Source organism: Manis javanica, chromosome 3 (genome assembly GCF_040802235.1).
Source record: "Manis javanica isolate MJ-LG chromosome 3, MJ_LKY, whole genome shotgun sequence".
Taxonomy (NCBI): Eukaryota; Metazoa; Chordata; class Mammalia; order Pholidota; family Manidae; genus Manis; species Manis javanica.
Genome location: NC_133158.1, coordinates 173,434,076 through 173,577,344, shown reverse-complemented (window position 1 = coordinate 173,577,344; position 143,269 = coordinate 173,434,076). Strand labels below are relative to the sequence as shown.

Below are 143,269 nucleotides of genomic sequence, written 5' to 3'. Positions count from 1 at the left end.
GGAGAGACATGACAGTCGGACAAGCATGTTAGATGGATCCTTTTGGTAATGAGTCAAAGGATGAACTGGAGGGGAAATGGTAAGACCAGGGAACCAGACAAAAGGACTGTCCACACATCTAGGCAAGAGAGGACGGGATGGAACGAGATAAGGCAGTGGGGAGGGCAACTGGGGAAACTGATATGAGGGAGATTCATGGGATAGGATCCGTAGGCTTGATTATAGATTGAATAAGTTTGGGGGGGGGGGTGCGGAAGCAGGGAATGAGGATGAATCCTAAGTGTTTGGACTGGAAACTGGTGCCATTATGATGATAGAGAATATCAGTGCTAGCCTTCCTCACCATCTTCCTCCCCTCCCTGCTACTACTGATTGGAGCACAGACAGTATGTCAGGCGCTCTGATGCATGCTTGACATCATGAGGTATAATGAGACCATTTCATCCTATAGGGAATGTAGTATCATTCAGCCTCCCAGATGAGAATGCAGTTAACTTCCCCCAGGGTTTCACAGACAGCAAAAACCACTATGTGCAAATTTAGGTTCTGGAATAATGATTCCAGTTTGGGACATGCTGTTTGAGGTTCCTGTGGAACATACTGGCAGAAATGTCCTACCAGAAGATGGAAGTGCAGGTCTGAGCTCAGCAGAAAAACCGAGCTAGAGATGCAGCCATTCACTCACAGGTGGCAGAAGAGATCAGGTACAGGATGAATAGGGAAGCTTATACAGAACAAGGAGAAAAGAGGGCTGAGATGGAACACTGAGTACTTTGACATTAGGGACAGGAGAGGAAGAGAAACTGCAGAAAAGCAGTGGCCAGAGAGCGAGGGGAGCTAGGACAGGAGCAGGGCAGTGCCAGGGAGGTGTGTCAGGAGGGGGTGGCCCAGCATGCCCAGTATTGCTGAGGACGCCAAGACTGAGGCTCCCTCAGTGCACTGGTCCCCCGAGCAGGCTCCAGTGAGGGAGACTGGCAGACAGAAGGCTGACTGCGGAGATCACAGCAGGAAGAGGCAAGGAAGCGGAGATAACAAATACCAATGTTTTCAAGAAGCCTGGTGTGACAGTAAGGGAAGGTGGAGCAATATCTAAATGGGGATGTAGAGAGATTCTTTTAAAATGGAAAAATAGAAGCCATTTCTAAGTTGAAAGGAATGTGAGAAAACAGAGGGAGAGCTCAAAGATACAAAGAAAAAGAGGTAACTGATGGGACAGTGCTCTAAAGAGGCAGGAAAGACTGGTACTCAGAGACACAGTGTGGCCCGTGGTGGGAGGGCCCCCTCTGGGAGCTGAAACAGACCTTAAGGTGGCGCAGGCGCAGGGTCTGCCGACAAGGCCGGTGGGAGTGGGTGGGTTCAGGCACATGCCTTCAGGGGATTGGCAGGAAGGGGAAGGAAATCAAGAAAACCGACGTGTGGTAGCTTTTATTTAGTCTGAAATCTGAAGGAAAGTCATTTCTGGATTAAAACTCAGAGTAGGGTAGGACTGGGGATTACAGAAAAGGGTTGGATGTATGCAAGTGCTGGTAAGGTGGATGGAAATTTGTGGGACCCCTGGAGGGTTAGCTTGACCCCCACCTCCATTTTGTGTCCCCCATCTTGAATAATTACATGACCCCCTGCCTCCATTTTGTGTCTGCCATCTTGAATAGCTGTGTCCCCTACTTGACCCCTACCTCCATTTTGTGTCTGCCATCTTGAATAGCTGTGTCCCCTACATGACCCCTGCCTCCATTTTTGTGTCTTCCATTTTGAATAACTATGTCCCTCCATTTTGTTTTGTGTCTCCCATTTTGAGTTTCCCGCTCAAGCCACGCCCATTCCAACAGAAACCTTGCCCAGCAACCCTCCTCAGCCAATCAGCTAAGGTCACAATAACCCCCCCCCCCTTGAAAAGCCCCTACCTGTTTTTTGCTACAGTATAAAAAAGCAAAAAGGGAACTTTGTTCAGGGTCTCAGACCAAGCCCTGTGTTTTGAGGGACCACTGGGACCCTAGTTCTAACTAGGAATAAAGACCCGTTTTGCTCTTACATCTCGGGACTGAGGCTGGTGACTGCGGCTCCACACGGGGGGCTCAAGGAAATGGGGCACAACAAATTGTACTGACTTTAAGCTCTTCTGGGCATTGCTGAGGGTGCGGCTGAAGCTGATAAGGGAAGCCTTTGAAGTCACACCTGTCTATGTGTTGCTGGTCTGTTTGCAAGAAGGAAGAAGATGGCCTGTGGAATAATTCATATTTGGTTGCAGATCCAAAAGGGAGGGAAGAAAACAGCAAGGTTGTAGAGGATGTTAAAGTGATCCATCATAGCATCCAACTTGGATAGTTCCAAGAGAAACCAGAAAGGCCTAAAATAGAATGAGACACTACTGCCTGAATAACACGGGCTGAACCCAGCTTTAGTCTCTGCAATTTCCCCAAGACGTACTAAAATGACAGGAATGGTTTTTTGTTGTTGTTGGGGTGGGGGGGGGGTGCTGTTCATTGGTCATAAACCCAAATGACAGAGAGAAATGAGAGTAGAGACAACAGTAACTACAGTTTGGAAGCTGAAAGCAAATGAACAGCAGCAATTGACTCAGCTAAAACCAGTCAGGAACTGAGGCACCTGGTATCTCTGAAAGTGGGAAGGCTGAAGGGCTAGGAATAGGAGGGTCAATTGATTGTTTGAGAAGCATGTAGATCCTGAGGTCTTCTCCCAGGTCTAAGCACAGAACTAAAAATTTATGATCTGGAAAGGATAAAACAGAGGTCTTTGGACTATAGGACATCAGGCACTGATGAGAGTGATATGATACCATAAGATGAGATACTGATAAGATACCATATTACAAACGGGGATAAAGTGAAAGTCTACAACTGAAAAGAGAAGACCCCCATTCTCACCGGCAGACCTCTTCCAACACTTAGCTCCCAGGATACTGGCAGCCAGGTGGGAGATAAGAGATTTCTCCAGGGAATCTGAGCAGGCCAGAAGAAAAAGATGCTGATATTTGATGCTCCCTTTATCTTTATTACTCTAGATAAAGGTCACTGGTCTACAACCCGATTTTTAGCACTGCATTCCTAAATAGGAAAGGGTCACTACACATTTGAGGTAATTCTTTTGCATGAAAGGCAAAGACCAAGACAAACAGAAAGAAAAGAAATCTATAGAGAAACAATGCAGAGACCAGAAGCAAATATTTAAAGTGCTATGATTAATAATATTCCTAAAGAAATTAGAGATAACATAGAACCCATGAAATAGGAGCAGGTTGCTTTTTTTTTAAAAGGGGTCAAGAAAACAAAAAGCACCCTTAGAAAATAAACCATGACAATAAAAATTCAAAAGACAATATAAGAGCTAGAATTTAAAGTTCAAGAAATATCCCAGAAAGTAGAACAAAAACATAGAGGTAGAAAATAGGAAAGAAGAAGTAAGACAGTAAATAAGGAATGATAGATGTGCTGCAGGCCAAGGCAGCTGCACAGGGGCAGATAGAAGGATCTGGGAGCAAAGTCCCCAGGAGGAGGACATTGCTTTAGAGATAAGTACCTAGAAAACGAAGCACAGGAGGAAAGGGGCACTGATTAACTCCAGGGAAAACAAAAGTTTTTGGAGAAAGGAAAGGTAGTTAAAGAATTCTATAGGGCCGGCTTGTGATATATATATTTGTATTTGTCAAAACAAGGTAAAACCTAAATATTGGTGGAGGTAGAGGAAGTGGGTATGCACGCGGAGTCTTTAAAAGGAGCTGAATCTTCATCTCTCACACTTGGAAATCAGTATAGAATGCCTAAAACTCACGGCAGAGCAGTGTAATCCCATTCTTTAGCAGTATCTCTATATATCTGAAAACATCAAAAGGATCAGCAATGGGGGTGGAGGACAAGAGAGAAAGCCAGAATACTGCTGTTTTTCTAACATTTGGGAATTGCTTGACTTTTAAAACTCCATGTATGTATAACTTGGAAAAAAATTCAATTTGAATTAAAAGAGTGGAATGAGATATAGAAGGGCCTACTGGAGCACCATGAAGGCTGCTCGCCCTCTTGATGAACTGCGCAGCCTGGCAGACCTCTTTCCAATGACTTTAATTTAGTAAAACCCCAAGCAACTCATGAGACAGGATAAAACATGAAGTATAAATTTGTGTAAGAGTAATTAGCTGAGACATCAAAGAGCACATTCACTTCCCTCAACCATCATAAAAAGCTTGCTAACAACAGGCATGGAAGACACCTTGGTTATCATTTCAAAGAAGTTCTGTTCTGTGGATGAGAGACGAAAGAGTCTGGAAAGTGTGCACAAACTCGGAGAACGGGTTCCTACCACATGCACATGCGCGCGTGTGCAACCCTTCCTCCTATTCAAAAAGAGCTTTGCGCCCGGGGGGAGGACGGAGACAGAGGAGACAGAGCTATAAAGGAGTAAGAGGGATGTGTGGTGGGTCCCTCCTGCCCCTTAACACAAGCTCTTCTCTGATGAGAAAGGACAGAGGAAGAGAACGTTGCTCTGGAGTCAGCAGGGTCAAAGACAAAGGAAGACTAATGGGCTCAGTTTCCCAGCTGCAGTCGCTCCAATGGGCCGCGCACACTCCGATAATGGGAAACCAGAGGGCCAATGGCATGACATTTTTACATGAGTGGGCCCCCATTTTCCACAGACCCAAGTGTGGCTTGGAGAGCTTCTTAAGAGCTCATAGTGAGCCACAAGTTGGCTGGGAGTGCGAAGCAGACTGGCTTGGTGCGGGGAGAGACACCTACTGGCTGGGGGGGATGGGCTTGGCTTGGCCCAGGGGTAAGGGAGGAGCGGGCCTGACCCTTAGAAGTGAGATAAGGATGAGGCCGGGCTCTGTGGGATGGAACAGAACGTGTCGATGACCAGACTGCCACACTGCCATCTCTGAGAGAGCACCACAGCCACAGGCCATCAGCAGCTAACAATAGCGTGGGTCCCAGAAACACAGGAGACCAGGAAAGGGGCCCACGTGCCCCTGTTCCTGGTGACTGTGCTGGCGAGCAAAGTACTCAGGTTATGCTTGGACCAGGGAGGAGTGCAGAGTGCTGAGAGCTCCAATTTGATAATCATCCCAAATTTGGCCAAGAAGTCATGGGGTGGGACTGCATGCATCAGGATGAGATTGTCCTCCCGACACCAGGACACAGCCACAGGCTCAGAAATTAAGGCCAGTTCAAGAACTTATTAAGGTTCTATTTTGCACCTGTGAGTTTTGTGAATGACTTTAACTGGCTATTGTTTCTGTTACACTTACTAATATCCTTTGACTTGAGAGGCCATGAAGGCCCGAAAACCTAGTGGTCATAATAGTTTAAAACTATTGTTTATTGTGTGCCTACAAAGGGCCGAGTGCTTTATACCCAGAACCTCATTAAATCCTCACACACCCAGTAATGTAACCTTACTGTAATCCCCATTTTATAGGTGAAGGAGCTGGGACTGAAACAGCGACTTGACCAAAGTAGGTAGTAAATGGCAGGGGCAGGATTCAGACTCGGTGTGTGCTGATTTCAAAACCTGTGCCTACACTGAAGAATGACATGTCTGAACTGTGCTGGGCCACAGAGCCTAGTTTTCTAGACAGCTGATAGTGTGTGGACATCAGTGAATGAGCAAGTATGCACACTGACTTTCTGGGCATCTGTTAGCACTCCAGAAAGGTGGTGTTGGAGCAGCAAGGTTTAACTGATGGTGTGAAATGGCCTCAGGGTGAGAGCCCTGTGCAATTAGTTGGGTGCCCTCACCTGGTAACAGTAGCAGAGGCACGTGTTGAACAAGAACCCTGAAACTGCATGCTCAAGGCATGCCTTTTTCTAAAGTGATTTTGAAACAGTTGAGGAATTTCTTAAATTTGGAATGTGTTCAATAAATTTCTGTCAAGCGAGGTATTCAGTTCTTGTTCTTTAAAGTTGTGCCAAAGAACTGACTGTCAACTTAAGATTGCAAAAGATCATGACCTGAAAAGCTCTCAGTTCTGGCAAGATTGATCATGTCCTGTGCATTTCCCTATTACATACTTCCACATCTGCCCCTCTCTCTCCTTTCTCAGGTCTCCACCCTGGCTTATATCTTTATTCACATGTAGCTTAGGCCAGTGCAGTAGCTCCATCCATTCAGCAGGTATGAATTGAACACTACTCCGTCTGACAGCGAGCTCAGTATGGGGACCAAGATGAAGGAAATGTGGTTCCTGCCCTCAGGGACCTCCTGGACATAGGAGAAGATGTGGCTTACACTGCCACTGTCCACCCCAAATCCCTTTCTTCCCTAGAAAATAGAATGACTGTTCCATATGGCTGCCCAGCTGGACCACATTTCCCCAGTTTCCCTTGGGCTTAGGTGAAGCCATGTGACCAAGTTCTTGACAAAGGCATACAAAGGAAATAATATATGCCACTTCTAAGTCAAGGTCATCAGGCCCGCCTCCTCTACCTCTCTTCCCTCTTGCAGACTGGCTGGAGCATGAACCTGGTGGTGACCAAGTTTCTATCATGCAGTTAATGACATTGCCAAAGTGGACAGGAGAGCAATGACTTAGGAGGACATGGTCCTCACATGACCATGAGTAGCAGGTATCATCTCATAACCATTATGGGGGAGAGAAAAATAAACATGCATATAATCTGAGCCACTGTATTTTAAGTTCTCTGTGTTATAGACACTTAACTTTACCCTAACCATAACAGGTATGTTAAAAGAAAAAAATGCAGCCCATAGTATTTCTGGTGCTCTGACAAAAGCAGGAAAAATCAGTTTGGGTAGGGCAGAAGGTAGGAAAATGGAAGAAGGGAAGACTTCTTGGTACAGGGCACCCTTGGACTGAATCTACTCATATTTCTCATTTTTACCCTTCATTCTTTTGGTTTGCCATTTTTGTCCACATTACTCCTTTCAGATATATTCTCTCTCATTCCTGCCCTTCACGTATTAAAGCCTATCCAGGCTTCAGGACTCGATTAAATCTCATTTTCTCCAGGAAAGCCTTCCTTGACCAGTGATAGCACCCTCATCTGAAATCCGACGGCACTTAGTCTCTATTATTTATTGACCCACAATTAATATCTTCTCTACCAATACCTCGCACTTTTTGGTAGCACCCCCCCCTCCCCAGGATCTGGCATGATGCCCAGACTTGTTCTGAGTTTCCCAAGGCTGTAAATATACCTTATATGTCTATTGCTTTGTAAGAAATCTGCCTTAAAACTTAGAGGATTAAAACAACAAATGATTTTTATTGCTCACAGTTCTGGCGGTTGAGCTCAGCTGGGTTGTTCTCACTTGGGGACTTCCATGCTGTTGCATTCAGATAACAGCTAGGCTGGAGTCAGCTGCAGACCTGACTGGGCTCGATGTTCTAGAGGACTCACTCGTGTGACTAGCAGTTGTGACTGTCAGCTGGAAGCTCAGAGAGTCCTGTTAACAAGAGAGCCTCCATCTGCCCTCTCCATGTCACTTGGGCTTCTCAGATAATTATGGCCGGATTCCAAGAATGAATGCCCAAGAGCATCATACAAAAGCCTTGTGACCTAATCTTAAAAGACCCAAAATATCATTTTGACTACATTCTATTGGCCAATACAAGGCCAACTTACACAGGGGAATAAGACTCCACATCTTGATGTGAAGAACAGCAAGTGCACTCAGGGAGATAAGGAATTTATGACAACCATCTTTGGAGGCTGTCTCACCAAACCGTGTAAGCATGGGATCCAGAATGACAGGCCTTCCAAAATTAAAGCAGGTGACCATCTTGCATTTAATCACCTACAAATCAGAGTCCCAGGGAGCTGCTGCTTCTCCTCCTCCCTGAGTCAATGAGAAGGATGCAATGCTACTGTGGCACTAACCTGAGGTTGAAGGAGAAATTCAGATGCCAAGATGCCTGCCAAAATCTGGATGGCTCAGTGCTTGTAAGCCAAGAGTTTGCCAGGAGACGATGGAAGAAGCCACAGAAAGAAAATTTCTCTGAATTAGGGATGAAAGTGTCTATCTGGGTTTCTTCTAAATATCACTTACCACCCAACTTTCCTACCTATCATGGGACCAAAGAAGAGGATTAGGGCAGAGCTAAAATTGGGGAAAAGGATCACATGATGAGAACTTGGAGGAAGGCTTTAACTTAGCCACCTTAGTCACCCATCTGAGTCAAGTGTAGGGCCCACCATGGCCTCTGTCCTCTGTAGGCTTTGGCTACAGGAAGAGGGTACTGTTCCCTACAAGCTACCACTAGCCACACTGGCCTTTGAACTCTTTGGTTGACTGAATAAGGACCTTCTGAAAGTGAACATATCCTAATCTCCAGGAACTGTGACTATATTATGTTATGGCAAAGGGAAATTAAGTTCAGAAGGCATCAAGGTTGATAATCAACTGTCTTTAAGATCAGGAGAATATTCTGGATTATTTGGGCTGGTCCAATGTAAGCAAAAAGTCCTTAACTGTGGAACAGGAAGGCAGAAGAGGAGCTGAGTCAAATAAGGAGATGTGGCAGTGAAAGCAGAGGTCAGAGTAATCTAATTGCCAGCTTTGAAGATGGCAGGGATCCATGAAAACAAGGCACATGGCAGCTTCTAGAAGCTAGAAGTTTTTTCTTCTGTAGTTTATCTTTTTCTTTCATTTAGGACGTATTCCTCTCTTTCTTCATTTTGCTTCACTCTCTGTGTCGGTTTCTGTACAGTAGGTGAAACAACTACCTCCCCCAGTTGAAGGATAGATAATCCTCACATAGATGAACCTTTTGCTCAGGCCTGCCCTTGGTTGTCTATCACACCTCTGTGCGTGTCCAAGCAGCCTTTTATATTTTTAGTAGCTCCCAGTAGTTGAGGATGTGCCAAGGCCTATCAGTGTCCCCAAGGGGAGGTTCTCATCACCTAGATTCAGGCTGATTGGACATAAGACCCTTAAGCAGCAGCTTTTTTAAAGTTATATGAATATATATGTAGTCCCGAGGGACTGCAAGTGTAAGCCCCACTGGCCACCAGATCCAGGCAATCTGGAGGTGTCCCCTGGGCATCAATCACAAAAATTGGTGCTCTAGATGAGTGTATAAGATCTTTTCTGGAGATACCAGTCAACTGGAGCAAGGAAGAGGTGGAGTGCCAAGATAGCAGCCGCAGCCTATCTTCCTTGAGAGCAGCTTTGTAGGCTACCAAATATAAACCAAACCTGAAGCCTACCTCTCAATCCAAAGCTCCAAGACAAGCAAGGGGTCTCCTTCACAGAAAGACTGGAGGGGTGTGCCTCGGTCTGCTGTCTGTGTGGTGCCCTGGGGGTGGGAGCCCGCCAAGGACCATCCCTCCAATCCCCACTGTTCTATGGGGCGCAGGGATTCAGGCTCCATCAGTCAAGCAAGCGGCATTCCTTGGGCATCACCAGGCACCAGATATGCATAAAGCTCTTCTCTGGGAGACATAATAAAGCCTATACATGACAATCCCACAGATAACATCCTGCTCAACAATGAAAAGTTGGAAACCTTTCCTCTAAGGTCAGGAGAAGGACAAGAATGTCCACTCTCACCACTTTTATTCAACCTAGTATTGGAAGTCCTAGCCAGAGAAATTGGGCAAGAAAAATAAATAAACAGCATCCAAGTTGGAAAGGGAGAAGTAAACTGTCACTATTTGCAAATGAGATGATATTATATACATAAAACCCTAAAGGCTCCATCAAAAAACTGTTAGAACTAATTAACAAATTCAGTAAAGTCACAAGATACAAAATGAATATATAAAAATCTGATGCATTTCATGCAATTCTATCAAAATTTAATGGCATTTTTCACAAAAAAACCCAAATATACTAAAATTTGTATGGAACCACAAAAGACCCCAAATAGCTAAGGCAACCTTGAGAAAGAAGAACAAAGCTGGAGACATCAGGCTCTCTGATTGCAAACTATTTTATAAATCTATAGTAATTAAAGCAGTATAGTATTGCCATAAAAATAGACATATAGATCAATGAAACAGAAAAAAGAGCTCAGAAACAAACCTATGTGTATATTGTTAATTAATTTGTGACAAAGGAGACAAGAATATATAGCAGAACAGTCTCTTCAATAAATGATACTGGAAAAATTGGTCAGCCACATGCAAAAGGATGAAAGTGGACCACTGTCTTACACCATAAACAAAAATTAATTCAAAATGGGTTAAAGACTTGAATGTAAGTCCTGAAACTATAAAACTCTTAGAAGAAAACACAGGCGGTGAGCTCCTTGACACAGGTCTTAGAAGTGATTTTTTAAATCTAACACCAAAAGCAAAGACAACAAAAGCAAAACTAAATAACTGGGACTACATCAAACTTAACAGCTTCTGCACAGCAAAGGACACCATCAACAAAACAAAAAGGCAACCTATTGACTGGGAGAAAATAATGGGAAATCATCTATCTGGTAAGGGGCTAATATCCAAGATATATCAAAATTCATAGACTCAATAGCAAAAAACAACAGCGATAAACTGTCTGAAGATCTGAATAGATGTATTTTCCAGAAGACACACAGATGGCCAACAGATACACCAGAGGATGCTGAATATCAGTCATCATTAGGGACATGCAAATCAAAACTATAGTGAGATACCACCCCACACCTGTAAGAATGGCTATTATTAAAAAGATAAGAAAAACACATGTTGGCAAGAATGTGCTCTGTTGGTGGGAACATAAATTGATGCAGCTGCTGTGGAAAACAGGGTGGAGACTCCTCAAAAATTAAAAATAGAACTACTATATGATCCAGCAATTCCATTTCTGGCATTTATCTGAATAAAATGAAAACACTAATTTAAAAACATAAATGCACCGCCTACATTCATTGCAACATTTGCAATGGTGAAGATATGGGAACAACCTAAGAGTCCACTGATGGGTGAATGGATAAAGACATTGTGGTACATATACAATGGAATATTATTCAGCCGTAAGAAGATGAAATCTTGCCATTTTCAACAGTATGAATGGACCTCAGGGGCATTATGCTAAGTGAAATCAGTCAGACAGAGAAAGACAAATACCATGTGCTCCCTCTTACATGTGTAATCTAAAAGAAAAACTCAAAACAAAAAAAGCCAAGCTCAGAAATACAGACAACTAATAGATGGTTACAAAAGGCAAGGTAGGAAAATGGAGGGGTGGGAGAAATAGGTGACCTGTCTTTTTGTTTAGTTTAAATAAATTAAGAAAAAAAAAGAATACACAAAGATATTCATGTTCAAACAATTGCATCATCTCTACATGCTCAGAAAAAAAAAATACTTAAATATTTAAAAAGCAAACCATAGGAAGACCAGACCAGGGGCGGAGCCAGGATGGTGGCGTGAGTAGAGCAGTGGAAATCTCCTCCCCAAAACACATAGATCTATGAAAATATAACAAAGAAAACTCTTCCTAAAATAGAGACCAGAGGACACAGGACAACATCCAGACCACATCCACACCTGCAAGAACCCAGCGCCTTGCGAAGGGGGTAAGATACAAGCCCCGGCCCAGCGGGACTGGAGCGCCCCTCCCCCGGGCTCCTGGCAGGTGGAAAGAAACCGGAGTGGTTTTTTTTCTTTTTGGCGAGTGCTTTTTGGAAGCCTTAAAGGGACAGGGACCCCAGTGCTAGGGAGGCAGGGCAGCAGGACCGCTGAGCGGGTGCCTGGGACCGGCGCCTGAGAACAAAGAATATCGCGCATTTTTCCCTTTTTTTTTTTTTGGCAAGTGCTTTTTGGAAGCCTTAAAGGGACGGGGACCCGGATGCCAGGGAGGCAGGGCAGCGGGACTGGTTGGCAGGTGCCTGAGACCGGCACCTGAGGACGTAGAAAATCGCGTGTTTTCCCCCCCCTTTTTTTTTTCTTTTTGGCGAGTGCTTTTTGGAAGCCTTAAAGGGACAGGGACCCCAATACCAGCGAAATAGCGCAGCAAGACTGGTGAACGGGTGCCTGAGACCGGCGCCTGGGGACAAAGAAAATTGCACGTTTTTCCCAATACTAGGGAGGCAGGGCGGCCGGACCGGTGGGCGGGGCCTGGGGTGGGCGCCTGAGGACAAAGAAAATCACACGTTTTTCCCTTTTTTTTTTGGCGAGTGCTTTCTGGAAGCCTTAGAGGGACGGGGACCCCAATACCAGGGAGGCAGGGCAGCAAGACCAGTGGGCGGGTGCCTGGGACCGGTGCCTGAGGACAAAGAAAATCGCGTGTTTCTTCCTTTTTTTTTTCTTTTTGGCGAGTGCTTTTTGGAGGCCTTAGGGGGACAGGGAACCCAGTGCCAGGGAGGCAGCGCAGCAGGGCCGGTGAGCGGGTGCCTGGGACCGGCACCTGGGGATGGAGAGGGTCGTGCGTTTTTCCCTCTTTTTTTTGGCGAGTGCTTTTTGGAGGCCTTGGAGGGACGGGGACCCCAGGGCTAGGGAGGCAGGGTGGCAGGACTGCTGGGCGGGTGCCTGGGACCGGCACCTGAGGACAAACAATATCACGCGTTTTTCACTTTTTTTTTTTTTTTGGTGGGTGCTTTTTGGAAGCCTTGAAGGGACAGGGACCCCGGTGCTAGGGAGGCAGGGCAGCAGGACCGGTGAGCGGGTGCCTGGGACCGGCACCTGAGGACAAAGAAAATCGCGCGTTTTTTCTTTTTTTTTTTTCTTTTTCTCTTTCGTTGTTGCTGTTGTTCTTTTGGTTTGGAGAGTGCTTTTTGGAAGTCTTAAAGGGGCAGGACAGGAAACTTAGACCAGAGGCAGGGAATCTGGGAATCTCTGGGCACTCTAACCCCCTGGGCAACAGGGAGCACAGAGGCCCCTTACGGAGATAAAGAGCCTCCTGGCCGCTACCCCTCCAATGGGGCTCCACCATTTTGGAGGAGCCCCAGCCAGTCCACACCCACAGCAACAGTGGAGATAAACTCCATAGCAAACGGGCAGGTAGCAGAAGCCCTGTCTGCACACAGCTGACAAGCATAAGCCATTAGAGGTCGCTATTCTCCCAGGAGAGGAAGGCCACAAACCAACAAGAAGGGAAGCTCTTCCAGCGGTAACTCATACCAGCTCTGCAAACTATCTCTATCACCATGAAAAGGCAAAACTACAGGCAGACAAAGATCACAGAGACAACACCTGAGAAGGAGACAGGCCTAACCAGTCCTCCTGAAAAAGAATTCAAAATAAAAATCATGAACATGCTGACAGAGATGAAGAGAAAAATGCAAGAGCAATGGGATGAAGTCCGGAGGGAGATCACAGATGTCAGGAAGGAGATCATAGAAGTGAAACAATCCCTGGAAGGATTTATAAGCAGAATGGATAAGATGCAAGAGGCCATTGAAGGAATAGAAACCAGAGAACAAGAACATATAGGAACTGACATAAAGAGAGACAAAAGGATCTCCAGGAATGAAACAACAGTAAGAGAACTATGTGACCAAGCCAAAAGGAATAATATTCGTATTATAGGGGTACCAGAAGAAGAAGAAAGAGGAAAGGGATAGAAAGTCTCTTTGAAGAAATAATTGCTGAAAACTTCCCCAAACTGGAGGAGGAAATAATCGAACAGACCACGGAATTACACAGAACCCCCAGCAGAAAGGATCCAAGGAGGACAATGCCAAGACACATAATAATTAAAATGGCAAGGATCAAGGACAAGGAAAGAGTTTTAAAGGCAGCTAGAGAGAAAAAGGTCACCTATAAAGGAAAACCCATCAGGCTAACATCAGACTTCTCGACAGAAACCCTACAGGCCAGAAGAGAATGGCATGACATATTTAATGCAATGAAACAGAAGAGCCTTGAACCAAGGATACTGTATGCAGCACGACTATCATTTAAATACGATGGCGGAATTAAACAATTCCTAGATAAGCAAAAGCTGAGGGAATTTGTTTCCCACAAACCACCTCTACAGGGCATCCTACAGGGACTGCTCTAGATGGGAGCACTCCTAAAAAGAGCACAGAACAAAACACACAACATATGAAGAATGGAGGAGGAGGAATAAGAAGGGAGAGAAAAAAAGAATCTCTAGACAGTGTATATAACAGCTCAATAAGCGAACTAAGTTAGGCAGTAAGATACTAAAGAAGCTAACCTTGAACCTTTGGTAACCACGAATCTAAAGCCTGCAGTGGCAATAAGTACATATCTCTCAATAGTCACCCTAAATGTAAATGGACTTAATGCACCAATCAAAAGACACAGAGTAATAGAATGGATAAAAAAGCAAGACCCATCTATATGCTGCTTACAAGAAACTCACCTCAAACCCAAAGACATGCACAGACTAAAAGTCAAGGGATGGAAAAAAATATTTCAGGCAAATGACAGTGAGAAGAAAGCAGGGGTTGCAGTACTAATATCAGACAAAATAGACTTCAAAACAAAGAAAGTAACAAGAGATAAAGAAGGACACTACATAATGATAAAGGGCTCAGTCCAACAAGAGGACATAACCATTCTAAATATATATGCACCCAATACAGGAGCACCAGCATATGTGAAACAAATACTAACAGAACTAAAGAGGGGAATAGACTGCAATGCATTCATTTTAGGAGACTTCAACACACCACTCACCCCAAAGGATAGATCCACCGGGCAGAAAATAAGTAAGGACACACAGGCACTGAACAACACACTAGAACAGATGGACCTAATAGACATCTATAGAACTCTACATACAAAAGCAACAGGATATACATTCTTCTCAAGTGCACATGGAACATTCTCCAGAATAGACCACATACTAGCTCACAAAAAGAGCCTCAGTAAATTCCAAAATATTGAAATTCTACCAACCAATTTTTCAGACCACAAAGGTATAAAACTAGAAATAAATTCTACAAAGAAAACAAAAAGGCTCCCAAACACATGGAGGCTTAACAACATGCTACTAAATAATCAATGGATCAATGAACAAATCAAAATAGAGATCAAGGAATATATAGAAACAAATGACAACAACAACACAAAGCCCCAACTTCTGTGGGACGCAGCAAAAGCAGTCTTAAGAGAAAAGTATATAGCAATCCAGGCACACTTGAAGAAGGAAGAACAATCCCAAATGAATAGTCTAACATCACAATTATCAAAACTGGAAAAAGAAGAACAAATGAGGCCTAAAGTCAGCAGAAGGAGGGACATAATAAAGATCAGAAAAGAAATAAACAAAATTGAGAAGAATAAAACAATAGCAAAAATCAACAAAACCAAGAGCTGGTTCTTTGAGAAAATAAACAAAATAGATAAGCCTCTAGCCAAACTTATTAAGAGAAAAAGACAATCAACACAAATCAACATAATCAGAAATGAGAATGGAAAAATCACGACAGACTCCACAGAAATACAAAGAATTATTAAAGAATACTATGAAAACCTATATGCCAACAAGCTGGAAAACCTAGAAGAAATGGACAACTTCCTAGAAAAATACAACCTCCCAAAACTGACCAAGGAAGAAACACAAAAGTTAAACAAACCAATTATGAGCAAAGAAATTGAAATGGTAATCAAAAAACTACCCAAGAACAAAACCCCGGGGCCGGACAGATTTACCTCGGAATTTTATCAGACACACAGAGAAGACATAATACCCATTCTCCTTAAAGTGTTCCAAAAAATAGAAGAAGAGGGAATACTCCCAAACTCATTCTATGAAGCCAACATCACCCTAATACCAAAACCAGGCAAAGACCCCACCAAAAAAGAAAATTACAGACCAATATCCCTGATGAATGTAGATGCAAAAATAGTCAATAAAATATTAGCAAACAGAATTCAACAGTATATCAAAAGGATCATACATCATGACCAAGTGGGATTCATCCCAGGGATGCAAGGATGGTACAACATTCGAAAATCCATCAACATCATCCACCACATCAACAAAAAGAAAGACAAAAACCACATGATCATCTCCATAGATGCTGAAAAAGCATTTGACAAAATTCAACATCCATTCATGATAAAGACTCTCAGCAAAATGGGAATAGAGGGCAAGTACCTCAACATAATAAAGGCCATATATGATAAACCCACAGCCAGCATTATACTGAACAGCGAGAAGCTGAAAGCATTTCCTCTGAGATCGGGAACCAGACAGGGATGCCCACTCTCCCCACTGTTATTTAACATAGTACTGGAGGTCCTAGCCACGGCAATCAGACAAAACAAAGAAATACAAGGAATCCAGATTGGTAAAGAAGAAGTTAAACTGTCACTATTTGCAGATGATATGATACTGTACATAAAAAACCCTAAAGACTCCACTCCAAAACTACTAGAACTGATATCGGAATACAGCAAAGTTGCAGGATACAAAATTAACACACAGAAATCTGTAGCTTTCCTATACACTAACAATGAACCAATAGAAAGAGAAATCAGGGAAACAATTCCATTCACCATTGCATCAAAAAGAATAAAATACCTAGGAATAAACCTAACCAAAGAAGTGAAAGACTTATACTCTGAAAACTACAAGTCACTCTTAAGAGAAATTAAAGGGGACACTAATAAATGGAAACTCATCCCATGCTCATGGCTAGGAAGAATTAATATTGTCAAAATGGCCATCCTGCCCAAAGCAATACACAGATTTGATGCAATCCCTCTCAAATTACCAGCAACATTCTTCAATGAATTGGAACAAATAATTCAAGAATTCATATGGAAACACCAAAGACCCCGAATAGCCACAGCAATCCTGAAAAAGAAGAATAAAGTAGGGGGGATCTCACTCCCCAACTTCAAGCTCTACTACAAAGCCATAATAATCAAGACAATTTGGTACTGGCACAAGAACAGAGCCACAGACCAGTGGAACAGATTAGAGACTCCAGAAATTAACCCAAACATATATGGTCAATTAATATTTGATAAAGGAGCCATGGACATACAATGGCAAAATGACAGTCTCTTCAACAGATGGTGCTAGCAAAACTGGACAGCTACATGTAGGAGAATGAAACCGGACCATTGTCTCACCCCATATACAAAGGTAAACTCAAAATGGATCAAAGACCTGAATGTAAGTCATGAAACCATTAAACTCTTGGAAAAAAACATAGGCAAAAACCTCTTAGACATAAACATGAGTGACCTCTTCTTGAACATATCTCCCCGGGCAAGGAAAACAACAGCAAAAATGAGCAAGTGGGACTACATTAAGCTGAAAAGCTTCTGTACAGCGAAAGACACCATCAATAGTACAAAAAGGAACCCTAAAGTATGGGAGAATATATTTGAAAATGACAGATCCGATAAAGGCTTGACGTCCAGAATAATAAAGAGCTCACACGCCTCAACAAACAAAAAACAAATAACCCAATTAAAAAATGGGCAGAGGAACTGAACAGACAGTTCTCTAAAAAAGAAATACAGATGGCCAACAGACGCATGAAAAGATGCTCCACATCGCTAATTATCAGAGAAATGCAAATTAAAACTACAATGAGGTATCACCTCACACCAGTAAGGATAGCTGCCATCCAAAAGACAAACAACAACAAATGTTGGCGAGGCTGTGGAGAAAGGGGAACCCTCCTACACTGCTGGTGGGAATGTAAATTAGTTCAACCATTGTGGAAAGCAGTATGGAGGTTCATCAAAATGCTCAAAACAGACCTACTATTTGACCCAGGAATTCCACTCCTAGGAATTTGCCCTAAGAATGCAGCAATCAAGTTTGAGAAAGACCGATGCACCCCTATGTTTATCGCAGCACTATTTACAATAGCCAAGAATGGGAAGCAACCTAAATGTCCATCGGTAGATGAATGGATAAAGAAAATGTGGTACATATACACAATGGAATTCTACTCAGCCATAAGAAGTGGAAAAATCCAACCATTTGCAGCAACATGGATGGAGCTGGAGAGTATTATGCTCAGTGAAATAAGCCAAGAAGAGAAAGAGAAATACCAAATGATTTCACTCATCTGAGGAGTATAAGAACAAAGGAAAAACTGAAGGAACAAAACAGCAGCGGAATTACAGAACCCAAAAATGGACTAACAGGTACCAAAGGGAAAGGAACTGGGGAGGATGGGTGGGCAGGGAGGGATAAAGGGGGAAGAAGAAGGGGGGGTATTAAGATTAGCGTGCATGGGGGGGAGGGAGAAAGGGGAGGGTGGGCTGTACAACACAGAGAGGACAAGTAGTGATTCTACAACATTTTGCTAAGCTGATGGACAGTAACCATAATGTGGTTTTTAGGGGGGACCTGATAGAGGGGAGAGCATAGTAAACACAGTATTCTTCATGTAAGTGTAGATTAAAGATTAAAAAAAAAAGAAAGAAAGAAAGAAAAGGGGGATTACTCCTTGATAGGATAAAACTATTGGTAAATCAAAGATCAACGCATGCTTTAAACATCCTTAATGTTGATCACTTAAAGGGTGTCAGATGTTCAGCTATGGAGGTACTCTTTTCTGATTATATTCCTTTCTCTTAATAAAAAATAAATAAATAAAAGCAGTTCCTGTGTGCTGACCTCCAGTGAGTTCTACACAGTGGTATAGAGGGCATGTCAAAGTGTGGGCAAAGGGTCTGTTTGATTCTATGCAGAAGATCAAGGCCTAGCTTGACTACCCAGATAATGAACTAAGATATGATATGAGGAGGAGCTTCCGGCATCAGCACTCTCTGGAGGACTTGTGCCGGGGAACAATCATCAAAAAGCCTCCACAGGGATCCGGACGATGTTGCGGTTGTGGCTGCATCCACCCCACCGTTTCCTGGACTTGCCATTGGAATGAGGAGGGAGATGTCTAGGCTGGCATGTGCATACAGTGAGACAACGAATTTGACCGGATCTGTACTGTTGGAAGTCAACCAGGAGTTGGGAGGGGTGCAAGTTGTAGCACTCCAAAATCTTACGACTATAGACTATCTACGGTTAAAAGAACATATGGGATGTGAACAGATCCCAGAAATGGATTTCTTTAATTTGTCTGATTTCTCTCAGAGTGTTCAAGTACAGTTGGACAATATCCATCATATCATAGACAAATTTTCACAAATGCCTAGGGTGCCTAACTGGGTTTCTTGGCTTCACTGGAGATGGCTGGTAATTATAGATTTGCTTAGTTTATGTCACCATATTCCTATTATGTTAATATGTGTGCGCAAGTTAGTTAGTAGTTTAAAACCTATACATGCTTAAGGTACTCTATAAGAAGATATGTCAAAGAAATAATCAATCCTCCCTTGTTTTCTTTCATATGCTACCTCTATAGCTTTTCTTCTTCCTTCCTAATTACAACCCTTAAATAGAATTCGTGCCTCATATTGAATTTACCGAGTATCATAATTCCTCCAGGTGGTAAAGATACCTCGAGACAAGTGCTGGGCATAGAAGCCACAGGGCATAAATCTGCAAAGAAGTAAAAAGCTAACCTTTGCAAACAATATGGCTTCTCTCTCACTTACCAACTTTACATTTCCCTGTATGGCCCCAGAAGATGACTGGTTAGCCAGAGACGGGTAAGATTCCTCAAGGGAGGAACAACCTAAGACAGGCACAGTCGCAGGGGGGCCATCAGGTGAGAAATTGGGGATCAACAGAGGTGAGGCTCAGAACCTCACCCCCCCCTGTTTTGAGAGAAATCTTCTGCATCCGTGGATGTTTTGCTGCCCTTGTCTAGCTTGGATTAATACTTAGTCCATAGGCACACACCTGATCATCTATATTTGCCCTCTTACAGCACTAAACTATGTTTTCTACCTTTATCTTGCATCTACCAACCACTTCAGCATTTTATTAAAAATAAAAATAATAATAATAATAAAGGGAGAAATGTGGGATCCACATATAAATCAAGTATAAAAATCAAACAAATATTCATATTTGACCTGATTGTTTATAGTTCATAATGCGTGATCAAAACTGAAAGTTTCTGTGATGAATGCCCTTGTACTGTTCACCATGTAAGAATTTATTCACTATGTAAGAATTCGTTCACCATGTAAGAACTTGTTTGTTATGCTTCAGAAGATTGGAGACTGACGAGAATTAGGCTTGAGATGGATTAATGATTGTGCATTGAGCATTGACCCCCCTATACAGAATTTTATTGTTGTTAACAACCATTTGATCAATAAATATGAGAGATGCCCTCTCAAAAAAAAGAAACAAAAAAAGCAAACCGTAGAAGACAAACTAGAAGAAGATAGAATCAAATATTGATTAAATTTCTGTACAGGAAATAAATTTGTAAGCTTTGAAGTGAAAACAAAAAAAGGAAAGAAAGAAAAAAAGAAACCACAAAAGAAAAGACTGAAAATTTTGGATAAATAAAAATTTTAAACTTCTGCACTACAACAAAATCAGTGAAAGCAAAATAACCAAAATGAATAGGCAAAGAGACCAGAATGGAAGCAGTTGGGTAGAGGCTCTAAGATGCAATTACCACAGCCAGAAGACTAACATGTTTGTTATATAAAGAACTTACATAAATTGGTTTAAGAAATTAAGGCTTGAAAAAATAAGTAAACCAACATCTGTGCAGACAAATCACACAAGTGGAAACATTTCTATAGACAAATGTGGAAAAAGACTAAGGCCTACAGTAATCAAAGAAATACAAATTAAAATGGGAAAAGTATGATTTTTGTTCATCACAGTGACAAATTTAAAACAGCAATTCCTAATCCTGGTGACAGTGCAAGTAACTGATATCATCATAGTGCTTATCCACAAGCAAATCTTGGAAAACAATTTGTCAACTTGAATTAAAGAGCCATAAAAATATTTCAATACTTCAACCAGTTATCCTACATTTAGGAATTTATCCTAGGGAAATAATCTAAAAGAAGAGAGAAACTCTTCTTGGTGATGTCCATTGAGTGTTACTGACATCTCAGGGGGTCTGGATGACCTGGCCCTGGGTCTACAATGCTCCTGGGGGGTGGATTAGGGGACAGCCCTCTCCACAAATATGCTTTGCATTGGTTGAGGTACATGGCAGCTTTGGGATTTGGGTGGAAGAACTGGAAAGAGAGCCCTAGGGAGGAAAGGATGAAGACCCTGGAGTTAAGACAGTTTGGGTCTTCCCCACCATAGGACTGGTTGCCTCACTGTTTTTGAGGCTTTCCAGGAGGAGCAGAAGAATTACCAAACGGCTGTGTGAGACTCATGTCTAAGCAGTGCAGCTTCAGGGCCTAAATGGCCCAGCACCACGAGGAACAAGGAGAGGCATGCGCTCCTACCATGTCCGCTGCCCTGCTGCAGGCCAGCAGGCAGTCAAGGCGCGGAGCTGTCAGCAGGGACCCCCAGGGTTCCTGGCAGCAGAGGGGGTATGGGCAGAGGATATGGGCACGGATGGAATATGGGAGGGCGGGGACTGCCTCTGTCTTACTTTCTGCTGTTTCCCCAGATATATGTCAGACACAGTGCCTCACATACAGCGAGCACTTGAGGTATATTTCTGAATGAACAGAAGAATTTGAGTGGTCATTACCCACCTTCAGACTCTGGAAAATAGCTGGGGCCGATCTAGATGGGTGGGGATAGGGGCTGAGGCCATGCAGGATGGGTGGTGGCCCAGACCTGACAACGTGGTGGCATCAATGCCAGTGCGGTCACAACTGTAAAAATAGTGCAACCGAGACATTCTAACTCTACTTGTAACACTGAAAAACTAGAAAATATTAAACATCTAAATGTCTAACCATTAATTTTGGACTGTACAATTAATGCAAAGTCACGCAAACATGAAGTTGAGAAGAGGGCTCCCAAGTACTCTCGGGTCTTCTCTTCCCAGACACATGCAAGACCGCATTTCCTAGGCCTCCTCCCTCCCTGCCTTTGCCTAAGATACGCCCTTGTGACTATGAAGTGAGGAACGTTCCTCTGGGCCCAGGCACTGAAGAGCCCATGCGTGACTCACCATCACAATCAAGGAGAAGGAGTACCGTGCGGTGAAAGGGGGCTACGACCGCGTAAGGCACCACGTGGCAGGGAACTACACGAGAGAGTTACCCACGTCCACGGGGGACCTTGGGTAGAAAAGGAATAGCCTTTAATATTTTAAACCTCTGAGATGTGGGTGTTGTTTCATACTGAAGTATAACCTATCCTATACCTAAGGGCACTAGAGAAAATGCTCAAAACATGGTATTTAAAGAATGCAAACTTACTCATAAGTATAGACAAGATGTTTCCATCTGAAGCATCTGAAGCATTCGAAGCAAGATTTTTTTGATTACTGCACTAAGGTGGTGTTTCTCTGCACATTTTTCTTCTTTACTCCTAAACTTTTTTTTTTTTAATGTTGCTCTACTGTCTTTAAAAAGAAAATAGACTACTGTGCGGGAGAGGAAGAGAGAGAAAGGACAAGGAGTCAGGAAGCCCCTGCTCTCCAGTTTCTTTGCACCTTCTGAGCTCTGGGTGCCCACTGGCCTCTCAACCCATCCACCAACTCTAAACAAAATTCCCACAATGACAACTGTATGCTCAGCACCAGAGAAGCTCACTATAAATTATGTTCGCACAAAAGTCTACAGAGTGGATGCAGTCATGATCATTTCACAGTGTGGAAACTGTGATTCAGCAAGGTCACTTGCTCAAGGTTTTGTAGCAAGTTAGTGGCAGAGCCAGGATTCAAACCCAGGCCAGTTTTCCTTAAAACCAGCCTATTCAGCTCTACAACTTAGCTCACTGGCAGACCTGGACAGAGTGTGACTTTTGGAAGTTTCCCTTATCTTTCTGCTTTGAAACTCCATTACCTTTTGTTCCCTACACCCAGTATGGTAGAACAGGCTGTTTCTGGAGCAGAGTTAATGCACCTAAAGTTTGGTATCTTAACCTGTTTGTGAGCAACAGGGTGGCAGCAGTGATGGTTTCCCATGCGTGTGGTACTGGAGAGACCTGTGTGGGATCAGTTATGGTCTTCCCCTCCCCAGCGGACCTGTCCTCCAGATAAAGTGCAATGTGACAATGAGCTCTGAGCCCAGTAGAGGCGCGGAAATCCCAGGAACGTCCCTTATGAGCTCTGTGACCTCAGGCAGTTCCCTTAACCCTTCTGAGCCTCTGGTTTCTCCTCTGTAAAAAGCTAGTGATCTCTGCCTATATCTTGTGAAGTCCCCAAGGAAGGAAAAGCTCTTTGAAAAGTCAGTGCTAGAGAAATGAAAAGCAATGTTATTATTTTCCAGAGCAGATACCAGATCAGGAAATGGAGAGGGAGGCACAGTTGGTGCCTGCGTAGCCCAGGAAATCACCTTATTTCCTCACTGCCGTCTGGCCTGATTCAGGTGCTTAGAGTTGGCTCAGATTTTATCTCTTCCTCTTGTGTAGCAAGGGCTTGTTCAAGTTCCCTGGGCTGGGAGAGGTGAAGCAGACATCACCTGGCCGGAGGGAGAGTGGGAGAGGCCTATGGGGGCATGGTGACTTGGAACTGGACCCGTTATTCAGACTTTTTGTTCTGAGCCACTATGCTGAGGCTCTTCTTGGAGGACAGGGTCAACATCTTAGCACTGTAGGGATTGGAGGGAGGGAAGACAGCCCCTGCAACGTGTGCTCAGGGCCAGGGGCGTTATGATGAGCCAGATCCAGACATTGTCGCCCTCTTTGCACTGGTGAGCAACTGCCACAAAAGGGCCCAGCAGCCTCCTCAGGGTCACTTTGCAGGACTTACTGGGTTTCTGTCATCACCGCTTGTCTAGTTCAACAAAAATCACTTCGGTGCTAATGAACTGACAGCCTGAGAGAACCCTCAGCAGCGCTACAGTTTTTATTTCACTAAGAGCTTAAGACCCAGTGTTTGGTCAAAAGAGACTCACATAAACATGATCCTTACCAGCTGGCTTCCCTGCCTGCTTCCTGCCTCATTCCTTCAGTTGAGCAGAGTATAGTGAGCTTTTCTACATGCCAGGCCTTACCTTGGCCCCAAAATAGATTGGTGAACGGTGAAGTTGAAGTTCAAAGGAAAAGGACAGTTAACTAGGTCAAGGGTGAGGGACGGGGACTGTGTCCAATGAGGAAAGCTTGTGCAAATGCTCTGCGGCAGGAGGGAGTGTGGGTAATACCAGGGCATGAAAGAAGGCAGGAGGGGAGATGGGCAGATGCAAGGGCACTGAACGAGAGTGTGTGGCAGGTCATGTTTAAGGACTTTTCATCCTAAGAGCCAAGAGATGCCACGGAAGTACTTTAAGCAAGACTATAACATGATCAGATTCACATTTTGAAAAGGTAAAACTCAAATGTCTGTCACTAGAGGACTAGGTAGATCAATTAGGATACGTCCATATGGGGAATACCAGGCATCTGTTCAAAAGAATGAATGTAAACTAATAACGTGACCTCTAAAAATTGTTAAAAACAGAAGGCAGAGAACATGTGTATTGTATGTCATCTGTGCAGGAAGCACATATACGTAAGGCGCTGAACCACGTTGTTCATGGCAGCTATTTCTACGCAGCTGCCAGAGACACTGAGCTGGCAGATGCTGAACTGTCGTTCCGTGCGAGCCCAGGGCTACGTCCCTGCAAGCCTCCCATCACAGTGTTTTCATCAGCCGATCCATACATACACAACCTTCTCTTATGTGTGTTTGTGTTTAAAGACATCTTACTAAATATATATATATTGCTGATTCATTAACAATTGAACTCATGGCCAACAACACTTCGACCAAGCCTGAGCGAAGCTGGTGCCTGCGTGAGGTTCATCTAACACGTGTTTTCTCCTTCAGGCTCACCACAGCCTCCTGCGCTTAGGAATGCGGGATTTCACTCAGCGTTATGACTGGACCCATTTTAAACAGCGAAATCATTAGTGGAAAGCACAGAAATGTGAGAAACATGGCACTAAATAGACTGCAAAAAGGACACTTATTTACAACATGAGAGAGGAAACAGGAAAGCAGAGCGTGGCCTTGTTTGACCTCAGCTGGGAATCAGATTGTTCGCGGCTCCGCAAAATGACTGTGACACGTCTGTGGATGGCTGTGGCACTGCCTCCAGTGCTGATGTCACGGTCACAGACAAGGCTTACTGAGCCAAGCAATTTCCAAATATGGAACCCACGAATATGAACATCAGCTCTTTGGGGAAAATATTCTCAAATGTAGGCAAATATTGCAAAAACAAAAATAGTACAAGAATATTTGTCAACACTACCCATTTTACCCCATCTGCTTTATCATTTGTGCCCTGCCTCCCCTTCCCATGTATACACACACACACACATATGCACACATGCATTTTTCCTAAACCATATGTGGCTAAGTTACATATGTCATGGCCCTTTACCCCTAAACATGTCAGTATGTATTTCCTAAAAAAGAGATTCTCTTTTGTGACCACAGTACACTTAGCAACTTTGGTAAATTTAACATAAGTACAATGCTTTTATCTAGTCTACCATTCTCCTCAATTCTGGAAAACGTCCACAGCCTGTCTTTGTGTTTTGTGAAACTTATGCTTTGTAACAACCACTTTTTAAAAATATGCAATATTCTCCACTTGAGGTTTGTCCAGTTCTTTCTCATAGTTAGATTTGGGTTATACACTCTCCCCTGGAATGCTGCAGAGGCGATGATGTACGACATAGTTGCTCTAAAACACACAGACTATCTATGGAAGGAAGCTGAAGAAACTGCGGACAGGGAGAGTCTCTGAAGAAGTCGTCTGGGAGTCTGGAGGAGAGACCATGAAGGAGAGTAACTTCACCGCATGCCTTTAAGTACCTTTTGAACTGTGTACTTAATGTGCATAGTACCTATTCAAAAACTAAATTTTAAAAACCCTGTAAGGTTGGTGGGTTTGGAATTATTACCCCCATTTTCCACATGGGGAAATGGACTCTAAGAGCGTAAGTGTGCAGCAAGGAGGCCTCCACTCTGGCCAAGTGCCTTGCCTGCTGCCACTGCGACTGCTCCTCTGAAGCTAGATGTGTGCTGGCTGCAGTGACGTATGAGAGCCCAGGGAGGGTGCGGACACGTGGCCGGAAGGCTTCCCGGAAGGGGAGGTGCCCGAGCTGAGTATAGAAAGAAGAGAAGTTAGCCAGGTGACCGAGGGCTCCAGGACTAGGGGTTGGAGTGAGAGAAGAGCAAGCAGTAAAGAGGGCACTTCAGACAGAAGGTGCCTTGGACCCAGGGCAGCAGGCTTGCCAATGTGCACCCCCATTCAGATCAGCAGAGATTAGGGTCTTCCTTGGCAGCCCCATTCGATCATGTAGTGGGGAAGCTAGGCTTGCCTTTCAACAGTAGATCCACCTTTCCACATTGAACACTCTCCTTTCAGGCTGAATGTTCAGTCTGTTCAGAGTTGAACTCCCTCGTGTGGCTGGTTTCCACAGACTCTTGGAAAACTCACTGTCTCCCTGAGCTCTGTCCTTCTCCCTTCCTCTCGTCAAGATGCCATGTGGGTTTCTAGGTAAATGAGGGCTCTTGGTGAAGTTGCAGGGGTGGGGGGGCCTCAGTACACCAGGTCCTCTGGACCTCTGCTGCTGTCCCTGAGGAGGGGGCATTGACTCCCGGCTGGACACACGAGAGATGAGACCCGCCCCACATGCCATCCTGGGTAATGTGCTGCCAAAGCCAGCTACATAATTTGCAAGACCCAGCGCGAAATGAAAACACAGGGCCCCCTTATTCAAAAGCAGACAAAGGGTACTATCAAGTACTAAAGTATTAAAGTTTTTCCTTTCTTCTGTGGTTTCTCTCTTGATTTTTCATTGTTTTTTATTTTCTATTTAATATTTGAAGTAAAGAAAAATTAAAATCTTACACTATTAGAATGAATTTCACCATTTATCTTTATATTGTACAATGCCAATTTTAAATAAAAAATTGTAGGACCATTTAATTCATATTCAAAAGCAGGGAAATAGTACCATTTATATTTCATCGGTTGTGCATCATTTGTATTTTACTCATACCAAATAGTGGAAACACTGCATAAAACCAACATTTTAGATTTACTTCTTGATATGCTCATGCTGTACCCACATTCTCTACCTTCACCTTACTGAATATTAATGGACTGGATGTAAAAGGAACTATGGTTGCCCTGTTTTTTATCTGTCATCATTTTCAAAATGAGTGATGGACCAATACACGGAAATTAACAGAAGGAAGGGTATGATAGGATTCCTTGGTTGTTTGTGTTTCCTTGAATACCACTGCCTTCTTTCTGCACCAGAAGCAAGTTGTAGGGCTGTCAGCTTCTGCTTACTCAGTCACGGACATCATCTGCTTACCTTGCACTTGTTTTTAGCCTTACTAAAATCTCACACATTGTGGCCCACTGGGAGACTGTGTTCCTGTCACACTGCAAACACCATATGCATATGCAAATGGGGTGGCAAGGGAAAATACACATATTGCACATCCTCCATTGGCCTACTGGACCTCATTTACAAAACAAAAGTTCAAAGGTAAAATTAAAAATTCCAAACAGGACTAGCAGAGCATTACATTAAGGCTTGCATGAGGCCCTTCTGAGTGTAGATCTGAGTACAAGGTAAGCATGTTGCAGGTGCACAGCAAGCATTGCCTATGTTGTGTGAGAATGAAGGCTGCAAGGACTGATGATACACATGCATCTTTCATTCATCCCTTCTGCTCATGGTCATGCTCTGTTGTTCCATTAGACGTCATTTACAAAATACAAGTTCAAAGATTACATTAAGAATTTTAAGATGGTGACAATCCACCATTAAACCAAGTGTAGGTCCTTCTGAGTGTTGGGTCCCTGTGTAACTGCAGAGGTCCCATGTCCAAGAACCCAAGAGTGGAGAAGGCTACCTTCTACTTCCTGCCTGCTGGATGTGGTGGATATGACGGTGCGGATTCAGCAGCCATCTTGGACGATGTGGATGAGGGCCACCCCAGGAAGGTCTGAGAGGAAAGATCAGGTGGACCAGGGTCTCTCATACCTTACCAGCCCTGAGAGCCAACCTCAGGCTTTTGCAGGAGAGAATTAATCTGCATATGTGTTCTATGCAATCTGAATTGCGTGCTTGTATGCTGCTCTAAAGCCAAACCTGATCCTATCTGGTATAACACCTTTGTGTCCCTCCACCTGGGACACAGGAACTTCTGGATCCCCTATAAGCCATGTGGAGGCTGTGGGGAGCCAGAGATGGAACCTCTGGTTCAAACATCCAGCTAACTAACTCCAGTTGTGGCTGCTGAACCATTTTCTGTGTGGTATCTGAAGTGCCCTTCTGTGGGATTTGTCTTAAACCAGAAGTTAGCAAACTGTATGACCCATGGAGTGGGCACCTGTCTTGCAAATAAAAGTTTTATTGGAATACAGCCACTCTCATTCATTTAGGTATTGTGTATGGTTGCTTTTGAGCTGTAACAGCAGAGTTGAAAAGTTTCAAGATAGTTACTACTTGGCCCTTTAATAAAAAGTTTGCTGATCTAATTTTAGAAGATTTCACTCTCTGAGAATGCCACCAGTTCTCCCATAGGTCATTTAACCCTGTGGGCTACCCCACTGCGTCCTTTTACAACCCTTCAGGCCAGAAGGGTCAGAGTTCCCACCAGTATTGTGGTAAATATTTAACAACAGACTCTCTGGGAGGGAAAAAAAGTCTTCATGTATAATGTTTGCCCATATCTGTGGTGTAAATATCCCCAATATGGCTAATATCAAGCTAACAGCATGATAACAATAAGATCTGGGAGGAGATGAAGACAATCAGCTGTAAAGAGCAGAGACAGCTCCAGTCCGTCCCTGGAGTCACCACTTGCATATCTGCATTTCATAGAACCCTAAACTCTAGTCAACTAGGCCTGGCTTTTGACCCACTAATTGTAGCTAAAGGAATTTAGAGAATTTAGCTCCTTGGCTTTCAGCATTACTTTACTTGGTTAAGGTTTATAATATGTATATTCTGTTTATTCATTTCATTACAAGTTTTGTCTACAGATTGAGTCTAAGATATTAAATCCCATATAAACAACATTATTATAACATATACTTATGACATTATAATTCTGTAAATACTGTTTGCTGCAGAAACAAGTAGTATGACTGGAGCTCTTAAGAAGAAAACCTTAGGTTACTAAACCTCTGTAGGTCAAGGGAGAATGTTCCAGGCATCAAAGTCCAAAGTAGTATCAGTTCTTTATTTTCTATGTTTATATTTCTTCTGACACTCAGCTTCCATTTATAAAATCTCACTTACTCTTTTTTGAATTTCTTTGTTTTATGAGACATCTACTTGAGTATTTTCTTCATATGCAGTACTTGAATGGTAAATTTTCTGATGCCCTGGGTTCCAGAAAAATGTCTTTATTTTGTTTCCACTTTGGGTGGTAAGTTGGCTGGCTATAGAATTCCAGATTCAAATTAATTTTCCTTTGAAATCTGATGTCAGGGTGCATCTCATTTCTTCATATGTAAGCTGTTTTTGTTTTCTTTCTGGGAACTTATATGATTTTCTCTCCTATGCTTTAAGTTCTGAAATTTTATCCAAGTATATTTAAATATGACATTTCTTTACTCATTGTCATTGTCCCTCAGTGGGTGGCTTAAAACAACACCAAACCAACACTAAACACTTATGTGGTTTAATACCAAAATGTATTATGAAGACAAAAAAGATGGCAATAATACCACCTCCAAGATAACCTCAGTTACATTTTTTAAAGCACAAAATAATACCATGCAAAGAGTGAAACAGTTCTGTACCTGAAACGGTAAAAATGAAAGGTAGAGCTCTCCTCAATCCCCACCTACAGTCCTTCCCCACCTTCACTGGTTCATTGTGTATCCATGCACCCAGGAAAAATTGTTTCTACTGGCAGAGTGTTCACTTTTTTAAAGTGCCCACCACACATGCTTACCACAGTTACCGCTCATGAATGTGCCATCATGGAGCTAACCGGTACCTTGTTGAGGACATTAGATCATTTCAAGTTTTATGTCCCCACAAACAAAACTGCAGTGAACACCTTGGAGTGCTTATGGGCATTTTGACATACTGTAGGGAGTATATGCAAAGGAAAAATTCCTAGTTAGCAACATTGCTGGAATAATAATTGAGGACATTTAAAATTTTGATTGTTATTTCCCTTGCAAAATAGCTGTACCATTGCATTCTTAGAACATTATCAGAGTGTCTCCTCCCCCACTTACTTGTTAATACTAATACTACTAAGTTTTTTAAGTATTGCCAGTCTTGGGAGGTGAAACCATTGGTGTTCTAGTGTGCAGTTCTTAGGCTTAATGTACAGCTTAATATTGTTGCTTGTGTTTCTTGGCCACCTGAATTTCTTTTTCCTGGCTGTACATCCTTGTTCTTGGCCTCAGTGGATCCTTTCTAGGATGACCTGTGGCTTTTTTGGCCTTAGCAAAATGTCCCCTGATTACTTCCTCCCCTCTATCTTCCCTGCCTTTTCCCCTGCATCCACATATCTATATCTGTCCTTGTGCCATTTAATTTTTACACATTTTCCACCTATTGGTCTTTTCACTCTACCTTAAAGGAAATCTTTTTCAACAATCTCTCTCTGACATTCAGCTTGCTTTTTAAAAAAATTCTAGATAATTATTTTTTAAAAATCAAAGGTTATTTTATAAATAAAATATGGCTTACACCTTTAGATTTAGACTGCAATTTCTTATTGCTGATACTCTCCCTAAACTTTTAAGCTATTTTTTTTCCAGTATGTATGTCTGTATTTCTCAACTCTAGATGCTATCTTTGGACTCCTGCTGCTGAAGATGAAGATTTAGCACTGATACCACCTCTGTGCCCCACTGCCATTATCTGCATCCTGCCGCAAGACTGATGTCCCAACTTCGTGTTAAATTTTTGGTTAGTGTTTCTGGAGGAATACGTGCATGTAGCTCATGGCTGAGTCAAAGGATTCATTGCAGTCAAGCGTCCTTTGTTTTGTTTGCTTTTCCCCTGGAGTTAATAATCCCCTTAAACATTTTTTAGCTTAGTTTAGAAGGCTTTAAGTAAAGCCTTCTAAACAGTCCAAAAGGAATTGTAAAAGACTGTGGAGAGCCCTTTTTTTGTGAACTGGCTCTTTGTTTGTTTCTTTCCTTCTTGAGGGTTGAGGACAGAGTCAAGAAAGACACGATCAGTGTGTCAGGGAGAGAAGAGAGGCAGGAAAAGGCTAGGGTCCTGGAAAGGGGAAACAGACCCACAGCAATCCTGGGAACTGGAGCTCTAGGAGTCTGCTGTCTGACCTCAGAACATTTCTACAGAAACAACATTTTCGATTATCGTTCGTTCCCAGCCTGTCTCCCACCCCAGCCCACCCCCAAGCCGAACAGCTGTACTGGACCTTTGCGGGAGAGCAGAAATACTAGCAGTGCTACTTTTCAAGCTAGCAAGAATGCAGAAACATTGAAGCACCAACTTTGTAGTTCTCTTGAATGGTGGTGCTGGGGGACAGGGTGGGTAGGTGATGGTTCCTGACTGGTGAAGGCAGAAGTGGGCCAAAGGCAGACCCTGGATGCCTCTAGCCAGGCGAAGGGGATGAGATGGCTGGGAGAGAAATAAAGCCCAATCATGAGAAGCGGGAAGCTTCACCTTGGACAGAATTCCCTGTGCCTAGTTTTGTTAACCCTGCCAGCACATAGTAGGCATTTAAGAAGTACTTGCGTGTTAAGTACTGTAAGCTCAGGGCATCTCTCAAGGCCATGAAGATTGATATCCATAAATCAGAGCTTGTCATTTACGGTCGGGATGGGGAGCACTACAACAAAGGTCCACACCTTTCGATCTTTCAGTTCATCTGAGCAAATGTGCAAACTTTTCCAGATAGTGGAAGGACTGAGAGTCCGACAGGGGCCCCACAAGGGGCTCCCAGGTCCCATGTACCTCTCTGGGCCACCATTTTCTACCTCCTCCATCGCCAAGCATAGGTAAAGTTCACATCCTCTCCCAAAGGGGACAAAGAGAAGCTGGGAAGCACTCAGAGCTTCAGAGTCTTTTACAGTTGGATAGAGTCCCAGTGATGGGGCAGGGGTGATTGAGAGAGGGAATCTCACACGATTTCCTGGCTTATTCTAGTCTGTATGGGTTTTGTGTACTTCTAATTACTCTGTCCTGTGGCTGCAGGGAATGTGATTATTAGTCCCCAGACCACCAGTCTAGACTGGCCCCCTGCCATCCCCACTGGGTCGGAACCAGCTGTTGTTTAGCACTGATCCCTGTTGGAAAGTGTCTTGTGATGGGTGTTTATTTGATTTTGTTAACTCTGCCCAGCACACAGTAAGTGATCAAGAAATAATTGTGTGAATTAATAAACACTAATCCTTGCTCAGTGTTTAGTTCTGCTGTTTGATTAGAGAAATAAGTGACATTGGCTTCCCCTTTGCCACCACTGCTCCCGTCCAGGGTGTGCACCGAGCACCTTCCAGAGCTCTTGGCCTTTCTGCTGTGACTGTGCTTGTGCACTCACATACACACCTGCACATACATGCACAGGCTCACACCTACCACACCTGTCCAGGACACGTTCACTGCTCATCCGTGTCGATCAGCATAGAAACACAAGAGCTCCTGTTCAATACCTTCAACTTGCCATCCAGGGCTGTGCCTAGAGCTACTGGCTAGATGCTTTTGGACGTCTAGAGGGGCCGGCATCACTCATCATGACCGCCATCATAGCACGCGTCCTTCCTAAGTGCTAGACGCTGCTTAGCCATCTTCTCATTTGCCTCTAGCTCTAAGAAGCAAGTCGGCTTATCCCATTGTAATTCTGAGGACACTAAGACTCAGATAAGTTAATTCACCTGGGAGCATACAGATGAGGGCAGATAGAAACCCAGGTCTTTCATACCCAAGTCTCTAACTACCCCCATAATAGTTAATATAAAGAGGGGGATGCCAATACTCCAGAAGGAGGGATGAGCAGGTTCTGAGGCATGCTGTGTCTGGGCCACCAGGGGCCGCTGTTTCCCCATGCACAGTCTAGGAACCAGGCCGCTGTCCCTCCCAGACCTCAAGAATGCACTCCAGGCGTAGGCTGGGAGCCCCCAGTGTCTATGGGACCAGCCCCACCCTTCCACAGCCCTCAGCATGTCTTCAGCCTGCCTACACACCAAGCTGACAAAAGGGAGCATGGGGACGCTGGCAGTTGCAGGTACCAAAGGAGAAGGCAGAACTGGATCATGTGCCCCTTCATCCTGTCAGAATTTCTTACAGTTGTAGGGGCCACCTGTGTGGTTTTAGGGGCCTGGCTAACCGCTGGGTTCCCTCCCTGCGGGTGTAAAGTTGGCTTTCAGAGATGTGGACTCCTGGGGTGGGAGGATCTAATTAGGTAAGCGGTCTCCAACTTGGGGTATGAAAGATGATTTGTGGGAGGCACTGAAAGAAAATGCTTTTTTAGACCTTTTACTTATGTATGTATATTTTTAATCTAAAAATAAGATTGTAGCTCCACCAAGAATTGATATCCAGATTGGTGCTGGCTCCTTCATTGAGTTGTTGTGTCAAATAGCCCTGTGTCAGCAAAGTAAGCATGCTGTACTAAGAAAACAGTGGGGGACACCGCGACAAGACCCAGCACAGCTTATGTGTTCCTAGTGGACTGGACTTAGGGAGTATGTGGCATAATTTAATGAAAGTAATTCTTTTGGCACAGACAAGTAGCTTTTAAAGATTCCTATTAAGAAACCAAGGTTTGAAGGTAATATTAACATTACCTACACAAGGGAACCAGAGAAAGACAAATTACTGGGCTGTCACCTCCACTCCTTTTATGAGCTCTTAGCTGTGTTATGACATGAAAACAATGAGAGTTGAAATAGATCTGACAAGACATCAGTCTTTCCAATTTCAAACTGTCAGAACTATTTGACATGGTGTCTATTATCGTTTATGATGAGCCTTGGTATAATATCAAAAATAGTTGTGTCTTGATATCAGTAGTCACTAGTGCTTGGAGCACAACTATATGGTATGTCACGGTACAAGCAAAACCATGTTCAGAGGCTGAAGTGCAGATCAAAAGGGCGTGGGGAGTGCGGGTGTGTGCCGCTGCCCACAGCTCAGGTTCCTGCTACCACAGTTCTTCGAGTTGGCTAGGGGCCATGGGCCCAAGCGGTGAGTTTGTGAAGTTTGTTACTGACAGTGCTCAAGTGCCAGACATTGGAATATGACCCTCTAGGATTTGGTTCAGATTCTGGCAAATGCATATCCAGTCGGATGGCTTTTGTGTGTTTTTGGTCTGCTTCACGGGTGTCCAATTCCTGTAATAGGAGGAGGAGCAGGGGGAGGGGGAAGAGAAGGTCCCCTGCTCCTCCTACTGTTGTGTGGTCCTCTTCCATGCTCCCTGGAGTATGTCTGCTCTATGGGACTCCCAAGGGTCCACCTGGTTTACTACACATTTCCCCACCCTGCACAATGGAGGGGCCTCCCTCTCAGCCCCATTCCCTATGTGCTTCCTTTTAGGAGCAGAAGATTTTTAAAAATCTCATGGGATTTGTCCAAATCTTGATAGATGGAGAGTTCATTGCAAGTGGACTTACTGAGAAAAGATGTAAGGTCGACTATATCAGTTCTTGTCAAAATGCAGTCCGAAGACCAATAGCATCAGGAATTCCCTAGGACAATTTTTAAACATGTGGATTCCTGGGCCCCACTGTGACCTCCTTACAGAATCTGTGAGAGAGCAGAGGAAAATGAATTTTAAACAAACCTTTCCCCCTACTCGCCACTAGCTTGTGATTCTGAAGCACACTCAGATTTAAGAAACATCATATAAATGATAATTTTGAAAACTATTGTGTTTTCAAAGAGTCTTTCATCTCAACTCATTTTTCTTAATATGGGATAGACAAGCTTGTTAGTTTCTATTGATTTTAAGCACGAGGATGGAAAGGGGGTCAACCATTCACCTAAGTGTCCAGGAACATTAACAGCAGAGGGGAGCTGACTCTCCCTGCCCAGGTGTGAGCACTTGCTGGGCACACAGGGGTTGTGGGGGATAAGATGAAGGTTAGCAGCGAGAAGAAGGCCCTGGATTGAGGTAAATGCATGGTCAAGGGGGTGAATTTCTGGGGAAAATTCATCCCTAAAACCAGATGCCTGCCTGGGCCCAGTGGATATTATAATCCCCCTCATCCTCAGAAAGTGGGATCAGAATTTAAGGCTTAAAAGCTAGCCAACCTACCCATGTGACCAGCAAAATCCATGGAGATTCTCTAGTAAAAAATCAGCACAATGGCTTGTTGGCCTTAGAATACTGAAGAGGCCTCAAGAGTAAAGGCAAGAATTAGAGCTCCTTCTTCTGCAGAGCTTTCCTCCTGCCTCCTTCCCCTTTTAGGACCTTTTTAGTCCTGGAGACCAGCCCTGCCCAAAGACCCATGTGCTCAGCAGTGCCACGGGTGGGCCCGGCACCCCTCCCCCATCCTCCCACTGTATCCCTGGCTGGCCTCTACCTTCTCACTTATCACACTGCGTTATACTGGCCAGGACGGCTGTCTGCCTTTCCCAGTGGACAGTAAGCCTCAGGGATAGGGCCTGGGTTTAGTACATGTCTAAAAGGCATAAGCTTGTCACCAGGGCTTCTCTTGCATCTCTGAGTCATTATCACTTTGAGCACCCTCAGACCCCCCCGTGGGACAGAGCTCTGGCACTACAATCTGATGAACTGCCAGGGCGGTGTGAAACATCTGGAATGTCCATTTTGTGTCACGGGGAAGAGCCAGAGATGGAGCTGCAACCTCAAATCAGGGCTGCATGGCACTGCCACCTTGTCACTCTGGGCCTACCTCCAGACTTCTGGGCAACACCCCTGCCAGGTACAAAGGGAATGGCTGCATTTTCCTCCTCTTAGAAGTTGAGACACCAACCAAGCAAGGGAGCCAGCTCTCCTGACTTCCCACCCTTTCCTACAGCTGAGGGGTTAACCAATGAGAGTTTGGCTTCAGCTTTCCCACCTTTCCTGGCAACATTCACAACCCTCCCTGTTGGTGAGCAATGCAAGTTCCAGGCATGCCTTGCTTCATTACTGGCTTCCCAGTGTCACTTTAACCACAGGGTGAGTCCTTAACTGGTTGTGGGCTGATAAACATGCCAATTCCCATATGCAAACAGTGCTGGGTTGCAGTTTCTTTCTGAGACAGATCCATGTCAAAAAGCTCAGAAAATGAGTGAAAGCCCATGCCTTCCAAGCACTGTCCAATATTCATGGTAACCAGTTATCTGGAGAGACAAGTTACCAGTTCCCTATGCAGGGGAAAGTAAATAGTCCACACTCTTCACCTTCAAGCCCCTGGAGGGGGGAAGTGATTTAAACAGGTGCAGCCCAGTCCTGATTTGGGGTAAAGGTACTTTCTTGCATACCTTTTTCAGTGTTCTGATGTTGGGGCAGCTGCCAGGGTATGTGCATGTGATGTGAGGGTTTCTATGCCATTGTGGAAACAATCAGCCCAGGGGCTTTCAACTGTCTTGGGGCCTCTACTCCCATGGGTAGCATGCTATGCAGCCATGGCACCTTTACCAATGGGGGCCAATGTGCGGACCTACAGATCTACTTGGCCCATTTCCTCACAGTCCTCAAGCTAGGGCCACAGGGCCACAGGGCCATGGGACCCACTGCATTTCCTTCCTCCGAGCCAGCAGAGAACGGGAAAAGTCAGTGTGCTGGCACTGGGTATCTGGGCCGGGGTGAGGCCTGCAGGTCATTGATTTAGGTCTGCGGCCCTGAAGGTACCTCTGGGGAGATCACAGGCAAGGGTGGGCGATTCCTGCAGAGGGACGGTGAGTGAGTAGGCCTAGGGGAGCTGAAGCATTAGAGAAGGTCAAGGCTAGCCAATCTAACCACACGACGAGCAAAATCCGGGCGCAGGATGGGAAGCCGGAAGAGGAAGTCGCCTTGGAGTTGGGATTTTGTTGTCAGGGCTCTGGGGAGCCGCTGGTTTTTACCTGATTTGATTGGCAGCAAATAATAAAAAACAGAAACAGTGCAGTGGAACATCTGCTGAGTTGGAAGCAACAAACGGCGCGCTGAAGTCCTAATATAGCGCCCGGAAGCGGAAGGCTTCCCGGGGCAGAGGAAGGGCGGTGGACCGGGATGGGTGGGGGGGGGGCCCGCCTGCAGCCGCCCGCGCCGCCAGGGGGCGCCGCTCGGGCTCGGCACCCGCGTTCCGGCGGGCGGGGCCGGGGCCGGGGGCGGGGGCCCAGGCTGCGCTCCCGCCGCGTCGCGAGGAATGTGGCCTTTGGCTCGTCCCCTGTCCGCATTCCGGCCGGCGCAGGAATGTGAACAGCGTGTTCGCTGCGCCCCGGATCGCACAAGTTCGGTCCTCTCCCTTCGGAAAACGCTCGACAGGGCCTCTGCTCCGCCACCGCACGGAGCCTGCAGCACGTCCCGGTGGAGGACAAGGGCCCTCAGGGCTGCCAGGCTAGCGGGGACTCACCACCAGGCCCGGACAGGAGTGATTTGAGACCAGGTGCAGTTTAGAAGAGGAGAGAAACCAAAAGTAGTCTAACAGGCACCGAGAAGGCCTGGCCAATAGCTGGAAGGGGAGATAGGATGGAGGCTTTCAAGAGGCACAGAGTTCAGACTCAGAGATTTGCCCATCTTTAGAGCATATTGTGGATGGCGAGGTGAGGATAGAGGAAGGGAAAAGCAGATAATCCGTTTGGCATTAGGTGTTCTCCCACCAGCCAGGGAGTGACTGAATACCCAAGAGTAAGCTCTCAACAGATTGTAGTTCATTCAACACATATTTACTAAGCCTCTGCTCTGTGCCAGTTCCTGAGCTGAATTCTAGGGGCATAGAAGTGAATAAGGCATCCCCTGTCCTTGAGGAGCTAGCATTCTGACCCTAGAGGCAGTTGCTGTAACACCCAAAGGGAGCAAAGAACCCCCGAGTGTTGGAAAACACAGAGGAATAACCCAGATTGGGGTGGAGATCCAGCAGGGCTTCCCGGAGGAAGCTGCAAAGGGACCTGAAAGGCCAGTAGCCCAAAAGATGGGTGAAGAGTGTTCTAGACAGAGGGCACTTTGTGTGCAGACACTAGGGGAAGAGCATGTGGTCTGAGTAGCCCCCAAGCAGAGCCTGGGCTTGTTCTCCCTGACAGTGTCTGCCAGATGGCCACTAAGTCACAGCAGGGATCAGGGTGTCCACCTCACCTGACACCATGGTACTGGTTGGTTCACAGAAATCCCATTCTACAGGAGGCACAGTAGTGGGCTTGTGAGGAGTGTAAAGACGGTTGGACTTGGCATGCTGCTTTGGAGTACTGTGGAGGCTGAGACAAGGCCTATAAGGCATCTGCCTAGTAGGTCAGTAAACATTGGCTGGTCCTTCAATGCCTGTGCTGTCACTGACTCCTTTTCTTCCCTTCAAGGCAGCCATTTCTGCCTCTGAAAAGGGCAGCTGTCCAGCCCTTCATCCCTGGAGAGATGCTTGGCTGCAGAGTAGACACTGTGGGCCTGATTGTGGAACTTCCTGGATTTTTGTCCCTTGCTGGTTGAGGACGGGAGCATGTGGGAGATTAGAGTGGTGTGGTTGGTCATCATAAAGGCCCTGGACTATATCCGGGGCACCTGGTGCTGCAGGTGCAGGGTGCTGGGAGCAGAGAAGCACCTGGCCTGGAGGTGCAGTGTGGGGGATGGCCCATGGGCTGAGGATGGGATAAACAAAACAGGGAGGGTCAGGGCCAGGCAGGCTGGACTTGGGTACTAACTAGTCCAGGAGAGGTAAAAGCCTGAGAAGTGCTGAAGGTGGGAGGACAAAGCAGTACTGGGAGGTGGAGGCTGAGGAGGTAGATGAGACCAGTCTTTTCTGCTGCTTGGCTGCAGGGTAGGGCCAGGGTTCCCAGTCCACTGCTGTGGGTCAGAGTGGATCTGAGCTTGGGAGGCCACAGGGATCAGAGCCTGTGTGTCCCAACTGCCCCTGAGTGATGCAACAGGAATGCTTCCACCCAGAAATTCCTTGTCAGGCACCGCTTCCAGGAATGCACTGGGACCTAAATTCTTGGAGACAGAGGAAAAGTGCAGGCCTTGGAATGGCCTCTCAGCATTGTTCCCTGGCAAACACAGGAAGATGGGTTTCCTTTAGCTTTGTGGTACTGACATTGGAATCCGGACCCCTCCCCCAGGCTTTGGGGTGGGGGTAGGGAGGCAGAGGACCAGCAAGTTAATGGAAAATAAACACCCACCTCTGCTTCTCTGACTTATTTCATGTTCTTAGAATTTCCTCTTTTGGATTCTAGCTTTGTTATTTTGAAATTCCACACATTGGTTAGGGTTGGGAAAATCCCTTGTGACCCTTGCTGTAGGGAGGCAGCTCTGTGCTGGGGACAGAGTCCCAGTGCCCCAGGAGAAGGGGCCCGGCCAGTGGGCCTGCAGCCCAGTGTCCACGTGAGCCCCTGAGTCAGCCTGTACGAAGGGGGCTCTCAGGGCTGGGTGTGTGTGCCTCCGCATGAGCGCGTGCTCATCCCTTAGGAGGGACGTGGCAGTGTTTTGGTTCCAGCGGTCTGAGCCAGGTCCAGGCCAGAGCCATTGGGTAATGGTGGGGACCTCTAACGGGGGCTTCCAGTAGTCCTGTGCAGTGCATACACTGAGAGGCCACCCCGGCTCACCAGAGAGCTGTCCTACACCCACCTGGCTCGGGCTGCTTCCTCCCCTTGACTCTCTGTGGTGGATGCATGGGTGGTGGGCTTCCCTGTCCAGCATGGCTTCTGCCTCTTGCCCCCCTCTCCTAACATCCACACCCTGCAACAATGATCACTGTAGTGTTTCCTTCCTCACCAATTCATTCATTTGTTCACTGACTCATTCAGCAAATATGTATTAAGTGCCAACCAGATGTCAGGAACTGTGTTAGGTGCTGGAAATGTAGAGGCAAATAAATTGGAAAAATTGGAAATAATCCTAAAATCCCAACAATCCGTGATACCAAGTATGGACTATCCATGTGACCCAGGATGGAGACTAAGGTGCAGAAGGTTAGGGGTGCCCCAAACCCCATAATCATGATAAATAATATTTTAACAAATCAAAAATCCTAATATACGATAAAGGAGCCATGGATATACAATGGGGAAATGACAGCCTCTTCAACAACTGGTGTTGGCAAAACTGGACAGTTACATGCAAGAGAATGAAACTGGATTATTGTCTAACCCCATACACAAAAGTAAACTCAAAATGGGTCAAATACCTGAATGTAAGTCACAAAACCATAAAACTCTTAGAAGAAAACATAGGCAAAAATCTCTTGAATATGAACATGAGCACCTTTTTCCTGAACGCATCTCTTCGGGCAAGGGAAACAATAAAAAATGAACAAATGGGACTACATCATGCTAAAAAGCTTATGTATAACAAAGAACACCATCAGCAGAACAAAAAGGCATCCTACAGTATGGGAGAATATATTCATAAATGATATATCTGACAAGGGGTTAACATCCAAAATGTAAAAGAACTCACATGCCTCAACACCCAAAGAGCAAATAACCTGATTAAAAAATGGGCAGAGGGTATGAACAGACAATTCTCCAAAGAAGAAATTCGGATGGCCAACAGACACATGAAAAGATGCTCCACATCGCTAATTATCAGGGAAATGCAAATTAAACCACAATGAGATATCATCTCACACCAGTTAGGATGGCCAACATCAAAAAGACTAGAAACAACAAATGCTGGTGAGGATGTGGAGAAAGAGGAGCTCTTCTACACTGCTGGTGGGAATGTAAACTAGTTCAACCATTGTGGAAAGTAGTATGGAGGTTCCTCAAAAAGCTCAAAATGGAAATACCATTTGACCCAGGAATTCCACTCCTAGAAATTTACCCTAAGAATGTAGGAGCCCAGTTTCAAAAAGATATATGCACCCCTATTTTTATTGCAGCACTATTTACAACAGCCAAGAAATGGAAGCAACCTAAGTGTCCATCAGTAGATGAATGGTTAAAGAACATGTGGTACATATACACAATGGAATGTTATTCAGCCATAAGAAGAAACAAATCCTACCACTTGCAACAACATGGATGGAGTTAGAGGGTATTATGCTCAGTGAAATAAGCCAGGCAGAGAAAGACAAGTACCAAATGATTTCCCTCATCTGTGGAGCATAAGAACAAAGCAAAAACTGAAGGAACAAAACAGCAGCAGACTCACAGAACCCAAAATGGACTAACAGTTGCCAAAGGGAAAGGGACTGGGGAGGGTGGGTAGGAAGGGAGGGAAAAGGGGAACAAGGGGTATTATGATTAGCACACAATGTGGGGCAGGGACATGGGGAAGGCAGTATAACACAGAGAAGACAAGTAGTGACTCTACAGCATCTTACTACACTGATGAATAGTGACCATGATGGGGTATGTGGTGGGGACTTGATAATGGGGGGAATCTAGTAACCACAATATTGCTCATGTGATTGTATATTAATGATACCAAAATAAAAAAAAAGAAAAAGAAATCAACCCGTGGTGAACAAAATAGAGCATTTTAAATAAAGAGAGGATCCAATTCTGTGCTGGGCCTATTGGGACCTGAGGGAAAGGCAAAATCAGTAATACCAATCCTGTGCTCAGAAGGGAATTTGGTGTGACAGAGTATCACGCAAGCATTAAAATACGTTGTGCAAGTATGCGTATCGACCTGGAAAGAAACTCATGGCATATTCTTGAGGGAAAAACAGGAGATTACAGAATCACATATCACGTGTGGTCATTTAAAAATTACATCTAGAGATTGGAAAGTGCAAGTGCTTTTCTCTTTTCTCTTTTATCGCCTTTTTTTGTTTGTGTTTCCTGGTTACCTGAACAGCAAACATGTAATACTTACATAATTTTCTTAAAGGTATTTTTTAAGAACGAGAGAACTGTAACAGAGCATGCTAGTCCGTATAGGTGATCATGGGCTTTCCTACCTATGAGAGAGACTGGAGGGCTCCCCACATCAGCCCCGTTCTCAACTCCCACAAGGGGGCAGGGCCAGGTTGGCCACTCCCACTATTCAGATGAGAAACCAAGGCTCAGGGACCTGGAGGCTCCCAGAGAAGACTGTCTGGGACGTGGCAGGACCAGCGTTTGCAAGCAGGCCTGTCTTAGGATCCACATCCTCCCCGAGTGTGGCACGCTGGGTCTCTTCCTTCCCAGCTTCTGCCAGGTCTCTCTTCTTCACAGTCAGCTACTCTCCATTGACATACCTCTTCCATTGTTGTCTCTCAACGGAAAGCAGAACTGTAGGAAGAAAACCCATCAGAACTATCTGGGCAGTGTGGCTGGCCCCTCTTTTGGCCCTATGAATGACCAGTGGGCTTGCAAGTGACTTGAGTGAGGGAGTGAGAAAGTATTTCCAATGTCATGTTTTTCTCTCTGGCACAGACACACCCCACAGACTGGCACGAATCATTAAGTAATTCCCTAAAGCCTTATCTGCCTGGAAACGCCTAGTGGTATTTCCCAGATTTCAGAAGCCATCAACCCTGCGTGCCAGTAGGCTTAGCTACTCCCCACCCAGCCACAGACCTCCTGCCCATCCCCTGGGGCAGACACGGAGAGGAGAGGGGCCCAATGCAGAGGCGCCACCTCTGGAACCTGGGGCCACTCTGCAATCGTGCTCACACAAGTCGCTGAGCTGGGACCCTCCTGAGTACCGTCTCCTGGATTATCAGGCCTACTGTTTTACGCATGCTGCCTATGGAGGCTAAAATAGAAGCCCGTTCTGTCCAAAGAGGTGGGTTCTCAGGCACTAGCTCATCTTTGGAAGTGTGTGGTCTCTGCTTGTCTGTGGAATGATGTGAAGCAGAGTGCCCTTGGTTTTAAGCGTGGGTGTGGCAGATTGCATTTTCCAAAGATAGCCATGGAGATATTTTCCTTGCAGCTAGGTATGGCTGTGTAACTAAGCTATGGCCAATGGCATGTAAATGAAATTATCGTGTGGAAATCTGCGGAAAGTTTCTTTGAAAGGGAAGCGGAGTGTCCTTCTTGTCCCTTTCTCCATCATGCTGCCTGTAATACAGATCTGATGGCTAGGGCTCTAGCGCCCTTCTTGGGCCACAAAGACTTGGGGTGGAGGAAAGCTTCAGGGAATACCAGAAACCAGAGGTTATGAAAGAAAAGATGGACAAATTTGGCTAGACTAAAATTTTTAAGTTTCTCTGGCAAGAGACAACTTGAAGACAACAAATAAAGAGATTTGGAAACTGTATTTCTGAATCAGGACAAAGGATGCAAAGTACTTTTACAAATTGGCAAGAAAAGGACAAACCACCCAATAAAAATATTGGCAATGTAGGGAAGAACAGTTCCAAAGCCAAAAAATATGAAATATCATCAGTAATTAGCAAAATGGTTAGGTCAGCCTGAAAAAAGTGAGAAAGGTTGTTAGTACCTTAGGTAGTGGACCTGCAGAGGAGATTCACGTACATTGTTAACAGAAATGTGCACTTTTATCATCCTTAAAAAATCAATCTGCAACTATTAAAATTCTTATATAAAATCAATCATTTTATATTTATAACTTGTATACATCATGTGTATATATTTTGACCACTAATCCATTCTTTATCATCGGTCCTCAAACATCTGTACAAGATAATGATGATTATTGGGCATTGTCTACAGGCCCAAAAAGCAGAATCAAAGTGAATGCCCACTCATTGGCAAATGGCTGAATCGGTTATGGTGCATGCATATCTAGGAATGTTGTACAGCCCTTAACAAGAATAAAATAGAGATACATCCGTGTTAACTTTTCATTAGATATTGATGAATAAGAAAAGCGTGTACAGTATTTAGGTAAAACACTGATTTAAACACACACACACACACATATATATACTTTGCTAGTTTGGGTCCTCCAAGAATTAGTCACTGAATGGAATTTACTTGTAAGAGGTTTATTGGGAAATGCTCCTGTGAGTAAAAAATGGGGAGTTTGCTGGAGGAGGCTGAAGACCAAAGTGCTGTACTGAGGAAGTTTTGGCAACGTGGACAGGGAGTCCTCCAGTCACAGCCCCAGGTTTGGGAGGTCCCATGTCCTGGGAACAGGCCTGCCCTGGTGGGCCGGCCCTGCTCAGTCAGCGCAGACACTACAGCCAGAGGTCTGGAAGTTGCCTTCCCACACTGTCCCTCTTCTGCATGTGGATATGCTTGCATATGTGTGTGTACACATATGGATATGTGCGCATGACATGTATACATATGTTTGTGTGTGTATATATAGGTGCAGAAACAAGTATGAAAGGATATGAACTAGGTTGTTACATGGGTTATGGGAGGGGTGTCCTACCAAAAACAAACAAAGAATGAAAAGATTGCACTAAAATGCCTAGATTTCCAGATTCCTGTGTTCAACTGCCTATATAACATCTGAAAAAGCACCTCAATTCTAACACATTTTATAAGTCTTCAGTCTGAGTTCACCCTTGCTCCACTAATCAAACCCCAGTCTTTTCCCAGCCCTCCCCAGATCTGATCCCAGCTTGTCTGGTAGTGATCTATTTGATTCCTGCTGCCTTTAGAACTTTTCTCTGCACCAGGTATTCAGGAATTTCACCACCACTTGCCTTGCTGCACATCATTCTTCATTTATTGTACTCAGTGCTTGAGAGGCACTTAGCTCGTGTCCTTCAGTTTGGGGAAGTTTTCTTGTGATACTTTTGTATATCATTTCCTTCCCTCCATCTCTTCTGTGCTTTCCAGATTGGGCCTCTTGAACGGGCTTCCAAACTTTCTCATTTTTTCTCTCCTGTCCTTTTTCATTTTATTTTTCTGTCTGGATGATTTTTGTCATCCCCAGATCTTCTTATTAAACCTTATCTGTTTTTACTTTAGAATCACAGTTTTGATTTCTAAGAGATTTTTCTTTTCTTCTCTGTCTTTAAATATATTTTGATCATTTAATGGAAGCTATTTTCTCATCTCCCTGAAGATATTATTGTTTTTCTTGATGTTTCTACTCTGCACATTATCTGTCGTCTGCTTTTACTCTATTTCTTTGTTGTGGTTTCTGTCTTTTGTGTTGGGGGTTTTCTCAAATGACTGGTAATTCTTGCATATCTGTTCATATTTCAAGAGGGGTGCTAAAAACATCTAAGTGGAAACACTATGTGGAGGGTGATAGGAGAAAACGGGGAAGGGTTGTCTGGGAAGTCAGTTTCTCTGGGTCTCTTCTGAAGTCACTCATTTTCTTCTGTGAATGGTTTCATCTGCTCCAGACCAATAGGGCAGGAGTCAGTGTGTGGAGGGCTGGCAGTAAATGGGGTGGTAGGTGTGGGGAAAAGGATCTGGCAGGCTTATCCTTCGCATGTGGACTCTCAGTCCTGTTTTCTGTGCTGTGCCCCATTGTGCTCGGAGCTCTTGTAGGTGAGTCCCTCGGTGTGAGTTCTCTGTGGTCTCCTTGGGGGGAGAGTCATAAACTAGTGGGCTGCCAGCTGGGCAGGGAGCCAAGTCTGACTGCTGGCTTTGCAGACTGTAAGCCTGTGCCCTGCTCTCTACTCTGCACTGAGCTTGCCTTTCTGCCACTTGCTTTTCCTCTTGCATAAACGCACCAACATCTTCCATCTGCTAGTTTCTCCTCCCTTCTCCTGCCGTCTAAGGGGTCCTTATGGGATTATATATATATATTTTTGTCATCCTGTATGTATATATATTATTCTGCAGTTTGCTTTATTCACTCAACACTGGGTCCTGGGCATTATTCTGTTCCAGCACATTTGGGTCTATTCATTCCCTGGATTTAATATCAAGTTGACATATGACCTGTTCTGAATTTTCACTGCCGACAACAGGGCTGCTGGGAACTTCCTGCACATCCTCAATGCATCCCTGCTGGGAGATATGCAGAGGAGGAGTCTGAAGGATGGCTCTCCCCCTCTCTGGGAGGGGAAGGAGGGTGGCTGAGTGCTGCTGAAGGGGCCTGGCCTCCCCCCAGTGAGCCCATTGGAGTGCCCGCCACTGAGTCATTCTGATTATCTCCACTTTCCTAGGGAGTAGGCCTCACCACCGTGCCCAGAGCCACATGGTGAGTCAGAGATGAAGCTCCTGCCCCCACCCTTGAGCCCTGGTTCCCAGGTCTGAGTTTCCAGCCTGCCACCGAGATGCCATGAGAGGGCATTCAGGTTTGAAGATGATCTGGCATCCTGGGCTCTAGTGGTATTTATTTACTTTTAGTTTTATTTTGAATAAATAAGATACCCACAGAGCCTTTAAGTTCTTGGATTCAGATAAGTGAAACTGTCCCTCACATTCCTGCCATACACCCAGAAAGCTCCTTTCATTAGAAGCCACTGGTGCTAGTTTCTTGTGCATCCTTGAAGAGACAGTTTAATTAAAAAATAAAAAAAGTAAATAAAGGTCCCCATTTCCTTAAATGGAACCCTTGGGGGCAGGTGTTTTTGGGAATTCAGAAGTCAAGAAGTATATAGTTGTGTGTCTATATTATGTCACACCCCCAGCAGAATCTGTGATCAAACACACCAAGATTTCTGTACCAAGCAGGGCAAATAAAGCCCTATTCATCTCAGGTTTTGCTGTGAAATGTGTTTGTACCAAATTAATTTTTTTTAATCTGTCTTTTTTAGAGATGTTTGAATTTTATAATTGTGGATAAAGGAATGTGGACTTGTGTTTATACTTCTCCTTATTTACAAACTTATGATAATATTCTGCACACACTGGATCAGTACTAAAGGGGTTGTTACTTTTCTGCATCCACATAGTATTCCATTGTACACATGTACCATAATTAATTTAGCCTCTCTATGAACATCTGGTTTATTTCCAGTTTTCTCCCAAGTTGCACCAATGCTGCAATGAACAACATTGTACAGTCATTAACCACATATGCAAGCCTATCTGTAGGATAAATTCCTAGCAGTGGAATTGTTCATTCAAATAATACTAATGATAGTTAACATTTGCATGGCATTTACTAAGAGCTGTGCACTGTGATGAGTGCTTTACAATAATTAATGTATTTTAATCCCTGCAAGAATCTCCAGAGGTAGGAACCATTATCATCCCATTTTGCAGATGAGGAAAACTGAGGCAAGATAAATTAGATAACTTGAACAGCTGGGATTTAGACAGGGTGCTCAGGCTCCAGTCCATTCTCTTAACCATTATATTCTACTGTTTTTCAAAGGTTGCTGGAATTTGTAACTTAGAAGGATATTGCCAAACTGTCTCCCCTGCAGCTTTACCAATTCATATTCCCACGGGCAGTTTGTGAGTGTGTTTGTTTCCCCACCAACCCTGCTGAATCAAACTTTTTCATTTTCATCAATCTGATAAGTGAAAATGGTACCTCTGTGTCTTGGATTTATTTTACTAAGAGTCAGGTTGAGCATCTTTTCATCTAAGGGCCATTTGTATTTCCTTTTCCATAAACCATCCATTCATATCTTTTGCTCATTTTTCTGTTTGCTTTTATCTGAAACTTGTGTTGAGCTTTTTACATGTTAGGAAGATGAGTCCTTAGTGATTCAAGTCATACAGATCTTTTCCCGGGCCATCCTTCATCTTTTGATTTTGTTTGTGGTGAGTTTTGGGCAGAGTATTGTAAGGAGATAAATGAAGGAAAAAGTGGAGGGCAGGAGAAGACAGAACAGATCCTTGGTGAGAGGCGCCCTGTGCCAAGTGAGGCGGGAGGGAAGGAAGGTGGTGGGGGGAGTGGAGGGGACCCGAAGACAGCGGAGGCACGGGGTTCAAACACAGCAGGTAGGGCCCACTCAGACCACAGGCTGGGATGAAGGAGGAGGGGCTCTGGGGCAAACACGAAGATTTTCCTCCAAGAAACGGCTGCCTAGCTGCAAGGCTGTGGTCAGCTGGCAGCTGACAGCTATTGTCTCTGCAGGGTCCACTCAGCTCTCAGACCAAGTCTAGGCCCTTCTTGGGGTGGGCTTGGCCAATGACTGAGCAAAGTGGTGGTACAAGGGCCCATCCATTTCCACATTCCCACCCAGCCCTGGACTCCTCTGGCAGTCGCTGGTGGCCTGACAGACCATAAGGTCTGTGTAGTGGTCTGAAGGCCCCAGTCCTGTTTTCTCCCTCCCCTTTAGCAGTGGATACCTCTTCCCTCATAACTCACCTTTGCACTGCTAACTCCTCCTCAGCAACACTTCCTGGAAAACCCACACAGCCCAGACACCTAAAATCTTTTGGTAAAAAATGACATAAAAGCGTTAGAATTGAAAAGCCCTTCTTCTGTTTAAAAAACAAAATTAACCGAAATACATTTCATATTTCTGGAGTCTAAAGATTTGCTTATTTGTTTTCTATTTGGTGACCATAAACGTCCTTTGGTTTGGACAGAAAGTGAAAATGTTTGCCTATGGGTGGGCACCCTTCCAGAGATCCTGGCCTGCCGGGCCAGTCACCTCCAAACCCTGGCTATTCCATACTGCTTCTCCAGCCTCTGTGCTGAAATCAGCATCTCCCCAGGTGTTGGCAAGGCCCCCTTGGCCCTGTCACATCATTCCCACCGGCTGCTGCCCACCCGCATTTCCACCAGACATACTGCCGTGATCAACAGTAAAACCACTAATTTGTATGAGACATTCTTTCAACTCTCTCACCAAGTTCACCTGAAATGTTGAAATGCAATAGAATGTAAGTCAGTCGGAAAATGCTTGTTGAGCATATAATATGGGCAAAGAATGGTGGTCGGTGATAGGTCAGTGGGTTACAGGTAGCATGACATGTAACAGAGTACCTGTCCCCCTGGGAACAAACTGCCAGTTGGTAGACAGGGCAAATATCCATCCACTGATGGCCATGTCTGGTAAGTGACGCAGGTCCTAAATGACAGGGGACCTCAGAGGGAGAACTTCCCTCAGGAGGTGGGGATTGAGGTGGGTTTTGAAGAATGGTGAGAATTTGGAAAGAGTGAGAAGGGCCTCAGGGAGAAGGTGCCTCCAAGGATCATGCCCTACTTATTTTGTCTGATGAGCCTGGTAGGTATCAGCTATCTCTTTAAAGCATTGGTTTTCAACCCTGGCTGAATATTTTAATTTCATGGAAGCTTTAAAAAATATATAGATGCCAGTGTCCCACCTCCAAAGAGTTTGATGGAATTGTTCTGGGGAGCAGCCTGGGCCCTGGGAATCTGAAAAGCTCTCCAGGTGCTCTGTGATGCTCTGCCGGCACTGAGAGCTTCTGCTTTACAGGAAGTGCAGGCAGCGTGAGAGCTCTGGTCCGTCAGCCCGCAGGCACACACCCCTGTTGGGCTCTGACACTTCTAAGGCATGCCTCTCAATCCTCCCTCCTGGACAGTGGCCACCAGAGAGAGGGGTCCTGTCCTCTCTAAGTCCCTCTCACACACCTGGCATCAGGCTCCCAGGAGCATTTTTCTGCCAGTTTCACATCAAATGGTTACAGGGTGGCCAAGCAGGTCACAAGCTGCTTGGCATTCCACCTGCCCTGCCCTCAGTGCCTCTTCTAGTGCTTTCCTGAAGCTTTGGAGGAAGCAGTGGAAGCTGTGGCCATCCAGAGGGCCCACCTCCCAGAAGAGTGTCAGTTTCAGTGGGTCTCAGGCCCAGCTTCCCAATAACACATCTACACATGCCAGGTGGGCAGGGGCCTGTGCAAAGGCCACAGAGTGCTGCCAGAGGCAGCTTTTCTCCTCCTACATTTCCTGGCAACAAGCAGGGCCTAAAGGAAGTCCAGCTTGCCTTTTGAGGCTGTCTCCACTCAATGGTCTCAGGAATGCTGTTCCTCATTTCAGAGAATTCCATAGGAGTGGCTGCTGGCCACTGGCCAGTGTGCCCAGTGAGGAATGTGCACCAACCACAGATTTGAGCCAAGGAGGCCACTATTCCACCTCCTCTTAGCAACATGACAATGTGTCCAAATAGCTGCAGGAAAAGGCACCTAGGGGTGACATTAGGATTTTCTGACAAGAAAGATTGCAACATCCTGGGGTTCACAATCAAGGCAAAGATAAAATGCCCTGGTTCTGAGGCTTTTTTATTTAGTTAATTATTTAAAAATAACTATTGATTTTTGTTTTAAAATGATACATGTGCCTTGTTATAAGAAAAAAATTGTAAACAGCAACATGCCCAGAAGAAATTGATGTCCCTCATGGCTCCAGAAAGCCACTTGCACTGGCACTTTGTAGGCATCTCTGAAGGCCGACACCTGCCCTGGGAAAGGGTGCGCTGCCCTGGGCGGGGTCCTGGATAACCTGACCTCTGAAAGCGTACTTGGTGCTGGGCTTGCATAAGTAACTCGATGACTCTCTCTGCAAACAGCTCCTGTAGAGACTTCCCACCACCCTGCCTTCTTGGAAAGAGCGTCCAGCGCATTCCGCACTGGAACCCATCACAGAGGGAAGATGCCGAGGCCATAGCTCAACTTCCTCAGGTCAGGAGAGGCCCCGAGCAGTCATCTCTACCGCCTCTCAGCCCTCCAACTATGCAAAGAATGTGAACCATTTCCCATGGGACTGGCAACCTTGAAGCAGTTCTGAGCACATCCTCCCCAAATATCTGCTTCTCAAACAGATAAAACAGAGAAGCATCCCGAAAATGCTTGGGCTATCCACCTGAGGTGGTGGTACAATGTTTGCTTGCCTTTTTCTGCTTCTGGACTCCATCTGAGAACTGTTGGTGAGCCAGCTTGGGATGAGGCCATGTTCCCTGTGGGGACAGAGAACAGAGAACTCTCTGGACAGGGCCTCTCAAGGGAATGGGGCCCAAGCAGTGCCCAGTGCTCCGGCTCCTGTCCCAGTAATGGAATCAATGCTGAACCGTTCTGGGATCATTTGGGTGCCTTTTGGTGCCTGAGGAATCTGGGCATGGGACTGACTGTCTTCACCACTACCAAGGACCCACCTCAACCAGCCTTTGGCCTCCCCAGTCCACGCCACCTCTGATTTTGTGGCCTGAGTGGATGGGGGCAGTGGCTGGGGCAAGGCCATGCCAGGCTTGGCAGAGCACGTGGGTGGGGAGGCAGGACATGACTTTCTGAGTAGCTCTCACCTTTCAAGAGCCTCTGGCATGCCTTGTTGCTCTACTGCAGGCGTGATCAGGCCCAGTGACCTACATAACCTTACAGAGGTAGGCCAGGTGCAGACCTTGACTCATCTCAGAGGAGCCTGACTTGGGAAGGGTGGGGGTGGGGAGGATTTCTAATCCTGAGATGCTGAAACCATCTAAATGCTCAGGCTTAGTGAATCATGATATGTCCAAAGGGTGAAATATTATGTAAAAGTGATTATAGTAAAGACTACTTAGCAACATTACAAATGTTTATGATATAATGCTGGGTGAACAAAGGAAGATAATGTGTATATTTTGCACAATGGATGAGGGAAGACTGGGAGGGGATTTAAAAAATAACAATTGCTCTGCTACAATGGTGTCATTATGGGCCTTATTCTTTTAAAAGGAAGCAGTGACTTTAAAGTCAGACAGATCTGGACTAGTAGCTTAGTTCTGTTTCTTACCAGGAATGGCCTTGGCAGTAGTTTAATGTCTCTGAGATTGGTTCCTCATCTGTAAAATGGATCATCAATAATTCCCACCTCACAAGATTCTTGTGAAGATCAATCAGGTGCTGGGTGGGATTCCTCCCTTACCGCCTTCCTGTCTTCCTCCTCTCTCTCAGACAGCACAATGCACTTACCCACAAGGAACCCACAGTTACATCATCCTGGGATCTGCTTAAATCTCTTGCTCTCGGGGGAGCCCACTGGTCTGCTGCCCGTGGAGCAGAGCTGGAATCCATGGGCTTGGATGGGCAAGGGTGCTAATGACCACCGCCAGCCAGCAGGCACGGGAGGCTTGCCTGTCTTTGCTTTCAGAGCAGCAACTGCAGCTGCTGCTACGGCCTCCACTTACCCCTGTAGCAGGATGGATGGTTCCCAAAGCCTGAGGCAGGTGCTGCTGGTGGGCAAAGAGGTACTTCCAATGGCAAATGGACATACACTTTTCATTTTAAGAGTGTTTACATTATGTTTGGGGAAAAAATGAAGCAGTAGCTACCATAGTACAATGGAAGGGACATAAAATGGTAAAGAATGAGCTGACATTAAGGGGAATATTACACAAGTAATTGTTGAGCTGTGCCTGGATATGGCAAATACCAGGAAGGAGGCAGGGGATGACTGCAGCTTGGGGGCGGCTGCCCTGCCCTCTTGCATCCATCTCCTAGCTCTGACCCAGCCTCTGTCCCTTCTAGTGTCTTCCCTGTGACCCCCTTCAATGACAGCCAAAGAGAGCTGCCTGAAAGGAAAGCCTTTACTGTGAGGCAGTGCTCTTAGGGAGAAGCCCTCTAGGATGGGACATTGCTCATCTGGTGAGCTTCCCTGACACCTTCATCTTCCCACGTTAGATCCCTACACCTGAATTTCCAAATCCAGCTTGCTAGTTGGGCTTCTGAGTTTTGGGATGTGCTGTGTCTTCTACCTGTGGTGTCCTTTCCTCCTTTTCTAGCTTAAGAACTCTTATTCAACCTTCAAAACCATTTCAAAGGTCTCTTTCTTCTGTGAAACTGTCTTGATCTCTTTGCAAAGGGTTAATCCTGCCTTCCGCTCTGTCTTGCACACCGTTGTACCATGCATAGCCCAAAGGGTTTGTTTCCTTGACTCTGTCCTCAATAAGGTGGTCTCTGAGAGCTTGGGATATTTAATTCAGGTCCTGGAATCCTGTACAGTAGGAGGTATATGACAGGTACTCAATACTAATGAGAACACAATAATTACAATTATCATTTGTGAAGTGTTCTCTCTTCATTATTGTATTTAATCCTTCAACGGTCTCCCTAGGAGAAAGAAACTCCGGACACACTCACCTAAGGCAAGAGGAAAGAGGGTCAGAGACACAACTCATTTGCTGCACAGCTGATGGGTAGAAGAGCCAGGATTCAAACCAGCCTGCCTGATTTTCATGCCAGGCCCTTAACTAACCACTCCTTGGCCTCTGGAAGTTCAGAGTAGTCCCCTCAATGCACCAGGTGGGCCTCTGGCCTCACATGGGTCAGAGAGACCCCTTCCAGCCACCAGGTATAGCTGCAGAGTGCAGGCTCCTGGGACTGCACGTTCAGCGTTACAAGGGTGGGGGTGGGAAAGCAATAGGAAGGATAAAAGAGAGTTGAGTCAGGTGCCTTTTGTGGAATTTATGGACTTTTTTTAATTTTGGGAAGAGGAAAAAAATGGCCATATGTATTCCAAGTATGTCAAGAAAATAAGGGGCTCTTTACTGTTTACATGCAAAAATCTCTGGCAGCTGGCACCTGCAAGCAAGAGGCCAGGAATCTGTGAGACCCAGACGCCCTGAGCCCGGGCCCCAACTTTGGAGGGGGGCAGCTGCTGAGATGGGGGAAGCGAGAAGGGAAGGGGTGGAGAGAGCTGGCCTCACAGCCCCAGAATTTCCTGCAGGAAGAATTTGGTCCCGGTCCCTGGAATGTGGGCGGACCCCTCCTTCATGGAAAGGGAAGTGAAATGCTGTCCCCACCCCAAGCCTCTGCTAACCCCACTCCTCTGCTCCCCGGGCTGGGCACCCTTTTTCTCTGGGGGCATTGGGCTGTCTAGTAAAGCCCCATTCCTCGGCAGCCCTGTCATCGGAGGAGAGGCCCCGCTGGCTCACAGCTCTGAAGAAACACACTGGGTTATGAAAGGCAGTCTGCTTTCGGAATCCCTGCATCCCTCCAAAGAAAGGGCCGACTGTGCTCCCGCTTGGTTAGGGCAGAGCAGGTGGATGCCAAGCAGAAGAGATTCAGACGAGGTGGGGGACAGCAGACAGTTAACAGCCCTTGGCTTTGCATTTTCTGGAGAGCTGTTTATTTATACAATTCCGAACACTTGAATTGAAAATGGAAAAGGGCAATTAATTAGCTATCTTCATGCATTTATACATCCATGAATTCAGTCAACAAACGTAGCTTCAGCTTCATTTATTTAATGTGTGCCCTGGGGCTGGATATGATGCCACATGCTGAGAATTTGGAGGGAGCTGGAAATGTCTAGGTTGATGCTTCTCACTTGGGGCAGGGCTGTGTGAGACCATATACTCATTCTGGGCCCCACCCAACCTAGGAATCTGCCCTTTGGGTCTACATATGAAGACTTGGAAAAACTCCCCAAGGATATGGACATGTATCTCTGATCCATATACAATGGCCAGATTGCAAACATTTGTCCAGCAGTGTCCATAGTCTCATCTCCCTGGAAAGGTGTGGACGTAATCTCCCATTTGGACTCATTCATTCATTCATCCACTGGTATTTAGTATTTATCGGGCTCTCATCAGGCGCCATGCCCTGCACTGAGCTTGGGGCTGCAGTCTGAGCCCGCCCCCCTGGGGCTGTCGTCATCCCTTCCCCTCTTCTGCTGTGCTTCCCACTTCATTCCCATAAAAGCCTAAGTCCTTTAGCAAACCAGTGAGCAGGCCCTAGATGACCTCTTCCCCAGACCCTCCTCGCCCTCGTCTCCCACGGCCCCCTCCCCTCCAGAGCCTGGCCTCCTGCCCCTTTCTTCCACAGGCCTCCACTCCAGTGCCCCTTCTGCAACGAGCTGCTCCCCAGGCTCCTCTGCTAGCTCCATGGGAGGGTGCCCCCACCCAAGCACCGCTCACCAGAAGGCTGGACCTTATTTACTGTCGTGGGTCTGCTCCTCCTCTCATGGAGTGTAAGCGCTCAGAGGGCAGGATCTTTGCTTTGTCACTGATGCAGCCCAAGCATCTAGCATGGTGCCTGGCATCTGGTGGATGCTCAGTAGCATATTTACCGACTGAATTAAATAATAAAGGTAAGTGTAATATGACTAACATGGTAAGTGCTGGCTAGCAAAATTATCTGTGAGCTCCTCCCAGCTCATCAACCATATAATTTTACTTTTTGTTTTTCTTTGCAATGTCACTTGATGTTTACAATTATCCTAAGTGGCCAAAACCGTTTTTTTCTATTTCTGTCCTCACTGTGTCTTTCCCATGGCCTGGGCTTCAGGAGGCAAGAGTCTGTTGAAGACCCAGCAGTTTCTCCGTCATATCCCTGTGAGTGAGGGCATCCGGGGACCTGCTGGTAGCCAGTCATGTGTTCTGCCAGGACCAGTCACTGAGCCTGTCAGAAGGCTGAGATGGTGGCATTTTAGAACAATTGTAAAAATACCAAGCATACAAAGAGAGAGTCAATGAGCATATTCTGGAGGTTCTAAGGCATCTGACTCTTCCTGGAAGCCACAGGAGAGAGAATTCTAAGGAGAAAGTGCCATAGCTGGTGTGTATGTGTGTGTGTGTGTGTGCGTGTGCGCACTTGCATAAAAGGAGCTGATGCCAGTGACCCCATCAGAGATCAGAAAAGCGACCTCTCTGAAGCAGAAGGACAACTAACATTAAAGTCAGAGAGCCCTGAGGCAACCAGACCTGTCCCAGCTCTGCCCAGAGGGGACAGCAGCCATAGCCCAGTGATGTGGATCCTTCACTGTCCCAAGGATAGGGTGGTGGCAGCAGGTCACTGGAGTCTGATGCTCTCAGTCACGCCCTTTCTTCTATGTCCACTCTTTCTTCACATGTGGCCTTTGGCACCTTCTTCTGGTAAGTGAAATAAGTGTCCAGAATCCTGATCAGGGTGACCATGAGGGTCAGTCTTTGGCTTTGTTGATGTGCCCCTTTCCCAGAAAGCCAGAGATGGAGTCCAAGGAAGCTGGGGTAGAGAGTAGCCAATGCCCAGGAGAGGGTACCTCTGGAATAGGGGGGCCACCCACTGGCAATTTCCTGATGCCCAGACATTTCTTGGTGCCCTACAGCCACTGCCCCTCTTTGAATGTGCTGAGGCAGTGCCTGTTAAGCGGAGAGGTAGTGGGTACAGATGGCTCTGCTGAGGAGTCTGCCCTGAGAGGAGGAACCCCAGAAAGAGCCGGGTGCAAGGTTTCCTGTCAGGGCAGTGTGCGGCCGTCTACCTGCCCCAGGTAGCGTTAGAGTTAGTGTGAGACCGTGTGCAGAGCAATGGCGATGGGGGCACTAGGCCAGGAGGCTGCGGGGAGAGCGCCAAGGTAGGAGGTGGCATGGGCTGGGTCAGAGGGGTGACACAGCAGGTCACAGGCACTGACTGAGGTCACGTGGGTGGAGGTGGGGGGCAGTTGCTGGGAGCTCACAGGGAGGAAAGAATGCTGGGAAGCCCTTCTGCTGGGAATGATTTCAAGCAGAAATTGTGGATTGATCAAGACCCTTGTCTCAGGCGCCTTCTGTGGTCCTAATACCCCAATCCAAGTCCAAACCCCTTTTGGACAGCCTTCAGAGCCTCTACCACAGGCACCAGCTCCCTTTCCTGGCCTCTCCCAGCCTCGGCCGCTATGGCCTTGGTGGCCCTGTGGCTTCCCCTTTGTGTCTTTGCTTTTCCCCATTCATCCCTCACCATAAAATGGCACCACGTCCTAGGAGCCTTTCCCAAACATGCTGCTGCCTGTGGCCACGGAGAATGGTTCTTTTGCCTGGAAGTGTCCCTTCTTGGGCCACAGACAAGTAAGCCAAGACCACAGGCATTGCCACAGCGTGGAAAGCACTTTTCTGAAGGCTGGTGTCCGGGGAACCTGGCTACCCCATTCTCCTCCACTCAAGCCCGTGTAGAGACCCCACAGAACAAACCTTCCCAAAAGCAAGCACAGCACTGAAGTGAGCCTACACAGAGCGTCAGGCAGGGCGGCTTGACCTGCCGGCCCAGCAGGCTCCCCAGCGGGCTCTTTGGGGACAGCAGCTCCATAAGGAGCAAGAGGGTTCCGCGGCCAAATGTATTCAGGAATGTCTCCATCTCATACAGTCCCCAGTACTCATGAGCACAGTAAGGGCCCTGAAAAGTCCTGCAGGAAAGTGCCTGTTTGAGTCCATTTCACCAGCACCCCTCAAGCTGACATGACCAGGGAGTCTGCTGTGTACTGTGCAACATGAGCGTGACACCATTAGCATTGCCTAGAGCTCTGGCATCGAACAAGCCTGGACCACCTTGATGTGCTACATGGCATCCGGCAAGTTCCTTGGACTTTCTGAACCTCTGATGCTTGTTTGCAAAATAAGTTCCTTATGTGATGGGTGAAAGTGAATGCATGTGTGCCTGGGGCCCCAGGTGGACTTCTCATAGAAGGCTCCTGTGGGTCTGGCTAAGGTCTAGGGCCCATGGGACAGAAGCAGGAGCGAGTACTCTGGAGGACACGATCCTGGAGACCCCAGCAGAAACCATATCCCCCCAGCCTACCCAGAGGCCCTGAGCAAAGAGTCCCCTTCTGGGCAGCAGGCATTTCCTGGGAGCCATGCTGTCCGGGCCATTCTCTCTGCAGCCCTGTCTGGTCCCCCGTGGCCCTCCACTCTCCACAATGTCTGCCTGTCTTTGCCCTCACCCTGTCCCTTCCACTCTTACTCCCCTTTGTAACTGGCCAGTTCAACCTGCAGGCCTCAACTGAGAGCGCTTCCCCTGTGAGTCTTTCCGGCTCTGCCCACACCCGGGGGTCCACTCTGGGCTCCTGTCTACAGTCTACTTCCTGCTGCAGGAAGACCCACTCCATGTATTGTGAGTTCTCCTCACCTGCCCCTGCCAGATGAGCTGTGATGCTCAGATGTGTGATTCCCTGCCCCTCACCCCCTCTGGCACCTCCCTCCCTCCCTCCTCCTGGGTTGCTGTAGACTGACTGTGTCATCCTTCTGCTGCTGAAAGTGATGAATCACCTGTTCCCATGTCAGCCCCACAGGCTGAAAATCCCCTCCCAGGGGCATAAAGGAAGTGCTGCAGACTACAGCTCCGGCTTGTTGGGCACAAGTGAAGGGGGGCAGGTGCCTGCACAAGGGGGAGGGGCTGAACACCTCTCCCCACCCCCAGGCATGGTTTCTTCCTGGTTTCTGCCAGCTGGGTCTGTGCAGAGGGGCGATGGTGTGACCCTCCGCTGGGTGGGTCCTGGGGACCTGGACATCCCTGCAGATGCTGAGCGAGGCAGTGACAAGGATGGGGGAGAATAGCACTCAGAGCCCAGCCCAGCCCGGAGCACTTGGTTGGGAACTCAGGGTAGTTGGTGGGGAGCCAAGGCCGTGGTGGGCCCTCCTCAGGCCTGAAGTAGGAGGCAGACAACAGCACTGACGCAGGTGCAGGTGAGGGCAGGGTCTGAAATGGGGCCCTGGAGCCTTCTAGCTCAGGCAGACCAGCAGTGGGAAGCCAGAGCTGGGAGGGCCAGACGGGTTGGCGTAGGGTTGTGGGCCAGGCCCAGAGCCTCAAGAAGCCCATGGGCTGCTAAAGGGGACTCAATTCTGGGTGGGGCCCAAGGCCTGATGGTCAGGCTTCCTGCCATGCCAGGAATTCTGGGTCTGGGCAAGCCTGGGCCTGATTGCCCCCATGGCCACTGCCCAGCAGGGAATCTGCTGGGGTGGGTACCTCCAGGGGTGGGGCTGCCCACTGGCAGCCTGCCTGCTCTGGCCCCTGGTGCCTCTCCAGCCCTCCTGTAGTTTACTACTGGGGGAGGCCACAGCTGCCAAAAAAATACCAGGGCACATAACAGGCCTGGGGCGGGGGCAGCGGTCTGCCTCCAGCACCTCCTGAAGTGCAAAGCCGGCCTTGCTGTTCCCTGCTTCCAGGCCTTCCCTGTGCCCTCCAGGCAACTGTGACAGCATTGAACTCTGGCCTCAGCCTGTGAGGCCCTCTGACATGTGGTCTTGACTCCCTTCTCCAGCTTCACCTCCCATTCCTCTACTTGTGAATCCTTTTCCATCTCCCTCTGCCTGAGTGCTTGGTACTCAAAGGCCACTCCAGCACCCAGCTGAATCCTGCTTGCTGGTCCAGGAGGAGAGTGGCTCTGACCACCACCTAGTTTCTGGCTCCTGCCTCCTCCCTGCAAGCTCAGGGCACTGGTGGGTAGACCCAGATGTCACATTCTTTTTTTTGGTTTCATTAATGTACAGTTACATGAGCAACTTTGTTGCTACTAGATTCCCCCCTATTATCAAGTCCCCCAGATGTCACATTCTTGACCAAGGATCCTCACTAAGGGTCCACAGTATGGCCTTTCCCCAGCAATTCCCTCCTCAGGCTGCAGGCTCCTGCAGTGTGCTTACCTGTCCAAATGCAGGGTCCACCCGGCTCTACTAGGAGCCAGCTTACCCAGAAGGATGGATTTGGCCACTCCAGCTCCTAGGGGTTCCCTGAGCCTAGATGTGCAGCCTTGTACATCCTGAGTGTTATGGAAACATCCAGGCCGGGACCGACATCTTTCATGTTGCTCCTGTTAGGGCTCTACTGTAAAGGACCAGGACTGAGCCCCCTCACCTGTGACTTCCTCCCCAGCCTGGGCCATCATCTCCCTGTACCTCTGTCCTTGCTGGCCTCAGTCTCCTCTGACGGGGCACTGCTGGTGGGGCAGCCCGGTCAGGCTTGTTCCTCCTCGTTCTCACAGCTTGTCTCCCAGCAAGCTCTGCTGGTCTGAGCTTGCCACGCATCTTTGCACACTTGTCTGAGACCCTGCCTTCCAGTCTCTGGAGCTGTCCTGGCCCCAAATCCTGCGGCTAGGTCTACCTAAGGTCCTCATGACAGCTTTGCAAATGGTCACTTATTTTCTGAGAGCTTCCATTCCTGGCCTCACGCCTAGGCTAGAGCCAGGGCTGCATGTGAACAGCAGGCCCTGTCCTCAGGGTTGATGCGCAAACAATGTATGGGATCAGATATACCCATTATTGCAGGAGGCTGAACAGGGTGCTGCTGGAGCCAGGTGGGCAAACAGCGTTCCGTTTGGCAGAAGCTCCAGGAAGATGTTTTGAGCCTTTGCAGACCCTGGGCATTTCACCTGCTCATACCGCCTCCCCCCAGGGGCCCTGGTGATGGTCACTGGTCTCATCCTTGCTTTGGCTGCACATGTCAGGATGGCCCTGTTGCCTTGAGCTGCCCACCTGCTTTGGTGACCCTGACATGGGCTCCACGTGGGCTGGCTCTTGGCTGCTCCTGGAGTGAGGGTCCTTCTGCCTGGTGTCCCGAGTACACTCAGGGGCTGCTTGGGCAAGGAGAGCCACAGATCCCTAGGAGGAGGCTGCACCTCTGGTATTACACAGCTGTAGGGTCTCCGGGGAGGTCCTCCCGCTCTGAGTTCTCTGCCTCTCTCCCAGCTGAACCAAAGAGCTTACTTGTCATGGTTGCTGAAGTTACAGGCAGATTTGTTTGTTTCCAGGTAACCCACTCCAGGCTTTTGTGGGAGCAGAGGGCATGGTACCTACAGCACAGCCAGCCTGCCAATGATGTGGCCACTGGCCGGTGCCTGCTGCTGAGTGGGGCAGCAAGGATGTCCAGAGATGCTGGCCCCCTGGGAACAGAGCCCAGTCATGGGGGGTGCTAGAGGGGGCTGGGCTTGTCTGCACTGCTGAGCTCCTGCTTCACCACCAGATGTGTGCCCTAAGGTGCACAGTGAAGGCTCTCAGTAGAAACTGGATACCCACCCCAACACTCTGTGAGTGATCCTACCAACCCCTGGGCCTCACCTGGCACGTCTCCCATCAGCCAAGGATGCCCCTGGATATGCCCAGCAACTCTGCAACATCCCGCTTCCATGCCATTCTCAAGGTGGGTCCACAGGCCCTTCTATCTGACCTGACCTTGCCTCTTCCTCCTCCTGAGTCTCAAAGCCTGGACATACTTCTGCTCTCCAGTAGGCCTTAGGCCTGTGTCTTTAGACAAGCTGTTAAGGCTTTGTCTAAAATGTCTCCTGTCTTCTCCCGACCCCTCTCCATCACCAGGGAGACTCACACACAGGCCTAAGGCCTAGGCTAGGTGCCTCCCCTAAGCAGAGGTGAGGATGCCTGCTCTGTGCTCTGACTGAGGCAGGCCCCACCCGACGGCCTCGTGTCTCCTCTATCGCCCCCATCAGACCTCCCAGAGGACAGGGGCCAGGTCTCTGCTGTATCTCTAGGGCTTGGCAGATGGAATTGCTTAATAAACACTGAGTAAATTAACTGTCTTAGTCAAGATCCCTTTGAGTACAAGTTTAGGCAAAAGGAAGTTTCTTTGGAAAAAGCCTCATAACTGTGAGATGAGGAAGCTGAGGGCTTCAGAGGGAACTAGAAGCAGTGACAGACAGAGCTCCAGGGTTCACTTACACCTCCTGCCCCTCCTCTGTTCCCTCCCTGTGTTGAGGGACAGGACCACCAATTGCTCCAGAGCTCTCTGGCTCCAAAACTATGGGGGAACTAGGCTGCCTTTACCTTCTTCTGCAGTGAAGAATGCTGATTGGGCCAACCTGAGCCAGTCACCCATCCTTGGACTGAGCACTATGAGGAGGCTGTCTAAGAAGGTAGCAGCTGCCATTCAAAGCACATGGTTGGAGAAGGGTGTAGCGCAGACCCAGAAGGAGAGTGCTGCTCTGGAAAGATAAAACAAAGTTAAACATTGCATGAGTGAATGAATGGTTACGTGAGTGAATCAAGGGCATCACATGTCCTTACAGATGACGGTACAGCTCCTGGGTGTTTGCAAATCCTTCTCACTGGCTCTTACAGAAGCCCTGTGGTCTCACACTTCACAGATGAAGAAAGACTCTCAAAGTCACACAGTAAATAAATGCAGCCACGATCCACCTCCAAATGGAAGATGAGATGTATGCCCTTGGAGGCTTTCCTCCCACATGAATGTGGGTAGCTAGCCTCTCCGGGGCAGTCACTGGAGAAAAGGGCAAGTGTTTGCCTGGGAGGGAGGGAGACAGGCCGGTAAACTCCAAGCCTGCTTCTGCACCAACTCTCTTGTTTGAAAGTCTTCTCTTGCCTCAGTCAACTTTGTGCATGAGGACACAGCTGCTTCTTTGGGAATCTGAGATCAGTCCATCCTTGCTTTAGGGTTAGACTGTGATTCCCAGCAATAATTTTCTGAGCTTGTGACTAGAACCATAAAGGACCAGGATATGGGGGTTATTACCAGAACCAGACCAAGATGAGAAGGACCTTGATCTGGGATTCAGTGGGCAAGTGGGCTGCTCAGTTTTCACCCCCTGCTGCCTCCCCCCAACACATCACAGAATGACTGCTTCCCTGTGCCTCTCAGTGTGTCATGATCAGCTGTGACACTCACTTCTTAAGGGTTGCATCTGTTCCTCTTATTCTCTTAGAACTTGGGACCTATAGTAGATTGTGTGCAAATATGACTTCAGTGACATCCCTATGTGTGTGGCCCTTTGCAATGTGACTCTGCGGCTTCATCATGAAGAAGGGGAGTCTATTTACCTACCCTTTGAATTTGGGCTTGCCTGTGACTTGTTTTGACCCTAGAATGAAGCAGCCTAGTCCTCAAGCAGCCCTGTAGCTTCTGCTCTTGTCCTCTTAGAATTGTCCATGAGGCATATGAACAGTCCTGGGCTAGCCTGCTGGAGCATGAGAGACCATGTGGAGTAGAAAATCACCAGCTAAGGCTCACAAGATGACTGCCATCAGTACCAAGAGTGAGACATATGAATAAGGGCATTTTGGACCTTCCAACCAGTAGAGCCACTAGAAGACAAGAGCCACACAAATGACCCAGATGGGACTAGGAGGAGAATCTCACAGGTGAACCCAGTCCAAATTGCTGACTCACAGAACTGTGAGCAAATGAAATGGCTGTTGTTTTAAGCAGCTAGGTCTTGAAGTAGTGTGTTACACAGTAATAGATAATGGGTCCAGAGTAGTTTCTAGTTATCATGGGTTGAATTGTGTTCCCCCAAAAGATATGTTCAATTCCTAACACCCGGTACCTGTGAATGTGACTCTATTTGGAAATAGGGCCTATGCTAACATAATCAAGTTAAATTGAAGTTATGCTGGATGAGGGTGGATCCTAATCCAATGGCTGTGTCTTTATGAGAAAGGAGACGGAGATTTGGTTACAGAGACAAAGTCACAGGGAAGAAGCCATATGATGACAGAGGCATAGATTGGGGAGCGGGTTGGGGGATCCAATCATAAACCAAGGAATGCCAAGGATTGCCAGGAGACACTGGAAGTAGGAAAAGGCAAAGAGGGGTTCTCCCCTCTTGCCTTTGGAGGGAGCATAACCATGCTGACCCCTGGACTTCAGAATTCTAGCTTCAGAACAGTGAGAGAATACATTTCTGTCTTTAAACCACCCAGTTTGTTGTAATTTGTTACCCTAGGAAATTAAAAGTTTTGCTCAGAGCGTGCTGGCTGAATGGAGACTCAGAGAGACAGGGGAAGTAACCCACCCTTTTGGCAGCCCCCCTGCACTAGCCGCAGTCCCTGTGGCACTGGCTCAGCATCACCCGGGTTCAGACCCACGCACCTTCTGCCCGGCCTTCGAGATCTGGCTCCAGGTCTGCCGGTGTGGTGCTCATGGCTTTCTTTGAAATGAAGATGTGTGTGTGTGTGTGTGCACCCTTTTTTTTCTGCACAAAGAACTAGTTTGTGAGTGTTTAAGTATGCCTGGAAAACATAACAGAGTAAAAAGAGGAAAAGAAAAATTGCCCATGACTATCTTCCAGAAACAACCAGTCAACATTGGCTTGTAAATCCTTAGTCTCTTCATTTAGACAAATATTGATATACTGTATGTGCTGTTTTGTGTCCTATGTTTTTCACTCAGTAATATGCCATGGACTTTTCCTGTGTAAATAACTATGAGTCTATTTACTCAGCATGTATTTAGTAAATACTACGTGTCAGACATTTCATAGAACTTCAGAATGCTGTGAAGACAAGAGTATATTCACAGTCCCTGTCCTTGTGAGGTTTATAGCCTCACAGTAAACCACAATATAGGCATCAAGCAAATATTGCCCAAATACTTTTTTGATTTTTCTATTTTGTAACCATTTTAGACTTACAGAAGAGTTGCAAAAATGATGCAGAGTTCTCATATGCCCTTCACCCAGCTTCCCAGATATTAACATATCCCAGGACGATATTAAAATTCTGAAAAGTAAGAAATTAACATTGGCGCAATGCTATTCAGTACAGACTTTCTTTTCCACTTCTCTATATATGTTCTGTTCCAGGATCTAATCCAGTATCTCATGTTACATTCAGTTGTCATGTTTTAATCTCCTCCAATCTGTGGCAGTCCTTCAGTCTTTTCATGAGTACTGCTCAGTTACTTTACAGAATGGCCCTTAATTTGTGTTTGTCTGATGTTTTCTCACTATTAGATCAGGGCTATGTATTACTGGATGTCATAGAGGTGGCATGCCCTTCTCAGTGTAGGTTATCAGGAGGTACATGATGCCAAAATGTCTTTGTAGCAGGGATGGTAACCTTTCATTTAGTTGAATATTTGGGGAGAATATTTTGAGACTATGCAAATATCATGTTTCTTCTTAAACTTTTGCCCACTAAGTTTAAAATCCACGGGTGGATCTTGCCTGAAGAGATTTGATGTTCTAACGGTGATTTTGTATTTCCTCATTCCTTCTCTGTTGATTAGGTGGAATTCTTCTGTAAGGGAGAGTTGCCACAAATAATTCTGTGACAGCAATGAAGAGTTTTACAAGGATGCAATGAGAACATAAAACAGAGTGGCCTAACTCAGTCTGGGCTGGTCAGGGAAGTCTTCCTTGAAGAAATGACACTTAAGATAATTCCTGCAGGAGGTAAAGGAACTAGCAGGCCAAAGGGTTGGGGGTAGAGGGGAGAATTTCCAGGCGTGGACAACAGCTTGAATAAGAGCTCTACATCCAAAGCTGACAGAGGCTGTGTGAAACTGTGTGATCAACTTTGGCCAGGCAAACCTTGGCCACCTGGAAGGGCTTCCTCATTTCTGTGGAACAGCTCCTTCTTACTCCAGCCAAAGTCTTGCTAAGGGGAAATGAGGCCTAGAATTGCCAGGGTTTCTGCTGTTCAAAAGAAGCTGGACATCTGGATTTTTTTCCATGTAATTTCTCAATCTTGCTAATGTTGGCAAATAATCCCATTCTCCTTAAAAGCCAAACAAAATCTGTGATCTGTTAGGGTTTTCTTTTTTTTCCCAGACTTAATTTTTCTAGAGCACTTTTAGGTTGATAGCAAGGTTGAGAGGAAGGCACAGAGATTTCCAATATTTCCACCGTCCTCACCCCGTGCATAGCCTCCTCATCATACACAGCCCCCATCACAGCGATACCTTTGCTATAAATTGATGAACCTGTACCGACACATCATAATCACCCTAAGTCCATGGTTTATGTCAGGATTCACTCTTGGTGTTGTCCATTCTATGGATTTTGACAGATATATAATGACATGTATCCACGATTACAGTATCATACAGACTAGTTTCATTGCCCTAAAATCCTCTGTGTTTGACCTATTCATTCCTGCCCCACTTCCCTTCCCTCTCACCTCCAGCTGTCAGGTTTTTATCTGCGCATGGCTGAAGTATAGTTTACTTATCTAGCTCCTGTGGCTGGACCTTGAACTTATTTGCAATTGTTCACTGTTATGAAGGATGTTATATGAAGGTCCTTGTACAGACAACCTTGACATCTGTACTGTGAAAGTGTGCTCTGAGTAGTCACTGTGGCTTCTTCATTGCCAGACTCTGTGGCTATCCAGGTCACACTGTCCTTCACCCCTCCATGCCTCACAGCCCGCAGTGCCTCAGTTCCCAGTCTGCTTTCCCTACTGTTCTTCTACTGTTTCCTTTAAGGTCTCAGTCAACTCTGGCTGAGGCCCCACTGGAATCCATACCATGAGTGGAGTCTGAGTGGTGGCCTGGGATGACCTTCAGAAGGTGCTAAGCTCTCACCTGGGCTGGGGGGCACAGCTGGTCCTGGTCTCAGGGGCATTTCGGGCGAGAGCCCTGGCCTGGCTGCTCTGCTGCTCTGCTTCCTGGAAGGGGCAGGCCCAAGGCTAGCTCTCTAAGCACTCTGGCTGCTGAGAGGGCAGCAAATACATTCTTGGTGGATTCGCTGAATTGCTTTGATAAAGCTGGTATGGAGGAGATAAGGAGCTCAGGCCTGATGCCAGAATCCACAGAGGAATTCCTTGGGATCCACTCCTAGGAAGGGTCCATCGCCCCAGCTCTCTGGCCATGCCCAGCTTTCTTCCAATGGTGCCCTCTTTCCCCAGTGCCTTTGTGTTGTGACCAGACTGTTCTTACTGGGCAGGGAAGGATCGGGGGTGGTGGTGTCAAAAGGCATCCTTACATGAGGTGGGGGGATGGTGGGGGCAAAAGGAAGGGCAGCTTGTCTTGCCCCTAACACTCCTATTCAGGGAGACAAGGAAAACCTTTCCTTCCTGCTCATCCTGAAGAAGTCTTCATCTGGGTCCAGCTAGGCGGTGGGGGCAGGACTCTAATGGCTGCTCTGGGGGCACCTTCTGCTCTCTGGGTCTTGGACTGGACCAGGGGTACCTCCTGGAAGGTTTTTAAAGTTACAAATCCAATGAACCTACGAGAGAGTCTGGCTCTCAGTAGACTTCCTTCTAGAATAATTTTTTTTTAAATAATAAAAAGTACCACAAAGATAATGTCCTCACCACGGCAAGCACCATGCTGAGGGCTCATCATCCATTACCTCATTTAGCCCTCACGCCGGCTCCTGGAGGCTCGGACTACTAGCCCAGGTTTCAGGATGAGCTTAAAAGCCTGTTTAGAAGTTGTGCTAAGGCCAGGCCAGTCAGGGGGGACGGGCTTGGCGGCCACAACTCTCAGGCTCAGCGTCTCTGTCTCCTTCTCCTCTGCTTCTCAGCTGTAGCCTCAGCACGCAGAGCCTGGAACTCTGCCTTTTGCCTCATTTACAAGAGATTCTGGTGGCCTTGGCTGTATCAGTGCTGTAATGAATGTCTGTATTTCAGGTTGTGCAGGTGATGGGAACTTGTGGTACAAAGTCCAAAATGGCCTCTCATTTTGAGTCAAGGAGGTCAGAGACTTTCCAGAGGCCCTGCCTCTTTAGGCCTTGGGCACAGGCTGCATCTTAGAATATAAGTTATTTGCTACCTCCTGCTTCTGGCAAAACAGCATTTTTAAAATTTTAGTTAACTTTCTATTTTAGGACAGTTTTAGATTTGCAGAATTATTATGAAGAGTGTTAACAGTTCTTGTGCACCCTGCACCCACCCAGTTTTCTTAATTAGTATGGCCATTTGCCACAATTAATAAACCAATTTTGATACATTTTCATTAACTGAAGTCCATGCTTTTTCAGATAGTCTCAGTTTTCCCCATTGCCCCTTTTCTGCTCCAGGATCCCACCTAGGATCTCACAGTACATTTAGCTGTCACACCTCCTTAGGCTCCTCTTGCGTGTGACAGTTTAAAATGCAATTTTAGCTTCAACATGGGGCTGTAGGAAGAGTGTGAGCTCTGGAATCAGACAGATCTCGACTCAGTCCTAGTTCTGCCCTAATCAGCTGGGGACCTAGAGGAATTTATTTAAGCCCTCTGAACTTTAGTGTCCTCTTCTGTAAAGCGGTGGCAACAACACCCAACCTTGGGAGCCACCTGCTGAGAGGGAATATGTGAGGAGCGCCAGCAGGCCTAGCACTGGCCGGGCCCAACAGCAGCAATGGCGGGGATGTGGGCACTTGTCTCCCCCAACCTCTCCATGCTGCAGCCCCTCCAAAGCCACTGCCCTCCTGCTCCATCAACACACAGCACCCCAGCTAGGGCACGGCCTCGACAGGCGCTCCTAGTACTGCCTGCACCTAACTGAAGGGCTGGAATGAAAGGCCACACCTAGTTAACACCTCCTGCCCTACCATGGCTGGGTTTTCCCCAGGCCTTTTCCAATCAACCTTAGGTCCCGGTATGCAGGCCAGCACTTCTCGTCATGGTGACCTGCTTGTCGGGAATGCACAAGGCTGCGGCTCCTGGCCTTGAGTCAGCACCCGGGCGCTCTGACATCCTCCTGCCCAGGCCTGGTCACACCCCAGCCTTGCCGTCCCAAAGGTCTGATGGTGAGGGGATGAGGGTGCTGCTTGCTCCTTTGGGAATGTGTTCGCAGGGCCACCTGGATGCATGAGTGAACTTTGTTCCATCCATCTGTCTGCCACTCACTGGGTGTTTGTACCCACTGGAAACTCTTTTGGAAGCAGAGAGTGTCCATATGTAGGGAGCATGTGTGCATTTCTGGGGGTGCGTTCTGTGTGGGTGTGGGCACAGGCTCGTGAGAGTGTCTGTGATTGTGCATGTGCATGTTTGTGTGCATGCCTGTGTTAGTGTGCCTGAAGGTTTAGGATGGATGTTTGTGGGCCAGTAGGCAGGTGGCAAGCCCGTGAGTATCTTTCATCTGGGTGTGTGTTCAGTGTGTAAGCATGTGCAGCTGGGTGAGCATGTGCAGGCGTGAAAGTGTCTCCAACTAGAGAAAGCAATCTCCATGTGCCCACTGTGCTTACAACCCTGGGCTCTGATGCAGAAACAAATCAGAAGGATGGAACCTTCCTGCATCCATGGCCTTGAACCCGTGGACACAGGAGCAATGCTCAAACCACCTCCCAGGCTAGAAGCACCTCTTCTGTTCAAAGCTGGAGGCAGACGCAGCAAGCGGCAGGGTCTGTTTACCAGGAGAACGGCCTGTACTTGGTCCTCTGGGTGAGCCCTCCTCTCGGGCATTGACCCCTGGGTCCTGAAGAAAGAAGCTTCTGAAAGGAGAGAGACCAGGTACAGGGAAACTGCCCCCATCGAGGATCACAGTGGCTCCAGGAGGCCTTGCTGGGCTTGAGATGCTGCATGGAGCTCTGAGGGGATAGAGCTCACCCCAGGCCTACCCTGGGTGCGGGGCACACCTTGGAGAGCTGGAGGCCCTGCAGGACTCAGCGCAGTCATCTTGGGGGCCTCCCCTGCTGAGGGACCCCCGTTAGAGCTCCCCTCACAAGCTCCCTCACTTACTGTCCCCTGCTCCTCCTCCCTCTTCAAGAAGGCTTCAACCAAAGTCCAAGTTTGTAAAACTCTTCTTTTATTAAAGCTTCAGTCTGTATTAGACCTTCTTCAGGCACACGTGTGGCTCTCTTTCTCACCACCTTTAAGTCTTTGCTCTAATGTCACCTCCTCAGTAAAAGTCACCCCTTTAAAATTGCCCTTCTCCCTTTTATCACATTACCTTACCTTAAATCCTCATCTGTCTTTCCCTCTGTTTACCCGCAAAGCTCTGATCACCTCCTTACACTGTGTGGACCAGCACAGTGCGAGGATGTGAGTGCAGAAACTGAGAGTAAGCATTTAGAAACAACTGTACTATGCCATCTATAGTGACTATAGCATTTATAGCAATTTGACATTGCCCAGAAATCCAAATATAGATTGGAAAAATAACCTGGCTTTTTGCCATGGAAGCTTTAAGGATCATTGTTCTAACACTCTATACATTTTATTCAGTTGTGTTCGTCTCCCCCAGCCCCCTGCTGCCTAAACACCAGCTCCACATTTTGTTTGCTGTGGCCTCCCAGCACCTGGCATAGTGCCAGGTATATAGTGAATATGTAGTATATTGCTGGATGAGTGAATGTGGAAGAGGTGGTCTGAGGAACAAAGTATCATCAGCTGGACATGGGGTGGGAGGGCAGCAGCTGCTCCCTGTCTGTCCCCTCCCACTGCCGGGCTATGAGTGCAGTGCTCTTGGTCTGAACCCCCATGAGTTGCTGTTCTTGGGACTCAAGTACCATAGGGCATGGTTGGGAACTGTGCCCCTGATATAAAGTGTTCCACCCTGCCCCTGCCCCTGCCCCTGGCCCGTTCCCAGAGGGCATTCAAGGCTAGCAGGGCCGGGGAGGAGTGGCTCTCTTGGAGGTGGAGGGAGTTTGGTTCTATCAGCTGTTCCCACGGCTGAGGCTGGCCAGGGCCCACGTGGCCAGCAGCGCCTAGGCCTGTCTCACGGGCCAGCCGTCCGGCAGAGCCAGTTCTGGGCTGATACACCCACAGCTGCCTGCTCAGCCCCTCCTCTCCGCCTGGCCCAAGCCCTTAGGCTCAGCTTCTCCTCTGACCCTGAGACGCCGCCCACAGAATCTCTTTCACCCTCCCCTGGCTCCAGTGAATGGTGGGCTCTGTCCAAGGAGAAGGGAGATGGGCCCCCTGGCCAAAACATCATAAGGGGTTACTGTCCAGGCAGTGTTCAGGGCCACTTGTCCCTCTGAACAGGGACAAGGAGTAACCTCTGTAACTTGAAAAGATCAGTTTTCACTTCCCACCTGCTCCCTCTACACTAAGCAGAGCCATGGATGCTGTCAGCTGATAAGGTTCCCTCAGTCTGCAAGTATCACTTCTCCCTCTCATGGTCCTGGGGACATAAAGGAAGCTGGAGAGGGGAGGCTGCCAGGAGGAAATGATGCTTAAGCTGGACTTTGACAGATGAGTTTTTAGATAAACAGGACACAAAAGGAGAAAAGAGATGGGAAAGGCATTCCAGAGAAAAGGAATGGCATGTGCAAAGGACCAGCAGCAAGAGAGACTCAGGGCTCTCAGAAGCATCTGTCAGGTGTTTGTGTGGCTGGTGCACACAGGAAGGCAGTGGAATCCAGGGTCAGAGCAAGGAAAGTAAGCCGGGCCAGTCTCGTCAGTAATGCTCATTTAGCCAACACTGATGAGCACCCTGTGTTTGGCTCAGAATGGAGTGTAGACATAAAACAGATGGCTGGAACAGAGAAATGTTTGGACATGTAATTTGTCTTATTCATCGCTGTACCCTTAGTGCCTGCCACAGTGCTGGGAACATGTGGGGCATTCAATACCCATTTGTAACATAAATGAATGAGGGAAGGAAGGAAGGAATGAGATGGCATGGCCACTTACAGAGAAATAGGATGGAGCAAAGAGAAGTCAGTCATGCTGAGACAGAGCACCCAAGCTTTAGAGAAAAGCCTCTGGGAAAGAGGGCTGTTTTGCTTTATTTCAAGTTAAAGAAGGTTACTGTAGTTTTCAGGGCAAACCTTCACTGTGACTTGTGCAGTTAGTCACCATGTGGTTGAGATTTGGGTATTTTTGCTGCTGATGCAACATGCTGTGAAGATTTCCACAGCACACAGTGTGGAGCAAGCCCAGGCTACAGAGAAGGGGTGGGGCAGGCCCTCCTGGAGCAAGAAAAGAAGGCCAAATTCATGCAAGAAGAGACAAACCTGTGCAAGGAAATGTCCACATTGTTGCCCAGCCATACCTGGAATGTGGGCCCAGGTAGGAGCCTTTGGACTCACAGAGTCATTTATCTGAGGACGGTTCGTGACAGACACTTGGCTGGCTCAGAATTGAAAGCTGACAGATGCGCACTTGGAGTAGAGGAGAATGTGCCCCTGCCACAGTTGAGTGGCGTGGCTCTCCAGGCATGCAGAGGGCCAACTATCAGATATTTGCCCCACACTCCCCCAACTCTGGCTAGGGGCTGGAGATTGCTTGGTGGGAGAGAGCAGGGTGCATCCATGTGCCAGCCACAGCTCTGGTCCTTGGCAAGCTGCTCAGCCCTCTTGTCCAGGCTCTGCGGTGGTTTCTCCCCACCGGGCTCCAAGCCCCCTTGCTGTGGGTGCCTCTGCCCCAAGAGAAAGGATTATGTTATGGTGGTACCCAAAACAACCACTCTGTCTGCCCCAGGGGAAGAAAAACTGCAGCTTCATTGACTGGCAGCTCCAAGCCTCACCTGGGAGAGACAAGAATGAGCCCAGGTCATGGGCGCCTCCCAGAACTTCATTCCTTTGGGGACCCGTGATGACAAACGCCCTGATGCAAACCTTTTGTGAAGTTAATGGAGCACTGGCTAGACAAGCCCCTTCCAAGACTCTAATCCTAACTTTGTATTTTCCATTCTTTGTCTTAGGAGGGTCCCCCAAATGCTCTAAGTTTCAGGCCCCACCAAACTCAACCACTCCTGCCAATGCTCCTTGATTCTGTAAAACCTTGAGCAGACAATGGGGATGGTCAGGTCTCACTGCCTCCTTCCCTAGCCTTAGGGCAGGACGTCCTCCAGCCAGCCTGGGGTAAGGCGGCGGAGGGCTCTAGCTCAGAGCAGACAGTGTCCTCGCTGTGGCCCAAAGTGGGTGTGCTGGAGCTGGTGGGCTGTGCCAGAGTGAAGGGGACTGTCAGCTATAGAAAGGCCAGTGTCATCCTGAGAAATAGGGGCCCGCAAGTGTAGATGTAGTAGATCAAACAGCACTTGTGACTTTGTCCCTCTGGCCCCTGGCAGGGCGTTTGGTGATGGTGACACCGGCTTGCTTGCTGGCCTATGGATTGCATGCTGGGATACAAACAGCAGTGGATTGCATGCTTTCAAAGGGTGATTTTTATGGCGTAGGAATTACAGCTCAGTAAGAAAAAAGGATATAAGGACCTTTTTTGCTGTGGTGTTTTTCATGTGTTAGATCCAGGCATGGCGGGTCCATGAGGGTCCTGACTGGTGCCGGGGCCTCCGCGTCCCGGCCGGGTCCTCACTGAGACAAGATGAGGCACTGCACACAGGTGTCCTGACCTGCGTGAGTTCCTGGGCAGAGTGGAGGGGCTTCAGCCGATTTACTGCCCCTGTCTTAGCATGTTCTGCTAAGTTTTCTGAGCCTGACATGCCCCAGCCGTGAGAAAAGTTAATGATTAACTGAAAGGTGAAAGAGGGCTGGGGTGGCCTCACAGGTTGTCTTCCTGCCCCTGGGACAGCGTGGGGCCCCTTCTGAGCCACTCCCCCAGCCCTGTTAGTGGAGGTGCTGGGTGGGGGCAGAGCAGGCCAGGCAGGGCTGTCCCCACAGAGGAATGTGGCCTCCAAAGGGCCCAGCAGAGCCACCTGTGGGACTGAGGGGCTGGCCCCCCTCATCATAGGTGCCAGGACACATGGCCAAACACTCCCCTCCCCTGGGCCTGCCCAACTGCACCACAGCCTGCAGTCTCCCAGTTCCAGTTTCCTTAGGTGAACTTCAAAGGGCATTGTGAAGCCTACAACCCCTTTTATGAGAAGAAACGGCTCCTCTGAGCCTCTGGTGGCCACGCACCCCTCATCTTTTTTCTGACACATGCTCAGATGTACAGTGCAGACACATACGCAAATACACATGCAGGTACATGGGCTGGGCACACTGGGCTGGGCTTTTCCCCTCATCTGTGCCAAAAAAATATCAAAATAACTCTGGACAGATTAGCTCCTGCGAAAGGCACAGAGGCTTTGAAAGCCCTGGTCAAAGGTGCTGGGAATGGGATGGTTCTCTCGCCAGGGCTCACTGCACCCGTCTGAGCTGCTCTCCCAGGACTCTTTTGCGGGGCAGAGAGAGGTGAACAGGAACCTCTTTGTCAAGCCATTCTTTGGGAAGGTCTGCTGCAGGCACTGCCATTTTATTTGGACATCACATATTGGCAAATGCAGCCGTGGGCTGGTGTGGTGGAGGGAAGAGTGGTGAGAGCAGGAGCTCAGGCTGCCTCCAAGGACCAGGGCAGCGTCCTAAGAGAGCAACCTCGCCACCCAGCAAATCCCAATGCAGAACTGGTAGGAGGGAGCTGGGCATCAACGCTGCCCAGGTCTGGTGGGCTCAGGCTGGAGAGGGCTGGGGTGGCCCCGTTGGGTTTGCCGCCTCTGTGTGGTGCTGGGTGGTACATCCTGCATAGAGAGCTCCCCATCTGCTGGGGCCCATCACCACCTGCCAAGCTGCCAAAAAATTCGTCCACCAGCTTGACTTGTTTCTTGTGGGCAGGAGGCCAGCTCAGAAGGGTGTTTTCTCAGATCCCACTTAGTTACCCATCAACATGGCTGCCGAGTCCCTATGCCTGCCCTGAAGGTACTTCACCCACAGCAGTGGGGGCAACCCCTCCCATCACGTGCTCTCAGTCTGACTGGCTGCCCGCTGCCTTGTGATCAGCCTCTGCCTGCCAGCCCACATCCGGTTGGGCACCTCGGCGTGCTGAGCACCCATGGAGGCAGGTACTTTCTTTCTGATATGAGATGACCTGAGATCGAGAATGGTTTCCTTTTATGGACTGGACTGATATGCTTTCCTGTGCCTGGGGCGAGAGTGGTAAGGCCACAGCAAATGGGGATGGCAGTGCCCCAAAGCATGGTCCCTGTCCAGGCAGAGGGCAAGCATGGTGCCCCATCACTTGGGTGGTCCCAGAGAGGGCTCCCTGTGCTGGGCAGGAGAGAGATGGGGAGCTAGGAGCAGGGGAAGGATGAAGCCACCTCTAGACACCCACCGGTTGTGGAGCAACTGCAGCATGTGGCCAAAGCAACATAACCCAGTTAGTTCAAAGTCAACTGGGGAAGCTGACCACCTGCCAGACCTTCCCAGCCTGGGGGAAATATTCTCTGTAAAAGTGGAAAGCGAACCATGTGCTCATTCCAACTCTCTCCTTAATTCAGCCTCAGAATTCTCAGGACTTGTCCTGGATCCTTGAAGAGTTTATACTGTGTAACATCCTAGTCTTGTAAGGATGGATCTGCCCTGCCCACTGGTACCCCACAGCAGAAAATGGCACCCTGTCCTGCTCACATCTAAAAGCTGACAGTGACCCAGAGCTGGCTGGTTATGGACGTGCTCTGGCCAACGTTCGAGAACCAAGGCAGGCAGAGGCATGGGGTAGGGGTGGGGGGCACAATTCCGAGCTGAGAGTGCTCAGGGACTATGACATGGATGGCCCCCCAAAATCCTCACCCCTGCTCCCTCTCAGCTTAGTCTCTCCCCTGTACAAAGACACCACTTTTCATTATTTATTTTTTATTAAAATACTGTTATACCCAGCGGAATGCAGCAGCAGTCCTGGTACAGGGTGGCATAACAAAACAGCCATGTTTACATTTTAAATATTTATGATAACTTAAACATACAGACACACATCATGGTCTTTGGCAGAAAATGTTCACAGCACAAAAAATACTTTAAAAGAAATAACCAAATATTAATCCAAAATATATTAAGTTGTTTTTTTTCTTTCATGTTTTTTTTTGCCTTTTTTTCCCTCTCTTTTTTTTTCTTTGTAAACAATGCACATGAACCAAATGTATTTTTCAGCTTTCAAGAAGGGTGGTGGGAGGGGCGGTTTAAAAAAATATGCAATTGTCCAGCAAATGCAAATGTTTAAAAAGGAAACTTGAGGAACCATGGAAATAAAATAACACACACAGAACCTAAAAACAGTAAAGGCAAAAACAAAGATTCAAGGAGAACTGAAAACAGTCAAGACAAACTGCTAACAGCCACCGATCGCTCCTGGGGCTGAGTTGGGGGACTCGTAAAGACCAGAAGTCAGTCACTGTGGCTGGCAGGCTGCCATGGGGATGTTTCGTTCTAATTCCAGAGCACTGGCCCTTTCAGGGTGCTGGGCACGGGTAGCTTGAGGGGCCAGCCTCGTGGGTGCCGTTCTGGGATGTGGGCTCCATTCTTCAGAGGACTATGAGTCACATCTTGTAGCTCGCTGGCCACATACCTCTCCCAGTGTCTCCAGGTGGGAATAAAGACTGACGAGAACAAGGCAACCTCTCCAGTTTCCTTCAGAAGAAGCGGCGCTGCGGAGCCCACCGTGACAGGTGTCTGCGCGCGCTGGCTCATTTCATCTGGCTCAGGGTTCATAAACAAACTAACAGGATGTCCCAGGGACAGGAGCTGTGGAGCCATTTCAGGAGGCTGGTGATGGGGAAGAGAGTCCCATGGGCATTTAAGACAGGGCTCAGGACAGAGGGAGATAGCCAATGTGCCGTGGATCAACCTGTATCAGAATCCTTAGGCCATGAACTTGAGAAGGACAGAGCACTGGGAGGCTGGTCAGAAGTTACAGGAACCATGACTGCAGGATGGGAGCATAGAATGTGGGGACAAATCTGAAGCAGCCGCTCTGATCTTCTGTTCCACCAGGAAGGGCATTATACACAAGCTGCACAATGCATCCCAGTCCACTTACAGGGCCCCTAGCCACTCCAAGTGAGGCGGTAAGGCTTCTGCAGCACTAATGCCTTCAATAGTCCCCGGAAGATGCAAGTCTAAGTGATCCCAAGGAGGCAGTGAGGAGCTGGAGGGGGATGAGGTTGGCAGGGGGCACACATAGCCAGGGGGAAACAACGTGGCTCACTTGATTACTGAACCAGCCCCCTGGGTGTTCACTGCAGCCCACCTTGCAAATCAGCCCCCAAACCAATATATCCCCTCCTTCCCGGCCTTAATGGCACCTGGGGGCCCAGAGAGGGCTCAGTTCCCTTCTGAGTTTTCCGTTGCTGGCCCAACAATAAGCTGTGGGCAGCTGGCAGAGGGGGACTCCCCAGTCTGCATGGGCACCGGGGAACGTGAGGCCGAGAAACAGGGTTCCCTGGGTACGGGTGCTCTCCCCACCGCTCTCTCCCCAGCAGCAGCTGTCCTCAGCTGCTGGGGCCACATGGTCATGAGTGCCCAGCTGGGGACACCGGGGAAGCCACAGTTGGAGAGCGCTGCTGGAATGGCCGAGAGGGGCGCAGGGCAGAGGAGAGCAGGGCGTGATTCGGAGTCCCCAGGGCACCTCCTCCTTCAGATCAGTATCTCCACCATGTCTGACAAGTCCTGGACTCTGGACGTAGCGACAGAATCTGGAGAGAGCCAGGAGCACAGCACATGCCAGTCCGGGTTGGCAGACTGCTCTCTACATCCGGGCACATCTTTAAGACAGCTCTTTCTTCACTAACTTTCTCCCCTCGGCTGCCCAGGTCCCCCGGCTGCCATAACGTGGCCTTGCAAGCACAGTGCTGTCTCCCTCTCGGCTCTGCGCCCCGAAAGCCACCCTCCATTGTGGAGGACATTTGCTTCTAACTCTGACCTGGCCAAGGGGCTGGGAGGGTGGGGAGCCCCGAGGGAGAGAGGCTGCACATTCTTTTCATGCCTGTGGTTTTCTGAGCCAGTGAGGCACAGGCAGATATGCAAGGCTAATGTTGAAAGGGGAGCAAAAATTAAACGGCATCTTCTCAAATTTCTCCTTCCCTGACTCTTCTTAAACAGTCTTCTAACTTGAGAGTGCCATCCGGATAACTTGCCAAGCCCATTATCTTAGATATTTAGATAGGCAATTAAATATGTAAGGAAGACGATACAGAGGACAAAGTGCCTCCCACGGGGTGGCTTTCTTCTTGAACTCTGGATCTGCTTGTAAAAAGGGCTCTAAGGGCTTTCAATTCCCTTATTCATGCATCCCACCAGCCCTCACTTTCATACTGAGGTGGGCCACAAATCCTGTGAGGCCCCAGGAGGGGCCCCCCGCGGAGCATAGGCATGAGCAGAAGCACTCTGGGAAGGAAGAGCTTGGTGCTGAAGGTCACCCCCAGACACACCCTCAGCCCCGCTGGGCACATTACCATCAGGGGAATGGGCACTTACCCGGCAAGGCTGTTTTCTGGCCACTGCTGCACCCCAGAAGGCTGTTGGGCTCCAGCCCCAGGGAGGCAGTGGCGTTGTCTGGGGGCCCGTCGGTCTGGGTGCTCCCATCTCGGCTCCCGTGTTTGGTGTGGGCAGGGAGGGGAGCTTCCACCACCGGCTCCTCTGTGGGGGCCCTGTCTGCTGAAAAGGCAGGAGGTCAGTAGTTAACTGCCTCGTCCACAAGGTGTAGCCCCCATGACAAACACCCAAGTTAACTCTGTCTGTTGGGGGTGTGTGGTGGTGCAGGTGACTCTTGATTTGCAAGAACTTTGATTAAGACTAAACGCTCCTGTTTCCAAATGAGAACAACTATCAGGATGGATTGGTTTCTAAATGTTTGAAGTGGTAGAATTCTTCTTTGTAGATTAAATCTTAAAATCAGCAGAGACCCTCTGATTTCTATGGCATCTGCTTAGAAGGTACAGTGGGAGGGCTTGCCCAGAAATTACATCTGCAGAGGAAGCTCTATTTTTACTTAAATGTTAAAGCGGCAAGGACAGAGGGTGACGGAATTTACAGAGATGGGGGCTACGAGCATGCCTCCTCACACTGGCAGGGCAGCTGTGGGCTGCAGGGCACTGGAGCTGGAGCACAAGCCAGCTCCCCGGGGCAGGGGTCATGAAGTCCCAGCCCCTCTAAGCCTCAGCTCTGGGAGGAAAGGCCTAAGAGCAACCTACCCCCTGTACCCACCAGCCTCCTCTCACCTGTAGCCAGCCGGGCAGTGGCATCCACTTGCCGCTCGCTAGAGAGCCCTTGCCAGCCCTGGGTCCCTGCTGCCGCAGCCACGAACACGGATGGCACAGACTTGGCAGGCCTCAGGGAGCCTGGCGTGGCCTTGCCGGGGTCTTTCCTGGAGCGCTGCTGCAGAACCTTGATCACTGCATCCTTCTCCAATATCTGCGCGTGGAGCACCTTTAATCTGAGGGGCGAGAAGCCATGCTCCACCATCAGACCCCAGACCCAGTGGCCTCCACCCTTGCTGCCTCATAAAAGCTGGAGGGGAGGCCCTCCCTGGAGCCTTCTTGCCCTTGCAGCAGGGACCAGGAGGGGGTCGTCAGAAATGTCATCACAGCTCAGGGATTTCTGATGCACTGAGAACTGCCATTGCTTGAGGTGCTGTGCCCTTCTTACACCAGCAAAGGCAGGTCACCAGGGGTGGGCTCTGGATCATCTGAGGACAGCAATGGCCCACTCTGCCAGGCAACCCTCACACCTGCTGACATTCACACAGGCTCCGTCCATGTGCTTGAGCTTCTGAGTCAGACAAGTCAGACACAGTTCAAGTGGAAATCCTGCGGGCCTCTGTGATTATTTTGGGGGAGAAAATACTAGCCACCTCAAACCAGGGGACCCACTCCACATGCTCTCTGGGTGGTACATGGTGCGGACTCAGTTAGAAAGTCCTGCTCTCTGATTTACACGAGAGTCGGGAGCAGGTAGAGGCCCAAAGCCTTGAATGGAATCTGACACCTCCCCAGCCAGGGTCTCCCGGGCCAAGGACGCAGTTGTTATCTCTGGGAAAGAGCCTGAGGGAACCTCACACAGGGGTCAGCTCCGAAGCAGGAGGGCCTGCTGAGCCTCCTGGAGAGAGGGAATTTTTATTTTTATTTTAGTCCCTTTACTGGGGACTAAGGACATGGCAGGAACTGGACACTGCCACCCTCCACCCCCACCTCAGATGCCCTGCTCTGGCTTGCAGTGACCAACCTGCTTTCCATCTCCTGATGCCTGTGGCCACCGGAGAGCAGGCCCTCGTTGAAGCTGCTGCTGGGTGAGGGCTGTGGGGAGTGTCGGATGAGAGTGGTGTCGCGCTGGGCGGCGGCCGTGGCAGCTGCATCCATGGCAAACTGCCTCATGGCACGTTCCTCCAAATACTTCTGCTCCCACTTGGTCATATCGGCCTCCAGCGCCAGGATCTGCTCCTCCTTCTCCCGCAGTTGCTCTGAGAGCCGCAAGGCGCTGAGCTCTGGGTGCCCAGCGCTGCCACCACTGGGGGTGCCTGCCTGTCTCTACAGAGAAAGGAGCACTGTGGGCAAGGGAGGAGGCCGGGCAGTGGGGGCCACCAGTCCTTGCCCATCCACAAGGACTCTCACTTATACGTGTGCTTGTTCAGCCATTCACAGAACGCACTCCCACCCCGCTTCTTCCACCCAGAGCAGAGGAGGCAGCACAGTTAAGGGTGGGGGAAGATCAGTTCTGCTGTTGCATAGGTGTGACCATATAAATTCTCCTCCGAACTGGGAAAGGGGTGCTGTGCTCTTAATAATTACACAGTGACAGTGGTGCTAACTAGGACAGAACTAGGTGATACCAAAGGTTTGCTCCCCTTGCCTCGGGAAGGGTAAGGTTGGGAGGGAGACAGACCTCCATCAGCTTTGTAAACACCAGTTATTTACAAATTCAAAGTGAGGATGAGGACTCAGGATCTGGGTGGCTATCTTCCCTCTTGATCTTGGGGAGACATGAGCTGGCTAGTCTTTTACATCAGGTTTTCTTGGCTACTTTCTCTAGAGACTAAGGGCGGCACACCAACCCTCCCTGCTGCTGAGGCCAGAAGCCCAAGTCTTGCATCCCTAAGGTCGGCACATGACCAAGTGGTAAAGTCTCTGCTAAGTCTGGTGGTTGGGAGGGACCTTGCGGTAAGGCTGGGCGAGAGCTCACTCCTGCCTTCCTAGAGGGCCTTGGCCTGGATCAGCACAGGAGCTCCCAGGGGCTGCAGAACAGGCCCTCTCATATACCACCCTAGCTCTGCCACCTCCACAGGTCTTCCCAGTTCACCTGCTGCGCACGCAGAGCCTTGAGTTCCTGTTCCAGGCGCGTCCGCAGACGTAGCTCCAGCTGCTCACGCTTCTCACATGCAGCCTGCAGCTGCCCAAGTGCCTGCTGCAGCCGCTCCACCTTCTCTACGTAGGCCTGCTTCTTGCGCAGCTCCTCCTCGGCTCGGGCCGCCCGGCCCTGTGCATTGCTCAGAGCCTGCTCCAGCAGCTCGGCACGCCGCCGCTGATCCTCAATGGCGCCGCGCAGCAGTACCATCTCACGCTCCAGCTTCTCCTGCTCCTGCTGATGCTCGTAGCCTGCAGGGAGAGAGGCTGGGTCAGTGACTGCACCCACCCTAGCTGGCTCCCCCAAGCACCCCTCATGTGCTGGCCCTATGCTATCCATTGGATAAGCATGATTGCAATTACCCTCTCAACAACCTTAGGAGTTAGATGCCCTTATTAACCCATTACATGGACAAGGAAACTGAGGCTTAGGTTAAGTCACAAGTAAATGGCAGTGCCAGATTGGGGCTCTTACAGTCATAACTGGGCTATACTCTCTCTCTGCTGGAACATGACTTGCCACAGGACAGGCCCAAACACTATCCACTTGTCACCATTTCCAAAATACATTCACAATTTCCCTTAAGCCCCATGGTGACAGCAGACACTGGTCAGATAGAAACTGCGATGCCCGTTTACAGATAGAAGTCTTAGGTGGACCATGACGTGGTCATCACTCAAGTGGGAGAGTGCCAGTACAGGGAAGAAACCACCATTTGCTGCACCATGAGCTAGGCACTTACACAGCTTACTCCAGTGCAGCCTCCAATACAGCTACTCCAGGTAGGATCTGTGACCCCCAGCTTACAGGGGTGGAAATACAGGAGGTGAATGGTGCTGTCAAAATGGGAACCCAAGTCAGCCTGGCTCCAAAGGACCAGGATGCCTCTGGCTATGTTGTGGGGCCCTCCTAAAGCGCTCATTCTGTAGACCCAGGGCCCCCAGTTTAGTACTACATTTCCTTCCATGGTCTGTGGATAACACTGAGATGTGGGCAACCTGTTTTTTCAAAGAAATGCAAACTTTGTAACACAATGAAAATGACTACAGTTCAAAGACTTTGCCTGCAGTTCCAGCTATTCTGACTTTTAAAAAATCTTGTTGACTGCTCAGGAGAACTCTGCTAGACTCTCTCCACATAGCCACGCCAAGTAAAGCCTGGGCCAGACCAGCAAGTCCTCCAGCGATGCTCTAGGCTTATCCACCTCCCATTCACCCCCCCACCCCTGGAAGTCCCAGGGTGTCGGCTTTGCCGGAGGGCAAAGGGGCAGGGGCTCAGGGCTGCCTGCGGAACGCAAATGCACCATCTCTCCCCCCATCTCTCCACGAGTACTATCGCAGCACCACAGGGTGTCCTGCTGTCAGGGGGTTGCTCTGTACCGTGCCAACCAGGGCAGCAGCCACTAGGCACACGGGGCTATTGAGCACTAGTGTAAGGGAGAAAGCTAATATTGCATTTTCTTTAATTTTAATTAATTTTAATCTTTGGGCCACATGTGGCAAAGAATCTATCAAATAGGACAGTGCGGGTTGTCCTATTTGGACAGAAGACTGAAGGCTTGGGGACTGGGCAGGCAGAAGGGAGAATTCATTTATTCAGGGTCCTGGGGCAGAAGCAGGGACACAAGTGACCCAGGTCAGCTCTGGCTCACTCTGGATTTTTGACGGCTGGGCCCACGCTGGTCTCATTCCTTGGTGTGAAGGGAAAAGATGGGGAAGCCCAATAATACTGAAATTGAGCCGTGCTTCCTGGGCTGGCTTACCATCTAGTGAGACGAGTAGAGGGGGCAGGCAGGGAGGGCAGCCTGGGACTCTGGACCTGGAGACGTGGCCCCTCCTGTGTTGGTTCAGAGCCCTATATCTGACAGGGTGTTAAGGAACCTGCATCCCACCGGAGGCTGAACATGACTGTCCTAGTCCTATAGCCCCAGAACCTGGGGGTCAGGTGAAAAGAAACTGTCCAAGGAGAACAGAGCCAGGAGAACTAGGCCTCTGGACACTAGGCCAGCTCCACAGGGAGGGCAGGGCCTGAGCAGAGAGGTCAGGCAGAGTCTATACGGCTTGCCTAGAAGGAAAGCAGATGGCAGTGGGATAATAATCACACTTCCCAGCTGGTGTTGACTAACCCTGGAAAAGGAGACGTGGGCACTTTCCCTGAGAATTCTGTTTCCCCATGGCTATTAAGGAGCAGGGAAGAGCTGCTTAGCTTTCCTCGTTTGAGGAAAGAATTGGGGACCCACCCTCTGCTTCCAGCAGCTTCCTGCCGCCTTGCACAACCTTTAAGTCCAGAACAGGGGCTGGGAAGCCTGAGGCCTGGTGCATCGGCCAACCCCAGGCACCAGGATGGAGCCATGGACCAGTCCACTGGGGGAGGGGCGCTCCTGGGTGGGGATGGGGGGTGCCGGGAGCCAGGAAGGGACCCTCGGTGGGCAGGAAAGCAAGGCAAGCGCTGGAGGGAGAAGGGAGATGTGCATTTCAAAGCAAGGCCCCCCACTGCGGGTCCCAGTCTCCCTTTGTCCCAGTCTTTCTCCTCCCCTCGCCCCCAGGCTGCTCACACGGGAGGGAGCGGTGGGGGGTGGGCTGCGAGTGGAACAGCCTGGCGGCTCTGGAATGCCAGGCATCCAGGTCACCCGCGGCTGCGAGATAAATGGCTCCAGCGAGGAGCCAAGAACAGCCTGGCGCTCTCTCCCCAGGGAGTGGAAACGCCTCCAGGCCGGCCAACCCCTTCGCCCCTCTTCTGCTGGCTCCCAGAAACCCGCCCCATAACTTCCTTTCTTTGGCAAAGCCAGGCCCCAAAAGCCTGCCCTCTCCTACAGGACACCCCCATTCTGGCTCCTTCCAGCTACCCATCCTACCCAGACTCCCAAGGGCAACCTCAAGGGCAACCTCCTCCATTTTCTCCCTCCCCACCATCACCTCCCTCCCAGAAACCCCAAGTCATTGCCACCTCCCTCTCCTCAACCAGTACGGCATAGCCTGCATAGCCTACCTCCTGCCCAACCCGCCCCCCACCTCAACCCCTTCTGTGCTGTTCTCCCCGCCAGTCACTGCCCTGAGCAGCTCTGTCCAGGCTCTGAGCTGCTCTTGTGGAGGAAGGAAGTGCTGCCAGCCAGGGCTCAGTCCTCAAGCTGCTGTTTCTCTTCTGGACACCCTCTACTATTTAGGCCTCTCACAGCAGGCTTTTTGATGGCTTCCTCCTTCCTCCAAGCCACCCTCACCCAGACACCAGCCATCCAAGAACATCACCACAGTACACAGTAGGAGCATACAGTAAGACCCTAATAAGTAACTGCTTGTGTCTCTTCTGATTTTGGGGGCTTCTTCCTGCTGCCAAGCCCAGGGTTTCCTTTGTCTCCCTCACTCCATGCACCCCTATCTGGTGCATGGCTGGCTCTCCAACCCTGCCATCTCCACAGAACCTTTCCCTCAGGCCACTGGGAGTCACTAGTCGCCAGGGCCAAAGATACCCTTGTTCTCTTAAATTTGTCGTTAGGAGACCCAGCTCCTTCCTCAAGCTCACCCCTCTCTCTTGTCCTCCCTGCCATGGTACCTTCCTGGGCCTGCTCCCACCCTCTGCTCAACACCTGCTAGGTGCTTAGCCGGGTCCTGCTAATGAACAGATGAATGCCCGAATGGCCTAGCCAATCATGAACGCATCCACTCTTCAAGATGCCCTGGACCACCCTCTTTAAGGCTGCCTCTCAAACTCCTTCAGATTGTCCCTTTTGGTTAAGCTCCAGGAACCCATTTTTGGCTACCTGCAGGTATCTCTACTTGGCTGTCTTGTTATGGCCCAGTTCCAGCATGCTCCCCAGTTTCTCACATTCTCACAGAGCACCCAAAACCTCTGCTGCCTTAAACTCAGACTGTCCCTCCTCTTTCACTCCACCTGTCTCCAGGCTATCTGGCCTCCCCTACTGCCCACTGCATCTCTGATTCTGCAGAACACTACACTGATGGTCGGCACTCAGCTCAGCAAACTACTGCTCCCCAGCTGTCCCTCCTGTGGCCACTGACCTCCCCGATAAATACAGAACCAGATGTTACCCTCCTTCGGAAGCCACTCTTTCCCATTGCCGGCACCTAGTATGCATTCTGTAAACCTGTGCTCGAAGCATTGCTTTGCAGAGGAGGGCCCATCCTCCCTGCCCACAGGGGCTGCTGTGGCCCCACCACCCACACATCCAGCCAGGCTTCTGAGGGGGCCTCCTACTCACTCTGAGCAAGCAGCTTGGCCACCATATCCTGACTGCCTGCCTGGGCCTCTTGTGTCTTGCTTGCCAGGCGGCGGTTTGCAGACTCCAATCTCTCTGTTTCAAATGAAAGAAAGATGTTTTAACAGATGTGTGTGTATCCGATGAAGCTGTCTGCCCAGGTGTCCCCTGGGGTCCTATCTCTAGGGGATGGGTTCACAGGGAAGCCCCCGTGTCAGCTCAGGGCCTGATGAGGAGGGAGCACCTTGAGCTACACAGGGTCAGAGCTCTGTGAGGGGATCCAGGGTCTAGAACACAGACAAGCGTCTCTCTGTTGAGGTGGCCTCAGCCTTAGCCTGGTTCTCTTTCAGTCAGTTTACACTTAGTTTTGCAGAGACAGAGATGTTTAACACAGGAATCAAGCCTTTCACAGGTCCTCCCTGCCCCTCCACCTGGGAGACCTGTTCTCACCTCTGAGATCCCGGTTGAAGTCCTGCAGCCTTCTCATTTCACTGTCCATCTTGTTCCGCATGGTCTTTTCCAAGGCCTCCCGCTTGGAAGAGGCTCTCGTCAGGCTCTCATGGGCTTCAGAGAGCCGCTGGATTTCACTTTCCAACTGCAAGAGGCAGAGAGCAGAGCTGAAGGAAGGCGAGAGCTTCCATGGAGGGTGTGGCATCAAGGCTCCCTCCATGGGCCCAGGCTGGTCTGCCTCTCTCCACCAGAACAGGTGAGAGACGAGAGGGTGAGAATATCCCGGGGGCCACAGCAGGAGGATCAGGAGCCGGGAGCTTCTGGAGGTGGACCAGGCTGCCGCTGGAACCAGCGAGCACAGGTCCTGCCCATAGTGCTGAGGTCCGAATGCTAAGTGAACCCAGGGCCAGGTACTCTGGAAGTGACTGCCTCCAGGGTGACTAAACATGGCTTTTCTGGGCCCAATGGCCAGAAAGAAGCATTTTACTTTTGTCTGGCTTCTACTGAGAAATTTTAGCACAGTGGGCCAGGAGTGGGCACAGAAAGACTCCAGCCATGTTCTGGAGCTTTGACCCATCACTGACCTATTGGGGGCTGTGACTGGACAGTCATAGGAAGCCTAAGACCACCTGCTAAAGCTGAACACATAGCTGGTAAACCCTGACGGAAGATCGGGGCACCGGCCCCAGCCTGAGGAGTGTCTCCCCCTGGCCAATGCCATGCGCTGCAGGGGGCTGCCTGGGGTGGCTGCCCCTCCCACTTGGCTGCTGGCAGATTCCCCACGTGCTCCTAGCTGGCCCGTGATTCCAATAAGTTGCTAGTTTTTTCCAAGGGGAGGGGCTTTCTCTTTGGCCAGGGATGGTCTAGAACAGACTTGCTGTTGTGTGGGGGACACAAAGAGCCCTCTGTGGGAGGTGTCCGCAGGAGGGGCTGTGAGCAGGGAAGGGTGCAAGTGTGCAAGGAGCTGGTGAATGAGCTCTTTCTACTCACCACTTGCCAGCAACTGCTCATGCTCTAAGCCAGCTCCTCCCGCCTTGTGGCTACTCCTCAGCTGTCTGGAGTCAGCAAGGGAGGGTGCATGAGGGATGAGGGGGCTGAGGGCACAGGGATGGGCCAGAAACCCCACGAGACAAGCTGCCACACTCCTCTGCCTGCTCCCCAGTTGGCCTCTTGGGGTCCCTCCCTCCCCTTGTCCCTCTGAGGCCCCCCGCAGGGCCTACCTTCTCAATGCGGCCAGCCTTCTCCGCCGAGCTTTCCAGCTCCCGCTGCAGCCTCTCATTGTCCCTCTGAAGCCTGGCATTCTCCCTCAGCACAGTCTCCAGCTGGGCCAGCTGGGCACTGCCTGAGGTGGCTGAGGAGGCCTGGGTGCTAGCTGGCCCCTCCATCCCAGGAGGACTGAGAGAGCCTAGGGGGCCGTGACTGAGAGCGGCTGGGTGTGGAGCCAGCGGGGGCTCCTGGGGCTGCTGCATATACTGGTACTGCTGCTGCTGGAGGAACACAGGGGGCACCTGGGCCTGCAGAATCCTGGGGAACAGAAGGTGGTGCTCAGAGATGGCACAGATGCCATGGCCCCCATTCCAGAGCAGCCTGGAGTCAGCCCGGCCCTCCTGGGCTTATCCTCCCCACAGCATTAGGTAGCAACTGGTGAGGAAAGCCTCTTCCACATGGTGTTTGCCCAGGACCCTCAAGGGCCAGGGAGCAGGGCTAGAGAGGACTAACATCAGGATGCTTGTTTCATGCTCAGCCCCACTGTGGCCACGGCCTGGGTCATCACCCTGAGTAGGCTTGGATCCCTAAGCACTGGGTGCTTAAATAAGACATAAAGTGCACATTCGACCCTTCTAAAGAATAGAAGGTTCTTTTGCGTCTGGAGGCCATGTTAATCATGACTGAGCCCACAGCCTTCCAGGCCCCTGGGCCACTTGGTGGCTGGGTCCCAGCAGCCACCCGTGTCTATTAAGAGCCTCCAGTTTTGGGCCTCATGCTAGCACCTGCCAGGGCAGCACACTTACGTCTTCTCCCTTCTATATCAGGTCCCGTTACCCCTCACAGAAACATTTTTAGAAGACTGTGGCTAAGGTTACAGCCATGAGACAGATGTCAGGGTAAGAGTCTGACCTGCAGAGTCTGATAAAACAGGCACCCAAATCCCTAAGGTGCCATCATGCCTCTGCTCAATTGTGAGACTGACTGTCTCCAGTCTTGCGGGGCTCACCAGGGCTCCACGAGGTCTGGCAGTGCTGGGCCTACAGCAGGAACTCCCATAATGGCAGCCCACCCTCCACCCTCCTACTGGTGACCACAGCTTACTCTTTGTTTGAAGGCTAAATGTGACCCAAACACTGGCTTTTCTTGGGCAGAGGGACCGACTCTGAACTACTGCAACAGCCTGAGTTTAGGCACAATGTTCTACGGGCTCCTGCAGTGGTGTGCCATCACCCCCAGGGCCCCGTGTGGCAGAAGAGAGCCAAGAGCAAGGGGCACAGAGGGGTTACAAAGCCTTTCTGGGGTCTCGCGACTCCAAGTATGGAAGAACAGACTGCCTCAGTTTCACCAGGAACTTCCCAAGTCCCAAGAGCTCCATGAAAATTTAATTCTACTTCTGGGTCCATTACCTCAGCCCCCACACCCACACCCACACCCACCCTCACCCTAACCCCCAGCCCTCTCCCTGTAGCCTACACTGTTCTGCTCTTCTCAGGACCCCCAGCCAGAAGGGAAGTCCCTCTCCGCAGTTTCCGGTGACCAGTCCTCATCTGATTAGCCAAGCAGAGAAGCTGGCAGCTGTATTTGTCTTACTGTCTAAGGCAGAGCTTCTAGTGAGAGCTGGGCAGGGGCGCCCCTGGAGGGCCCAGCTCCCCCTGCACTGCTAAGCGTGGCATTCTCGGGGCTGCTTCACAGACCTTGCTCTGTCTTCCTCGCTCCAGGCAGACAACTGGCATTCTTTGGGGATGACTTAGCTCCAAGAAAGAACAGTCTCCTTTCCCTTCACACTTGCTCCCCTGGTGCTTCCCCTCCCCCCACTCTCTTTTTTGTTCTCCTGCAAACATCCTACTTCCTTTCCCGATACTATCTTTTCCTGACAGAGTTCAATAAGGCTGGTCCAAAAGAAGAAAAACCACGACTCAGCTTCCGAAACTCTCCCTGACCGTGCTCTGAGGAGGGAGATAAGGTGGGGGCCTGGGAGGTGGAGTTGGGAGAAAACCCACATCACTCATTTCTCCAGAGCAAGGGAAGGCGTCTTTCCCAGGCAAGGCCAAGCAGTGGGAAACTGGGTGACTAAATGAAGACTTTGCAGGCAATGAAGAGAAACAGATTTTGACCTTGAGCCTCCAGAGGAAGGGAGCTGGAAGTCTTCAGGCCCCTCTGATGGGGTTTTCTGGACCCCCATGGGAGGAGATGCAGCATGTATGAAATGAAGGGTGTGTGTCAGCTTCTCAGGAGGAGGAGCTGGGCCAAGTGACAAGCCAGGGGCAAAGCCTCATTTCTAGGAACCTGTATTTCTGCAAACTATCTGGGCTTTCTGCCTCCCCTTGGTTTCCCTGCTTCCATTCTTGCACCTTAAGATCCTTTCTCTTCACGCAGCCAACACACACTCTGAAGCCTTCCCTTTACACCCAGAATCAAACCCCAAAGCGCCCAGGCCAGCAGCCTCTCCTGAGCCTCCACAGAAAAAGGCTTGCCTGAGTCCAGAATCCTCTCCCACTTCAGGCTCCAGCCACATGGAGCACTCGGAAAAACACAGAAGAGAATGAACAGTAGAGCCAGGGCAGTGCCACCTGGTCCTTCCTGCCTCCAGTTAGGGATGCCTTCCAGTAATCCCAGAAAGCAACCTGTCTACTGTTCTTAAAAATCCCACAGAAGGAGGTCCCACATTCTTCCCTCTTAACATGGAAACAGTCTGGCACTCTGTCTTTATAGCAAGTCTTTTCTGAAACCTAACCTTTAGCCCCCTGCTGTAACTCATATCCTCTGGGAACCCTAGTCATTTGACTGATACAGCTAATCAGACAGTGGTATCAATCTCCAAATTAAAACAAGAGATGCCACTAAATTCTCATGTGACCTTGGCTAAGTCTTTTTGCTCCAGGTATTAGGACCCCTATCTTGGGAAGAAGGAGGTGTCACTAGCTTCCCTTGGGGCTTGCCAGCCCTGACACAAGGTTTTGTCTGGAAGTTCTCTACCATGGGGGCACTACCCTGGAAGAAAGTCAAGAACCTGAAGGACTAAGGTGGGCAGTTACCTGACTTCAGCATGCTGGAAATGCGGGCTGCCACGGGCACGGTACCGGGGGTTGGTTGCGGCAGTGGTGGTCTCATGAGCTAGCATCACATGTGGATATTGAGGTGGAGGTCCCCGGGGCTCTGGGCCCTCAGCAGGGGGGCCTCTGGCTGGGGGGCCCTGCTGGTTTCGGGCCAGCTGTGGGAAGCTGTGGGAGGAGCTCATGTGGCTGGGGACCCGGGCACCATTCCTCTCCAGGGACAGCTGCAGGAGCCGTTCACTTAGGGAGCGCACATGCCCGTGCCTCAGCTCCCGCAGGGCCTCATCCTGCCTCCGATTGCCTCCTGGGGCCCCACGAGGATCCCGGACCCCAACATGTGGCCGGGGCCCGGCCTGCTGGGCCGCGTAGTACTGTGAGTGAGCTTTAGCCTCCTCATAAGTGGGCAGCTCCTCGCCCTTGCTGGGCTGGGGGTACAGCCGGTAGAGGGTGTTCTCTGCCAGATGGGTGTCACTGCTCTGGTGCTCCTGGCCCTGGGGCTCCTGCCTTGTGGCCTGCTGTAGCACCTGACTGTCTTCAGGTGCCAAGATCTCCAGGGAGGCCTGGGGGCTCCCTGTGCCCCCAGCTCCAGCCCCACCCCGCAAGGCCTGCTGCTGAATGGCCAGCAGTGTGCGCGTCTCAGTCAGGTTGCCATAGCGCAGCTGCTCCTGGATGAGGCGGTGCAGAACTGTCCCCGAAGAGTCTTCTGGCGTCCTCATGCTTCCTTGGCTTACACACACCCGCCTAGACAATGGCCCGAGGCACCTGGCCCCCAAGGCACCTGAAGGAGAGAAAGAAGAATCATCAGTGGGGGCACATGGGAAAGAGGGGTACTTTCCATTAAAGTCTGGTAAAATAATGGTAAGGAACAAGGTTATGGAGGGCCACTCAAGCCCGGGTTCAACTGCCAATGCTGCCACCTACTGATTAAGGCACGTGAGCTCGTTTCTCCATCAGAAAGATGGAAATAATGCTTGCCTCACGGGGTCGAGAATGAAAAGAGGCAATGCACATAAATCCTTGGCAAAGGATTACCATTACAATGACATTCATGGTAACTTACAAAGCTTAAAGACACCAGTAACCTAGAAGGTAATCAACCAGGAAGCCTCTTGCAGTCAGCTCCCCATCAAAAAGCCTGAGACTCCAAGGCAGACTTAGCTCAGATCTAACTACTGACCTGTATAGTCCAGGGGTAGACAGGGCCCCAGTTTATTTGCAGGTGGTAAAGAAACAGTCCAGCCTGGTAGGAGCCCTAGGCAAACAGCCCCAGCACTCTCTAAAATAAATGAACCATGCTTTAGTCCCAGGCTGGCACAGTTAATTCACAACCCCTGTCCCCACTGAGCCCTCCCTCAGCCAATGGATAACCTTGGCAGTCACTCTACAAGGTGAACAGGAAGGAGGGAGAAAGTGCACCTGGAATGCTGAAAAAGGGATGAAAGAAGGCAGGCTGCAATAGGACAATGGTTTTGCGAGAAGAGGCAAAAAGGTGCCACCCATCAAGGTTTGTAGGTCAGTCACATAGTCTGTGTGCTGCCAGTTACATGGGTGATTCAGTGAGAAGAAATCTTTGGTTTTATGACTACCACTTCCCCACCCCCAATACAGACACACACTTGCTACTTGAAAAAGCCCCCCATGGTCCTCTAGCCACATAGGGGATGGGCACTCACAATTTTGACAACAGTAACACCCCCTGGAAGAGAAAGGGAGCTAGGAGAGGTTGCTGGTTGCAGGGATCTGGGAATGGAGGCTGGGGACTGTGAGCCTAAAGTGCAGGGAGATAACATCTCCTAAGGAAGGTGTTCCCTTCTGAGCTTGGGCTCCCGGTGGCTCATGGCTTGGAAGGCTGCCCACCTCACCCGGCTTCCTTTCCACAGCCTCCTCCAACACAAACCTCCAAACTGGGATTCAGAGAAAACCAAACAAAACCCACACTTCTACAGGTCCTGAGGGGTGGGGTCGAGTGAAAGAATGTGGCCTTTCCTCTGCCACATAACTAGTCCCAATGCCCTGCTACAAGCTGGCAGAGCAGCCATTCCCAATCCGATTCTTGCTCCTTGCAGCCCAGAACTGAGGGTATGGAGGACACCGCTGTACCCATCTTTCCTGGCACCCAGTCGTGCCTCCCCCTTCCCCTACACACACAAGGCGTGGCGCTGTAAGATTCCAGAGTTACCAAAAGCAAAACAAACAGGAATCAATAGTTAATCACTGTCTGGGCTGACTCCCGCTGACGACCAGGGAATGCAAGCTCTCCGGACCCATTCCAGACCCTTCCCCCAACAGTGTGCCTGGGAGCAGGGAATCCCACGAGGGGCCTCTCCAAGTAGTCTCCGTCAAGCCCTTCAGATGCACATCCTTCAGCTGAGCGCTCACCAAAACCTGCGCCGCCGCCCCCGACCGTGCACCTCTGCAGCACTAGCGCACTGGACTTCCTGAAACCCCCTTTCTTAGCAGGCACGCATCTCCTGCCTTGATTGGGGCTCACGCTCGCCTAAGGAACCAAAGCGAAGATCTCTATTCAGATCGCACCCCGGCCCGGGATCCCGTCCTACCCGGACTCCCGGCCGAACACTAGCACCCCTGGCCCGCAGCGGGCCCAGAGCGAGCGGGCTAGAGTAGCCGGTGGGCCAAGAGGTCTTTAAGCGTCGCGGGTCCGCCTCTCACCCTCCCCTCCCGAGGCCTCTTTGTTTTCCAAATGCTCCAGCGCTGACGTCACCGGGCTGGACGGCAGGCTGCATTCTTTCTAAGTGAGAGCCAGTCCGTGGCTCCGGAGAGGATTTTCCAAGGAAGACAAAGAGGAATTCTTAGGCTAGTTGGGGGCAAAGACACCTGTAATCCCCACCTACCCGGAGCAACCCCCAGGGCCCTGCAACTTGAACTTTCGGTGGCGCCTGCTGGCCTGTTCCGAGCCCCTCTCCTGGACCCGTGACACAAATCATGGATCCCGCTCTCCCAGAGGACGCCCCCTCCCCCAGCCCCAGGGTACCTGTGCACCTTCAAGAGCGTCCCTGCCCCCGCCCCTCCAGGCGCGGCGCCCGGCCGCCGGAGCTGCCCTTGCCCTCCTTTGCCGCTACCACGAAAGGGCGCGCTGCGCCCCGCAGACGTTCGTCTGCCCGGGCCGCGCTTCCAGAAAAGGCTAGGCTGTGCCGGGGCTCCGGCTTCAGCTCGGGCGCGTTTCTGCCGGCCCTGCGCGCTCCCCGAAGGGCTGGCCGGCCTTCCTTACCGCTGCGGCCCGCGGGTGCTCGGCGCAGTCAGACCAGACCACCCGGCCCGGCCCGGCTAGGCTCGGCTCGGCTCCGCGGCAGAGGTGCGCACTCGGCGGTGGCGCCGACGCTCTGGCCGTTCGGGCCCCAGCGCGCAGCCCCAGGGTCGGCCCGCGCCGGAGGCGGCTGCTATGCAAGGAATGTGAGAGTTTCAGGTCCCCCCTCCGGATCAAAGCGAACCACAAATAACCTCTCAGCCGCGCCGCCCTCCTCCGCCCTCCGCCTCCTCCCGCTCCCTCCTCCCGGCCCCCGCCTTCCTCCCGGGAGGCGGTGCTGCTGGCCGGGCGCCGGGCGGCCCCTGAGCTCGGCTCCCGGGACGCCCAGGGCCCTTCAGGACGCGCTGCCTCCCCTTCCCGCCTTCCCCCACAACGCTTAGCCTTCGGCGCACTGGGGACGAAGTAATCTAGCTTGGCCCATTTCTGTCCCCATCCTTCCTGCGCCCTCTCACCCCTACCTCCCCGAGGGCAGGTCGATGCCGAGATGCCCGTCGCGTGTCCCGGAGGATTCCCAGTGTTGCTGCAGGAGAGTGCTGGGTGGGGAGGGTGGGGTGTGCGTGAGTGTGTGTGCGTGCGTGTGTATACTGGGCTAGGAAGGGCTGCAGTGTTTCTGTCTGCCTGGCTTGGACGGTGCTCCCCACCCCCACTGCCGCGAAAGGCTGACTGCTTCTTCCTGAGCCTTTTCTCTAAGCCCCACTGGTTTCACCGCGACAGCAATCTTTGAATTAAGCTTTTATTGTTTACAAACTCCTTTGCCCGCTTGTCTAGGAACAGTCTCTAGAGGAAGTGTAAATTTGGGTTGAAAAATGTTCTGGTTAGTCCGACCCACCTAACCAAGTGAATCAGCCTCTGCCAGGCGCTCTGTTCAGCTCTTCCTGGAGAAGGTGGTAATCCGTATCCCTTTGCTCAGAGCATTTACGATGACCCGTTTTTGGCCTAGCCATCCCGTGAAGTCCTCGCAGCCATCCTCCCAGGGAGTTCTGTTATCCCTGTTTTATAAATGAGGAAACCAAGGCTCCGAGAAGTTAATCGCCGGCCCACCGTCACATACAGAGTAAGTGATGAAGTCAGATAATCGCTGGGCTGCTCAGCTTCTCTTTCTAGAGGGACACCAGGAACTGGGAGCCCTTCTCTCTTTATCTGCTCTCTCTGCTTTGGTCTCTTTATTTCTCCCGACACGGGGGCCAGTCAGGGGCTCTCCCTAACGTCCATTTATGCCGCTGCTGCTGTTCCTCCTCTGGACGGAATTCTCTTCTCTGCCCCTGGGGCCCTCCTCCTCCACCTTCCCACTGGGCTGGTCCATCGGTGCTAGTGGGAACGCCTTCTTCAGGAAGCCTCCTCTGACAGCCTCCTCACCTACTGGCCCCCCCAGTTCCGTGCTCCATTCCTGAACCCTGGGGGCACTGACCCTCCCTGTCCCTTCCTGTGGGGGACTCAGGCCCCCGTGGTGTTGGGAGAGTCAGAGCTGACTCCCATCCCTGGCTGGGCCCTGTGCTCCTCCCCTCACCACAAAATTTGCAGTTACCAGATCTGCTGGCGGGGACCCTGGACAAGAAAACTTTGTAAGTTCAAAGAACTATTTACTATGCAGGGACATTGTTAATTTTTAATAAAGCCCTCCCCCAAACATGTGTGTGTGTGTGATTTACTTGCAAGACAAATACTGCATTTCAAATAGGGATCAGCTCAGAGACAAATGAGAAAATAAGTCATCTGTGCCAAGCTAACAGATATTTGACCATCCAAGGACCACGTCACAAAGAGAAGCTATGGCCAATACGCCACCTTCCCAAGTAGATACACTAGGTAGGAACTTGGAATGAAAAGGAAGAGAGAAGAGGTTCCCAGATGGCCTTACCCTGTGGACAGCATTCTTCTTGGAAATACTTGGTGGAGGTGTGAGAGTGGGCATGAGCATGTGCACTCTGGGGTTGCAAAATCAGGGGAGAGGCCACATTGTACAGTCCTGTTTATCAGGGGTATTTGGGGGACACCTCACAAAATGCTTGACAAACATTTTTGAGATGGTTACAGAAAGGGGCTAGCTCAAGACAGCTAGCACCAAGGAGGTACGTTTTGTACCTCTGTGTCCCAGAGCAGTGGAAGTGGGAGAGGTGTCTCAAAACCTGGACAGAAAATTTACACACACTTATTTTCTTTTTCTTCATTTTTCCTCCTTTCTGCAAGAAGGATGTAGAGCAGGGCCTCCTAGGCAAGGCAGGTCAGGGCCTGGGTCCTCAGCAGAGCCTGCCTAAGCAGTCAACCACACCTGGCTGTGCAGAGTGGTTGGGGAAGGGGGTCACCACAGCTCAGATGTGCTGGAGGCAGGTGTGCACAGGTGGGCACTTGGTTGGCTCCCTGCTGGCACAAATATCTTCTCCCCTTACAGCAGGGGAGGAGAGACCTATCTAGGGAGCCAGTGCTTTCTACTTCCCAGCTTTGCCCCTCTCTGTCCACCGCGTCCCTTTCTCTCTTACCTGCCTCCCCCTGCATTACCTAATGATTCTTCCCAGATGACAGTATGGCTAGCTGGGTTTGGAATCTTGCCCAGGAAAGATCCAGAAGTGACCCAGTTCTCAGAGTAAGCCAGACTTAATGCCTTTGGTCAAGGGTGTGGGGGAAGCCTAGGTGTGTACAGACTAAGCAAGGGATCTGGGCACCTATACCCTTGTCCCTCCTTAGCCTGGGCCTGGGCTCAAGCCTGGAGCTGTGCCTGTGATATGGCCCCAGCCTGGCCCTGCAGTTGTGTCCCACTGTACTTAACAGGAACATGCAGATGAGTTCTGAGCCACACCCCAGCAGCTCCCTCCCATGGAGCTGGGAAGGCAATGGTCTCCCTATTTCCCAAATGGTTGATTGGTGGAGGAGGGGTTCCAGAATCAAAGGAAGACTCTGCTGGTTGTGGAATTCTCCCTTCCAGCCTCCCTTGGACACTTCTTTTGGCAAGTGTCTGGGAATCGGAAGCTCACCAGAATTGAGTAGGTAGCAAATTTACAGGCAGAACCTTACTTTGGAATGGAAGTTCCATTGTTCCAATTCCAAGAGCCAAGCTAGAGGCCTTCCTCTCTTCGTTCTTCTGCAAGCTCCCATGGTCCCTCTCCACCCACTTCTCTGTGTCCAGCACTCTCTAGGCTTTTTCCCCAAAACCTCTCCTTCCACCGCCTCTCCCTTCCCTCTCACTCCAGGCATCAGGCCCAGAATCTTCACCAGACACAGGTTGCCTCAAAGGGTCTGTGTCTTTAGGTTGTTAATTCCTCCAGAGTAGGAACATTTTTTAAATTAGGCTCTGCAGTGGTTGAGGTAAGAGGGTGCTGTCCTAAAAAAGTCAGGGCTTTGCAAACTACTCCTGGGCTTCCTCTGTGTCCCTTGGCTTCTTATGTTCCTGTAGGCCCAGGGCTGGGATGATTCCCGGAGACAGTGAGGTTCCACACTGGGGAGGAAGCTACGAACACTGCTCCCATTTCCTCCCTCTGTTCTGGGGTCTGTAAATGCCCAGAACCTCCATGGTCCCCACTCCTGCAAGGAAGATGTGTCTAGTGGATATTGGTGAAAAAAAAAAAGATACATTACAGGAGTTCACCCTTCAGTTTATTCTGATCTGGGCAGACATCAGGCTGGGGATGGGGATCGAGATGGGTATTTAAGAATTGGCACATTCAAACAGTAAAGAAGGGAAGATGAAATATCAGTGTAACCCAGACACCTGCCTTTTCTGTAAAGCTGCCGTATACCAAATGGGTACTAATTTGGTGACTGTGCCATTGTTGCTTGGGTAGACCCTCTGCTCTTGGCAAGAGGCTGCAGGGAATTCAAGGAGACCCCTGGGTTTGCAGGGTTCCTTGTAGAAAAACAGCCCAGGGCAGGTGTTCACGGCTGCTGGGGCAGGACCAGGGTGATGAAAGAGTGCCCCCTAGTGAGCCTCATCTCCAGCTGCTGAGGTCAGTTCCTCCCAGGGCTCCCCAGGTGAATCTCTCAAGGTGGGACAGGTGTCACTCAGACCCCTCCAAGAATGAACTAATGGCCCCAGTCGTGTTTCTGAGCCTTCCTCCCATTTCAGCCTCTCCTGGACCTTCACATGGTCTCATACCCACTCTCACACCTCCACCAAGTATTTCCAAGAAGAATGCTGTCCACAGGGTAAGGCCATCTGGGAACCTCTTCTCTCTTCCTTTTCATTCCAAGTTCCTACCTAGTGTATCTACTTGGGAAGGTGGCGTATTGGCCATAGCTTCTCTTTGTGACGTGGTCCTTGGATGGTCAAATATCTGTTAGCTTGGCACAGATGACTTATTTTCTCATTTGTCTCTGAGCTGATCCCTATTTGAAATGCAGTATTTGTCTTGCAAGTAAATCACACACACACACATGTTTGGGGGAGGGCTTTATTAAAAATTAACAATGTCCCTGCATAGTAAATAGTTCTTTGAACTTACAAAGTTTTCTTGTCCAGGGTCCCCGCCAGCAGATCTGGTAACTGCAAATTTTGTGGTGAGGGGAGGAGCACAGGGCCCAGCCAGGGATGGGAGTCAGCTCTGACTCTCCCAACACCACGGGGGCCTGAGTCCCCCACAGGAAGGGACAGAGAGGGTCAGTGCCCCCAGGGTTCAGGAATGGTGCACGGAACTGTGGGGGCTGGTAGGTGAGGAGGCTGTCAGAGGAGGCTTCCTGAAGAAGGCATTCCCACCAGCCTCCCCCTCGCCCCTGTCTTAAAGGTGTCTCGGACTGTCTGAGGCTCTGCTGACCTTGCTTCTTCCTCTCGCTGGTCCCTCAGCAGTGGGGAGGAAGCGGAAACCTCATCTGGGCATCCCACTGTCCAGAGCTTCGATGATGTCACTCTCCTGCTCTCTCCTGTCCTGGCTCCTTTTGTTGAGGGGTTCGGCTTTCCCCTTTCATCTCCTGCCCCCGAGGTGGGTCTGGGGCCAAGGCAGGGTGAAGGTGCTGCTTACTCCTCCCTGTTTAGCTAAGCCTCCTCCTGCCTGGTTTTTCTCACTGAAGTGGCTCCTTCCAGACCTTCTCAGGACTGGTGTGGGCACTTGGGGCAGGAGGCTGGCCAGCTCAGTGTTGTTCAACTAGTTCTGCAACTCCAGGGCTTGCTTCCCCTGCTGTGGGCTGGGCCCTCATCCCTCACCAAGGAGAAGCCCAGGGTTGGGGTTGGGTGGAGAGCTTCTGTGCTGAGAATACTCTGCTGCTTCAGTACTTCAGGGTACCACCAGGACCTTGGCAAGGAGGACTCGAGGCTTGGGGTTTTAGAGGTCCAGAGGTTGGGCCACAGTTCCAAGGGGCCCCTGACACTCCCTTTAAACACCACATTGTCTTCCCCAAACCTGGGAGTCCAGGAGAAGGCTGGCCCAGAGGTGTCCTTGCCTCTAGCCTCCCCCTTTCCTTGGTGCATGTCAGGGGAGGGTGGTAGGGGGAAGACTGCCTTCCCCAGGCCCACCTTTGCTGCCTACTGAGGGTAGTGCTCTAGCTGTTCAGCTCCATTGGAAAGCTTCTATTGTTTGGGGGGAGGGGTTTGGGGAGTCAGTTGGGAGGCATTATAATATTTGGCTTCTTTTGGGCAGAGGTTCTCAGGGTGCACTGTGTGGGTGCTGGTTTGGGGAGTGCTCCATGAACCTGAGATCACATATGCCACAGAGACTCCATAATCAGCATTACTCTCTTAGAGATTCACAATGTGTCAACCTGTATGAAGAGTCTGAAAAATCCCTGCAGGAAAGAAACCATATATGTTGTTTAAGGCACCCACATTAAAGAGGACAGGCTGAAAGAAATCAGACTGGTATTAAAAGGTATCAGGCCATGGACACAGTGGAGTGTAGAGTGTACCATCCTGGTGGAAAATAAGATGGCTCTGGAGCTAGAGACAGTGTAAAAGCAGCCCATATTCAGGCTAGTCCTTGGCTACATTCACTGGAAGCCTGGTGAGTCTTGGCTGCCTGGCCTGATTTTTCAGACCCTTTTGGCAGACTCTTTCCAAACCCCAACCCAAATCCAAAGTAGATGGCACTGAAGGAGACCTAGAATCTGGCACTGGGACGAAAGAGTGACCTGGGGAAGCACAGGGAAAGTGTTTCCTCTGAGGTCAGTGGGAACATAGGTTGATGGGCTATAGGCAGGAGGAGGCAGGTTCAACAGAGGGAGGCAGATCAGTAACCATTATTTCTGGATATCTGCATTTTAGTAAGATGTAATTTAATATAAAACTATATAAGAATGTACATACTATGTAACAAAATCCAACCATTTTAATGCACAGCTTGATGAATTTGGGTAATTGTGTAGAGCTGTGCAACTGCAGTTACACTCACTGATTTCTCTGCTTCCACTATCGCCCCATCGCCCCCCTCCAAACTATTTTCCGTGCTGCCGCTGGAGCGATCTTTTAGAAACACAACTTGGATTGTACCGCTCCCGTACTGAAAACCTTACGAGGCTCTTGGACTGACATCCAGAGCCCTTTCTGCGTGGCCCCTCCCTGCCCTCCCACCTCCTCCCCTACTGCTCTTCCTGCTCAGGGTGTGCCAACCCCTGGCCATACAGCCTCTCAAACCTGCCGAGATCCTTCCCACCCCGGGGGTCTTGGCCCCTGTGGCGCCCCCTCCTGGACCACTCTGGCTCCACATCTGCCCACGCTTGGTTCATTCTCTTTTTCCTTCACGTGTGATCTCCAGGGTCACCTTCTCAGAGAGGCCTTCCCGACCATGTAGTTTAAAACACGCCCTACTCACAGCTGCGCCCAGACGCATCCCTCTTCTTGTTCTCCTCACAGCAATAAGATATACCATTCCTGCTTAATGCTTTATTCGTTTATGCGTCGGATTATTTTCTTGTTGTCAGTCTTCCCCCAGTTAAGTGTAAACTAGATGGGGAAGGACTTTGGCTTTCTTCACCGCTTTGTTTTGGGCCAAGCACAGGGCCCAGCACAAAATAGTTGACTTATACATATTTACTGAATAAAGCCTATGAAGAACAAGCGCAGGGAGGAGAGAGAGCGAGCGAGCACAGGGCAGCGGTCACGAGCGGCAGGTGGGCTGGGTGCGGTCCCCAACTGCCGGCCGCCGCGTTTCTCCCGCTGGGCCCAGCTCCCATCCCCTCCTGGTGGCTGAGAGGTCCTATTCATGACTGGCAGTCTTGACCCCAGCTGGGGTTCACGGGGAGAGCTAATGTTCCCCACAAGGGTCAGGGGCCTATAAAGACACTGCTGAGAAAGCATCTGCCCACCGCCTCATTTCCATGAGGAACCAGGGCCAAGGGAGGAAGGTCTAGGAGAGCAAGTCGGGAGGGGGGCACGGGGTGGAGGACTTGGCTGGGAGGAGGCGGGGCAGCGGCTCTGGTCTCTGCCCCGTAACGCTGAGGCCTGGCCCATGGTCCCTTGCACCTGCTCTGCACTGCCACCCGCCTACTGGACCCACGAAACCCCTCTCAATGCCATAGTGACAGGAGGAGGGAAATGCTCAGCCCAAGGCTGGGGGGGGGGGCAAGTCTTCCTCCAGCTCTTTCTTTTGATTTTACTTCCTTTCCTGCACTCTTTCAGCCCCTTCTCTTCCCTGCATGTCAGTCTGATGGGCAGCCCCTGGAGATGGAGGGGTGGGTTTGTGAGGTGCTGAGGGCATCAGCTCAGGAAGCCCCCGTCCCCACTGACTGGCTTTGCCACCTTGGGCAAAAAGATGAACCTCACTTTCATCTTGTGTACAAATGAGCTTTATCATAATAGAACCTGCCTCACACACAGGATTGTCGGGAGCATTAAAAGCAACAGTCTTTCTAATGGCATCTAGAAAGTGTGTAATAATTACCCTCTCCTTACCCCAGGTATGTACATTATCACCTGACACCACTTTGCCGTGGAACCTCCTGTGCACAAGGTTCCAGTTCCCTAAGACTCAAGGGCAGTTCTGAAGCAAGCAGCCCCCTCAGCCAAAGCCATTCCTGAGGACAAGTTACATTTTCCCAGAATATTTCTCTTGCTTTGTTGGGAGCTGGAGGAACATTTTGCCCATGTTATCTGCCTCCTCCTCAGCCCCTCAGACCTTTTATCAAACATCACCTTCCAGTTCAGCCTTCCCTGATCACACTGCACAATCACTACTTACATTGCAACCTACCCCATTCCCTGTTCTCTTTCCTCCACCTTTTTCCTCCATCAGCTTATTTCCATTCTACCTGCAACTTACCTCACTTACATACCTGCTTGTGTGTCTCACCCACTAGAATGGAAATTGTACTAGGCCAGCGAGTTTTGTCTGTGTTGTTCATCACTGTATCTCTGATGGCTAGAAGGATGTTTGGCACATAGTAGGTGCCCTCTAAATATTTGTAGCCTGAATGAAATGGACTCACAGCCATTTGTTTTTGCCATGGGAAGGTCCATATTATTTTATGATCTTTGGCTACTTACAAGAAATCACTTTCTTTCCCTAACTCATTAAGGTTGCTTATAAAGTATGATTGCAATAACTCTCTGGGTGTGAGAGATGGGCACCTATGGGGTGTTTGAGTGGCTGGTCCCAATCCATTGGCCTCCCCTGTGGTCTGATTTGTTCAAGTGGCCTCTGCTCTTACAGTGAAGTCACATGGTGCTCATTAGAGGTTTTACGTGGTATACAATCCAGTGGTTTAAATTGTTTTAAGGTTAGTAACTGATATGCAGTGAGTTTTGCAGATGCAGTTTCCTAAACACTGTGTATCAATGAACTCTATTTAGACATGAGTATTGGACACCACACAAAAAGTGGCTTAAACTTAAACACATTAGGGATCCATTTTTCTTTCAGAAAACATGAAGTCTAGAGGTGGGTCACTTCTAGAGCTAGTATGGTAGCTCTACATCATCTTCCATGAGCCAGGCTCCTTTTGTCTTTCTGCTCTTCCATCCTTTGCCCTTCATGGCAACTTCTAGACTCAGCTTCATGGTTATAAGATGACCACTGCAGCTCCAGATATCAAGTCAGCCTCCCAAGTATTAAGAGGGTTAAAGCTGAGGGGAGCCAGGCAAAAGGGTGCATGCTCCCTGAGTCAGCCTTCCTTTAAAAAAAATCCAGCCTTTGATTTTAATGTAAGCACTCAGCCCATATATAATATTTTGGGTTTAACTCCACCAGCTTACTACCTGTGCCTGTTTCACTTCTTTTATATTCCCTTTCTCCCGTCTTGCTTCCAAAGTACTTTTTTATTATTCCATCCCATTTAGCTCATTAGTTACATATCCTTTTATTATTTTTTTAGTGGGTACCCTGGATATTACAATATGTACCCTTGACTTATTAAAGGTTCATATAAACTAACACTGGTGCTGAGTGCATTCCAGGACAATGCAAAGATTTTAGGGCACTTTAACTTCACTACTTCTCTCTCATGTTTTATGCTTTTAATGTCATGTATTTTAATTTAATAAATATTTTAAACTTCACAAGGCATTATTATTTTCTCATATGTCATCAATATTCATTTATTTTTACCCATATATTTACCCTTTCATTGCTCTCCATTCCTGTGTTCATCTCCATGCTTCCACTTGGGGTCATTTTCCTTTTGCTCTGTAGATGTCCCCTTAGTATGGATTTGCTGGTGACAAAAGCTCCCCACTTCTATCAGTTGGAAATGTCTTTACTTTCTCCTTCCTCCCTGTCAGTTGAGAAGTAGAGCGCTCTTGGCTGCCAGCGCAGGGCTAGAGCCGGGAGTCCTTCTGGACAATATTGGCTGCCCAGAAAGTTCACGCCCTGTTTCTTGGGTGTGAGAGTCATCATGTAAAGCCAGTGTTTGACAGAAATCAGAGGCAGTCATTCAAATCTGACTTGGTCCAAAGGATCAGATCTGGCTCTGATCATATTTTGGGAAGACAGCTGCTCTTGGCACCAGCTCCCACAGGTCGACATTCTCTATCGGGTGGTGAGGGTGCCCAGCCTCGCTCTGAGCTGGTGGTGTGGGAATCACTGAGTCTATCCAAGCCTCCACTTTTACACAAAGGGATAACTTATCAGGCCTATTTTCTTCACAGGGAAACTCAAAAAACATTTTGTAAATGGGTCTTCCCTTGAATTTTTCTGATAAACCTAGGCTGGTGCAGATGGAAGTAAGTAGTCATCAGGGTCCTTGTCTCCAACCAACTCTTAGCAGCCAAGTGGCTTGGGTTAGATTTTGTAGACCCCAAGACTGTCTGGCCCAGTGTGAACTGGTGGCCCTGAGTATCCCAGAGTGAATGGGGTAGTTCAAGTCTTCTGCCAATGGTATTGCTCTTGAAGTCCCAGCCACCCAAGCCCTACATCCTATACTCTTCCTCAAGCTGGAAAGCCACACCAGGGTAGAGACATTAGGCAGCTTCCTTCCTCCCTGCAAAATCACAAAGCCCCACCTGCCGAGGTGAGTGACTGCCTATACAGGTGGACACAGGAGACAAACAAAACAGAAACACAGCTTACCTTTGTCTGGACTCTGGGGTCTCTCTGGAGCAAGAGGAAAGTTGGAATGCATTTCTGGTGGGCTCCCTGTGTTTAGTTATTTTTCTACAGGCTAAAAAGAGAAACTGAAAGCCTTTCCTTCCCTAAATTTTATTTTGCTGAGCAAAACAAAAACTAATTCTAGACTGTTCCTCCTGTCCAGAGCAGTTTTCCTCTCGATAGCCCCATGGCTCTTGCTCTCACTGCAAGTCTCTGCTCAAATGCTACCTTCTCAAGAATGCCTTTCCAAACACCCATTCAGACCTATGACTATTGTCTCCCAAGCCCCCCACCTGACAACCTGGCAATTCCCTATTTCCCTTCACTTGTTTAGTTTTCTGTCACCATGCTTTATTTACCATCTTCCTCCCTTCCCCAGACTGTCCGCTACATGAGGGCAGAGATGTGTTTATATTTTGTCTTCTTCTGTGTCCCAGGGCCAAGAACAGTGCTCAACACATAGTTGGTATATGACTTACTTACTGCTTTTAACAAAGTACCCTCAATTTAGCAGCTTGAAATAGCAACACTTATTAATATTACAGTTACTGTGGGTCAGGATTCTGGAGGCAGCTTGGCTGGATCCTTAGGCTCAGCCTCTCTCACAATCCAAGTGTTGGCTGTGGCTGCAGTCTCATCTGAAAACTCAAATGGCGAGGATCTGCTTCAGATCCACATGGTTGTTGGCAGGATTCAGTGCCTTGCAGGCTGGCAATTGAGGGTGACGGTTCCTCACTGGCTGTTGGCCGGAATCCGCTGTGAGTTTCCTGGTGCAGGGCTTCACCAGTGGGCACTTACTACGTGGCAGCTGATCTCATCTGAAGAACCACAGAGAGAGTGTGAGCAAGATGGAAGGTAAGGCACTGTCTTTTGCAAACTAATGTTGGATGTGATTTTCCATCACTTTCACTGTATTATATTAATTAGGAGCAAGTTACTAGGTCCAGTACATCCTCAAAGGGAAGGGATTACACAAGAGTATAAATGCCAGGAACTGGTATCATTGGGAGCCATTTTAGAAACTACCAACCACATTTGAATTTCAATTAATGTTGACAGAATGGATGAATGAATGAGTATGGGTAACTGCAGGAGAATAGAGACAGAGGCATACTACTGTTAGGAAGTTGTTTCCTTAGTGGACTGGAAAGCCAGGGAACACGGGTATTGAAGGGCTTGTGACTTTCCACTTCTCACATGTTTCATATGCTAGGTGGGCTCATTTCTACTCTTATTCCATCTTCCTCATTCACCCACAAATGCATGTATGCATATGACAAGCAGGAGGACACTTCATTCTTCAGTGAGATGAAGAAACTGGCTAGCTTACATACTGGGCTCAGAGGTTTGTGAATTGCTTTCAGAGGAATGGCTGGGGGAATTTGTTAATTTTGGGAAATGCACATTTTTTCCCACTTGCATAACTCAAATAAGGCTGAACACTCCCAGGCTGGAATTTTCCAAACCATTTCCATTTCTCAGATGGAGAGGAGGAAATCTGGACAAAAAAAAAGCTTTGTTTTTAATGGAGAAATGAGCTTTATTTGTTTCAGACCTTTGTATGCTCAGCACAACCTTGCATCTCAGGGATACTGAAGAAATACAAACACAGGGGAGGAACACCCAAGGCAGCTGGAGGGACCAGACCAGCAGGGAGTAAGAGTGAAACACAGACAGCACTGCCCTTGATGACAAGGCTCGGTTGCTGTGTGCTGCTGGAGGTCAGGGCTGAGATGGGCAAAGAAGAGTCCTGGAAAGAGGTGGGTTACAGCCTCACCTTTGAGGATGGAAAGTGGGTAGGAGGAACAGCATAAGAGAAAAGGCACAGAAATGGGAATTGGCATGGCATCATGACGGGCAGAGAAACAGGCCTGAATAAATGGAAGATGCATGGAAATGGCTCAGAAAAGAATGAGAGACTATGGAGCAGAACATTTCTGAGTTTAGGAAGTGGGATTAGAGGGACTAGACTTGCAAGGGAGAGGAGGAAAGTATTCAGTTCTGGAAAGCAGTTAGCTCATCCCTGGGCCCATGGGTGAACAGCCCCCAGAAACGGCCTGTGACAGAGAGGTGTGTGGGGGCTGCCATGATGCTCTCTTCTTGTCCGGGAGAAGCTGCTGAAAATATGAACAGATCTTGGATACAGTTTCCAGGAGAATGACAATGTCCATCCCAATTTTCTGTGGCCTGCTCTAAGATCAGGGGGAAAAAACACTGTAGGAGAGAAAAGGGCAGAGTCAACTCCACCCCTTCCCTGCCCTAGTTCAGTCCACTTTCCCTTTCCTTGTCCCCTGCTTGATTTTTCTCCACTGCACTTAACAGCTATCTGACACACCGTATGTTTACTCATTTGTCTTGCATATGGTCTATTTTTCCCATTGGAAGATAAGAACCATGAGGTCTGGAATTCCCAGGGACTACAATAGTGTCTGAAGCATAGTAAACACTCAATTAATATCTGTTGAATGGAAGAGGCCTTGTGACAAAGTGCTCAGCTCTGCTAATCAACAATGTGAACTGGTTAGGAGGATGGAGTGACCAGTTTGCTGCCTTGCCCACAGTCTGGGCAGCTGCATGGGGTATGTATGTGTCTCCACCTCTAGAGAAGAGCTTGCTCCTCTTGAAACAGCCCACGCCTCGGTCTGGGCACCAGGGAAAGCTGAGGGTGACACAGCCTCCCTCAGGGCCACACTGGTGTCCCCACATTGACTTGCCCCACTAACCTAACTTCTCATGTCCCCAAGTTTGGGGTTGCCAGCCTGGAGCCTGCAGCAGCCAGCCCCCACCTCCCTGGGTGCCAGGATGACCTCCATCTCCTGCCAGCTTCAGTGGTCACCAGGACCATATCTGTGTGGCACCCTGGCTGGAAAGGGCAGGCAGAACTGGAGTTTTCTGTTTCCTACCTCCATTCTCAGCCCTAACAAGCACCAAGAAAAGGCTTGTTGATCATGTTTCAGAGACGCCATGACCCCAGAAAATATGCTTCATGTTTCTCAGAAAATGAGCCATTTCCCCCCTTCTGTTCTCATATGGTGCCCAGAAGTCCCAGGATTTCCTGGAATTTATAGGAGGAATTCCAGCTATTCCAGCTGTAGTTTTCACACACATTGCTCCTGCCAGCAGACTTTGGCTATCTGGGGGCAGCCTGTGGTGGTGTCATTGACATATAATAAAGTACACTGAACTATGTGTTCAGTTTTGACTTACTTTGTGTATCCATGAAATTGTCATTGCGATCAAGGTAGTGAACATCTCCATCACCCCCCAAATTTCCTCGTGCCCTTCATAGCCCCGCTTTTCACCTCTTGCCCCTTTCCCAGGCAACCACTGCTCTGCTTTCTGTTTCTATAGATTAGGTTGCCTTTTCTAAACTTTTATACAAATGGAATTATCCAGTAAGTAGTCTTTTTTGTCTGGCTTCTCTTACCCAATATAATTCCCTTGAGTTTTATTAACACTATTGTGTGTCTCATTAGTTCATTTCTGCTTATTCTAGGTAGTATTCCATTGCAAAAATCTGTCACAATATTTTAATCTATTCATTTTTTGATGGACATCTTTTTCCCCCAGCTTTTGGCTATTACAAAGAAAGCTGCTCTGAACATTTGTGTACACATGTTTGTAGGCACATATACTTCCTTTTTTCCTTCTCTTCCAATCCTAGAAGAGGAATGACTGGGTAACCTGCTAGGTATATGGCTAACTTTTAAAGAAACTGCCAAACTGTTTTTCTGAAGTTGTAATACTATTTTACATTCTTATCCACTGTGTATCACTTCCTCCACATACTCATCAACATGGAAACGGCCAGGCTTTCTAATTCCAGCCATTCTGATAGGCATGTAATGACATCTCATTTGTGCTTTTAATTTGAATTTTTCTCATGACTGTTGTTGAGCATCTTTTCATATGCTTATTTGCCAACTGTATATCTTCTTGTGAAGTGTCTGTTCAAATATATTGCCCCCCTCTCAACTCTATTTTTAAATTGGTTTCTCCTTTTTCTTACTGTTGAGTTTGAGAGTTCTTTACATATTCTGGATATAAGTCCTTCATCAGACATATGCTTTGTCAATGTTTTCTTCCAGTCTGTAGCCTGTCCTTTCATGCTCTTAACAGGATCTTTTGAAAAGCAAAAAAGATTGTAGGGCAAAGGTGGAGCAGGGAGAGCGATTATGAAGCTCTGGCAGTCATTTAAATGAGAGATGCTGGGGGGTCAGACCAGGGAGAGGCATTTTGGAAGCAGCATCAAGCTGATGGGTTGAATGTAGTTGGAGGGGGTGGTGTTAAAGGATAAAGTGGGTGAAGGGTGATCCTCTGCCTCTTGTTAATATGGTAGAGGGATGGACAGCTGCTGAAGTCAGGTTTGGAATAAGAACAGGGACCAAATGTTCTACTTGGAGAAAGTGTGTGAGATCTGCAAGTGGAGATATTGGGGGAAGAGGGAATTGTGGGAACTCAGGGTTGTTTGGGACTTATGGGACAGCTGTTAACTTAGGGAACTGGGATGTTAAGTTAGGGAATTCTTAGCAAATATCTGGTATATAAAGCTTTGGGTATGGGTGCTAATCTAGGAAAGGAATGTAGAGAGAAAGGATTGGAATATTGCTCCCACTTCTTTGCATCATGGTGGTACATATCCTTGCCAGTGTTTTGTGGTGCATGGAGTGAGCGTTATGCCCTTTGGCTTTGGATTGGGCCATGGAATTTATTTTGGTTTCCAAGATGCAAGCAGATATGCTTGCAGGTAGCTTGGCTTGGCCCCTCATGCTTCTGTCATTGCCAGAAAAGCATACCCTGGGGAGCTGGACCCCTCAACCGAGCCTCAGAATAAGACACATGGACCAGCATCTCTCCAGCTGCCACACAATCCACAACCTCAAGCAGAGGTGTAGCTGGCCCACAAATGCTGAGCAAGAGAGAAAAGCTTATTGTCATATGTACTATATGGTTTTGTTATGCAGCATAACTTGACTGAAACACCTCCATTCAGCCTCTCGTGCCCATTTTTTCTTAATTCTAGCTCTCCTCCACATTGTAACAGGCTGCCAGCTGCTAAGTCTTTTCTCATCTAAGATCTTCAACTCCTATCCCCTCAGACTTTGCTAGACAATGAGAAAGAGGGTAAGAACAGTGCTTTGTTTCTTCTAACAGTGATAACTTGCAAGCATACAGCCCTTCAGCAGGCCTGGAATACTTTTTTTGCACATCGTCACTTGGTCCTAACAATTTCATGTGGTATGTTTTCTTACCCTCATCTACTGAGGAGGCAGCCAAAGTTCAGACAGAAGGAGAGTCTTGAGCCAGTCCCACAGCTGGAGGCAAGACAGGAGCCAGTAGCCAAGATAGAAGCCTAGTCCTGCTTAGGGCTAAGCAGGAGTAGAAAACCAAACATTCTGGGAGTGGCATTCTGGGAGTAAGGTGGGAGACAAATTTTTCATGTAATAACCATTTGCTCCTTTTGAATTCCATATCATGTGCATATGTCACACCCACCCCCCCCCACACACACCGCACCACCCCCACCCCCCAGGAATAATCAGTATTATCAACACACTTGAAGAAAGAATCCATCTGTGAGTTGAGGGGATGGGAAAGGGGATTCAGAGAAGCCTATTTTTTTTTCTGTTTCTAGTTCTGTCCAAGGGAGGAGACCCAAGGTACAATATCCTGACAAGGCTTTACCATTCCCACTTCTGATTTCACCCCTCCAGGCCTTCCTTTCAATGGAAAATTATGAGGTGGAAGCACTAAAAATTCTAGAGGAGGAGAGCCCCGCTTTGGATGGGCTTCTGCCCTGCCTTGTGTGAGTGCTTTGTGGGGGGCGGTTTGGAACCTCTGGGGTGCCAGCATCCCTCTTTCGTGGCAGCAGGGTAAGAAGATTGACATCTACTGCAGTGTCAACCTGGAGAGGCCCCACGTGAGAGATCGCCCCCAAACCTCCTCCACCCCAGCCTGACACCCCTCTTTGCATAGACACTTGCTGGAAGTAGCAGCTCACATTGAGCGTGAGTGAGTGCCTTTTGTTTTAAATCCAGAGAGAGAAAGTTTACATCTCTCCACAGATCCTTGCTTCCCTTGGCCTGTGGGGCTGGCTCTATGCTTGATGTGCGAGGGGAGGGGGGAGGGAAGTGGGGGGGGAAGGGTGGTCTGGGAGGAAGAGTGGATTTGAACCTTTGGGGGACAAGGTGGTACTTTGAAAAGACAAGCTCACAATACCCACAATGCCCATAGCTTTGTTTTGTTTGTTTGCATGTTTGTTGTCTTTCTGGTGGAGATATAGAAAGCATTGGAAACTTCGAGTCACATTAAAGAAAGATGTAAGATAATAATAAATATGGTGAGAAAAGACTGTCGATGGGGCAGCCGGGCTAGCTGGTGAACGTCAAAGAACTGCTTTAACAACTGCAGAAAAAACTCTTCTTTCAACCCCGTATCTCCACAGGCCTGGACAGTCGGGGTAAACTCAGAGGGTCAGACTAGCAGAGGAAGCCAGCATCTGCATGTGAAACGCCCTCCCGGGGCGCTTCTGGAGGCCGGCCGGCGGGTTCCCCCCGTGCAGTCAATGTCCCAGAAGGCCCAAGCGGGAGGCTGGGCTGGCGCCGCGGGCCCTGGGCTCCCAGAGAGACCCTGCGCCGAAAGCTGGGGGCGGGGCTGCGGGAGACGCCGCGGCCTGGCTATCCTGCTCGTCACCCCCAAACGGGACTGGGAACAAGCCCTCCTTGTTTGCCTCTCGCCCGGCTAAGCCCCGGCTCCCCTTGGGTGTCGTCCAGGACGCCGGGCACGGCTGCTCACAATGGCGCTCAGACGGCAGATGGCGGGCGGGGAGGAGGGGCGCGGGCTGGTGCGCCGGGCCGGGGGCGGGGGGTCCGCGCTCCGGGTGGAGGGCTCGCGGCCCCTCCGTCGCAGGCTGCGGCCGCCGGGCCCCGCGGACAGTACCCGACCCGTGCGCCCGGAGCCCCTGGCCCCGGCCGTGTGCGGCGGCCGAGAAAAGGCCACGGGTGTGGGGAGCGCAGGGCCGAAGGCTCGGCGGAACCCAGAAGGACTTCAGAAAGAAGTGGGGTTTGCTGCGGGGTGCCAGAGCCCGGTCTGCAGACCAGGGGCTGGGCGTCTCGGGCGGGGCAGCGTCACGGAGAGCCCCGAACCGGAGTGGGGGGCCGCAGCCAGGCCGTGGCTCTGCTTTCGGGGGGCCGCGTCAGGGGCGCGCCGAGCACCTTTCCGAGAGTGCGCGCTTGGCCAGTCCGCGCTGGCCGCAGGCCTCCCCGGCCCCTGTCCCACGCTCCCTCCCCTCCCTGTGCTTCCGGCTCCTTAAACAAAGGAACCCGGGCCTGGCAAGGCACGTGACTGGACAGCAGCCCTTTGTGTCCACCCCTCTGGCCGAAAGGGTTCCTGAGGCCAGGGAGGCACTTACGTACTAGGACCCCTTTGTTGTTGAAGAGCTGATAGCCCAGACCTCTCAGAGGAGGGGCCCCCTGTGAGAGGAAGTCCCTTGAGATGGTCAGAGCGCCTGCACAGCCTTTCTGTATCGCCCCAGGCTTGTGTGTCCTTGCTGCTGTAACTCGACTGGATTATCTAAAACAATTCCTGCCTCCTTGCTTTGTTTAATTATCTGCCTCCGTTTTAAGGCCTATGTGTGGTATAGGTATAAATAAGTAAATGGATTATCTGACCATGGAGAAGTCATTTTACTAGTTTAGGGTTGATAGTGATTTCTTCTTTTTTTTCTTTAAAGCAGTACATAATACCCTGCTAGAAGAACATTCTGGTAATTCTGCTATGAAGAGTAAGAAATTCAACATTTTTCCGGTGCAGAATTTCTCAGGTTTTGTCATTCACACACCACCCTGTGATTTCTGTCACATCATGTACAACCTGTATTTACTCAATGTTTTTGTAAATCCTCAAATTTACTTTAAGGGAGTATTTTAGAGGTGATTCTGGGGCATGGTATGCTAAATATTGTTCTCTTTCCATTCACTTCCAAATGAATCTGTCTCTCTCCCTCTACCTATCTCTAAACAGTTGTAGGATTGTTGGAAAGAAAGAGGGGTACTTCTCCCCCCTCAGTGTGTCAAGTACTGGGGAAACTTGCAACAAGGGTCCAGAAGAGGTGGAGATCCCAGGCATCTGTGGACCCCCAGGGGAAGGCTGACGCTGGGCTGGATGAGGACACTTGGTCCCCTGATCTCATCCCCACAGCCAAGAAGCTGTTGAATCTGAGGGCTAAGTTCCCGTGTCCCAGAGGCTAGGGATTCCACAGAACTCAGACCAGGGAAACTTTTTTCAGACACCTCTGCAGATGTGTCACACACCGGCACTTAAGCTGCCTTGATTAGGCAGACCCTTTTTCTCCTTTTCCACCAGAGAATGTCCATTCCTTAGGGGATGACTTGAGCTGGCGGAAAGAGTAAGGACGAATGAAACGCATGTCCAGTGAAACAGAGCTGCTGACAAAGAGGCAGATGACATTAATTCAAAAAACAAAAGCACTGCATTTATTTAAATATAGCAGAAAAGAGACTTTGTGGAACTAAAAAAAATGTGAGTTCCCAACTAAACAGTTCAATCGATGACTTGAAGGAGAAAATGGTCGCTACTGAGATTCAGGTAAGTAGCATGGAAAATCAAGGTCCACAAATAGTTGAAAGCACAGAACAGAAAGAGATGGAAATCAAGGAACAGGTCAGTCTGGAGAGGTAGATCTAATGACCTAGCATATGAATGATATGACTTCCAGAAGTAGAAAGAGGAATAGATGAAAGAAATAATGTAATAGAAAAATATTTCTCTGAGCTGAAGGAAGACTTGAGTTTGCAGGATTGAAAGGATTTTCTGAGTTTGAGGCTGAATGGACAAGAAAGTACCTAGGCCTATTTCAAACTCTAAGGATAAAGAGAAAAATGTTACAAGGTCCAGGCAATTATTCAACTTACCTATGAAGAGAAAAGATTCAGATGGGCATTAGACTTTCTATCTAGTGCCAGAAGCTAGAGGTTAGTAAAATAGACTGTAGGACTGTGCCTGATCAAGTGATTCATCTGTTAAGGGAAAATAAATATATTTGAGGCTGACCCCACCTGATGAAAATACTCAAGAATAGATGTGCCCCAAACAAATAAACCAGGAGATAATAGAATGGAGAGTAGAGAACAGAACTTTCAAATTAACAGGGGAAACCAATAAAAATAAGAAAAAGCAAAAAGGGAAGAAAATAATTATAGTTTATACTCATTATTCTAGGATCCTGTATTAGTAAATTCACCTACTTGCTAAAGTTTATTTGTAACTCCAGAATCAATGTTGCAAAATGAAATATGTATAGGAAATGAAAAATTTGTATGGCTACTTTGAAAGATAGTTTGGCAGTTTCTTACAAAACTAAACATATGCTTAACATGTGACCCAGTAATTGCATTCCTTGGAATTTACTCAAATGAGTTGAAAACTTATATCCAGATAAAAACCTGCACATGGATATTTATAGCTTTTGTAGCTTTATTCATAAGTGCTAAAACTTGGAAGCAACCAAGATGTCCCACGGTAGGTGAATGGATAAATTGTAGTATATCTAAACAAGGGAATATTATTCAATGCTAAAAAGAATGAACCATCAAGTCACAGAAAGACATGCAGGAACCTTAAAGCATACTGCTAATTGAAAGAAGCCATCTGAAAAGGCTACAAACTATGATTGCAACTGACTGACATTCTGGAAAAGGCAAACTGGAGACAGTAAAAAGACGAGTCTTACAAGGGGTAGCGAGGAGGAAGGAAGGGAGGAGTAGCTAGAGCACAGTGGATTTTTAGGGCAGTGAAACTACTCTGTATGACACTCTGATAGATATAGGATATCATGCATTTGTCAGAATCCATAGAATGCACAATGCTCTAATGTAAAACTATGGACTTGGAGTGATAATGATGTGTCGATGTAGGTGCATCAATTATAACAAATACAACACTCTGTGGCTAAATGCTGCTAGTGAAGGAGACTGTGTACAGGGTGACAGGGAGTATATGGAAACCGCACTTTCGGCTCTATTGGGTGTGAACCTAAAACTGCTCTAAAAAACTTATCTCTGTCTCTCTGTATCTATTTTGGGTTAAAAGATAAAAATTTAACAATCTAGAAAGCAATGGAAATTTTATATAGAAAACAATGGAAAACAAAAATAAAGGAACTAAATGTTCATTCATCTTATAAACTAGGAAAGAAAAATAAACCCCCCCACAAAATAAATTAATTAGACACTGCATCCTAGTTAAACAACAGCAAAAAGGCAGAAATCAAGGAAAGGGAATCTTAAAAAAGATAAACACTGAAATTAATGAAATAGAAACAACAAAAATATCAAAGGACAAATAAACCTCAGAATGAGTTCTTTGAAAAGATGAATGAAATAGATACCCCCTCCCTAAACTAGATCTTAGTCCTTAGACCAAAAGGAGAGAAAGTTCTCTCTTGTCTAGAGAACTTGGGCACCAAATTCTGTCTTCCCCCTTTGTCCACATGAAGTGGCAGGAGTATCCTAGCCCAAAGTCCAGCTCATCAACACCCTTGTCACACAGGGGCATGGTGGGCTGGGTAGGATAAATCGGGGGCTGAGATTCACAATAGCCAAGATATGGAAACAACCAACATACCTGTTGACAGATGAATAATAAAGACAATGTGGTATGTACATACAATGGAGTATTTTTTAACCTTTAAAAAGAGAGGGAAATCCTGCTATTTGCAACAACACAGATAGATGTGATGGTTAATTTTATGTGTCAACTTGACTAAACTAACAGATGCCCAGATAGTTGGCAAAGCATTATTCCTGGATGTGTCTATGAAAATGTTTCTGGAAGAAATTAGCATTTGATTTAGTAAACTGGGTCAAGAGAACTGCCCTGATCAATGTGGGCAGGCTTCATACAAACCATTGAGGGCCTAGCTGAAGCAAAAAGGTGAAGTAAGGGTCAGTGCTGAGAAGCCATCTCCTGCCCTGGGACTTTGGTGCTCCTGGTCCCCAGGTATTTGGACTCCAGGACTTACACTAGTGGCCTCTTGCTTCTCAGCCCTTCAGACCTGGATTAAATTATGCCACCAGCTTTCCTGGTTCTCTGCCTTGCAGATTGCAGACCGTGGGACTTCTCGGCCTCCATAACCACATGAGCCAATTCCTATGATAAACGTCCTCCTGTGTGTATCTGTATGTGGCCAGTTGGTTCTGTTTCTCTGGGGAACCCTGACTGATAAAATGGTCCTTGAGGGCATTATGCTAAGTGAAATAAACCAATCGGAGAAAGACAAATACTGAGTGATCTCACTTAGGTAGAACCTAAAATAGTCAAACTCCTAGAAGCTGAGAGTAAAACGGTGTTTGCCAGAGGTTGGGAGAATGGGTTGTAGAAAGTGACAGTCAAAAGAGGCAAAGTTGTATGTATGCAAGGTAAATGAGTTTTGGAGATCAATCGTAAAGAACAGTGCCTGTAACTAACAATATTGTATTATATACTTAAAATTTTGTTAAGAGGAGAGATCTTATGTTAAGCATTCTTACCATACACATAACAATAATAATAACAACAATAATAATAACAGAGTGGGTGGGAGGAAACTTTGGGAGGTAGTGGATTTATCTATGGCTGTGGTGATGGTGATGCTTTTACAGGGGTATACTTATCCTCAAACTCATCAAGTCATATACATTTAATAGGTACAACCTTTTACATGTCAATCATACCTCAATGAAGTGGTCTTAAAAAAATCAGTGGGACTGTAGTGTGGGGGCAAGAATGAGGGCTGAGGCGAGGACAGATGCCACCATAGCAGGAAGGAAGGGGCTGCAGACGGAGAACTGAGTCTGGCCAGAGGGGCTCATGGTGACCAAAACTGGCCTGCCTCACTCAGGTCCTGTGGATAGCTCTCTCCTCCTTCCCCTTTCTCTGTCACTCTCTCCCTATCACCCCCCTGCACAAGACAGACTACAGAGCTGAAGTGTATTCCTTTGCTTTATTAAAAGTGTCTTGATAGTCCTTGCTTTCTAGATCAGAATTGAGTTGGTTCTACATTTTTCTTTCAAACCCACTTTTGGTCCACATGACATATTTCTCCATCTATGACCTCCTAGCTTTTCCCCTAGTGGGTCAGTATCCTTGCCAGCAAAGTGCATCTCCACCAGGGTCCTGGCAACATCTTCCCCAGGGCCCTCACCCCTCACACCGACGGCCATGGGCACAACCTTGGACAGGGCCCTCTACCACCTCACCCCTCCTCCACTTCACCCCCTCCATGAGCTTTGGTTTTCATTAGAAATTTAGGATTAGGTGACCTAGACTGTGGACAGGAGGTCCTGAGCCAGTGCCATCTGTTGAGGGCTGTACCTGACTGCCAACTCCCCTCACTGTGGGCCAGATGCTGCTCTGACCCTGACTTCAGGACATCCATCTTTTGTGGGGTCACACAATAACCCTCCAGGGGGCAGACCCTCAACCAGGCAAATGAGACTGTTTTCAACAGAATAGAGCCAGATGGGGCCCCCCACACCCACAGTCAGCATACTGTCAGCTCCATACCTGCCACCCTGCCCCAAAACAAGTGGCCTTCGTAAAGGAACCAGATGTCGGGATACTCCAGGAGGAACCCAGGTCCAAATGGCAGTCCCCAGCCTTCTAGGAACTGGACCCTGAAGGACAGGTTGGGGCTGTGAAGCTTGGTACAAAGAGGTCCAGTGACTAGAAAGAGGAAACAAAGCTTCAGGTATGCATGTATGAAGAAGAAAATTATATTTCTGTTTATAATATTCTGATTGAGTCATCCAGTCTGTGGATTTGCTGCAGCAGCCCTAGCAAACTAATAGAGCAAGTTTGCTTACAGCCCCTCCTAACAGTGGGGATCCCTGAGCAGCTGTGAAGCAGACCCTCTGCATGATTAGTGTCCATGTAGGCCCATCTCTGCATCACCCCATGGGGGACAAGGGAAACCAATATGAACATGAAACTCATGATGCCTGCTAGGCTGCGTCAAACTGCTGTACCCTCTTAGGCTCACTGTCTCCTTACCAGGTGACTCTAGAGGTCTGGCAAGCCTGCCAGCCACAGTCAGTGAGCTACTGCTTAGGAACCACTTGACTGCTTGACATTACCTCATGTTGCTGTTTTGTTTTATCAACTCTCCACCAGGAGTGCTAGCAAGTTCCTATATTAATTCCTCCCATTGAAATACCTGGTGTGGTTCCTCTTTTCCCAACTGTATCTGGAGTGGCACACCTGGCCTAAGCTCTACATTGGCACAAAAGGCTCAGGTTGCTCACCGAAGTTAACTGAGCACCAGCCGCATGTACAGAGAAAGGAGCTATGGAAGAATTATATGTATATATCATATAATATATATTATATATCATGTAATATGTGATATATATAGGCCCAGGCTTAGAAGAACACAGTGCAACGCCTTCTTATGTACATTCAGGGAGGTGACTGAGTGGTTAGTAGTGACACCAGGTTGCTGCCGTGCTGTGCTCTGTCAGCAACGGGTCCAGCAATTGTCAAGAGGGGTGTTTTCATATTGTGGGTCAGCGTCCATCAAATCAATTGAACGCAGAATGTTCAAGCATTTTCAAACATGAAATAGAGAACAAAATCACACAATAGAAATAGTAAAGTGCACTGCGCATAGTGAATATTTTATTTCATTGCACTGTCGCATCGTGTGTGTGTGTGTGTGATCACACTACAGAGTTGCAAAATGCTTTTTATTTATAGATTGTGGTCACAAAGTTTGAAGAAACCACTGGCCTAGGATTTTACTTTATTTATTATCTTTTCTTTTAGGAGATGTGGGAAACCCTCCGGCCGAATGTAAGTGTATTTTATTCTATTGGTTAAATAACCATGCACCGAGCAGCTGTTACTGCCCGCATCGCCGCGTCCCGTCTCCACCCCAGGAAATCCAGCAGAGGCGGTGCCTTGCCCTGCAGAGGAGTTCACGCGCGAACTGGGACGAGAACCAGCACGGACGGCAATACGCGAGAGGGGGCGCCATTTGGAGGGCAACCGCGGGGCGGGATAGAAGCTGAGTGTTTTGATGTGGCCACTCTGATGCCACCTTCTTGACACTTTGATGGGTTGTGTCGAAGTGTAAATACTTTCTTAAAATCTTCAGTCTGTGCAAGCAGACAGTTATAACCCTTCCAAGATTCCTGACACCCCACCCAGGGGGGTGAGGTTCACTGGTAGAGTGGGGATGTCTGTGTACTTGGTTTTTTTCTTATCCTGAGGTTTTAGCTAAGTCGAAATGTCCCTGCATCGAAACGTGTGAGAAACAGCTGCTACAGACACAGTTAAAATGACTGCTGGAAAATTCCACGGGCCTTCCCTGTGGGTGCCCCTTACACAGACTCTTACTTCTCTGCTCTGCCAATTTGAGGTCAGTATGGCTTAAAAGGGTGCCATTTGTATCAGCCAGTCCTGGCAAGAGCTAAGTCAACAGGAATCCTGGGGAAGACCATTTCTTCACGAGGGCCGTTGGTGGATTTTTCCACGGGAATGTAAGGTTGCCTCTGTGCAGAGGAGACGAGAAAGGGAGTTCGCTCTTTCACGGCTGCCTATTCTCCATGACCTCATCATGTTGACTTTCTCACCATTTCATCTCTCTTGAAACTAGAGAGTGGCAGGCCGACTGGTGAACTGTGCCACCTTCACCTCCTCATCAGGGGAGGGGGGGACGTCACTGACCGCCACCCCTCATGCCAGGGGACCAGGAGCTGAAGGAAGGCGGGGGGCTGTCATGAGACCCTGAAACAAAGCTGTCTTGCCTCGGATGAGGTGAGCCCAGCTTTCAAATGACAACTAGCCAGACCTCGATTTTTCTGGCCTGTATTATTTTTCTCAGGAGGAAGCAACATGAAAACGACATTTGCCCTATAATTTAGGCACTTCCTGGAAAACCCTAATTACCCATCACGTTATAATTACCCTCCACTCCCCTCTTCCATTTGGATCCCTTGCTTCCGTGAATTCTATTCTTAAATTCCTTCCCCACCCTGAGAAATAAGACAAAGCACTTTAAATGGTTTCTTGATGAACGTTTTTCTCCTCCAAGGACCTTTATATATTCTATGCTACACACCTTGAACATCTTCTTTAATTTTCATATAAATGAAATTATTTTTTCAAAGTGACTGAAAGGAAAGGAGAGAGGAATTATTTTCCACCACCAGCAAAAAACAGAACTGAATGTCATCTCCTGATTTTGCTGCTGCTTTAAACGTCTAGAGGGAATTTTGCTGCTCCAGGAAGAGCCAGCCTCGGATGGCAGAAAGAACATGCTACCATCGAGATGTTTGGCTTTGCACCTTGCATGAGGCACCCATCTTTCCAGGGGTTGGTTTCCCAATTAGAGAAATGAGGATTAGACTAAATCAGCGTTTGCCCAAGTGCAGGAGTTCTGACACCAGGGATTTTTGGTAGCACAAGAGCAGAGCATCAAATGACACTGAAGCAGGCACGAAAGAATTCTTTCCTTTGCAGTACCTTTTGGTTCATTACTACCTTAAAAGAGAAAATCTCAGTTTGGTGCTAGTGGACCTTTAACACCTATCCAAAGACTTTAATCTTTCTTTAAAATCGATTGAGAGGGCCAAAGGTCCAAGCCATCTACAGGCAATAGCAGCTGGAATTTATTAACTTCATTTTACTATTTTTATTTTTTCTGCTACTTCCTATTTGTTTCAACTATATCTAATTTTCTATTTATGGTGAAACCATAGCTTCCTTTTTAGTTTTTACTTTTTCCCTTAAAAAGGGCTTTCCATTTTAACACTGGGTGGGTGGGAGAAGCAGGCACTGAGGTAGGGAGTGTGCTTGAAGTAAACCTTCAGGATTAACCCTTCCAGGAATTAGAAGAGAACAAAGGGATCTAAGGCACTTGCAAATGCTAATGAATTATAGATGATCAGTTTGAGCACCTTACCCTGCAAATGAACTCTGACTTAACACTGCATTGCTATGTTGTAATCAGACACTCAGCAGAAATAAGTGCAAACAAACACCTCAGACTATTAACAGGCTCAAGAGGGTTTTGTTTTCTTTTCCTGTTTACTTGTTTACTTGAAAATTCATGATAGCTTTCTTTTCTTTTTATTTTCATTCATACAGGGACTTTGGCACCATTTGCTCCACAAAATGCAATAATGTTTTATACACTGTCCTGTATTTTGCTTTATTTAGTAAAAAGTACTTCTCAGAAATTCCTCCACGTCCACTGCTCTAGCTCTAATTCAATTTTTTTGTGTCAGCCAGTGCAAATTTTTTAGAAGCTGTATATGTACCATGTATATTCTGTGGCATGGAAGTATCACAATTCTTTCAACCATTCCCCTCCTAATGAACATTCACACTGATTCTGATTCTTGTACTTTGTAAACAATGCTGCTGTAAACATCCTCTTATATCTCTCTTTACACATTCATGGTTTAATATCTGAGGGATAGATCCTCAGGAGATTGCTGGTGAAAGAGGAACTATATTTTTAATAGATGTTCACGGATTATAGTCCAAAAAAAAAAGCACGCACACACACACACACACACACACACACTTCCACCAGGGCTGTATACTAGTACTTCTTTCCTGAATCTCCTCTAGTAATTCATGCTAAACCTTTTTATTTTTTCTTGTCAAATGAGCAAAAAGTGTTATTTCATTTCAGTTTAATTTTGCATTTCCTTGATAGCTGGTGTTTTGAGCATCTTCTGTTTCTTGGCCATTCTAAATTTCCTTTTTATATCCTTTGCCCATTTTTTTAAATTGGGTCTTTTACTTTTCAATTTTAAGAGGGCTTACCATGTTATAGATAGTAATACTTTGGCCAATCCTCAGGCAAATAAGCTATTTTTATAATCATTACAATACTTTTATAAACTTTGAAAAATTCTTTTGGAAATTTAAAGCTTTAAATTTGTATGTTAACTTTGGAAAATTGGTAGTTTATGAATTGCCTTCTCAAACAAGAATATGTCTTTCAATAAGATTCCAGAATTTTCTACAGACTTTGTACTCTTCATGCTAAATTCTAGGTGCTTTGTATATTTTCACCCCTGTATAGCAATTTTTTTCCTAATTCTATATCCAGGTGTTTATTGCTAAAATAAGGAAAAGCTATTTTGACATATACATCATGTATCAAGACACCTTTCAAATTATCCTATTAATTCTAGTAGGTATAGTCATTTGGATTTTCTGGGTGTGTGAACTATTACTGGACCAGAAAAAATAAATGATAGTGTTGTGGTCATAGTGATTATTTAATACTGTTGTATTATTGAATTTATTAGAACCTCCAAAGCAATGTTGGATAGTAATGGTGATAGAGGGCACCTGTGTCAAGTTCCTAATTGTAAATAAATTGGTTCGGTGTTTCACTATTTTAGAATAACATTTACTTTTGGATTTTGGTGAATAGTTTGTTTAAATGTTTAAGCAGTTTATTTCTATTTCAAGTTTACCATGAAATTTTTTTTTAGGAATGGCTGTTGAATTTTACCAAGTCTTTGCAGTATCTATTAATATGATCTCATGATTTTTCTCCTTTAACATGCTGATATAATAAATTGTGTTGAATAGAGTTCCTGATATTTATTCTACTTGGACAAATATATTACTCTTTTGATATTTTGCTGGGATCTATTTGCTACTTTATGTATTTATTTGTAACAAATACTACTTATGGACCACTTACTATGTTGTAGGTATTGTTTAGATCTACAGCAATGAACAAAACACAAAATGGCTGATCTCATGGAACTTACCTTTTAGCAAGCTGTATAAAACACTCAGTGACCTTCAATAACAAATCATTTATTTCTTGCTTAGAGGTCTGTGGGATATCTGGACTTGCGCTTAATTTTCTAGTATACATTTAGACTTTTTAATTGAAAAATATCACACTTAGAGAAAAGATCACAAATCCTGAGTAGTTCATATTATTACATAACCACCACTCAGGTCAAGATAGAGAATATTTCTGTTATCTACTAATATTTTACTTAGAGTTTTTGTATTTATGTTAAAAAGTAAAGTTTGGTATTCAAGTTATCCTGGCAAGTAAATAGTATTATCTGTATATAGTTCTCTCACCTCTCTACCTCCTGTTCTCCTGCCTTTGCCAAGGCTTCTTTGAGGATGGCATATATGTCGCCATCCCCACTGACTTTGGTCCCTGTGAGTTGTTTTGGCCAGTGAAATGCTCACAAACACAACATGTGTCACAGTCAATGGTCTGACTTGGCCTCTTGCCGTGTTCTCTTCCTCCTTGAGAAGACCATTTCCTTGGTAGTCACTAGTCCCCAAATGAGGAAACATAGAGCAAAACTAATACCAACCTGTAGTCTCAAGCCAAGCCTAAGTATGGCCAACCAACTCATAGCTGACCCACAGACCTGTAGCCTATGTTGAAAATATTGAGCTTTTTAAAAATTGTTATGCAGTATTATTGCAGCAGAACCTGCTAATACAACTAGCTTTATTAAACGAATTGGAAGCATTCCATCTTTTTCTATGGCCTGATTTTCCTTAAAGTTCAGAAAAACCTCAACCATCAACCCATCTGGTTTTAATGTGTATTGTAGTAGTGGCAAATCATTCCAGAGAATTATCAATTTTCTGAGTTTTCAACTTGTTGTTGAAAGACTTGCATGTAGTATTCTTCATAATTATTTAAATCTCATCTGCAGTTATGTTTCTTTTAAGTGTCACAAAGGAGACATAGTTTAGCACCTCAGTTCTGGAAGGGATTTTAGCCATCACCCAGTTGAAGCCTTCATTTCACACACAAGAAGGCTGTGGCTCAGGGACCCAAGGACCCCCCACCCCATTTTCGGGTTCCACTGGCATGCTTTTGCCCGTCCCTGCAGAGCTTCTCCCAGCCCAGTCTGGGCTGGCCAGGCCTCTAGCATCTGGCTTCTTCTGCACATCATTGCCCTTTATTCTGTCAGTGTGTCTGAACTGTGTGCTCTCATTCTTTGTGGAGAAGGATGGCAGAGTCCTGGGTTCAAATATGAACTCTGGCAACTACTTGCTGAGTGAGCATCACTTCAGTTCTCTGAGACCGAAACGCCTTGCTCTAAGAATGAAGATCTACCTTTTAATAGTGTGGCATAGATTCAATGTTACAGTGTTTGTGCATAAGGCAGTTATGGCATAATGGAAAGGCTTAGGAGACATAGGTTCAGTTTCTGGACTTGCTAATTGTCTGAACTTAGGCAAAGTTGTAGCCTCCCTGACCTCTGCATACCGATCTGTAAAGTGGGGATAACAGTCCCTCTCAAAAAATGAAAATTATAATGATGGTTTTATTCATCCATTCATTGAACAAACATTTATTAAACTATAAACTACTAGTTTATAGTTCTATTCTAGATGCTAGGAAAGCAGCAGGGAATGAGACCTACAGAATCTGTCATCACAGAATTTGTATCCTAGTTGGGGAGACAGCTAATGAGCAAGTGAAGAGATGTATATATAATGTAATATTCAGAAGTACAAAGAGCTATGCAAAGGACAGTGAGAGAGGAGAGAGAGAAATTGATTGTGGGAAAGTACTTGGTAAATTACAGAGCATCAAAATAATTGCCTAGCACTTAGGTGCTCAACGAATGCTAATTTCCTTCTCTTCTTATTTACATTTCATATTTCCACCTTCCTTAAGCAAAATGCCCACTGTATTCTTGGATGCCTAGACCCCCTTCTGAGAATTTTCACCATTTCCCCGGCCATCCTCCTAAGCCTTGCTGCAGTCCCCACATTCCACTTCTTGCAGTCCCTGGGCCAGGCACCAAGCACTCAGCACCAGTGAGAAGTGTGGCCTACAGCAGAGGGAGGCGAGGAAAGGAGGCATTTGATGGGACGGGTTAGCGTCCCTTTGGTGCCAGGCAGCTTCTCTGAGGCCTTGTCCTTACAGGACTGGGAGCTGCTCTTGAACAGAGCTTTCAATTTAGAAATGAAGAGATTCTCTGAAGACATCACACTGGTTATCAAGAGACAAGCCTTTCTCCCAAATTTATTTGTAATAATGAAGTTTTACATCATTAATTTATCTTATCCAAGAAAGAGTATAAAAAACCATTAAAGATATAGAGCAAAAGACAACGGAAAAAAGAAAGAAAGATTTTAAAAAGGGACAAGGAAAGAAAATTTGAGAAAATCACATTTTTTCACTTGGGTAAATATGTACTCTGTCCGGTAGTACTCTCTCACTTAGTGATGAGGAGCTCCAGGTGCATGTTGCTTGTCCTGTCTGTTAAGAGTTCAAGGTCAGACATGCTTTTGATTAGTTCTGCTCAGGATTTTAGAGGGACAGCTTACTTTTTCTGGGATAAAAGAATCTACAACAATCTTCTTTCTAGGCAAATCCTCCTTTTACCCTTTCCTTCCTTCTAGAACTCCCATCTCAGCCCTTGTCTGGGGTGGGCACCTACAATTCACCTCTGAGCAAGGCTAGGTGCTGGCGCTGGAGGCCACATAGGGGTGAGGAGACAGAGGCTCCTCACTCAGGGAGTTCTCAGGGAGACGGTGGAATCAGAAGCTCTACTTTCAGGTGTAGTTCAGCCTTTTACTCAGAGTATGACCCCAGCTTCAGTTTACCCATTTTTTGAAATGAGGGAGCAGGCATAGATCAGCATTTCCGCAAATGTTATCCACACACTACAGCTCTATGAGATGCTCCGGGGACAAGGGTACTTCAGAGAGTAAGCTTGTGAGCTGCTGGCATCTCCAGGGGCACCCCGGGAAGGCCTGCAGGTGACTGGTCAGCTGTGCTGCACTGCTGTCAACCGTAGCCATCTGTCTGAGCTGGAACACAGAGCCCTTTACTGCTGAATGCCTGCAGGCAGCTTTCTGGGAAAAGCCGCATGTAGATTTCTAAAGGCCTTTCCCAGCCAGAGAGGCCTGGGGTCTGAAGACTGCATTCTGAGACTGTCAGGGCCTGAGAACCCCCTTTGACCTGTGGCTGTGGTCACGCCCACCCCCACTGAGCTGCTCCATCTGCAGTAGGACCCGACTTCTTCACAGGCCGCGGGTTAAGTGGGTTAAGTGGGCAGCCCCATCCGGGTGCACAGCCCCTGCTGGTCTAGCCACAGCTGTGAGCAAGCAGGCGTTTCACTGCCTGCTGCCTCAGACAGGGTGCCTCATCCTGGACTTTCTCACACCTTCTCCCAGTTTTTCTGAGATCCCCTGGGGCAAGTGAGACTCACAGTGAAGGCAGACTCCAGTATGGAAGGGCAGGTCTGCCCCACCTGCTGGAGGCCCCTGCATTTCCAAAAGACCTCCTCCTTCCTGGTTGTTAGCAGTGGAAAAGAGGCAGGGCTGTCAGAGCAGGTGGAGGCAATCTTTGGTTTCCTTTCCTCTCTTTCTGGTCCCTCTCCAGTCTACAGTTGCTTCCTTCCAGAAAAGGGTGACAAATGAACCATCTTTAGTGGAGTGACAGGACAGCGCACAAAGCCATGTGACTGAGGTGGTGGTGAAGGTCGGTCCAGAGGAGACGCTGTCCTCAGTGTCAGCATGGGCAATGTCAGGGCCTGGGAGCACAGCTGGCCCAGCTAGCCAGAGACTCGGGGAGGTCTGGCTGCAGTGTAGACTGAGTCATCTCAGGATGGCTGAGTCCCGGCTAGTCACCCTGTGAGTGATGAGCATCTTGAGGGAGAACAACGTCACTGACATGTCTGGAAGTTGAGTCAGAGACCCACAGAATAGAGATCTCTCCATTCCTGGGAATGGCTTTCTCTTAACTGCCATGTTTTGATACGTTTTCTTGCCTGAGTGACCTCAAAAGACTGACAGCTTAGCAATTGACGTTTCTACAGCAAAATGAGCCAGTCTGGTTCAGAGCTCCAAAGGGTGGGACCTGTGGGGTTTCACAGGCTAATACCTTGCTTCCCTCCCTTCCCCCTCTTTCTGTGTCCCTCCATCCATCCCATCCCTTCCCTCCCTCCCTCCCTCCTTTCCTTCCTTTCTTCCTTCCATCATGTCTGTGTTCATCTTTCAAATATTTGTTGAACAACTACTATGTGCCCAGCAGTGTGGCCTGGAGCCACAGTGATGAACGAGACACAGATGGTTCCTGCTCTCACACATCCTGCAATCTAGGGTGGGAGAAGAACACCAAACAGTCACAAACAATGACCTGTGCTTTGTGTCTAGTCCAGAGGCCCTGAATACATCTAACAGAGGTCTTGGCAGGCCCCGGAGGGCCAGGGAGGACTTCCTTAAGTACACTTAGGATGAGACAGAAAGGATGGAAAGTTCACCAAGGAAGGGTACTCAGAGAAGAGGGACGGAGGGAGCAAGGGGCTGGATGACTGTGAGAAACAGGGTGGTTGCTGTGGCTAAGAGGGGACAGAAGGGGTGGGGCAAGATTCAAGTCAGGCAGGGCCTGGGAGGTGGTGCTGACGATCCCAGGCTTTAGTCTAAGGACAATTCTTTGGCCAGGGAGGTTGGAGGACTGGATCTCTGATGGCCCTGCAGGGCAGCTGTGAGACTCTGCTTCTGGTGGGTTCCAACGCCTGCCAGTAGTCACATTGCCTGACTGCACGCCAAGGGGTCAGGGAGAGGCTCAGGACCAGAGGCCCTGCCCCAGGAGTCTGGCTTCCAGGTGTCACCCTGCCGTGCCCACTGTGGCAGGCTCCTGTGTGCCCTGTACTGGAAAATGAGTGGAATAGCCTTGGATCCGAGCAGCCCATTCCTAAGGATGAACTACAGCAGTGTCTGGAGGGGAGACCTGTGCTCTCCCTGCACTGCCCAACCCCCCACAATGTTTAATACATTCCAGGCCCTGTTTGAAATTGTTTATAAATACTGATTTATTTTATATGGTTTTCATCTCCATTTTAAAAATGAGGATGCCAAGGCACAGAAAGGATTCACCACTCCCCCAAGGTCACAAAGTTCGCAATGGGGTTACTGTCTGAGCTGGGCGCTCCAGCGGTGCAGCCCCTGACCCCTCTGCACCACTGCCTCCCATTGTCTCCAGGTAGGTACGCTCTGATAGGTACAGAAACTTCTGGTAGGCCACACTGGAAAGTCTCTATAGTGTATTCCTCTTTACGAAAGTATTCTGGAGAAGCTGGCGAACCCCAACCATCAGGACAGGAGACAGGAAGCCTTGTCTTCCTGGTGGACCTTGGCTCCAGGTTGTACCCAAGTCATGGCAGGACCTTCTGGGTCCTGTTTCACCCTCAGGGACCCTGCATGGCCCTGAGAAGAGCTGAGGCCCACTGCTTCAAGCCCAGTTCCTGGTCTGAATTCAGGTTCCGGTCAGAATCTCTGAGGCCTCACTTCTGGCCTTTCTGTCCCGGGTCCCTTCATCTCCCCCACTCTGAGCTGTGTTGCGCCCCCACTCCTGATGTGGACTCCACCCTCAGGGTCCCATCATCCCTCTCGGCCAGCAGAGCATACCAGGGATGCTGAGCCCTCCCCTGGCCCTGGGCTGTGAGACTTGTGCTTAATGGGCAGTTCAGGCCCAGATGGAGACTGTGATTGCCCCCACCCCAAGCCAGGAAACCTGGGATCACAGAAGCATAAACACCTTTTCATCACGAGATGGCTGGAGTTGGAAGAACCCCAAGGAAGAATCAAGTAGTGCACAAATACTTTGATATGGTGGAAGGAGTCCAGGCTTTGGACCCTGAAAGACTTGAACTTGCATTCTGGGTCTGCCAGTATCTGTGTGACCTTGGACAAGTCACTTAACTTCTCTGAGCCCCGTGGTCTCATATGTAACTAGGGAACAATTGTAACAAGTTAACTGTACCCAGTTATTTCAAGGATTACAGATGGTGTTCAGAAGATGTTTGGCACAGCAGAAGGCAAGAATAGATCTTCAGTATTTAGCAGAGGTAGGAAAATGCTCAAATCAGAGAGAGGTGGCTTTTTGCCTGCACTCTGAAAAAGGATGAGCCCCATCTGCCATCAGTGCCCTATGGGCCTCCACTGTCAACCACCACTGCCAGGGTGTCCTGCGGTGGATCCTCTGCATGGCAGTGGGGGCCCAACTCCCTTGTCTGTCCTAAGTTAAGCCTGGCAGCATGTGGGCACCATTACCTGACTGAAGTACCCAGAGCCCTGGCCCCCTACAGGAGCTCTTTCCCTAGTTGCCACTGAAGAGCTCACAGGTGGAACCCTGGGCCTGAAACAGCAGGTAAGCGTCTGGGTTAAATCATGCCACACACAGGCACAGGCATCCCTTTAGCCATCACTGTTCGTGGGCCACACACCAAGCCTATCACATCAGCCACAAAACCTGCCTGCCCAGGACCAGGGCCGGAGAGACCACCCCTGAGGTGAGCAAGGGGCCAGAACAAGGACATAGGGTGCCTGGGGCTGTAAACACACACACGAACATAGACCCACAGGAGAACACATAACCATGTACCACACAGAATGAGGCGTGTAAGGGGACTCCAAACCCAGAGAGGCCCCAGACACTTGAGTATGTGATATTATTTTTTAACTTTTCTACACCTGAGGTCTCCTATCTGTGTACAGGGATGGTAATAAAAGGGTAGTGTCAGGATTACAAAAAAGGTACGTGGAGCACTGCTTGGCACAGAGTAGGCCCTCAGTTTTTGTTAACTATGATTTATTACAGTTACAATAGACAGACTGGGAACATAAACACCCAGACCCAGCAGGACCCGCTCACAAGTACACATACCCCCAAGTCTGACCACAGACAATGTCCAGATGCCCATCAAGAGAAGCCCCTCAGGGAGCCACTGTGGTAGGGCTTACATGGCTTAGCCTAACTGCTGGCTCAGTGAGGTCTGCTCTGTTTCAGCCAAATAGACTGTAGCATAGAAAATGAAATTGCTCTGCAAAGTCAAATCAGCAGAATTTTGAGATAGCATGGAGGGAGGCAAGGAGAAGGGAAGGTGTGAGGAGAGGCACGCGCTGGGTTGGAGAGGTCCAAGCCCCGAGGTCAGATAGTCTCTTCAAAGCTGTCCACTGGCTTGGCCTGGAGTCCAGGCTGCATCTCACCCCAGCTCTTAAGTGGAAGGCATATTGTTAACTGTACCTGATATGACAGGGGTTTGGAGGTAATCAAAGAATGAAGGCTGTGTTCCACATCTGAGTTATTGCACCACCAGCCCCACTCAGAGGCCAGAGAAAAGAGACGTGGAATTCAGGGGGAGCAGGAAATCACAGCAGGCTGACCAGGAGAAAGGGAAGAGGCCTGAGGCCACCTGAAATACCATCCTGAGATGGGAATTGGAGCCATTACAATTGCTGAGGGTGCAGGGCCATTCAGGTGGCTGACTCTGGATTACAAGCAGCTGAAATATGAGCAGTGATGTCCAGCTCTCTCTAAAACAATATCCACACCTGCTGAGGGAGGCCTGAGGAGGGCCGGTGGGCATTAGAGGATGCTCTGTGAAAAGTGGCTGGGGTGGACGCCAAGCTGCCCCATGGTTGCTTGAAAGACCTGCAGGTTCTATCTTGAGAGAGGGCCTCCAGGAACCTTCTCTGCACTTCACCCAGAGATTGCCTGTGATCTCACACTGATTATGTTTAAGAGGAGTCTGTACGTGGCCCTCAGAGAATTAGTCCTTATCATCTTTCTTTCAAGGCAAAGCTGCCCATCACTCTGTGATCATTGCCCGTGGCCTCTGGATGGATGTCAGGGGAGATTACGGGGGGAGAATCAGCTGCTTTTGCAGGAAAGGTGGCCAGCTGGATGGTGCAGGTACAAGGCCGCTGGGGCTGGAAGATGGCAGATGGTTTGGTTCTGTGAAGACAAATGAGGGAACACGGAAGCTGACAGATGGGCAGGTGTTGGGTCATTGGGAAAGGGGTTTACCCAGGTGAAACAAAGACTTTTTTTCTGTTTAAATTTGGGCCAACCACAAAGATTTCATCAGTATTTATTAACTGCCTGTCAAACTTTCCTCACAAATGCAGTAGGATTCTCTTTGAGGCAGGGGAATAACTTAAGCAATAAAAAGAAGAGAACCAGGCAGAATAAAAAGGGAGAGGCCAGGCAGACCTCCATCCCTTACCTGCAATTCCAAAAGGTAGTACAGCTCTGAAAACTGTAAGTTAAAAAAAAAACCAAAACTCATTTGGCAGAACAACCTGACCTGACTTGACCTGGAAGCTGTCATTTTGATCCCATGTAACAGAATGCTTGGTGCAGAAATATTGAAGTATTTGACTATTAGGTACTGCCCCAGACTCCCCTGGGGTTTTATATAATATGGGTAGTATGCACTCCATTACTCTCCTAAAATGCAAAACATGCTGGATTCTAAAACATATCCGGCCCCCAGGGTCTGTGGACAGGTCCCACCCACCTCCAGGAGGCTGAGAATGAATACTGGGCAGGCTGCCTGGTGGTAGGTCTGATTCTGGGGCGCTCAGGTGTGAGGGTGGAGAGGGTCCAAGGAAAGGCTGCAACTCTGCAAAGGGGCGCACTTGGGGACAGCACGTGGGAAGGGATGCCCAGGCGGGTTCCACTGGATTCAAGGATGTGGAATTAGTGAAGAGGGAAAGAAGCCCTTAGGAAAGCATTCCTCCCGGATGAAATGATACTATGAAATAATGCAAATAATTAAAACCTTTCTAATGACAATTTTTAGAAAAATGCTCATTGAATTAGGTCCACCTGCAAAGCCATTCCCACTCTTTTTAAAACACATTTCAGAAATCTGGGGTGTGATTTCACTGTCGCTTGACTCGCCTTTCTTGTCTCCATCCCGTGGGTCCCCAGTCTTGCGGCTTCACAGAGTCCCCTCTCCAAGGGAGCTGGGGAGGAGGCAGGCAGTGGTGGGAGGGAGCAGAGCCGGGACGATCGCCCTAAACAGACTCCTCCCTCCCTTTCATGCTTCTCCTGAGCTCCCCCAAACCCTGCAGCATCAGCAGGGCCACCAGAGTGTTGGTGTCCCCCACCACAGAGCACCAGCTCAGGGCAGGGGGGTGGCAGCAAATGAGAGGCCAAGTCACAGGGGCCCTCCTCGGGAGCTTCAGAGCAGCCTCAGAAAGGCTAACGAAGGATGTAAATAAACACGCACCCACAGAATTCTCACAATAAAGGAGGAAACATGTCTTGGGCAATTTTTAAAAATAGAGCTTGATTCAAAAAGAAGTATCTTGTGTGGGGCTTATGCAGAGAACCATGAGTGATTTGCATCTTTAACAATGGTTTTGCTGTAGATATAGAGGTAAGTTTTTTATTTTTTTGTTGTTGATGTCACCAACAATAGACAACCTTAAACAAGGCTCCAGACTAGTAATTCTGCTCATCATGGGAGATGTTTAAGTAGAGGCTGGCAACTCCCTGACAGGCGTGCTGCAGAGAGAACTCATGCATCAGTTGGGGGAATTAAAACAGAGAGGTTATTTTCATCAAGAAAGACAGGGGAGAGAGGGTTTCCAAAACTCAGGGTGGAGGGGGGCAACAAATTATTGTTTTCTTTTGGAGCCACTGATCTGCACCTCCCCCAGATCCCAGACCAGGTGTAGCTGAAGCTGGAGGGCAAACATCCTGTCCCTCAAGCGGTTGGGGAGGAGAGATCAAGGCTCTCTGGGCTGATGTTCTCACCTGGTGTACCTGGAGCAACAATTACTTGCGTGACTTTAATGGACTAGAGAAATACTGAGCAAAACCTTCCTAACAGTATTTCAGCCCAGAAAGCCAAGGTAAGCTCATGCTTGACAAAAAGCAGAATTTCCAAATGTTGGCTGTTCCTCCGCATATAAGCAGGATTTCCAAGCCCACTGAGTTCACCTTGCCTGGCTATGGGCTGCTTCTGGTTTGTAGGTTGTAGAATACAAAAGACTAGTGTTGGCAAGTATTTAAAACCAGAAGAGATGTGGAACTATCTAATTTATGTCTATCTCCCAGTGCCTGTCTCCATGACTAGGGCTATCCAATAGAACTTTCCAAAATGATGGAAGTGTCCTCTGGGGTCCAATATGATAGCACTAGCCACAGGTGGCTACTGAGCACTTACAATATGGATAGCATAAATGAGGACCTGAATGTTTTATTTAATTTAATTTTCATTCACATATTATAAAGAGCCACATGTAGCTAAGGTCTAGAAAGCACAGAACTATTGATCCTTTGAGAGCAGAAATTATATTTTTAGAAATCTTTGAAGCTCCAGATCCTTGTGTAATGCCCATAGTAGGTGCTTGATAAATAAACAGTGATTAAGGACATTCTGGGAGGTTTATGGACAGAGCATGGGTGAAATCTGTGGGCTAGACTTTTAGTAGATTAATGGAGAAAGCAAATCACTGGAGATCGTTGGCTGGTTTATCTGTAGTGTTGTTTTCCTCAACGGCCTTGGGAATTTCTGCCATTTTAACCCCAGTTTGATGGGTTTTGACAAATGTGCACAAATATGTAACCACCATCAAAATCAATATATAGACCATTGTCATCACCACAAAAAGTCCCCTTGTACCCAGGGTTACTTCATGGGTGTGCAACCCATGCACTCACACAGAGGCTCATGTGCAGAAGGGCCTGAACCTGAAATTCTTAATTTTTAAACAAGGGACCCCTGGTCTTGATTTTGCACTGTGCCCTGCAAACTATGTAGCTGGTATTGTTAGGACCTCTCCCTTTGCACTTGATGACCATTCCGACTTCAGCAACCACTGATCTGCTTTTGTTGCTATAAATTAAATTTGTCCTGTTTAGAGTTCTGTATAAAATGGACTCATACTCTTTTGTGACTGATTTCTCTTACTCAGAGTAAGGCTATTGTGATTTCTCTTTTTTCTGTGTATGTGGAGGCTAGCAATGGTTTGTTCCTTTTTTATTTTATTGTTGAGTAATATTCCATTGTGTGGATTACCACCATAAGCTTAGCTATTCATTTGTTGATGGGAAGTTAGGTTGTTTACATTATTTGTCTATGAGGAGCAAAACTGTTATAAACTTTTATGTACAAGACTTTCTGTGGACATAGGTTTTCATTTCTCTTGGATAAATACCTGGGGATGGGATTGCTGGGTTGTAGGATAAGTGTACACCTAACTTTCAGAAACTGCCAAAACTATTTTCCAAAGTGTTTGTATCATTTAATGTTTCTACCAGCAATGCATGAGAGTTCCAGTTGCTCCGAGTTTTTGTTAGCACTTTGTATTTTGTCACTCTTATTAATTTGAGCCATTTTAATGGCTAGGTTGTATACCTTAGTATGATTTTACTTTGCATTTTCCAGGTAACTAAGGATGTTGAGCATCATTTCAAGTGCTTTTGCCCATTTGTGTATCTTGTTTTGGGGTTTCTGTACTAATCTTTTGCCCATATTTCCTTGTTTGTTTTCTTATTATTGAGGTTTTTATAAATTCTGGATTTACTTGCTTTGTCAGATTGTGTGTGTGTGTGTGACTGTGTGTGTATTAATTAGACATATTTTCTCCCATTATATGGATTGTCTTGTCATTTTCTTAATAGTGTCTTTTAAAAGTGAAGGTATTTTTACTTTTAAAGAAGTTTATTTAATACTTTTATCTTTTATGGCTTGTAACTTTCAGTAATCTGTCTAGGAAATTTTGCCTACCCCAAGATTACAAAAATTTGCTCTTAAGCTTTCTTTTAGCTTATTCTTTGTAGTTTATTCTTTATCCTTCAGTCTATGATCCATTTTGAGTCAACTGTGTATGAGATGAGTAAAACTTCTTTTTTTTCACATTATATCCAGTTGTTCTAGTATCATTAAAAAAATATAATAACTTCCACCATTGAATTACCTTTCAGTTTTTGTCAGAAAACAATGCCCATGTATGTGTGGATTCATTTCTGGATTCCCTATTTTCTCTCATTGATTTATACATGTATCCTTATGCTAATACCACATTGTCTTGATAATTGTAGTATTTGGTAAGTCTTGAAATCAGGTAGGGTAAATACTCCAAATTTAACTATTTCTATGTCTTTTACAGTCCTATCTAAATTTTAGAATCACCTTGTCAAGCTCACACTGAGTCTATAGATCAATTTGAGGAGAATCGCTTTCCTCACAATACTGAGTCTTCTACTTCATGTACTATACCTCCATTTATTTAGATCTTTAATTTCTCTCAGTAATATTTTAAAATTTTCAGTGCACAGGACTTGCAACTTTTTTTTGTTAAATGTATCTCTAAATATATCATGCTTTTTTGATGGTGTTATAAAGTTTGCTTACTAAATGTTCATTGCTAGGACACAGAAATACATTTGATTTTTGTATACTGACTTTGTATTCTGTGATCTAGAAACTCATTCCTTCTATAGTAATTTTTGTAGACTCATTAGGATTTTCTATGTACACAGTCATGTCATCTGAGAGTACAGTTTTATTTCTTTTTAAAATTTTATTGATTTTGTACTTTCCTAAAATACATTTAACATAAAATTTACCATTTTAATCATTTTTAAGTGTATAGTTCTGTGGCATTGAGTACATTCACATTGTTGTGCAACCATTACCACCATCCATCTCAGAATGTTTTCATCTTCCTCAGCTGAAATGCTAATACACATTGAACCATATAGTTCACCCAATCCTTTGTACTATTGTTATCATACACTTTACTTCTGTTATAAATCACACAATATATTGTGGTTAATTTTTCTTTGAACAGTTATCTTTTAAACACATTTTTAAAGAGGAAAAAAATCTTTCATATTTACCCACTCATTTACTATTTCTGGCACTTTTCATTTTTTATGTAGCTACAATATTCAATCAGAATCACTTTTCTTCAACCTGAAAAAGTTCTACTGATGTTTATGAAAAGCATTATTTTGTAGAATAGGTCTCCTGACAAGAATTCTCCCAGCTTTTGTTTATCTGAAAACATCTTTGCTTCACTTTCAGTTTTGAAGCATATTTCCACTTCTAGAATTGTAGATTAATTCGTTTTCTCTTTCAGCATTTTAAAGATACCATTCCATTTTTTTCTGGCTTGCATTTTTTTCTGATGATAAATCTATGGTAGTTCTCATTTTATTTCCTTAATGTTGTGTGTCTTTTTTTCCTCTGTCTTTAAGATTTTCTCCTTATCCTTGGTTTTCAGCAATCTGCCTTCATGTAGTTTTATTTGTGTATACCTTTCCTGGGATTAGTTGAGTTTATTAGATCTGTAGTTTGAAAATTTTTATCAAACTTAGAAACATTTCAGACATTATTTCTCCAAGTATTTTCCTCCTCTCTACTCCTTACACGTATGTTCAACCACTTGACATGTTTCCATGGTTCACAGGCTCTATCAATTTTTTTCAAAATTTTTTCCCTCCATGTGTCAGTTTGGAGAATTTCTATTGTTATATCTTCAAATGTAGTTGCTTTTGCTTCTACAGTGCTTACTCTCTTGTTAATTCTGTTCACTAAACTTTTCTTTTCAGATATTGTATATTTTTATCCCTAGTGTTTTTAGTTGTTCTCTTCTGTATCTTCCACTTCTTTTTTCATTATGTTTGTTTATATTAGCTTATTTATGATAGCTCTTTTAATGTACTTGTTTGATTATTCCAAAATCTCTTTCATTTCTGAATTATTTTTATTGACTGGTTTTTTTTTTTCCCCAGCTATGGGTCCCATTTTCTTATACCTTTGTATGTCTAGTAATTTTTTAATTGGGTTCCAGGCATTGTTGTATTACCTTTTTGAATGAATGATTTTTTTCTCTTTAAAGAATATTGAGGTTTGTTTTGGCATGCTCCTAAGGGGAACTCAGGGTGAGCTCAATTTTTTGAAGGCTTAAATTTCACTAAGGCAGGTCTAGAGTAGCTTCTACTTTAGGTCTATTTTACCGCTACTACTAAGATATAACCCTTCCAAGGTCTCTACTGTTCTGAGTTCCCTTGTTCAGTGAAATCTATCCTCTCTGGCTGGATCTCTATTATCTCACAGCACTGTGTGACCTCTGGGGATTGTTCCACATGGATTCCCAGTGCTTCTTTGCGTACCCTCTAGGAATTTCACCCCAGACATTCACAGCTTAGTTTTAGCAGTAGACTCTAGGAGACCCCTATGTAGATTTCTAAAACTCTCTGAATAGTTCTTTCCTATCTAGTTCTCTGCCCCATAAATTTCAGCTGCTTCTGCCTCTCTGAACTCTGATCTCTGTCTGCTTAACTTGGCAAGACTATAATGCTGTGCTTGTGTTCCTTTCTCCATACCATTATTTGGAGAAGTGACTCCTGGCAGAAAGTCAGGCCAACCATGGGGCTCTCTATGTTTCCTGACTCTCCTTGATCATAGTCCTGCATTGCTTGTTGTCCAGTTATTTGGGTACAGCTGTTTCAAATATTTTGTCCAATTTTCTCATTTTTTATAGTAGGATGACATGTCTGGTGCATTACTCTATCATGACTAGAAGGCAAAGATGTTTCTTTAAAAAGATCACACTTAACAGCAGTGGTGACTTTAAGCATTTTTCCATAGGTACTTTGGGAACTGGAGAGGACTTTGGAGAAGCTAGGGTGTGGAGATATGACAGTGGTAGCAGAGGCCCAGGATGCCAGGAAAGGAATATCAGTAGTTATCTGACAGTTGGGAACTAGAACACTTGCAATTTCCCATGTGTGGGCTAAGAATAGGGTGGGAAAGGGATTTGAATATTTTCTATTAAAAATAATTTGTTTCTTCTTGAAGAAGAGAACTCAATATGAGAGAACTGGATTTCAGCAGTGGCTGTATATTAGAATCATCAAACAAGGTTTTACAAATTCTGATGGTCAGGCTATGTTGGGGCCCGGCCTATGGCCGAGGCTGAGCCCCACTCTAGCTGGACAATGCCCTAAAGATGGTGCCTGCTTCCTAGACACCACCCTTCCTGGCCCTACAGCTCAGCGCATAAGGAAGTCTCCATGATTGGCTTGTCCCCATTTCCGTGCTCATTCTCATAGCATGCTTTTCACATGTTTCCAATAAGACTGAACCTGGCGCATGATCAGTCAGCTGATTGGTTGGGATATGCTATATAAGCTGCTGCCCTGGAGGAAGTGTGGGTGGTTGTTGTTTTTTGCTTTTGCCTTTCGCTAGATGGATGCTCGGATGCCCATAATAAAGATTCCTAATGAACCAGGCCTTCAGTGATCATTCTCCTGCCATCGCCCTAGGTGGCGGGATGCGATAGCTGGTGCCGAAACCCGGGACGAAAACCTGGCGTCCGAGGACGGAGTGGAACTTCTCACCCTGCGGCGATCCGAGTGGACACCCTTTGGAAGAGTTACACGAGTGACTGACATTTTGGAGAGTGGTGAGTATGGTCAGGGACAAAGTGAAAGCAACATCAGGTCGTGCGAATGCAAGCAATTGTGGTGTGTGTGTTTAGCCTTTGTGTTCCTTGTCTTGTTCTGTCTTAGTCTGTATATGTTTCTGCGTTTCCTCACAAAAGAATAAGAGCGCTGTGGAAAGTTCGCAGGTAAAGCGACGTAGACTAAAGTTCGCGGGAAGCAACGAAAACCAGTTAGCGAGGACTCTCAGGCTGTAAGGAGACTCAATTCAGGGGTACGAGCACGGGCGCACGTAACCTCAACTTAGAATAGAGTCAACCTCCTTTCTTCCGCACTATGGGTTCAGAGGTGTCTAGGATGCGGGTGGAGGAACCACTCCGGGCACTCCTAAGGGTTAATGGAACTCCATTAAAGGCTAAAACCGCGAGGGCTTTCTTACATACTGTTGAGAAGCATGTGCAGTGGTTTTTGGATGAGGGAAGGATCACTGACCCCTTGTGGGAAAAACTAGGGAATGATCTGCGCAAAGCAGATCAAGCGGAATGGCTCCCGGTAGGGACGATTCCTATATGGAGTCTAGTCAGGGGGCGCCTTAAGGAGGATAAGCCAAGCTGCAGAGAGGCTATAAAAGAGGGGGAGGAAGTCCTGGAAGATGTCCGGGAGGAAAGATCCTCCGCTAGGACCTCAGAGAGGGGGTCCGAGCAAGGAGGATCTACAGATGAGGAAGGGGAGCTATTGGGGGAGGAATTAGAAAAGCATATAAGAAGACTTTAGATCCCCCAAGAGACAAATTAAACATCATATTATTCATTTTAAACTTTTTAACACTGGACAAAAATGGCCACAGTGCAGCAGAGCGGCACGGCCAACAATCCAATCCAAAACACATGCCTAAAGTTTTGTGGAAGGATGTGTTAGAAGGAACATGGAAAGGCCCGGACCCAGTGATAATCTGGACCCGAGGCTCGGTTTGTGTTTTTCCACAGGACCAGCAGAACCCCGTTTGGGTGCCTGAACGTCTGATACGCAGAGTGGAAAACCCCGGAGCGGAGGTACAAGATGATCGCACTGCTTCTGCTCCTGCCGTGGATCCTACAGCAGGCGACGGCAGAGCCAAGAATACTGTGAGGAGTGGTGAAGGCGTGGCCTCTGCCACTCCCAGTACAAGAGAGACTTCGGCATCTCTGCAGCCATTGCCTTGGCCGTTGCCACCTCGGTGGCCGCTGCAGCTGCAGCCACTGCCGTGCTGACTATCACCATTCCTACGGCAGAGACGCTGAATGGTCTGTCCCAGGCCACTGCCTCGGCAATGACAACGCAGAACGTCATCAACGGCCATTGTAAGAATGGGATGGCCTTGGTCAACCAATGCATGAACCTTCTTCAAGAACAATTGGACCTCTTGGGGGAGGTTTTGTCTGTGGGCTGCGTCCATTCTTATATGGGGGTGTATTACTGGTATTCCTTTTCATAATTATTCTAAAGCTGCCAACTTGTCCAGACAGTTAGGCAAGATGTTAACCACAAATTGGTCCAGTGAGCTTGACGAGCTCACCACTCAGCTACGGTTAGAAATTTTGAATGTTAGCTCCAAGAAGGTAGAGATGCTCTCCGTAGCTCAAGTAGCTGAAGCTGTGTTAAACGCCACCAAAGCCTGGTCAGGTGTAGGTGTCATAGGAATATTGCTAATTGTGGGCCTCCTCCTGCTTGGGAGGAAAGTCTGTTCCATACAAAAACAGCAACGGGGAGAACAGAAGGTCCTGTTGCAGGCCATGGCAGCGCTAGAGGAAGGCATCTCCCCTAGAGTATGGCTTAATATGCTGGATCAGTAGTCAAGGACGGGTAAGATCGGGAGCTGCGCATATCAACTTAAGACAGGGTGCAGACCTAAGTTGTCTGTTGCCTGAGGACGGGTAAGAATGCCGCAGACTCCAGACGACCTAAGACAGGCATGATCCCGACAGCCCTTTGGTTATAAAACAATAAAGGGGGAGATGTGGGGGCCTGGCCTATAGCCGAGGCTGAGCCCCACTCTAGCTGGACAACGCCCTAAAGATGGCGCCTGCTTCCTAGACACCACCCTTCCTGGCCCTACAGCTCAGCGCATAAGGAAGTCTCCATGATTGGCTTGTCCCCATTTCCGTGCTCGTTCTCATAGCATGCTTTTCACATGTTTCCAATAAGACTGAACCTGGCGCATGATCAGTCAGCTGATTGGTTGGGATATGCTATATAAACTGCTGCCCTGGAGGAAGTGTGGGTGGTTGTTGTTTTTTGCTTTTGCCTTTCGCTAGATAGATGCTCGGACGCCCATAATAAAGATTCCTAACGAACCAGGCCTTCGGTGATCATTCTCCTGCCGTTGCCCTAGGTGGCTATACTGAAAAAATAAGTCAGTCCCTGTGTGGGCCCAGGCATCTGTATTTTTAAAAGCTCCTTAGGTAATTCAAGTATGTTGCCAAGGTTGAGAACTCCAGCTCCACAGCCAACATTCGGGCTATAACCCTTTCTCCCTGGGCACCTGTATCACTGTGTCAGATGCATTTCACCTGCTTGCCACTCCCTTCCTTTACTTTCCTGGACCTCTTTTCACCTTGTCCTTGTTCTGCTCACCAGGAGGCCTAGGCAATGAAACTGTGCAGAAGGCCAGGCAGGATGTGTTGCAGTGGGAAGGAGGGGTATAGGGATCCAGAAGCAGGCGGGAGGCAGGGGCAGCGAGGAGAGGCCGCAGAAGCAATGGGATTCCCCACGGTCCCTGCCCTCTCCCGCCCTCACACCTCCTTCCTCTGCTTCAGGCCCAGATAGATACGGACAAGGGTGGCTAGGTCGGCAACTATGCAAAGCTTTCTGCCCACACTTCTGGCCAAGTCCTCCCTCAGGGTGTTGAAAGGCCCTGGAAGTCCCTTACTGTTTACGGAGGGAGTGTGGGCTGATATCCTGGGAACAGAGTCCACAGACCTCCTGTGTTGGAAAGCACTGTGGGGTCAGAGCTCCTTTCCAGCTGCTCTCTCCCAGAGTGCCCCGGGCCAGTCGCTCTCCCTCTGTGCACCTGGGAAACGAGAGGACCTTGCTGCATGGTTTCCTCCACCTCTGACAGTTTGGACATGTGCAGGCAGCCTTGTGTTCCTTGGGGAAGGCTCCAGAATGTCTCCTCAGAGTTGTGCGACATCTGCTGGATGTATGATCTGACCTCCCTTCTGCGTGTTCTCAGCTATGAGGGACAGGTTGGAAATGGAGATCTTCCGCAGCTACAAAGATGGCAGGTAGGTGTTGGATGTGTAACAAAGTATACAGTGGGATTGGACCTCCGCATGGCTTTTTCTTTAAAACTGAGAAGAATGACTATTTTGAAAGAGTCATTTTGCAGGCAGACTAAATGTCTGTTTTGCAAGGGGCCATGCAGCACTCCCATTGGTAGGGCAGAAGTGGTAAGACCTGCTCTCTCTGGGCTGAGTGTGTGCCATGGAGATTCCTGGGGAACTGGGCAAGGTAAAGGGAGTCAGCTAGATGGAGGTTGCTGCAAGAGGACCCTGACGCTGGAAGATGTCTGGGAGCTGGGAGAAGCCACATAACAGGGACTCTTCACAAAGGCTGAGCCTGAGCTCTGTGAGGAGATGTATGGAACAGCAACGAGGGAGGGATGTATCTTCATGGAGTAATGGGTCAAGGGAAGAGTCAGGTCTCCAGCCTAGCCATTGGCAGAGAGATGCCCTCATAAGGACACTGGGCGGAAGGGGCAGCAGTGCTGGAGCTGCAGATGAGTGAGGAGGCCCTGGAAGATTGTTGGAGGCTTGGCTCTAGAGGCAGCAGAGATGACCTCTGGAAACTTCCTGGAGACATCCCGGGAGCAGACCTGCAGAGCACCTGGAGTCTGTGCATTGGGAGGGCAAGGGCTTGGGGAGAACAAGAAGTGGTCTTTCCTTTACAGCTGGGGGCTGCAGAGACCCCAGGCATGAGGGCTGCTCCTCACAGTGCTTACCCTGCTGTTCACAGACAGACTGCACAGGACAGGGCGAGAGCTGATCAGGACTGCACAAAGCACAGGGCCCAGTGCTGCGGGGAGCGTTTATGGAACTGCTGCAGGATTATCATCTTTGCTGATGATCCATCATGGGAATGTTTTCATGAACTGTGGCCCAACTTACCTGGATCCGTTTGTTAACTTCTGCTTGATAACCAGGTACCACTGTCCAGGCCTATCCCTCCCATTTGTGGGGTTCAGGACAAGAGGGCAAATGGAAGCCTACATACTTAAACATTATAAATACAGCTAACATAACAATGTGAATTATCTAATATCTCAAAATGTTCTTATCCACCATATATACAGGCACTGTGAATATGGCACTAATTAACGAGAGCTTCTGGAAGCACATATTGGAACATGAAGAGAAGCAAGAAAGTGAATGCTCAGCACTTCTGGGGAATTATATTCTGTTATGCAAGACTCTCTTGCACTCATGCTGTCTGAGAGGAAGGGTTGGGCAAGTTCATTTGCCTTACTGTAAGCACGCTGCTCACCACCAATGCCACACCTTCCCAGCAACAGTCACCTTTGTTTTGAGGTTTTAGAGCAAAAGGTGAGGAGATGGGTTTTCCTGGCCTCTAAGTGGTCCTCACCAAGAGGGTGGATGTGTAGGATGTTTTGTGTTTGTGTTTTTAATATGTGGGGTGCTTGAAGGCACGGGGTCCCCTTGTTGGGCCAAAATTGTTTTATTTCATTTTATTTATATTTGGACCTTACATACAGAGATTTCAGTTGAGCATACACCTCAGTTCATGATACAGTATAATCTTTGGTCTATCCAAGGGCCTCTTAGCCTTAGATGTGAAATTCAGGATGTTTTTAAGAGAACTACCAAATTAGACTAAATGTACTGCTAAGATGATGGTTCTCAACTATTCTGAGAAACCTGTCTTTAAATTAGTTTTAAGATAGATATGGCTTAGTTCTTGGATATTTTATCACAAAAAAGTTCAGGTTCTTTCTCTAATATCAGTTTATAACCTATGAGGGACAGAAGGGCCAATAGCATTGGATGCAGATAAGTGTTTAGAGTCGAGGTGTCCAAATTTCACATGAGAATACAGGGGACCAAGGAAGAGGTGCTAAACTTGTGGGCTGGGCTGCCTGGATGTGAGACGCATGCAGTACAGTCGTCCTGCCTCCGCATCACTGACTTGTCCAGCCTGGCTGTCCCTGGCAGTCAGCCACTTCCCATCTCCCTGGCTGGGCTGCCCTCCAGCACCTGTGCTTCCTGCCCGTAGCTGTCCATTCAGCCATTGTAGCTGGCAGCACTCAAGTCTTGACAATGCTTCCAGTGTCTCTTCAAATCCCAGGACCTGTCTGTGCAGGTCAGCTAACAACAAAGGCTCTGCTTAAGGAAAAGCCCCCTTGGCTGTCAGTCAAGGCAGTGCTGAAGGGAGCCGTGGCTGAGAGCACCACAGCAAGCTGACCCTGGGAGTGTGCCACTCAGCTCCCAAAGAGGGAACCTGTCCCAGTGGGCAGGGAGTTGAGAGCCTCCAGCTGCAGCGCCAGTGGGGGTCTGTTGCTGTGCTGGAGCTGAGCTCACACTTTCCTGGGCAGCAGCAGCCAGGGACTGTGAGCAGCAGACACCCCAAGGACTCCTGGACAGCAGCAGCCTGGGACTGTGCGCAGCAGGGCACGTGGGCCTGACCATGTCTGCCCAGCACGGGACTCCCGAATGGGCGGTCTTTGTTCTAGAGCTCCCAACTGGGATGGCCAGCATTTGCTTGGGCACTATACTGCTCTGAGACTCTTCCTCCTTAATTCTCTTTCCTTCCCCATGTCCTTTCTTGGGGCTCAGAACAGCATTGCGTCCCAAGGCTCCCCCTGCCTGCTCCTGCTCCTTCTGCCCCTTCCTCCTTGGTCGTCTCACCCAGTAAATCCCTGGCACTGCCCACTCCGTCTTGGCATCTGCTTCCTGGAGGGTCTGAGCTTGTGAGAATATCTATGTTAGGAAAACCACATGTGGCTTTCCAGCTGTTGGCAGAGAGGAAAAAATGGTTTGAGGGTAGGAGAGCCAACAGTAACCTGCCTAGAGCCACTTGCCTCTAACAGCAAGGCTTGAGCAGGAGGTGAAATGGGCGAAGCTGTGGTCCCCTTGCTTTCCGGACTTCCTTAAGTCTAGCCTCTGTTCTGTACAAGGTACAGGGAGCCTGGGATCCCGGCTTGGCCCTCCCCTCCTCCTTTTGGCCATTATCTCCTCCCTGCACTGCAAGGTCTTTCTATAGGTGGAGTGGAGTGGAGTGCAGTAGAGAAGCCAGTTCCTCTCTTCATTTGGCCAGGTACCCTGTCTGTCTTGTTTAGAATTGATTCCCTAGAACCAAAAATAGTATCTAAAACATAACAGCCAGTCCGTGATGTTGGCTGAATGACTAAACAAGTGAGTAAAGGCGGGTGGACCTTATTTTGATGCTTCTGGTGGTTATAAAAGTGAACCAAGAAATAAAAGTTATCTCAACAGATTAGTATTATAGCCAAAAAACACGGTCAGGTGATCCCAGAGCCACCTTTCTCATGAGTACGGTTCCTGTGGTGTCTGTTTACCCCCTCACTCCATGAGCAATCTCTCACTCCCAAATGTCTGCCCTGGGCTGAAGATCCCATTCTTGTGGTCAAGACACCCCTTACCCCCTGCATCCAGACATCCCCACGTGGCTGAAGCCAGCCCTCTCTCTGTTGGCCACCGTGTTTCGGGTGCCCTGAGATCACTCCTACCTCAGGAGAGCCTGTGGGATGACATTCCAAAGAGTACTCCTCCCAGCTTCTTTCATTTAAATAATTTACAGCCCTCTTCCTCCCTAGGTCCTGGAAGAAGTTTCCCTTCATGGGAAGTCCTTCAGAAGGTGATCTGAGCCTGGCTTTGGTGATGCACACTCAGACTTTAAAAGCCATTCTCTCTCAATTATCTCAGGCATTAAGCACACTAGCAGGTAATTATTTGTCTAAACCCAGAGGGAAAACAATAACCATCTCAAGAGCTGAGTTTGGTTCAAGACTCACTGGGCTTTCACAGAGTGCAGGAGAGAGGGCTCTGTCTACTCATGTCTTCACTGAGGACCAAAGCAGAGACAATGGGTTGAACAAGCAGTAAGCATTCTGTACGCTGGTTGTGGCTGAGCAGTGGCTCCCTTAAAAAGTAGGGCTGGTTCACTCTTGTGGACTATGCTATATGTGTGCACAGAGGCTGAGCTCCGGATAAAGTCCTGTTGTTCCCTTCCTCCTTGGCCACCTCAAGGTCCCAGGCCAATTAAAAGTCAAGTTGCCATCCCAGAGATGAGTCCTTTCAACAAAAGAGTCTCTTTCCATCTGAGTCTCAGTCAGTCACTTTCTCTGTCTTCCTATGAATTTCTATTATATTCATATAATATAAAAGAAAACATTATATTATATGGCAGGAAATTTCTCCAAGGTCAAGGTGGGAAAGAGTATGTTCATTCAATCATTTATTCATCCAACAAGCTTTCATGACATGTGTACCATGTGCCACGAATTGTTCTAAAAGCTGAGGATATATCAGGGAACAAAACAGATAAGGTCCCT

At 48.0% G+C, this 143,269-nt stretch overlaps 1 protein-coding gene and 2 long non-coding RNA genes across 7 annotated transcripts; 2 read left to right on the top strand and 1 right to left on the bottom strand.

The window, feature by feature from the left end:
- The first annotated feature begins 41,927 nt into the window (after nucleotides 1-41,927).
- Nucleotides 41,928-51,223, top strand: LOC118973597 (uncharacterized). Its single transcript, XR_005063036.2, has 2 exons — nucleotides 41,928-42,595; nucleotides 50,118-51,223. It is a non-coding gene; the product is annotated as an uncharacterized lncRNA (long non-coding RNA).
- A 23,135-nt stretch (nucleotides 51,224-74,358) lies between these two features.
- AMOTL2 (angiomotin like 2) lies at nucleotides 74,359-93,278 on the bottom strand. 5 transcript variants are annotated; one of them, XM_017676929.3, is made up of 10 exons: nucleotides 92,873-93,278; nucleotides 88,761-89,556; nucleotides 85,737-86,040; nucleotides 84,517-84,661; nucleotides 84,070-84,162; nucleotides 79,809-80,104; nucleotides 78,738-79,039; nucleotides 77,735-77,949; nucleotides 76,992-77,171; nucleotides 74,359-76,210 (listed from the first exon to the last, which is right to left on the bottom strand). In XM_017676929.3, the coding sequence occupies exons 2-10, from the start codon at nucleotides 89,492-89,494 to the stop codon at nucleotides 76,152-76,154; spliced, it is 2,328 nt and encodes a 775-aa protein (XP_017532418.1). In that variant the 5' UTR covers nucleotides 89,495-89,556; nucleotides 92,873-93,278; the 3' UTR covers nucleotides 74,359-76,151. The 5 variants fall into 5 exon arrangements, with proteins under 5 accessions (XP_017532418.1, XP_017532419.1, XP_017532416.1 ...); XM_017676930.3 differs by lacking the exon at nucleotides 92,873-93,278 and adding an exon at nucleotides 92,008-92,244 and having other exon boundaries at nucleotides 76,992-77,168; XM_017676927.3 differs by lacking the exon at nucleotides 92,873-93,278 and adding an exon at nucleotides 92,008-92,243.
- A 45,419-nt stretch (nucleotides 93,279-138,697) lies between these two features.
- On the top strand, nucleotides 138,698-143,179 carry LOC108407531 (uncharacterized). The gene is made up of 3 exons (XR_001855766.3): nucleotides 138,698-138,965; nucleotides 139,696-139,882; nucleotides 140,033-143,179. It is a non-coding gene; the product is annotated as an uncharacterized lncRNA (long non-coding RNA).
- The last annotated feature ends 90 nt before the right edge of the window (nucleotides 143,180-143,269 follow it).

Bases quoted from the DNA above. Each gene is read 5' to 3' on its own strand.
- AMOTL2 (XM_017676929.3), bottom strand. From the start codon at position 89,494: ATGAGGACGCCAGAAGACTCTTCGGGGACAGTTCTGCACCGCCTCATC. The intron at 84,662-85,736 runs GTAGGCCCTGCG...TGCCTCTTGCAG, and splicing joins AGGCTGGCCGCATTGAGAAG to TTGGAAAGTGAAATCCAGCG. The intron at 77,950-78,737 runs GTTGGTCACTGC...CTCGCCCCTCAG, and splicing joins CATCAGGAGATGGAAAGCAG to ATTAAAGGTGCTCCACGCGC.